This window comes from Dipodomys merriami, unplaced genomic scaffold, assembly GCF_024711535.1.
Source record: "Dipodomys merriami isolate MVZ:Mamm:240054 unplaced genomic scaffold, mDipMer1.0.p SCAF_644, whole genome shotgun sequence".
Classification (NCBI taxonomy): domain Eukaryota; kingdom Metazoa; phylum Chordata; class Mammalia; order Rodentia; family Heteromyidae; genus Dipodomys; species Dipodomys merriami.
In genome coordinates, this window is record NW_027206229.1 from 216,791 (window position 1) to 327,116 (window position 110,326).

Consider the following 110,326-nt stretch of genomic DNA (forward strand, 5'->3'; position numbering starts at 1 on the left):
CTCAGTGGAAAGTCCTGAAGGGACTGGAATCTTGCCACATTACAGCCAGTAGCACCCACCTAAACCCATCCTGCTCCCGCCCCATGGACAGGCAGCGGCAAAGGAAAGCTGACAAACCAAATAGTAACCAGCGGAAACACAAACAGCTTTCTTGGGAAATCCCTGACACAGGTGACACAGGAAGGGAGATTCCCGCTGCCCCACTTCCCACCAGCCAGAACCTACAGCATGTGCCTGGTGGCCAGCTGCAGGCCTGAGCAAGCGCAGACACATTTATGAGCCCACTTGAAGCGCCCTCTGGGGACCACAAGCAATATCTGAGGGGGATCTTGCAGAGCCGGAGGTCCTGACCGTAGGCAGGAGCAAGAGCCAGTTGGATTAGAATACACTGCTATCATTCTGAGACCTACAATGGAAATCATAATAATTAGCATAATAACAGCTAATCCAAAGTCTCTCCATTTGCCAGACATGCCAGCCCTTCCAAGTACTTTACATACATTATCTCATCTAATCCTCACTATGATTCTATAGTAAGGAGGTATTATTATCCTCACTCATAAACGAGGAAACAGAGGCACAGCTGCAATTTGCCCAGGATCATGACCTAGTGAGCAACAGGGCTGGGAGATAAATTCCCCAAGTCTGTCCCCAAAGCCCACATTCTTTACCTGGGGTAGGCTTGCTTCTGATTCCTCTTCTTATAACTTTCTCCTTTCTGACTACACTGTGAAAAATAAAATTAAAATTAAAATTAAAAAAAAAAAAGCTTTACCAAGATGAGCTTTCGCCTCTGCCCTTGACCTCCTGCTCTTTCTGGGATCTAGGTCCTCAGTTTCCCCTCATGCATCACCAGGCTTTCTCTATGACTTCTCCCCTCCTCATCTACAACTGGGCCCAAGTTTCCTCAGGACAAAAGAAAATGTTTGGGCTGGGCTTGTAGCTCAGAGATAGAGTGATTGCCTGGCATGCTCAAGTTTGATTCCCAGTACAACAAATAATAATAATAATAATAGCCAAGTAGTGTCTCATGTCTGTAATCCTAGCTACTCAGGAGGCTGAAATTTGAGGATCATGATTTGAAGTAAGCCTGGGCAGAAAATTTCAGGAGACTCTTGTCTCCAATTAACTAAGAAGAAGCCAGAAGTGGAGGGGTGGCTCAAATGGTAGAACTCTAGCCTTGAGTGAAAAAGCCAAATAAAAGTGAAAGGCCTTGGGGCTGGGAAGGTGGCTCAGTGGTAGAGTGCTTGCCTTGCATGCATGAGGCCCTGGGTTCGATTCCTCAGCACCACATATGCAAAAAGAAAAAAGCCGGAAGTGGCGCTGTGGCTCAAGTGGTAGAGCGCTAGCCTTGAGCTGAAGAGCTGAAGGACAGCGCCCAGGCCCAGAGTTCAGGCCCCACAACTGGACCCAAAAAAAAACAAAACAAAAGTGAAAGGCCTTGAGTTCAAGGTACAGTACACAAATACACAGACACCACACACACACACACACACACACACACACACACACACACTACTACTACTAATAATAATAATAATAAAGTATATATCAAATCCTTCAAGCCATTCCAAAACCTTACAAAGCTATGTACCTTATCTAGTCAAAAATCTGCTCGTGTTTGCTTTCTCAGCTTCCTTTTTCCCCATTTTTCTTGGGAATTCCCTTCATGCTCAGTACACATGGCTTGAGGAGGGATCTCCTCCTCTCTCAGGTTCAGTAGTGAGCAAGTGTTTTAAGTTTGGCCAATCCTCCCACAGCAATCCCTGGCCAGAGCAATAGTTTGGGGAATGGCCCTGTAGTCCAGGACAAGACAACATGAGCTTCCTTGAGCTCTTGCTGAACCAGAGAGAGCCGCTCCTCTCTTCCTTCTGGAATGGCTAAGATGATAGGATACCAGACAGGAGCTTTTATTTTTGCCTTCATGACAAATATAACCAGCTCCCTCTCTCTTGGGATTCCTGCCAGTCTTCCATGGGCATTGTGCTGGCTAGCCAGCTCGTTACCCTCTAACATAGTAATCAAATCCAAACCCTATGCTCCATCTCCACACTTCAAACTCAAAGTACTGTTCTCAGGCCCAGCCCTAATTTGCAACTTCTTTGCCACCCATTCTTCAGGAATTCCAATCATTTTACCTTCCCAGAATAGAGCCCCTGGCCGACTTTCCTCCAGATTTCTTTAGTTCTGTTTATGAGATCTTCATCCATTCAGTCTCCAAGTTCTGCCCTTGTGTCTTCACTGACACCCTTTGCACCAGTCACACCTGAAGCAGAAAAGAATTTATTGGTAGGAAACTGAGTATTTTATACAATGAAGACTGAAAACCTGTCTTTGGAGATGAGCAGAATCTAAAGATTCTATGGCCTAAACTTCACTCCTGTCTGAGTCCTTCCTTTGCAATAGGAGCTATGGGTTTTGTGTCAGTACTGAGGCTTGAACTTCGGGCCTGGCCACTATCTCATAGCTTTTTGTTTTGCTGTGTGTGTGTGTGTGTGTGCGCGCGCGCGCGCATTGTGTGTTTCCACGCATGCGTGCACCAGTACTGAAGTTGAAACTAGGGCCCAGGCACTGTCCCTTAGCCTTTTCACTCAAGATTGGCACTTTACCACATGAGCTAAAGATTTACTTCTGCCTTTGTGGTGGTTTATTGGAAATAACAGTTACACAGACTTTACTGCCTGGGCTGACTTCAAACCTCGGTTTTCAGATCTCACCCTCCTGAACAGCTAGGATTACAGGCATGAACCACTGGCATCTGGCTGGGTAGAAGTATCTCATTGGCTAGGCTCTGACAGAAAAGACCTGCATAATTAAGTATTCAATCAAATATTGTATCTTTCAGCTTTCCTAATGCTTCCTCCCACCAGCATTCCTGATGCTAAAAGACAACTCCTTCTTCCCCTTATATCTGATGGCTACAGCATCCTGAGGGATCATTTCTAGAATGGACTTGCATCTCTCTGTATCCCCTGTGACTCACACTAACATTCTCTCTAGGAGCAGCCAGGTGGTACAGAGCAGTGGTTTAAATAGGACATTCCCTGCCCCTCTCCCCCCCCCCCATGTCAATTGCCTTGTTATACATTTCAGACTTACCACTTTTGAGCTGTGTGATCTTATGGACTGCATCAGCTTCTCTGTGCTTCAGTTTGCTAGCATCTGCAAAATGAGGATACTAATGTTATCTGCTTTTTATGATGACTGTGAAGATGAAATGCATTAATGCACACAAAGTGCTTCAGATGAGCCTGAAATGTTCTATAAACATGAGCTGATGCTGTAATTATTCCCAGGGCACCTTACCCATTATCCACTCTCCAAACCTTTCCCAGCTCTTTTTCCTTTCCTCGGTCTACAGCTCCCCAAGCAAATCCAACCCTGAAAACTTGCTTCTGAGGCCAGCCCAGTATGGCCCCAGGGCTCTTCTCTAGCCTAATCCGGAATGCCCCAACACTGTTCAACCCATACTCCCTGTGAGCTCTTTCTCCAAAGGAGAAAGAGCCTGGGCAGCTCCCCAGGTGTACATCCTGAGATTTGTGTCCTTTCAGGGTCCCATGGCCTTGTGTGCTCATCTGCCCTCTGTGCATAAGCAGTCATCCTCCAGGAATTCACTATCCTGATTTCCAGCTATTTGTGTGTGTGTGTGTGTGCATGCATGTGTGCATTCACCAGTTCTGGGGCTTGCACTCAGGGCCTAGGCACCGTCCCTGAGTTTTTGTGCTCAAGGCCAAAGCTCTACCACTTGAGCCACAGCTGTACTTCCAGTTTGGGGTGGGGGGGCGTTAATTAGAGATAAGAGCCTCAGGGACTGTGTGCCTAAACTGTCTTTGAACCATGATCTTCAGATCTCAGCCACTTGAGTTTACAGGATTACAGGTGTAAGCCACAAGTGCCTCACTAGTTCCAGCTATTTGGACCCTCCTGCTCCACCTCCTCTGGATGGTTCTGGTCCCCTCCTTGATCTCCTCTGTAGCTACATTTCCCTTCTGTGCCCTTCATACCCTTCCCCATCATTACTCCTGTTTAAGGGATCTCAGGATACCCACCACAGGCCAGGGCTAGTGAACTTGATGTTATCATGGAAGACAGAAGAGGGTGAGGTGATTATAGAGTGGAGCTGAGGGAAGAAGAAGAAACAGAGAAGAAGCAAGACTGAGGCAAGGAACAGGTCTTCTCTCCATCTCTCCATCTCTTTCCCCTCGCACCTGCGGTTGCCAGGCTGTTGGGCCTACAGGATTCCTTCAGGCATGGGATATGTTACACCCTCAAACGCCCTTCTGCCACCAATCTGTCTGCTCCCACCACACCTCAGGATTCTGGGTTGCATATGCCATGTCCCTGGGGCATTTGTTACATGACTCAGTAAATATCCTCCTAGACCCCCCCACCCCCTGCCCTTATCCTGAGGATTCCTCTTCACTATCAGGACAGTGGCTTCCACTCAGCCCATCAAGGCTGGGGCCACCACGGACAGTCTAGTCCCCCAACTTGAGCAACAGGCATGCTCGTAACTTTATTTGATTGCTATAATTCCATGGAGGAATATATATACACATACATATATACATATGTGTGTGTGTGTGTGTGTGTGTGTGTGTGTGTGTGTGTGCAGAAAGGTTAATAATAGCTTAGAAAAGTTTCCAGTTCTGGGACCCGAGCCTAGGCCTTTTGGCACAGAATAGATGGCTTTATGTAGCAGCCTCTGCATCACCCCTATATCACCTGCACCTCAGAGTGCTCACTACCCAAACAAATGAGTCACTTTCTGAATATCCACTGCCTGCAGGGACAGGCTAGATTTAGCTTAAACCCTGGAGAACTACATCTCAGAGCCTGGCCATGACCCCCCACCCCCGCCGTGTCCCTCTAGGAGATCCCACTCTATTTTTAATCCTCCTTCTGCCCACCACAGAGCTCAGGTTCTGTTTTTGTGTGTCTGTGTGTGCGGGTAATAAGGTTTAAACTCAGTGTCTAGGCGCTGTCCCTCAGCTTTCTCACTCAAGGCTGGTGCTCTACCACTTGAGCTTCAGCTCCCACTCCTGCCTTTTTGGTGGTTAATTTGTCCAGGCTAACTTTGAACCAGGATCCTCAGATCTCAGCCTCCTAGGATTGCAGTCATAAGCCACTGCAAGGCAGGGCAGGGCTCAGGTTCTAAAGGAAGTAGCCCCTCTCCATCCCTTCTTTTCTCACCTCTTCATAGATTCTCTCCATTGGCTCAAAGCACTGAATGTGGAAGCCTTTCCTGATCCCTGTGACAGGTGACTAGATGTGAAAGGAAAGGTGCAGAGGGGACCTGTCCTGCCAAGGGCTCCGCTGAGATCTGCAGACCATCACACAGCACCACCACCTGCCCCGCCTGAGCCTCAGTTTCCTCACCTGCTAGGAGTGGGGAGGATTGCCGCTCCTGCCTTTGCCCACCCCACAGTGCGTAGGAGTCTATAAAGACGAATAGCATGTGATAAAGCTGTACAACTGAAAAACACTGGGCATCGTAAAATGTTACACAAATGTGAGGGGTTCTGCACTGGTTGTTATTACAGCATTAAACTGTAACCTCTCAAAGATATTTACCATAAAAAACTACAGAGCCATGGGAAAGAACCAAGAAGTGTGTGGGCTTCTGGGACTGAGCCTCCACGAGTGATTTCTTTTTCTTTATTTGTGTTTCTCCAAGTTTTCTACACTGATCGTGTAATTCTGTAACTAGGGAATAAAGTTTGTACAAAGTAACACTTGGCTGGGGGTGTAACTCAGTGGTATTGCATGTACATGGGGCGGGGGGGGGGGGGGAGGGCAGGGTGCTCGCGCAGCCCTGGGGTTTGCCCTCCACTACTGCCGAAAGAGAGAGGAGAGAGAGAGAGAGAGAGAGAGAGAGAGAGAGAGAGAGAGAGAGAGAGAGAGAGAGAGCAAGGGAGGGAAAAAAGGAGGAAGGGAAGGAAGGAAGGAAGGGAGGGAGGGTGGAAGGGAGGGAGGGAGGGAGGGAGGGAGGGAGGAAAATAAAAGGAAAGCCAGGAACAGATGTCTCATGGCCTATAACCCTAGCTACTTAGAAGGCTGAGATCTGAGGATCCAAGCTAGCCCCAAGAAGGAAAGTCCTTGAGATTCTTATCTTTAATAAACCATCAAAAATCTGGAAGTAGAGATCTGGCTCAAGTGGTAGAGCATTAGCCTTGAGCAAAAAAGCTCAGGGACAGCATCCAAGCCCTAGTATTCACACACACACACACACACACACACACACACACACACACACACACACACACACACACACATGCGTGCGCGCGCAAGAAAACGAACAATGTTTCTAGATTAAAAGTCTCTCTGATTCCTGCTCTTATGCTGTGTTGTGGTGAAAGAGTATAGCCAGAGGTGGAAAGCAGCAGGGGTGGGGGATGTTCTTCTACCCACCCCTCACTCATCTTTTACAGGCTGGTGCCCTAAAACTGGAGAGCGGCTGTAGGACTTCTCCCCAGCCAGAACCATAGAGGGGGGATTCTTGTCCCTCTATTCCCTTTGCTGGCCTCTGACTGAAGCACTAGATCCCAAAGCCACACTTGTTCTGAGTTTCTCTCTCTCCTGAGCTCCAGCTGCTCCCCAGACCTGTCCTTTGGGAAGTCCCTCTGGTCCCTTAATTGTGTCACATCATCAGCACACACTGTTCACTGCTACCCCAAAGCCACATATAGTTCACTATTTTGGCTGAGAGAGAGCTGAGATCTGTGGTTAGGAGAGGTAGGCCCCTACCTTACCCCCAGCAGAGCATTCCCGTGCCCTTTGTAGATGCCAGGGTGAGATTCAAACCTAGGCACTTGAGTCAGATCTGTTCCTTGAGGGGATGTTGCCTGAGAAGCTTTTAGGCAAGTTTGGCTTTGTTTTCCTTTTCAGTCCTGGGGATGCAACTCAGGATATTACACATTCTAAGCATGCGCTCTACCCTAGAGCTACACTCCCAGCCAAGATTTTCTTACCAGGTAAGAAAAGAGCCTTGGGAGAACTTTTGCTTCCAGCTCTTCTTCCACAAGGCCCCCATTGCTAACAGGTGGCTCCATGGCTGAAGCAATGGTCTAGTAACCAGCCAGGGTCAGGAGGACGGCTGGGGCAGATGAAACACTGGCCCTTTGACGACCCCGCTGAGCTGCTGATCCACTTCCAGACTGCTGGTTGTGAGAGGAATAAGCTTCCTTGTTGAAACAGTAGTGTCTGGAAATTCTATCATTTTCAGACATTATTCTGAAGGACACAATGGCCCATCTTTGCAGGATGATGCTGTGCTGTTTCTTTTTCTTCTCTTTCTTTCTTTTCTCTCTTTCTTTCTTTCCTTCTTTCTCTTTCCTTCTTTCTTTTTTGGTCTGTTGTGGGGCCAGAACTTGGAGTGTAGGTGCGGTCCCTGAGGTCTTTTGCTCAAGGCTAGTGCTCTACCACTTTGTCCCACAATATCAATTCCAGTTTTCTGGTGGCTAATTGGCAATAAGAATTTCCTGCCTGGTCTGGCTTTGAACTGTCTCAGCTTCCTGAGTAGCTAGGATCACAGGCATGAGCCACCAGCGCCCAACCTGATCTAGGTTCCTTGTGCACACTCTGCCCCCAGCCATCCAACTCCTCCATGGTGTCTGCCTTATGTTCATGGCTCAACTTGGCAAGCTGCTCTGTTCTCAAACCCTTGTCAACAACTGGAATTCCTACAGCTCAGCTTCCTGTCTCTGGGTTCCTGCCCTCATCCAGATTCTGTCCTTACAGTTATTTTTTTTTTCTAAAATAGAAATCTGAGCCAGCGCTGGTGGCTCAAGCCTGTAATCCTACCTATTCAGCAAGCTGAGATCTGAGGATCTCATGGTTCAAAGCCAGCCCAGGCAGGAATGTCTGTGAGACTCTTATCTCCACTAAACTGCCAAAAAAAAAAGCCAGAAGTAGAACTGTAGCTCAAGTGGTAGAGTGTTAATCTTGAACAAAAGAAGCTCAGAGACAGCACCCAGGTCTTCAGTTCAAGCCCTAGGACCCTCCCCACACACATAAATTACGTGTGTGTGTGTGTGTGTGTGTGCGTGTGTGTGTGTGCGTGTGTGTGTGTGTGTGTGCGTGTGTGTGTGTGCGTGTGTGTGTGTGTGTGTGTTTATGTTTCCTACTTAGGTATCTGTGGGCTTAATCAATGTTCAAACCCCTGAGCATGACTTTCAAGGCTCTTGGCAACAAGGTTTCCATGCCCCCTTCTATCTTATATCTCTTACCACTTGCCTCATTATGTTCTATAGCCCTTCACTGGTGGCTCTAGCTACTCAAGGAGGCTGAGATCTGAGAATCCTGGTTCAGAGCCAGACCAGGCAGACAAACCCAAAAGACTTTAAACTGGAAATGGAGGTGTGGCTCAAGTGGCAGGTGAGCCAAATAAGAGTAGAAATCCCTGATTTCAAGCCTCAGTATTGGCCCAGGAAAACAAACAAAACAATTCTATAATTCTTACTCCACCAGAGAACTCACTGCACAAACTCTCACTCCTCTACTGGTGCTCTTCCTTCATCATTGAATATGAATGCCTACTTAGCTTCCAAAACGTATTTCAAACAGCTCCTTCTCTGTGAAGTCCCTCCACATCCCAAACATTCCTTCCTCTATGAGCCCTTAGGTTGTTGTGCCATTTAGACCTCCATTATAATTCTTACTTAATATTCTAATCATACATTCAGCAGTACACTGCATTCCTTTGGGGTATGGGTATATTTCCGCATCCTCAGTGTCTCTGGTTCATTAGACGCTGTGCTAAGTGCATTGGTAACTCTTCTGATTAGTACATTTTTGGTGGAAGAGACAGCAGAGTATCTCACTTCTGGTGCTTAATGTGCAGAATCCACTATCCTATCCTTAGCTTCTGTCCCTCCCCTCTCCCTCCTCCCTCCTATCCTACCCAACCTCCTCTTCCCTGAAGTGGATTTCAAGGGGGAGAAATCCACTTACTCCCAGGATCTGGCCCCATCCTGGGTCAGTTGTAAAATGGAACAGATCTATGAAGTAGGGTTCCCTTTGTCCTTCTGTGGGATAACTAATCACCAAAAGATCAATGACTGAGTTGGCAATATCAAAAGCTTTCTTGCAGGTGAGGCACCAAGGTCTCACACTTCTAATCCTAGCTACTCACAAGGCTGAGATCTGAGGATCTCTGAAGCCAGAACAGGCAGAAAAAAAACAAAACAAAAACCATGAGACTCCTTTTTCCAATTAACCAGCTAAGGGACAGCATCAGGCCCTGAGTACCACCACAATCAGAATGTGGTGATTTGGGGATTACAGGTGTGTGTGTGTGTGTGTGTGTGTGTGTGTGTGTGTGTGTGTGTGTGTGTGTGTGTGTGTGTGTGTGTGTGTGTGTGATTCCAGGGATTGGTAGACTGAAGCAGGAGAATCAAGAGTCTGAGGCCAGCCTGGGCTACATAACGAGGCTTTGACTTTTCTTTTTCTCTCAAGGCTGGTGCTCTACCACTTGAACCACAGCTCCATTTCTGGGTTTTTTGCTGGTTAGTTGGAGATGATCCTCAGATATCAGCCTCCTGACAAGCTAGGATTACAGGGATGAGCCACCAGTGCCACCTGGCTTTCTTTTTCTTTTTTTTTTCTCTTCTCCTCTCTCCTCTCCTCTCTTCTCCTCTCTCTTTCTCTTTCCTCTCCTTCCCTCCTCCCCTTCCCTTTTCTCCCCTCTTCTCCCCCTCTCTCTCCCTCTCCTTCTTCCTCTCCCTTCCTCTTTCTCCTTCACCCTTCCTCCTTCCCCCTGGGAAAGCATATGCCTAAACATGAACTCTTTGAGTGCAGGATTTCCTGCCCCAATCCAGAGCCTGGCCCACAGTAGGTGATCCATAAATACCTGTTAGATAAAAGTCAGATGCAGAGTTATTTCTAAGTTCCAAGAATTCATCAAACCAGCTACTCAGCAAATAAGGAATATTATATGTGTGCAAATGTGTTTATTTCTACTAGGCTTTCATTACAGTGCAAACTCTGAACAATTATGCTGCCCTTAAGATATGGAGCTGGTTGCAGAGATACATGCTTGTAATCCCAACTACTCAAAAGGATGAAGGAGGAGGATCTTTAGCTTGAGGCTAGCCAGGGCAACATAATGAAACTTTGTTTTTTGTTTTGTTTAAAAAAAAAAAAAAAAAGCTGGTACCAGTGGCTCACATATGTAATCCCATGTACTTGGAAGGCTAAGATCTGAGGGTCCAGGGTGGAAGCTAGCCCCAACAGGAAAAGTCCATGACTCTCTCTTTTTTTTTATTGTCTGTTGTGGGGCCTGAACTCTGGGCCTGGGCACTATCCTTCAGCTCTTCAGCTCAAGGTTTGCACTCTACCACTTGAGCCACAGCGCCACTTCCAGCTTTTTCTGCTTATGTGGTGCTGAGGAATCGAACCCAGGGCCTCATGCATGCAAGGCAAGCGCTCTACCACTGAGCCACCTTCCCAGCCTCCCTCCATGACACTCTTACCTCCAATTAACCACCAAAAAAGCTGGAAGCGGAACTGTACTTCAAGTAGTAGAACATTATCCTTGCGCACAAAAGCTCAAGGACAGGGCTGGGAAGGTGGCTCAGTGGTAGAGGGCTTGCCTTGCATGCATGAGGCCCTGGGTTCGATTCCTCAGCACCACATAAGCAAAAAGAAAAAAGCCGGGAGTGGCGCTGTGGGTCAAGTGGTAGAGCGCTAGCCTTGAGTTGAAGAGCTGAGGGACAGCGCCCAGGCCCAGAGTTCAGGCCCCACGACCGGACCCCCCCAAAAAAAGCTCAAGGACAGTGACCAGACCCTAGGACTAGAACATACACACACACACACACACACACACACACACACACATCTCATAGGGCTGGGGTGTAGTTTAGTGGTAGAATATTTGTCTCTCATGCTTGAGGCCCTAGGTTCAATTTCCAGCACTGGGGAGAGTGGCGGGGGTGGGGGTGGGGTGGAGGGGATCAATTCCAGGTCTAAGAGTAAGCCCAGAATTTCATTAACAGAATCTGACTGACAGCCCTAGAAACTGAACATAGGGCTAGCTCAATGGCACAGCTTAAGTTTAGTATGTACCAGGCACTTGGTTTAGGTTCACCCTAGCACCAAAAAACATATTTGTGATTTTTCATAACATGGAAAACATCTTCTGTTGTAAAGTTATAAGGGAGGAGGAGTAGGCAACTGAAATGAGTCATATTTATCATGCTACCAAAAGCAAGCAAACAAAATCTCACAAGCAAGAGGCTGCTAGGGAAGGAAAACAAATGTTAACAGTAACTGACATTTTCTCTTTCCTTTTCCCCCTCTCTATTTTCCAAACTGTGAAAAATGTGCAATCATTGCTTACTAATAGAGTGCACTTCATTTTTCACAACGACCCTTAGACAGTGGGGCAGAAGTGGTTCCAGGCTCGACTCCAGGGACTCACCCCTCTGCTGCTGCCTCATCCCATTACCCAGGGATGCCCGCTGGGGCTGAGCAGGCTAGACACATCCCAAGGCCCCATGGCTCTGGCCTTCCCCACGCCAAACCTCAAGCCAGCTGTCAAGCAGCTCCAGTCTGGAAATGCTGCCTGCAGGAAACCTGTCAGTACCCCCACAGGTAGACAGCCCAGCCCTCCGGGGGCAGGGCCTCCCCCCAAACACTCAGATTTAACCTTACCATTTAGGAATTCCCAGAAAGGATTCACTGAGGGAATTTCCCAGACAGACAGACAGACAGACAGACTCAACTGCTCTCAACCTTGAACACAGATGTTTGCCTGGGGGGTGGCGGCGCTGAGAGCCAACGCAGGTACACAACTCTGCGGTGAGGGTGAGAGTCAACCCAAAGCATGAGTCAAGACCAGACCCGCCTGGGCAAGCTAGAAGCTGACAAGAGAGGGGCCCAGAGGTGGTCACCATATTGAGGAGTCCCTTGTGTGGTCTTAGTAGCACAGTACCTGCAGCTCACCTTTATGTCCGCTAGGCGGCGCGGCGGTTCCAAGAGGGGTCAGAGCGGTGTGGCTGGGGGGCGCGGGAGGGCGTAAGGGTTGAGCCTGCAGCACCGCGAGTTTGTCATTTGGGGGGCTTGTCTTTCACCTTTACGCCCCAATTTCAGAAAAGCAGATGCCCACACTTAAGCTTCTCACTGATTGAGGGACGGGTTCTGCCCTCGAGGGTAGGGTTTTTTGTTTTCTTAGCCTCACCCTTGCATGGCTCGTGTTCCATTTGCTGAATGACCCTGAACATACAAATATGTGGAGAGAGGAGTGACTGAGATCAAGCACTCAAGGGAGAAAGCCGGGGACAGAGTCACCAAGGGCTCTGCGCCCCGTCAGAGCCCTGGATCTCTTACCCTCCCCCAGCCCCACCCCCCTCTCGCTCCAGCCCCAGACAGCAGGCGGGGCGGGAACGGACGTGGCCCCGCCAGGCTGGGCCCAGCGAGCCAGAACCTGCCCAGCCTGAGCCGCGCTGCGCGGGACCCCACACGTCCTCGCCCCGTCGTGGTGGTCAGGGAGAAGAGGGAATCCTGGGGACCGTCTCCTCCAGGGCGGGCCGCTCTTGGGCCTCGCTGGCACCAGCCCTGCGCTCGCCCTGCACGGTGCGGGCCCTCCTCCCTCCCCAAACACTGAGCGTCTACCACACGTGCTGGCAGCTGTGCCAGACGCTGGCAAGGCGGCCGGGCACCAGCCCGAATCCCTGCCTTCATGGAGCTTCGAGTCTCTGGAACACGCGAGCTGGGACGTGGTGCTCCCACGGGGGACACGGGGGTGACCGACACCCAGGTGTCCACCCCCGATGAGCAAAAAGCGCGTGAGGTGTGACCCCGTGGCGTATCGGCCGATAGACTTCGGCCTGGGCGGGTGGGGCCGGCCGCGCCTCCGATCTACGTGGGGCTTGGGCACGTCGCCTCCGGCAGGTGCACACGCGGGTGGCGGTGTGCAAAGCCCGACCGTGACCCGGCAGCTCGTGGACGGCTCGGTAAATATTTATGATCAACGCGGCGAAGCGGACCTCCCGCAGCCCGAGCCCACGGCCGAGGGCGAAGGCCAGCACCGGCCGCCCCCCGCCGCCGGCTCCTCCCAGCGGGTCAGCGCCGGACTTGCCGCGGCGTCCCGGCTCCGGGTAATTACAGGGGGCTGTCGCCAAGCCTGGCCGTAAAAGAGGAGGATGAAACGGCCTGGGAAATAAGGAAGCTGCCTCCCACCCCCATCCCGGCCCACAGCTTCCCTTGTTGCGCAGCCGCAAGAGAGGGCGGACACACACACACACACACACACACACACACACACACACACACACACACACACACACACACACCATCCATCCATCCATCCATCCATCCATCCATCCATCCACATACACCACCGAACACACGACGTTCCAGCTCCAGACACTTGCACCAACCTAATCAAACACCTGCCCGCCCTCTCCACCCGAGGAGCCGCCACCCGCCCTCCCACCCCCCCCCAGACGGCAGCAGAACAGCCCCGAGAGGCGAATTCCAGCGAGTTTGTTTACACGGCGCGGGGGAGGGGAGCGGAGCCGGGACTCGCGCCGGGGACTGGGGGACCCAGCTGAAACGCCGGGGCCAAATCCAAACGCCCAGCCTCGAGATGCGGCCCAAACACACCCCCCAACACTCCCCCCACCGCACGCCCAAGCCCGCTTCCCTTCCGCACGCACTGTTCACAAACACTAGCATGCGTAAGTTTCACACGCTTCCACACGCGCCGCTGTGATCTTACTCACAAATGTTTTCACACATGCGCGCCATCGCACGTATTTACGCACGCCAGATGTACAAGTGTTTGTTACAGTTCTGTCGCCCCGGGACTCAGCTTCCCCCAGGCCCCCTGCCAGAGCCCACTCTCCCCACGCGCCCGCGCCGCGCCCCGCGCACACGGGGTCGTTAGGGTCTTTTGGGAACAACTGGAAACAAGGGCGGACCCCCCACCCCCGTCTCAAGCCCGGGGTCCCGCGTATTTCTCCAGAGCCGGCAGAGGTGCCTCCAACCCCGGCCGCACACGTTCCACACAGGGTCGCACTTTATTCCGGGCACCGAGGCGATGACACCATCTCTGGAACAAAGACAACATTGACAAACCCAACAAAAACAAACAGCGGCGTGCGTGCGTGGGGGGGGAGGGGCGGCCATGCGCCGAGTCCGGGGGGGCGGGGGATGGAGGAGGAAAGTGTGGGAGCCCAGCCTGGATGTGCGAGTCCTCTCCACCCCGGCGAGACGGGCGCCGGGCGCTACGGAGCCGACTGCGGCTCCGGCTCCCGCTCGCGCGTTCGCGGGCCCACACGCGCGACTTCCTCCTCGTTTCAGCACGCGACTGCACGCAGTCCTACAAAGTCCACAGAAAGCTTCACGCAGCCCCCCGCTCAAGTCACAGAACACGCGGCTCGGTGGCGATCTGCCGGGCCGGGGAAGCCGGCCCCGGCCCTCCCGCAGCCCAGGCCTCCGCTCCGGCCTTCCCGCCCTCCCCTCCTCCACCTCCCCAGCCCCCCAGCCCCGGGGCAGCCGCGCGCCGGGCGGGGCGGGGGCGGGGCGGTGTCGGGCGGCGCCGGCCCAAAAGGCGGAGTCGCCTGGAGAAGGGGCCAGACCTGTGAGCGCGGTGCTGACTGTGCCGTGCAGAAGCCAGCGGGAACCCAGACCCCGAGGAGCCCCTCGTCCCCGCCCGGCCCGGCCTGGCCCTGCGCCATGGAGTTGCTCTGGGCCCCTTTCTTGGGTCTGTGCTGCAGTCTGGCCGCTGCTGACCGCCACACCGTCTTCTGGAACAGTTCAAATCCCAAGTAAGCCCTGTCTCCCGCTGGCAGGCTGAGCGCCTGGCTGGCACTGCCCCTCCCGAGGTTAACTGTCCCGGCCTGTCTCTGACCTGAGCCTAGGGGAAGTGGCCAGAGGTGGGAGGGATTCTGTAGGTTTTTCGCTTGGCACTTCACCCTCGGAAGGAGCACTGCCCTGCACCCCGGGCAGGAGCCAGCCCGCATCTACTTGCACAGGCGCTATGTCTGCCCTTCCCTTCCTGCCCTCTGGCACCCCTGACACTCACAAGTGAGGGACCCACGCTCTGCGTACCTGACTTGAGTGTAGGCCATTTGCCATAGACCCCAGGGCTCTTTCTGTAGGCTGCCCACCCTGAAACTACTGTACCCCTCTTGGTGTGCCACTTGGGCATCTGCCCATACTGACAGGTACTTGATGTGACACCAGGAGTGAGCAGATTATTCCTTAACCCTGCAAAGACCCTCAGGAGAGATCTGGGCCTTGGGGGATTTAGCATTCATTCTGTGTTTAAGGTGATTTTGAAGAGCCCCCCCCCACAAGAGGTCTTTTGGGGTGGTGTGAGAAAGATGCTGTGCATAAGCAGGTTGAGGGAGTCCTCTGTTCAGGAGGCTAAGATGGTCAAACCAAAGAAATGGCGAGAAGTCTTGGAAGCTTCAGAGGGAATGGAAGGGGTTAATAGGCTACAAAGGGCTCTGGATAGGAAGGAGTTAATTTTTCCTGGGCAGGTTTAGGGTTGTGAGGCAAATGGCACTGGGAGGAAGACCCTTTGTTCTTGCCCTTGAGTTTTCTGAAGTTATGGGAACAATATTTGTGGGAAAGCAGGAGAGGGGGGTGTAGGGTGGTACAAAGAGTGGAAGCGGGCCTTGCAGCTGGAGAGGGGGAGAGGGGTGTCATCAGAACACCCCTAACCCTAATGTGCCTGCCTCATACTACTCTTGACATGTGTATACATATATGACATAGATGGCATTGTCCAGCTCGTGCTGAGGGGATGAAGAAAAACCAGGTGCCAACTCCAGAAGCCAATGCACTCCTGACCATGGGGTGCCAGGACCGCCTAGCCAGTCCTCCTGCCCCCCATTCCTTGCAGCCTGCTCTTTGCCTCCTTGACCCAGTCCTGTTGTTCTACTAGTGGGAGAGAGCAAAGTCCCTGTTTATGCCCATGCCAGGTGTTGGCTAAAGGAGGAGGAGGGGACAGGAAGCCATTAGTAGGGAGGGGGGAACTCTGGCCTTTTCCGTTCCCAAGCTCCCAGGTTTCCTCCCTTTCAGGAAGGAGCCTCTTCCTTGCCCCCCCTCTCTGCCTTCCCTGACGCCAGTTGCCAGTTCGGCCCCTTTTCCCAGATGGTAAGCAGTAGTCAAATACAGGCCACGGAGATGGGGGAGATGGTATCCCTAGAAGTGGGTGACTGTTACCCTCACAACACAGCTTCTGCCCTGTCCCTTCACCCACACACACCCCTCTACCTAGGACTAAAAGAAAGCTATCCTAGAGAGGAGTCTGTAGGCAATCTAGCTGAGTCCAGCTTGGGGCAGAGATGAGGTGGCAATAATCTGGGCGGTGTGAGGCTACCTTGGGTGACTCAGTGCAGTGGGCATCTGCTCTGATCTCCAGGCCCCAGGCAGGGGCAGCCTGGGGAGAAGAATGTTACCACTGAACACTTAGTCTTCCTGGCTCTGGAGGGTCAGGTACCTTGCTCCTTCAGATCAGCCAGCACCCTTTGCCTAGTGGCCAGTCTGGAGCAAATCTGTGCTGGGCTGGGGTCCTGTGGGCTGCCCCTATTTGACAAGGTGCATGTTCACAGGTTCTCATGAGTGCTGGGGCGGGTAGCAGAGGTGGATGAGGAATGAGTCAGAGCCTGTCACGGGAATGGGGGAAAGACGCCAGGCCTAGAGCTGAAATACCTGTTCTGAAATGGCTTCTATGTTTATCTCTCCAGAGAGGAATTTTAAAAGCCTCCCTGAGCTCCTCTTTTCCCTGGGCTGGGGGAGGGGCCTGTAAGCCTAGCTCCCAACGCCAGAGGCCTCAAGCAAGGCCAGGCCTCCTGGGGGTCAGGCAGACCGGGCACTAGGTGCCCACCTCAGAGGCCTCTAACCCGAATCTCCCCTTCTCTCCCCTGCCACCGCCCCCTCACCTATGCCCAGAGTTTGAGTTTGAAGCAAGTTGGCAGCCAGCTCTGCCGAGTCTCTTGCTGGCAGTGCTTGGGGGAATTCAGAGAAGCTGACCAGCTTTGGGGGGGGGGGGGTGGCGAACACTTTCTCCCTACTAGGACCCTACCCAGGCTGGAGCCAAGTGTCTGGAGCTGGGGGTGGGGAGGGGCTGGTGGGCAGTCAGTCAGGCTGGAGCCTGCAGGTCTTGGGGAGGGAGGGGGGATAAATTAGGGGGAGGGGAACTGGCTCCACCTGGGGAGGAGGGGCGGCAAAGGTAATCTCAGGGTTAAGAACTCCAGCATTTCATTAAGGGAGGTGAAAGTGTAGCTTTTGGATATAGATAGGGATATTTGGAGATGCCCTGAGAGAAAGGGACAAAAAGACCAGAGCATAAAATTGAGTAGCAAGACAGGGATATTTGATTGAATGATGATGATGATTTAACCTAAAGGATCAGGGAGGGACATTGTCTGTGGGCTTCGTTTTGGATTAGGGGTTGTGGGGCAAAGTAAAACTGAGAAATGGGAGACACTCAGTGGGGAGCAGGGGAATTGGGGGGTGGTGAGCGGAGTAAGAGAAAGGAAGACTTGTGTTGAGGGGCTCAGCACAAATATGACAAAGAGAAAGGGTCCCCTGGATCCTGATTACAGAATGGGCCTATAGGACCTCAGGCTGAGGCCAATAGACATTTAAAGGAACAACTGGGAGTGTAAACTTGGGGAAGTCTTATAAGTAGAACAGAAAGATGACTGGGCTACAGAAATATTTAGAAGCCCATCCTTCGGCAAATACCTCGAGACTTATGAAAAGGGCTTTGGTACTTGAAAGATTCTGAGTGGATGCTATTTGGAGGATGATGAATAGATGGTGGTGGTTGTGAAGATGGTGGAGAAAGATGTAAGAGATCAGGTCACTAAATATCAGGAGTTAAAGTTTTAGAACAGGCTGGGATGGTGGCTCAGTGGTAGAGCGCTTGCCCTGCAGGCATGAGGCCCTGGGTTCAATTCCTCAGCACCACATAAGCAGAAAAGGCCGGAAGTGGTGCTGTGGCTCAAGTGGTAGAGTGCTAGCCTTGAGCTGAAGAGCTCTGGGACAGTGCCCAGGCCCAGAGTTCAGACCCACAACTGACCAAAAAAAAAAAAAAAAAAAGTTTTAGAATAATCTTTAGAATCTAGTGTGAAATGTAAAGAGTCACATAAATAAGTAGAGGCTCAAAGTACTGCTTGGTTTTTGTGTGTGTGTGTGTGTGTGTGTGTATACATGTTCATGCATGCATGTCAGTGCCAGTATTAAGATGAACTCAGGACGTTAAGCTCTTCCTTGGCTTTTTTGCTCAAGGTGGGTGCTCAACTACATGAGCCACTCCTTCACTTCAGGCTTTTGGACTGGTCAATTGACTATAAAGAGTCTCTTGAGCTGGTGGCTCATGCCTGTAATCCTAGCTACTCAGGAGGCTGAGATCTGAGGATCATGGTTCAAAACCAGCCCAGGCAAGAAAGTCTGTGAGACTCTTATCTCCGATTAACCACCAGAAAATCAGAAGTGATGTTGTGGCTTAAGTGGTAGAGTGCTAGCCTTGAGCTGAAGAACTGAGGGACAGTACCCAGGCCCAGAGTTCAAGTCCCACGACCAACAACAACAACAACAAAAAAGTCTCTTGGACTTTTCTGCCCTGAGGTTGCCTTCAAACCACCACAGACCCAACCTCCTGAGTAGCTAGGATTGCAGACGTGAGCCACCAGTGCCTGTTCTGGCTTCTGAATGACCACCTGCGTTCTCTCACTCAGGTTCCGGGACGAGGACTACACAGTGCACCTGAGGTTGAATGACTACCTGGACATTATATGTCCACATTATGAGGATGACTCTTTGGCAGTTGCTGACATGGAGCAGTACACGCTCTACCTGGTGGAGCATCCCGAGTATGTGGCGTGCCAGCCTCGACCCAAGGATCCTGTCCGTTGGCAGTGCAACAAGCCTAATGCCAAACATGGCCCAGAGAAGCTGACAGAGAAGATCCAGCGCTTCACACCTTTCATCCTGAGCAAGGAGTTCAAGGAAGGGCACAGCTACTACTACATCTGTGAGTGTACATGGGAGGGAGGCACGCAGTTACTCAAGGCGAGTGGCACGATGTATATGGATGGGTATATGCTGAGTAGGGAGTCAGGTAACATGGGATACCTTCTAATACTGAATTCTTTCATTCCCATCACAAGTGTCAAGTGAGTTTCTGCCATATACTGGGCATCCATTTGGCACTGTGGACATAAAGATAAATACAACACTTCAGACTCCCTATCCTCAAAGAAGCTGGGAAACAGTACACATAGGCTAGAACAGTGCAATATGGTAGACATGAGTGCATGGGCCTTGGGGAAATGACCTGAGCACGTGCTAGGTTGGGAGGCAGAGAAAGGGCTGAGCTTAGAACAAGTGGAGGAACTAGGTAAGTAGGAAGGAATGTGAAGAAAGGGAGCATAACCTCTTCAAAGAATTCTTAAGCAGGAGGCACACAAGAAGTAGAGAGAGATGGGTTTGAAGAGCAGACAGACAGATCCTCGGGACCCAAACACTGCTAGGAATTTGGACTTTTATCTTTAGGGTAATAGAGAGCTACTGTTAGATCTTAAAGAATTACAAGTCCAGCTTTGTGTGGATCTAGGGCTCATTCAGTCATTTAGTATTTAATGGCCCAAATAAAGGGAAGACCTAATTTCAGGCTGGGAGAATAAAGACTGGGACACATGGAAGGGATAATGTCTTTGTGTGTGTGTGTGTGTGTGTGTGTGTGTGTGTGTGTGTGTGTGTGTTTTGGTTTTTTGTTTTTGTTTTCTGTTAGTTGTGGGGCTTGAATCTGGGCCTGGGCACTGCTCCTGAGCTCTTTAGCTCAAGGCAAGCACTCTACCACTTGAGTCACTGTGCCACTTCTGGTTTTCGGGTAGTTAGTTGGAGATAAGAGTCTTTTTTCCCCAGGCTGACTTTGAACTGTGATCCTCAAATCTCATGCTCCTGAGTAGCTAGGGTTACTGGTATGAGCCACCAGGGCGCAGCTGGGACAATGTCTTTTTTTTTTTTTTGGTCATGGGGCTTGAACTCTGGGCCTGAACACTGTCCCTCAGCTCTTCAACTCAAGCCAAGTGGTTTATTGGAGATAAGAGTCTCAGGGACTTTCCTGCCTGGGCTGGCTTTGAACCACAATCCTCAGATCTCAGCCTCCTGAGTAGCTAAGGTTTACAGGTGTGAGCCACTGGTGCCCAGCTGGGACAGTGTCTTATGTCCTCCTCACCTCTGCCAAAGTTGAGAGTTGTTCTAAAGAATGAGAGATTAGGGGACTGGGAAGGTGGCTCAATGGTAGAGTGCTTGCCTTGCATGCATGAAGCCCTGGGTTCAATTCCTCAGTACCACATAAGCAGAAAAAGCCAGAAGTGGTCCTGTGGCTCAAGTGGTAGAGCGCTAGCCTTGAACTGAAGAGCTGAGGGACAGCACCCAGGCTCAGAGTTCAAGCCCCAAAACCAACAATAACAAAAAAAAAAAAAAAGTGAGAGATTGTACTGAACATTGGGCAGGACATGTGGGAAAAAAGCAAAACAAAACAAAGAATGTAAGAATAGAGGCTAGAGGGGGCTGGGAAGGTGGCTCAGTGGTAGAGTGCTTGCCTTGCATGCATGAGGCCCTGGGTTCGATTCCTCAGTACCACATAAACAAAAAAAGAAAAAAAGCCAGAAGTGGCACTGTGGCTCAAGTGGTGGAGCATTAGCCTTAAGCTGAAGAGCTGAGGGACAGTGCCCAGGCCCAGAGTTCAGGCCCCACGACCGGACCCAAAAAAAAAAAAAAAAAAAAGAATAGAGGCTAGAGAGAAGAGACAAATGAAAGTGAGCAGGTAGCTGTGAGAACAGGACCACCTGTTACATTTGGGCTTATTTAACTTTGTGCCAACAAAACTTCTCTACTTGACTTCCTGGGGGTTTGTCTTGTAGCCAAACCCATCTACCACCAAGAAAACCAGTGCTTGAAGTTGAAGGTGACGGTCGATGGCAAAATCAGTGAGTGTCAGTCCCTGTGGGCTTTCTCCCTCCATCTCTATGCTGGGTGGGCCTAGTGGTCTGGGATGGTAGAGAAGTTCCACTGCCAGCCCACCTGGAACTTATACCCCAGTGCCTTCCTGTCACGATCCTTGATCTGTCTCTATTCTTGTCTTTCAGCTCACAGTCCTCAAGCCCATGCCAATGAGCAAGACAAAAGACTTCAAGCAGGTAGGTAGTTTTAGAAATGAGGAAGGGATCTGCTTGAAAAGGATGGGTATAGGAGATGGTTTGCCAGGCAGGGGCTGGGAAAATCCTAAAGGCTAAGGGGTAGTCCAAATCGTGGAGCCATTTACCATGAGGCCTGTGTCTTCTCATCTAACAGACGATGCAGAGGTTCTACATAGCATCGGTCACAGTGCTGCCCCCCGCCTCTTCCCACTTGCCTGGGCCGTGCTGCTCCTGCCTCTTCTACTTTTGCGAACTCAGTGAAGGTGTGCACCTCTGGATTAAGGATTGGAACTGGGCTGAGGAGACAGGGACAGGCACCCTTACCCTGTCCCCAAACTCCAGCCTTGGGAACCACTCCCATCACATGCACAAGCTGCCACCCAGCAGCCTCAAAACGGGTCAGTATTAAGGGTTTCAGCCCGAAGGAGGGCAACCAGCCTGATGGTACCACCCTCACCTCCACTTCAGAGGAATGGAGGAAAAAGCAGGACAGTCCTTTCCCTGCCATCCCTGCCGTTAAGCCAAAGAAACAAGCTGTGCAGACATGGTCCCTGGAGAGGACCCACTGGGAACTGAGCTGGAAGGGGCCGGAGGCTATGGAGATGGACACTACACTTGGCAAGGTGCCCCTCCCAGAGAGAGACAGGACATCCAGATGAACTGACTAAAGGAAAAGCAAGAGACAGTTTCCTGCATGGGAGCCAGGTACAGGAGAGTGTGCTTGGGCTGACCCAGAATCTCCCAGCAAGAGTTCCATCTGTGGAGCTGCCACAGAGGGGTTTGTAGCCAGGCACTGCATCCTCTCCCCATCTGGGGCAGCACTCCTTGGAGCTGTGCCAGCAGGGGGGCTGTGCCAACCTGTTCTTAGAAGAGTATAGCTGTAAGGGCAGTGCCCAAGAGTTCACACTGCCCAGAGTGTAGCCTAAAGGGCAGGGCCCACATGTACAGTATTGTATATAAACTTGTCGTGTGTCTGCTGATTTCTACAACTGGAGTTTTTTTTTATACAATGTTTTTGTCTCAAAATAAAGCGATGTGTTTGTTTGTTTTTGGAAATGTTTGCTTTATTGTCCTCCTTGTTGACTTTGTTCAAAGAGTCCCTGCTGTGTACTAGGTCAGAAGTAACTGGGACTGGGCTGGAGTAGTAGTAGTACATCCTTGTAATCCCAGTTATTCTAGAGGCTGAGGTAGGAAGACGGAAAGTTTCAGAGAGTCTGGACAAGTTAACAAGACCCTGCCTCAAAGTAAAAAATATAAAGGGTTAGGGATGTAACTCAGTGGTAGGGCATTTACTTAGCAATGCAGGAGGCCCTGGGTTTAATATACAGGAGGGAGGGGCTGGGAAGGTGGCTCAGTGGTAGAGTGCTTGCCTCCCATGCATGAAGCCCTGGGTTCAATTCCTCAGCACCACATACACAGAAAAAGCCGAAAGTGGCACTGTGGCTCAAGTAGTAGAGCGCTAGCCTTGAGCTGAAAAGCTGAGGGACAGTCCCCAGGCCCAGAGTTCAGACCCACGATGGACAAAAAAAAAAAAAAAAATACAGGAGGGAGAGAGAGAATTTAAGCAACTGAGTATAAACTTCTCAAGAGAACTTGCCCCTCACCAGGCCAAAAGTGTGGGGTGTTTCCTTCTCAGTTACTCAGTACAAGAGTGTTCCCACAGCAATCTTGCAGATTGTACTCCGCACCCTACTGTGGAAGCTCTTCCTGTCCAACTTCTACCCCACTCCCACCCCCTCAGCGCTGGGCTTTGGCAAACTGTGCAGGTACTTCTGCATCTGGGTGAGTCAGGCAAGCTGGACGCCAGCTGAGGCGTGCGCCCCACCCCACAGCGCTGCCTGGCAGAGGTGTGTGGGAGGATGGGAGGGAAAGTTCCCAACAGCAAGTAGGATGGATGAGGGGGTCCGTGACAGGGGCGACAGTGGGTTGAGCCGGTCATGTAAAGCGGGACTTGTAGCTGAAGGAGAGCATCCAACAAAGATGGTAATGAAGGCAATGGAGGTTAATCTGGAGCTGTAGGTAGGAGGCACCTGTGGGAAAGCACGAGTCGAGGCTGGGGACTCCTTGAGTCCCGGGGTAAGCAGAGTGTGAGGAGTGGCAGTGTGTGGCGGGGGAGCGGGGGGCGGAAGGGATGAGGGGGAGACAAAGGCACGGAGCTCTAGGACACCGACTGACCGCGGTTTAGAGGGCGCCCTCAGGCTCTGGACTCCGGGAACCAGCGGCCGAGAGACCGTGTTCGACCCGGCGCTCAGAGGCACGGGGCTGTAGTTCCGGTACAGCACTCTTCGAGCCGGACCGGGTTCCCGCACGGTTTCCGGAAGGACGGCAGGGGCGTGGTCTTGGAGGGGGTGGGGCTAGGCTCTGGGGCGGAGCTTCGGAGCTTGCTGGTCCCTCGGAGCTAGTCGCTGCTTGCCTCTGGCGGGATGGAGGCGGGCGACGTGGCCGACTCGCTCCTTTCCGGAGCTTGCGTGCTCTTCACCCTCGCCATGTTCTCCACCGGCCTGTGAGAGCGCGGCCCGGCTGGGTCGGGGCAGGACCAGGAAGTCAGGAGAATATTGGATAGAGACTTAACCACAGCCCCAGGCTGCACCCGGGACCCAAGTGGAATCGGGTGGAGGGGATTCGGGTTGCGGGGGCAGAGGAGCTGGGGGCCGGGTCTGCGGGCTCTGGGGAGGGTGAGAAGCGCCGGAGGTTGCCCATTCATCCCACTCTTCCCTTCGGGGCCCCATTACAGCTCGGACCTCAGGCACATGCAGATGACCCGCAGTGTGGACAGCGTCCAGTTCCTGCCCTTTCTCACCACGGATGTCAAGTGAGAGTGGACGCCTGAGGTGGGACGGATAAGGGAGGCAGAGGAGGGGCAGGAGGACCGCTGAAGAAGGCTCCTGGTAACCCCCTGCCACACTCAACCCCGCTGGCTGTGCTCCTATATGGCTTCCCTCCTCTTTGCAGTAACCTGAGCTGGCTGAGTTATGGGGTCTTGAAGGGAGACGGGACCCTCATCGTCGTCAACACTGTGGGTGCTGTGCTTCAGACCTTGTATGTTTTGGTGTATCTGCACTACTGCCCTCAGAAGGTAGAAGCCCTCCTTTGGACACACCTTTCTGCTGCACACCCTGCTTCGTTGGCAGGGCAAACACTACTTCCTAGAAAACTGTTAATAGCCTGGCATGGCCTCCTTTCCCTGGAAGGCTCTCCAGCCTTTCCTTTCTCCTTCCTCTAAGAAGCCAGCCCTCGCAGACTGATATATGACCCCCTACTCTAGCAAGGCTAGTAGTTTACCTAGCTTAGGGGCGCTTGTGCTGCCCTGTGCTTCTACCAAACAGGCTGAGAAAGGGCTTTTGTTTCCATAGTTCCTTGGGGACCAGGACCAGTGGCTGAGAATGAGATGATTAGCTCTTTCCCTATTCAATCACACAAGCATTTACCAGGCTCCTACTGTGTGTGCAAAGTTCATGGGGAGTGGGGGGGGGTGGTACCTTTGCCTTCTGTGGAGGTCTCCAGTGTTGTGTGGATAAGAATATTCCATCAAATCACTGGGGGGAAGAGAATGTAACAGAGCAATATGGAAAGATGCAGCAGAGGTTAGCGCCCACACTGGAGTATGAAGGAAGACAGGATGAATTCAGCAAGCAGAGAGGTCAGAGTGTTTTGGGGCACATCTGCAAGTATGACTACTTTCCCCTGCAGCATACTGTACTCCTACAGACTGCAACCCTGCTGGGGGTCCTTCTCCTGGGTTATGGCTACTTTTGGCTCCTGGTGCCAGACCCTGCAGCCCAGCTTCAGCAACTGGGCCTCTTCTGCAGTGTCTTTACTATCAGCATGTACCTGTCACCACTGGCTGACTTGGTGAGTAGGGCTGACCAGAAAGTTGGGTGAAAGTGGGAGACAGGACAAAAGGGTTGGGTAACCAATCACAGAAGTAGTTTGACTTTTTTATGAGGAAATTCTTGGTCTCTCATCCTTTTCCCACAGGCCAAGGTAATTCAGACAAAGTCAACCAAGCGTCTCTCCTTCTCCCTTACCATTGCCACCCTCCTTACCTCTGCCTCCTGGTCCCTCTATGGGTTTCGACTTAAAGATCCTTATATTATGGTAAGAAAACAGACGTTGTGACAAGTCTGCCAAGTGGAAAACTGGCTCCTCTCTTCTTAACAGCCCTTTGATTTCAGGTGCCCAACCTTCCAGGAATCATCACCAGCTTTATCCGACTATGGCTTTTCTGGAAGTACCGCCCAGAGCAAGACAGGAATTATCGGCTCCTGCAAACCTGACCACGGCCACCTAATGCCAATTTGATACCAAAGAGAGCTCCTTTTATTCAGCTCATCCTGATGACCAGTTTCATGGGTGCAAGTGGGAAAAAGAAATGACTTAGAGATCAAAGGGATCAAAGAAAGAGCTTTACTTAGAAGAACAGGTAGAACCTAAGGGATGAAATCACTTATTTTTTTAAGAGACTTATCTTTTTTTTTCTTCAAATTTTGGAGATCAGGCTATCTTTAGAATGTGCCTTAAAATAAACTCTTCCTCAGTCCTTGTCCATCATAGCTCATTCTTTATTCCTGATTTGGTGAAGGGCAGATCTAGTTATTCTCAGGCTGTTAGTGGCTCAGAAAATGAACTTGAAAGAAATAGGAAGCTGGGAAGACCAAGGAAGGCCTTTAAAAGAACAGACCTTGGGCTGGGAATGTGGCTTAGTGATAGAGTGCTTATATAGCATGCATGAAGCCCTGGTTCCATTCCTCAGTACCACATAAACAGAAAAAGCTGGAAGTGGCACTGTGGCTCAAGTGGTAGAGAGCTTGCCTTGGGCAAAAGAAGCTCAAGGACTGGCAGGGGAAAAAAAAGAAAAAAGAAGACCTAGAAAAAAAATGTTTGGGGGGGAGAAATGTGGAGGGAGGTGGGGAAAAAAGAAAGAACAGACCTCAGAGAGCTAATCAGGAGGCTGAGATCTGAGGATCACCGTTCCAAGCCATTAGACTTTTATCTCCAATTAACCACTAAAAAGCCAGAGTACAAACCTTGAGCATAAAAAAAGCTTAGGGAGGGGCTGGGAAGGTGGCTCAGTGGTAGAGCGCTTGCCTTGCATGCATGAGGCCCTGGGTTCGATTCCTCAGCACCACATAAGCAAAAAGAAAAAGCCAGAAGTGGTGCTGTGGCTCAAGTGGTAGAGCACTAGCCTTGAGCTGAAGAGCTGAGGGACAGCACCCAGGCCCAGAGTTCAGGCCCCATGACTGGACCCAAAAAAAAAAAAACAAACTTAGGGACAGTGCCCAGACCCTGAGTTCAAGCCCCAGAACACACACACACACACACACACACACACACACACACGCACATACACACACACACTTTGGAAGATATGAAAAGAGGAACTTAAAGTATTTCCTGCCAGATTTGGTGTAAGCTGTTTATAACACCCCCCCCCCAAAAAAATACTTCCTGACAAGGGTTAAAAGGATCAGGAAAATGAAAAGACATTTCTTTTCTTTTTTCTGCCGGTCGTGGGGCTTGAACTCTGGGCTTGGCCGCTGTCCATTGGCTCTTCAGCTCAAGGTGAGCTCTCCACCTCTACCGTTTGAGCCACAGCAGCACCTCTGGCTTTCTGGTGGTTTATTGAAGATAAGAGTTTCACAGCCTTTCCTGCCCGGGCTGCTTTGAACCGTGATCCTCAGATCTCAGCCTCCTGAGTAGCTCTCTGAGGTCTGAGATATTCTCAGACCTCAATCTCTCTCTCTCTCTCTCTCTCTCTCTCTCTCTCTCTCTCTCTCTCTCTCTCTCTCTCTCTCTCTCTCACTCTCTGTCCCTCCCTCCCTCTCCTCTCTCCTCCTCTCTCCCGTATACACAGTCCTCAATGCCATACTCAAACCACACAAGATTAAAAAACAAAACTGTTCTTTAATGGGGGTTGGGAGGGAGGTTGTCTGGACTGTAATGGGGCTGGAGGCATCAAAAGCGCAGCCCCTTGCGGGCTAAGTCAGCTCGGGCCTCCTGGATCTGGCTCTGCAGCTCTCGGGCGGCGTCCTCGCAGTCGTGAAAAGTGGCCACGCGGTAGCCCACAGTGGCCAGTGCGTAGCAGCCGGCGGTCACCAGCAAGTAGGCGGGCAGCGGCCACAGGACCTCCTGGCACGGCAAGGGCAGCTCCAGGCCCAGAGCGCCCATGGTTAGGGCTGCCCAAGTGGAGCCCAGGAGCGCCAGTCCCCAAAGCCACTGCGCTAACTTCGTCATGGTCACTGTGGGAAGAGAAAGTAAAGCTCGGATTGCCTGCCTTCCCACTGTCCCGCTCCACATTTGAGGCTCAGGCCTCATGGCAGCCACCCGCCTCTCCCTCTCCACTACCTAGACTTACACACGTACCATCTACACGTACCACTCCGCAGCGTCCAGTCCTGCTCTCGGCGCTGCCCGGGCTGGCGTCATCGTCCTGACGTCCCCGGCGCTCGCGCCGCGCCCCCCGCACGGCCTTGTGGGAGTTGTAGTTCTTAGGGTGGTACTTGGCAGGCTCCACGGTGATGCCAATGTTCAGACCACGCTCAGAATTTTCCGCTCTGCTAACCTCAGGCTGCATCTGGAAGGGGCCCGCTGCCTCGCAGCCCTGTTTTAAGCTGGCGTGGGACTTGTAGAAAGCTTGACATCCCTAAATGTTGCAACAAGGTGGAAGATGTAATATTGTTCCCTTTTAAACTCAGTTCTTCGGCGCAAAATTTATTCATTCACTGACACATTTCGTTCAAATATTGTGGGGTTTTTTTTGGGGGGGGGAACTTGGAAGGATTCGTGGATTTTTTTTCAGAGCTAATTTATTTTTTGTAAGTAGTTGTATGAAAGGGTTTCAGTTCCTCAGGTCAGATTATGAGTACAGTGAATTTTGATCAGTGCCACCCCTTGCATTGTTCTCCCCTATTTCCACCCCCATCCCTGCCCGCAAGTTAACTTGATTCAACTTTTACGTAATTTACAATAATTTAATGATTGCATCTTCTCACACTTCCCCTAAAAAACATATTTTAACTTCCTGGTATTCATTTTGTTAAATGGTTAGTTACTCAGAAGCGTTACATCATTAGAAAAAAGACAAAGAACATATATTATTTCAAAAATTTATAATTTGGTAGAAAAGAAAATAGTACAATTTAATAATAGAAAGGGGAGAGATTCCGAATAAGATAATGTGGGATTATTTTCTATTTCTACAGAGGCTTTAAAAAATTATTGTTATTATAAGGTGACACACAAACGGGTTACCGTTTCATAAGTCATGTAGTAACTACATTTCTTTTTGGGCAATGTCATCCCTTCATTTGCTCCCAGTTTTTCACTCCTGTACCCATAAGTTGTATAGCTCATTTTCAACATAGTGTCTAGTGAGTGCCATTGCTGCATTTGTTCCCCCTTTATCCCTCCATTTCTCTGCCTGCCCTTACTGCCCCCATAGACAGATAAGCAAGCATACAAGAAAACTAAAACAAATTAAAAACACCAAAATACAAAAATAGACAACTTCATCTTCACCAAGAGCAGAAACAAAAAAACAAACAAAACTCTTTGTTCTTATTTCCTATAATTAATATTTTATTTCTATTTTTTAATTTAATTTTATTGTCAAGGTGATGTACAGAGGGGTTACAGTTACATACATAAGGTAATGAGTACTTTTCTTGTACAACATTGTTACTCCTTCCCTGGTTTTTCTCCCACTTTCCCTCTCCTCCAACTCCCCCCACACACACACACACACTTGTTTTTTTTGTTTTGTTTTGTTTTGGGTCCGGTAGTGGGGCCTGAACTCTGGGCCTAGGCGCTGTCCCTTAGCTCTTCAGATCAAGGCTAGCGCTCTACCACTTGAGCCACAGCGCCACCTCCGGCTTTTTTCTTTTTTGCTTATGTGGTGCTGAGGAATTGAACCCAGGGCCTCAGGCATGCAAGGCAAGCACTCTACCACTGAGCCATCTTCCCAGCCCCCCCCCCCCACACACACACACTTGTAAGGTTCATTTCCAACATATTGTCTTGTGAGGATTGCTGTTACATTGGTTCACCCTTTGTCCTTTGTCTCATCATTTTCTTCCCTTCCCTTCCCCAAGTCAGATAAGTGTATACACAAGGCACAGGGTACCCAAATCAAATACAATGACAACAGAATATAGACCAAAGGGGAAAAAAATGAAAGAAAAAAATAACTTCATACAGTATTTAAAAAAAAAAAAAAAAAAGCAGGTCACCAGTGTCTCATGCTTGTAATCCTAGCTACTCAGGAGGCTGAGATCTGAGGATCATGGTTCAAAGCCAGCCCAGTCAGGAAAGTCTGTGAGACTCTAATCTCCACTCAGAAAATCAGAAGTGGTGCTGTGGCTCAAATGGTAGTGCACTCACCTTGAGCTGAAGATCTGAGGAACAGCACCCAGCCCAGAGTTCAGGCTCTATGACCAACAAATATACATATAGCAGGCACCAGTGGCTCATGCCTATAATACTAGCTACTCAGGAGACTGAAATCTGATGATCGCAGTTCAGAGACAGCCCAGGTAGGAAAGGCCATGAGACTTGTATCTCCAATTAACCACCAGAAAACTGGAAGTGGCACTGTGGCTCAAAGTGGTAGAGTACTAGCCTGAAGAGCTTAGGGATAGTACCCATGCCCCAAGTTCAAGACCCATGATCAACAACAACAAAAAAAAACCTTGGGGTTAGAAATGGCTCAGTTAGTAGTATTAGCCAATGGGCAAAAGCATCGGGCACTGAGTTTGAGTCCCAGTCTCTGACCAAAAAACAATGTTCTTATGCCTGGCCGCTTGCCATGTCTCTCTTGTACCAACATCCTAATAAAACATTGGTTTTCCTATTTTTAAAAAAAAGTGCTGGGAAGGTGGCTCAGTGGTAGAGTGCTTGCCTCACATGCACAAGATCTTGGGTTCGATTTCTTAGCACCACATAAACAGAAAACAAAAACAAAAACCGGAAGTGGCGCTGTGACTCTAATGGTAGAGCACTAGCCTTGAGATGAAGAGCTGAGGGGCAGAGCCCAAGCCCAGAGTTCAAGCCCCACAACTGACAAAAAAAAAAAAATTATATATATAGGTAGATAGATATAGATATATTATATCTATCTATACAGATAGATAGATAGATAGATAGATAGATAGATAGATAGATAGATAGATAGATGAATATAGATATAGATATAGATATAGATATATTTATAAAGATATATAGATATATAGAGAGGGGGAGATTTGGTTCATGTGACCTCTTCTGAAAAAAAAAAGGCAGGGGCTGGGAAGGTGGCTCAGTGGTAGAGCGCTTGCCTTGCATGAATGAGGCCCTGGGTTTGATTCCTCAGCACCACATAAGCAAAAAGAAAAAAGCTGGAAGTGGTACTGTGACTCAAGTGGTAGAGCGCTAGCCTTGAGCTGAAGAGCTGAGGGACAGCGCCCAGGCCCAGAGTTCAGGCCCCACGACCGGACCCAAAAAAAAAAAAAAAGGCAGAAAAGCAGCTAGAGAAGGTCTCTAGGAGTATGTCCTTTAAAAAAAAAAAAAAAGCTGGCCAGGCCCAGGTGGCTCATACCTGTAATCCTAGCCATTCAGGAGGCTGAAATCTGAGGACTGCAGTTCAAAGCCAATCCAGACAGGAGCCAATCAGACTCTTGTCTCCAGTTAATCACAGAAGAAGCTGGAAGTGGTGTTATGGCTCAAGTGTTAGAGCATTAGCCTTGAGCAAAAGGAGCCCAGGGACCATGCCCAGACCCAGAGTTCAAGCCCCAGGATAGAAAGAGAGGGGGGGAGGAGGAAGGGAGGGAGGAAGGGAGGAAAGAGGGAAGGAAGGAAGAAAGGAAGGAAGGAAGGAAGGAAGGAAGGAAGGAAGGAAGGAAAAGAAGGGGCTCTCACTCAGATTTGGAATTTGCCTCCCTCTGAAACTAAAACTAACCAAAGCAGAAAATGTCAACACACATGTACTTAGTCATCTGCAGAAGGAACTTATATCAGTTGGTTTGTGAAGCATTGAATGATGATAGCAAAGGGGACAGGAAGGCAGTGCAAGGGCTAATGTGTGAGGTCAGCCCTGACATAAACCTAATGACAGCTTTTCATAACAACTGGAGTCCATAAACACACGCACTGCATGCTTCCCAAATGCTACACATTGTCCAAAGAACAATGTCTTGCTTAATTCTTGAGGGCAATGTGGGAGAAGACCAGTTACGGTTGCTATTATACAGCTGAGAAAAGTGAAGTCCAGAAAGGTTATTTGTTCAAGGTTATATAGCTAAGTTAACCGGGCAACTGGGCTCTAAAAGGTCAATGTTTCTTTGTTTGTTTATGGGTGCTAGGAATTCAAGTCAGTACCTTGATCTTGCTTGGCTAGTACTCAAACTACTTGAACCTTGCCTCCAGCCCTCTTTTTTTCTTTTTTTTTTTGGTGGGGGGAGGGGCAGTTACTGGGTTTGAAATCAGTGCCTCTTCCCTGTTAGGCAGGTATGCTCACACTTGTGCCACACTCCCAAACCTTTTTTTTTTTTTTTTTTGGTTGTTTGAGAAAGAATTTTTGCTTCCTTAGCTAAATTCACCTGCCTCTGTATCCCCCAGTAGCTGGGATTACAAATATGTGCTACTGTGCCTGGCTTCTAAAAGCCCCATTTTTAATCCCCAAATTGCATTGCTTCTCAGACTAGGCTGTAATCATGCATACTTTACCCTGCCTTGTAGGAGAAGATGGATAAACTTCAAAAAGATCAAAGAGTTGGACCATAACAATCTGCTAGAGCTGAGTGCCAGTGGCTCACGCCTGTAATCCTAGCTACTCAGGAGGCTGAGATCTGAGGATCATGGTTCACAGCCAGCCTGTGCAGATAAGTCCGTGAGACTCCTATCTCCGATTTAACTACCAGAAAACTGGAAATAGTACTCTAGCTCAAATGGTAGAGCATTCACCTTGAGCTGAAAAGCTCAGGGACAGTGCCCAGGCCCAAAGTTCAAGCCCCACGACCAACAACAAAAATAAATAAATAAAATCTGGTAGATACTGCCCAAAGCTTTCCAAGGTCAAAGACCCTATATGGGCAGACTGGACCCTCAAGAATAGTTATATTTCTTAGAGCTAGGAAAGCTGGACCGGTGTCTCCCAGTTTCTCTAAAGCCCATCAAATGCTGACTAATCCTTCCCTCCCTCATCTGACATTTATAGCTTGGTCTGGAGATATGATGATAGTGGGCAAAGAAACAGAACTGCCTGCAATCCAACATGATTTGTGGCCATCCATAGAAGACACTTGTGAGCACAGAGGAGAAAGGTGGTAACCAATCATCATCTCCCCCTACCCCAAGACAGGATCAAGACTCAGGAAGGCTGCTTAGAGGACATGATCCTTGAGCTGAACTCAGGAGAAGGCTGGAAAAGTATGTCTACATTTTCTTTTAGCATACCTAACCAGCAAAAAAAAAAAAAAAGCCATAACTGTATGTGAGACTCAAGTGATAAAGTGCCAGGGGCTGGCAGAAACAAAAAAGACAAGTATTTGAGTTAAGGGTGAGAGGTTGGTCCTTCAGGTCAGGGGTCTCACCCTATGACTCTCATGTAAGCGTGCTACCATGCCAGGTGGGAGGACTTTTAGGTGCCCACAGATGATTATTTGATCCTTGGCAAGTTTTCCAGGTAGTCAAGTTGTAAAGAGTCCATGCCTGCCCTCAAGGTACCTACAGTGTCCTAAGGGCATCAGGTGAGACATACATATAATTAGCAAAAACTCATACTTAGAAAATTACAGACAGGCTTCAAGGGAAATGGTAGAGCGGAGATGAGCTACTGATTGGAGGCAGTTGGGTGAGTCAGGGTTTCCAGAAAAGATAACCTACAGCACACAGAGATGGGAAAAGACAACAGCCCGAGGGACAAGAGGTCTGAACTCAGACCTGGGCGGCCGGAGAAGCGTTTGACTGGCTCATTTTAGGAATTCAGCAGCTTACAGATGACACAGATTACATTCTTAGTTTCAACAAAGAGCTGAATATATATATGTAACCGCTGTGCTGCTAATGGAACTCTTTCAATAACATTTATTATCTGGGCACAGTGAGGTGAACTTGTATAGTCAGTCCTAGTTACTCAGAAAGCTGAAGCAGGATTGTTCCATGAATCCAAGAGTTCCAAACAGATAGACTGGGCAACACAGTGAGACCTTGTCTCTAAAATAAATAAATAAATAAATACTAATTGATTTTTTTTTTTTTTGGCCAGTCATGGGGCTTGAACTCGGGGCTTGAACACTGTCTTTGAGCTTCTTTGTGCTCAAGGTTAGCACTCTACCATTTGAGCCACAGCACTGCTTCTGGCCTTTTCTATTTATATAGTACTGAAGAATTAAACCCATGGCTTCAAGCATGCTAGGCAAGCATTCTGCCAGTAAGCCACTTTCCCAGTCCCTGAATGAAAGATTTTTTTTGGGGGGGGAGGTCCGGTTGTGGGGCCTGAACTCTGGGCCTGGGCGCTGTCCCTCAACTCTTCAGCTCAAGGCTAGTGCTCCACCACTTGAGCCACAGCACCACTTCCGGCTTTTTTCTTTTTGCTTATGTGGTGCTGAGGAATTGAACCCAGGGCCTCAGGCACGCAAGGCAAGCACTCTACCACTGAGCCACCTTCCCAGCCCTGAAAGATTTTTTTTTATTTTTTTATTTTTTGGGTGGTCTGGTCATGGGGCCTGAAATCTGGGTCTGGGTGCTGTCCCTCAGCTCTTCAGATCAAGGCTAGTGCTCTACCACTTGAGCCACAGCACCACTTCTGGCTTTTTTCTTTTTGCTTATGTGGTGCTGAGGAATTGAACCCAGGGCCTCATGCATGCAAGGCAAATGCTCTACCACTGAGCCACCTTCCCAGCCCCCCTGAAAGATTTTTTTTTTAAGTTGGTTTATACCTGTAATCCTAGCTAGCTCTGTCTCTAAAATTTGTTTATTATTCATTTGTGTGTGTATGCCAGACATGGGGCTTGAACTCACAGCCTGGGCATTAACCTTGAACTTCTTTTAGCTCAAGGCTAGCATTCTACCACAGCTTAAGTGGTAGAATTTCAGCTTTTTTAGTGATTAATTGGACTTTGCTGCCCAGGCTAGCTCTGAACCATGATCCTCAGCTCTTATCCTCTTGAATAGGTTAGACATACAGGCATGAGCCATCTGCACTATTTATTTGTTTGTTTGTTCTATTTGTCGGTTGTGGGGCTTGAACTCTGGGCCTGGGCACTGTCCCTCAGCTCTTCAGTTCAAGGCCAGCGCTCTACTACTTGAGCTACAGCACCACTTCCGGTTTTCTGGTGGTTTATTGGAGATAGGGGTCTCAAAGTCTTTCCTGCCCAGGATAGCTTTGAATCGAGATCCTCAGATCTCAGCCTCCTGAGTAGCTAGGATTACAGGCATGAGCCATCCACGCCCAGCTATTTATTTATCTTTTTAAAAATCCTGTTTACACTGGTAACACTAAGTATTCAGGAGGCTGAGAGACCTAGAAGATTGCAGTTTGAAGCCAGCCTGAATAGTCTGCAAGATATCTCTCCTTTTGAGGATGGGAAGGTGGCTCAGTGGTAGAGTACTTGCCTTGCATGCATGAGGTCCTGGATTTGATTCCTTAGCACCACATAAGCAGAAAAACCTGGAAGTGATGCTGTGGCTCAAGTGGTAGAGCCCTAGCCTTGAGCTGAAGAGCACATGGACAGTACCCAGGCCCATAGTTCAAGCCCCATGACTGACAAAAAAAAAAAATATTTGGGATTGGGGTATAGCTCAGTGGTAGAGCATTTGTTCACCATGTTTGAGGCCATTTGATTCCACTACAGAAATTTATTTATTTATTGGTGTTAGTCCTTGTATTTGGGTTTTAATTCAGGGCCTCACACACTTGCATGGCTGGCTTCAGTTCTGACTTTTTTTTTGCAATTTTTTTATTGTGATTAAGTGATCACATAAATTTCTCAAATTTTATAGTATTATAGGATTGTGATACTTAGTTAAAGTCACAAACACATTCTAACCTTCACAGGGCAAATTGTCTTTATCCTGGTCTATAAAGTTTATGAGTTCTATGAGCTTTGACAATACAATTATTTATTTCACATCGGGTGATATGTACATTCCTTTCCTTTTGCTTAGTGTCAGATGTTCCCTCTTTCCCACTCATTTTTTTGCTGGTTAGAGATAAGAGTCTCTTGGATTTGTTTGCTTTGGCTGTTTTGAATCTTGATCCTCAGATCTCAGCCTCTTGAGTAGCTAGGTTTTCAGGCATGAGTATCCAGTGCCTAGCTTTTCCTTTTTTAAAAAAATAAATATTAATAGGGCTGGGAAGGTGGCTCAGTGGTAAAGCGCTTGCCTTGCATGCCTGAGGCCCTGGGTTCGATTCCTCAGCACCACATAAGCAAAAAGAAAAAAGCTGGAAGTGGCGCTGTGGTTCAAGTGGTAGAGTGCTAGCCTTGAGCTGAAGAGCTAAGGGACAGCGCCCAGGCCCAGAGTTCAGGCCCCACGACCGGACACCCCAAAAAACTAAAACAAAAACAGGGCCAGTGGCTCACCCCTGTAATGCTAGAGACACAGGAGGCTGAGATCTGTGGATTGTGGTTCAAAGGCAGCCCAGGCAGGAAAGTCATTGAGACTCTATCTCCAATTAACCACCAGTTAACCAGAAGTGGCACTGTGGCGCAAGTGGTAGAGTGCTTACCTTAAGCTGAACAGCTCAGGGACAGCAACCAGGCCCACCCAAAGTTCAAGCCCACAACTGACAAAATTTAAAATAAAATAAATAAATATTAACTTTATAAGCTGGGCACCTAGCTACTTAGGAGGTTAAAATCTGAGGGTCAAGATTCGAAGTCAGCTGGGGCAAAAGTAGGGATCTCTTATCTCCAATTAACCAGCACGCCCCCCTCCCCCCGCCAAAAAAAAAGCTGGAAGTGGAGCTGTGGCTCAGGTAGTAGAGTACTTAAGCAAAAAAGCTCAGGAACAGTGCCTAGACCCAGATTCTAAGCCCCAGGATGGGCACACACACACACACACACACACACACACACACACACACACACACACACACACACACACACACACACAATTAGCTCTAGATTTGATTCTCCAGCACATATTGGAGAGAAGAGGAAGAGGAGGAAGAGGAGGAAGCAGGACACCAGTGGCTCAAGTCTATAATCCTAGCTACACAGGAGGCAAAGATCCAAGGACCAAGGGTCAAAGCCAGCCTACACAGAAATGTGAGATTATAATCTCTAATTAGTCACACACAAAAGCCAGGAATGGAGCTGTGGCTCAAGCGGTAAAGCACTAGCTAGCTATGAGTTTAAAAAGCTCAGGGACAGTGCCCAGACCCTGAGTTCAAATACAAGAACAAGCATACACACACACACACACACACACACACACACACACACACACACACACACACACACACACACACACACACACACACACACACACACACACACACAAAATCTACCATCGCATAGAAAATTGGATCATTTATCCCATTTATCAAATGCCTTTTAGGCAAGTATCATACTAGGCTCTCCTCCATTATGTAACTGAAATCCTCATCTTTTTTTTTTTTTTTTTGGTCCGGTTGTGGGGCCTGAACTCTGGGCCTGAGCACTGTCCCTCAGCTCTTCAGCTCAAGGCCAGTGCTCTACCACTTGAGCCACAGCGCCACTTCCGGCTTTTTTTCTTTTTGCTTATGTGGTGCTGAGGAATCGAACCCAGGGCCTCAGGCATGCAAGGCAAGTGCTCTACCACTGAGCCAACTTCCCAGCCCCTGAAATCCTCATCTTTAACCTAATGGAGGTATTCTTAGCTTTATTTTACAATCAAGAAGTTTAAGGTATGGGGAGGTCACCCAACTTGTCCCAGTCAGTCACATGCTAGGCATCAGAGCCAAAACTAGAACTCAGGGCTGATTTTTTTTTTTTTTTTTTTTTTGGTCCGGTCATGGGGCCTGAACTCTGGGCCTGGGCACTGTCCCTCAGCTCTTCAGCTCAAGACTAGCGCTCTACCACTTGAGCCACAGCGCCATTTTTTCTTTTTGCTTGTGTGGTGCTGACGAATCGAACCCAGGGCCTTGAGCATGCAAGGCAAGCGCTCTACCACTGAGCCACCTTCCCAGCCCAGGGCTGTCTGATTTTAAGGAGCAATTCTTTCCTATCATCCCATGTGCTGCCTTGAAATCTAAACTCTGTCATAACTGGGCTTGGGGCACAGAGGCTGCAGAGAGGACAGAGGCTAAGATTAGGAAGTAGGGGGGTCTTCTGAGGTGTCATTCCTCATACCCTCACACACAGAGTCACACATAAATCCCTTCCCAGAAATCTCTTGAAATAGCTGCAGGTCAGCCCTCAGAGCAACTTTGACATAGAGAAAAAGGTGGCAGAGGTTGTTGAGTGTTTTTTGTTGTTTTTTTACTTTCTGGATGTGGGCCATATAGACAGCAATCTCGCTTTCCCGTCCTAGCAGAGCAGCTTCCGCTCAAGTGGATGGGGAGACTTCCCCTGCTCTACTCTTCCAGTTTACTTGGGGTGAGACGAGTCTCAGAGAAGGACTCATTACAGTTCAAGAGGGCCATTTGGCTCAGGTTTTATTGTCACACAGAGCCTCAAATTTAGACTTCTGGTGTTATCTTGGAATTTGGTTTTAGTCACACTGTAACTCTAGAAGAGAGAAAAGGGGCTTACCATGAAATTGATTTGACCTTAATGATGGAATTTTCAAATATATACAAAAATAGAAGCCAGACACTAATAGCTCATGTCTATAATCCTAGCCACCCCAAGAGGCTGAGATCTGAAGAATGTGGTTCTAAGCCAGCCTCAACAAATATATCCAGAGACTCTTATCTATTATCTAACAAAAAACCTGGAAGTGGAGCTGTGTCTCTAGTGGTAGAGAATCAGCTGTGAAGGATCAAAGCCGAGGTAAAGCCTGAAGCCTGGAATTCAACCCCAGTATCCCAGTACCAACAGAAAATAGTACACTCATAAACTTGCCCATCTAAATTATTTACTTATTTTTACCATAGACTTTTTTTTTCCACTTGTGGGGCTCAGTGGTAGAGCACTTGCCTTGCATGCATGAGGCCCTGGGTTCGATTCCTCAGCACCACATAAGCAAAAAGAAAAAAGCCGGGAGTGGCGCTGTGGCTCAAGTGGTAGAGCGCTAGCCTTGATCTGAAGAGCTGAGGGACAGCACCCAGGCCCAGAGTTCAGGCCCACGACCTGACCCCCCCCCCAAAAAAAGGCTAGAACCCTACCACTTTGAGCCACACCTCCCCTTTTTTGGTTTTTGAGTGGTTAATTGGACATAAGAGTCTCTTGGGGGCTTTTCTGCCTATGCTGGCTTGGAATCACAATCCTCAGATCTCAGCCTCCTGAGTAGCTAGGATTACAGGCAGGAGCCACTAGTGCCCAGCATACAATAGCCTTTTTTTGTTTGTTTTTCTTTTCTTTCTTTTTTTTCTTCTTTTCTTTTCTTTTTTGGTATGGTGGATAGAACCTAGGATTGCACTAGCTAGGCAAGTGTGTTGCCACTGAGCTACATCCCAGCCTGACCTTTGTTTTTCCCCTGCTAGTACTGGGACATAAACTCAGGGGCTGGGCACTGTGCCTTAGCTATTTCACTCAAAGGTTGGCTTGGAACCATGGTTCTCAGCCTCCTGAGTAGCTACTATTACAGGCATGAGCCACCAGCAACCAGCTTGATTGTTTTCCCCCACAGACCTTTTTTTTCTTCATGCATTTTTAAATTCCCCCATAGACTTAAATGGTGAAATAATATCTGCAGTTCTTAGGATGGAAAATTTATATAAATCCTATAATGATCTGTGGACAATTGTATTAACTTTGTGTTAAATTGTCAAGTGAAGATATGTCTGGTTTTCTCCATTTTTAGGTATCTCCGAGGGAACAGATCTGTGGGTGCAAGATTCCCATCATGCCTGGGGGCACTGCTGCAGAGGTCTATGGACCTAGATGCCCCTTGGGGCCCAAGGGAAAGATCTAAACTCTGCTTCTGGCAATGGCTGGCCTATCACACTTGCCAGAGGTGGGAGTTGGGGGCCTGACTCTGGCCAACTAGGGGCTTCTCTCTCTGCCTCTGCAGGAACTCAGCCAAATAGCATTTACCATTACAACTTCTGCGTGACCAGCTGGCCCTTAGCCCCTATAAGGGTCCCCTCCCTCCTTCCAATCTTCCAATTTGCAAGGGAGGGAGGCAAAGAAATACACCTGAAGGAAGCAATTAAGTGCCCCCACTGTGTCTGTGCTAGGGTTCCTACCATTGTTTGCTTAGGAGGCAGTCCAGTTAGGGATCCTAAGTCAGGGAAGGCCAAACAGTAGACTAGCCAGCCCGGAGGTCCCCCAGAGGGCAGGGCCTCAGGCTTCCCATTCTTTCAGAGTTCCCACAGCGCCTTGGGCCAGTTTGCTTCACAATGAACTTCAATGCATTTTTGATGAAACCTTTCTCCCTTTGTATCTGTCTCTGAGTCTCTCAGCATCTCTGTCTCTATGGGCCTCTGGCTCTCTCTTGTTTCCCAACATCCTTCCCGAGCCCCTGGGGAGCAGAACTGGGGGGGGCCAGGCAGTGGGAACAGGACAGCGTCCTGTTCTCACCAAGGACAATAAGGGCCGGAAAGGGCTGGAGCCAAGGCCTGGCCAAGGCCTGGCGCAGACTCCCCCTCCCTGCCTGCCCTGGGCACCCCCAGTCCCCACCCTGACCAGCTGGCATGCTCTGAATGCCAGGCACTCTTCATGCCAATGCCAATCTTGAGGAGTGCACCCCCACCTGAGATAGGGATCCTGCTTGCTATCTGTCTCAGCTTCCCACTGGCCTTTCTGCAGGTGGCAACACTTTCTGCCCCTTTCATTCCTAGGTCAGGAGTCACAAAGCCCTCCTGCTCGTGCACAGCCCCTCCCCTTGTATTATTTACTCCTGTTTCCGGAGCTGGCTGCGGGTGTCCCAAGTGTCTCAGCCACGTGTGAGGGAACAGGAGGAAACATCTGGCTTCCCTCTGTCCTCCAGGGGCAGGCTGCCCATCTCTCCCTCAGGTCTACTGCCTCCAGGGTGGTTCCTCCCGTGGCCTCAGGAGCCCAGGGCCAAGAGGTTAGTCTTTGCCCTTTTCAACTTCAGGTCTCTAGAAGCCATGATGTCCTCACCGCTCCTCCCCCCCTTTTACTTAATGATGGTGATTAGGTGGCTGTAATACCCCTGGCCAGGGCTAATTGGCAGGTCAGGTGTACAGAGCCTGCAACTAGGCACCACAGAGATAGGCTGGGTGGAGAACTGTGGTTGGCGCCAATCTGCCTTGTAAATGTACCCATTCCCTAACTAAGGGGTCATTACTTCTGGCCACATGCTGCCCCGGATGGCAGTAGGTGCCCTGATCATTGGGTACTGCCTTGGTACCTGCTATTTGGATCCTCTCCTGCCACAGAAGTGATGCTGGCATGACCCAAACAGCATCCACTACTGAGGGGGCTAGAACCTTCAGGAGGCCCCATCCCAGGATTGTTGGTACCTACCTGGACTGGGATCTGGCCTCTGCCCACTGTTCTCACTTCAAAGTCAAAGTTAGGACAAAGTCAAGGTTTAACAGTAAGACCTAGAACCAACCACTACCTTGTTGGCCCAGGGTCCATTTTAGAACAACCTCTCTCCTCCCTCAGAGGGCCCCACATATCACAGGCCCTCTTAAGAGTAACTTCACTGGGTAAATTGGAGCCTAGAACTGCCACCCTCTCTAGGAGGCTGTGTTCTCCATTGACCTAGCTCCACTCCCGAACAGAGGAGGAGGTTTCAGCACTCCTAACTCGGCCAGTCTCAGGTCCTTCAAGAAGGATGGCTTCCACAGACGCAGCAGCATCAATTCCTCCAGCCCTTCAGGGGCAACTTGCAAAGGTGTTCTCTCTAGGAAAGGCCCGAGTTCATAGCACCCTCTATGGGAATTGTAGGGAAACTGCCTAGCACTCCCTCAGAGCAAAGTTCTGCCCACAAATGGGAGAAAGATAGGGTAGGGGAGGCCTCCTGACCAGAACTCATTTTTTTTTTTTTTTTTTTTTTGCCAGTCCTGAGTCTTGAACTCAGGGTCTGGACACTATCTCTGAGCTTCTACCATTTGAGCCACAGCACTACTTCTGGCTTTTTCTGTTTATGTGGTACTGAGGAACTGAACCCAGAGCATGCTTGAAGCATGTTAGGCAAGCACTCTACCACTAAGCCACATTCCCAACCAACCCATCCCCTTTTTTTGTCAGTCACAGAGCTTGAACTCTGGGCTTGAGTGCTGTCCCTCAGCTCTTCAGCTCAAGGCGGGTGCTCTATCACTTGAGCCACAGAGGCACTTCTGGTTTTCTGGTGGTTAATTGGAGTAAGAGTCTCATGAACAGCTCTCTCTGTTCTATTCTAACTCTCTCTCTCTCTCTGTTCCTCTCTGCTCTCTCTCTGCTCTCTGCCTTTCTCTGAGCTCTCTCTCTCTCCCCTCTCCCTTCTCTCTGCAGCTCTTTCCTCTCTTTCCCAGCTCTCTCATTCCCAGGCCTTTCCCAGCCACGTGGAGTGCCACCCTTGCCTGGTCCAGCAGGTCTACTGAATAAACCTACCCCTTACCTGAATACCACGTGAGGGCTGGTGCTGTTCTTACTGGGATACCTCTTTTTAAAAACCTAACAGTGTATACCACCAGTGCCTATATATATATATATATATGAATGAATGAAAGTCATCAAAACGTTAGCAACAGATGGCATTGTCAGTTTTTCAGATATTCCCCATTTGATGTAAATTTTGTAATTCAAAACTAGTAAATCTTTTCAAGAAAACCTACCTGCCTAGAGAGCACATAATAAAGTAAAAGGAAAGGAATAAAAAAAAAAAAGTCTCATGAACAATAAAATTCACAAGTGAAAAAAAAAGTCTCATGAACATCCTGCCTGGGCTGGCTTTGAACTGCAATCCTCAGACCTCAGCCTCCTGAGTAGCTAGGATTACATGCATGAGCCACCTGGCCCAACCCTTCTTTTTTTTAATAGTATTTGGGATTAAATTCATAGCCTCCTGCTCACTAGGCAGGTGCCCTATCACTTGAGCACTTCAACCACACTTCCTGCCCCTACATCTTTTAATGGATTCTCCGTACTAATGTTTCCTTACTCAGGGCTTAGAGTTCTCTTAGCTTTTTGGTTTTTTTTGGGTCCGGTGGTGGGGCCTGAACTCTGGGCCTGGGCGCTGTCCCTCAGCTCTTCAGCTCAAGGCTAGCACTCTACCATGTGAGCCACAGCGCCACTTCCAGCTTTCTTGTTTTTGTTTATGTGGTGCTGGGGAATCGAACCCAGGGCCTCAGGCATGCAAGGCAAGTGCTCTACCACTGAGCCACCTTCCCAGCCCCTCTCTTAGCCGGTGGTGGGGCCTGAACTCTGGGCCTGGGCGCTGTCCCTCAGCTCTTCAGCTCAAGGCTAGCACTCTACTACTTGAGCCACAGCGCCACTTGTGGCTATTTTCTTATGTGGTGCTGAGGAATCGAACCCAGGGCCTCGAGCATGCAAGGCAAGTGCTCTACCACTGAGCCACCTTCCCAGCCCCTCTCTTAGCTTTTTAAATCAAGGGTGGCACCCTACCACTTGAGCCACAGCTTCACTCCCAGGTTTTTACTAGTTAACTGATAATAAGAGCCCCTAGATTTGTCTGACTAGGGTTGGATTTGAACTTTGATCCTCATATCTTAGTTTCCTGAGTAGCTAGGATTATAGGTCTGAGCTATCAGCGCCTGGCCCACAAAAACTTTGTTTTGTTTGTTTTTGGTCTGGTCATGGGGCCTGAACTCTGGGCCTGAGCGCTGTCCCTTAGCTCTTCAGCTCAAGGCTAGTGCCCTACCACTTGAGCCACAGCGCCACTTCCAACTTTTTTCTTTTTGCTTATATGGTGCTGAGAAATTGAACCCAGGGCCTCAGGCATGCAAGGCAAGCGCTCTACCACTGAGCCACCTTCCCAGCCCTGGCCCACAAAAGCTTTGATCTCTTCACTGGGTCTTCTTCTGTAATATAGGCACCACCAGAATACAGGGTTTTGTTATAGGTTAGATCAGCAGATCCATTTATTCAACCAACCCACTAACCTACTGCCATCATCAGGCATTGAGAAGATAAAGGTAACCAAAATGGGTGTGTACCTTAATCCAGCAGGATTGGGGGTACAGAGGTAGCCCCCAAAGAAGAGACTCACTGGGCAGAGTTGGTCTTGACAGGGTAGGATCTAGACACTTACTTTCCTCTTTTCCATCAAAGCTGGCTCAGAGGCTGGCCAGCTTTATATATAACCTTACTAAAACCTAAGATCCTTCCTGTAAAACAGAAAGGAAAAATTAAAGGCACTAGTACAAAGAGGCATAGAGCCCAAGGAATCTTTCTAAACACAGGCACATGGTTCATGCTGGAGTAGAATGGATAGGTCTAGAAAAGCAATGCTGGTAGGGAACTGCAACAGAAAGTTCATTTGCTCAATGTAGAAAGCTGAAGTAATAGTCCCACATGGAGTCCCACAGTATAGCATAGGGGTAAAAGCCTTCTCTTCTCTTAATCTTTGGTTTCAAAATAGATTCCAGTTCTGATAGGCAAGTCTTCTGCATGGCAGCTTTAACCCCTCTTCCCAAAGGTCAAGACTGCAGATCATTCATGTACTTATTTTCCATGATGGTTTTTCACACAAGTATATACCACAAATTGCCTGGCACTGGCAGTACTCAATAATTATTGGCAAAAATGAACTCTGGCAGGAGAAAAGTCTCACTATCCCCACATTCTGAAAACAGTACTTGCCTGTTGAGCATTCTGCAGATCCATGCAGACACTGACAGGAGAGGCCAGCAACATATCACAGCTTACAAAGCTACAAAGAAAATCAACTTTATTGGACACTCAGTGTTAGTTTCTCTTCTTGCCCTTGCCTGTCACCTTGGCTGGGGCAAGGACTGGAGCTGTTGCCTGGTACAGAGTAGAGGAAATCTTGTTGATGTAGTAGAGACCAACCATGGAGAAGATGAAGCTACAAGGTGAAGACAGAAAGATCATGGCATCAGTGGGCATGCTGTACTGCTACAAGGGCAAACATTAACATCAAGGATAAAACAATCCAGGTTCAGGTTTAAAAATGGAAGAACAGAGGGAGAGGTATGTGGTGGTAATGGTAGTGAGAAGGTCTGGCACCATCAGTAGGATCTGGTGCCAAAATATAGAGCACTGTACCCCTTACCCCGCTGTCAGGCACATACCAGGTGGTGACACAGACTCGGTGAATGAGGCCGGATGCAAAAAGCGCCAACAGGAGGCAGAGGAGAACTAGGAAGGAAAGGGACAAAGAAGGTCAAATGGACTGGGCACTGGTGGCTCACGCCTACCTAGTTAGGCTGCTGAGATCTGAGGATCATGGTTTGAAGCCAGCCTCGACACGAAAAAATCTGAGAGACTCTTATCTCCAATTAACCACAAAAAGTCAAAAGTGGAGCTGTTGTTCAAGTGGTGGCGTTTTAGCCTTGAACAAAAGAGCTTAGGGACAGCACCTAAGTCCTAAGTTCAACCAGGTGCTGGTGGTTCATGCCTATAATTCTAGCTATTCAGGAGGCTGAGATTTGAGGATCACGGTTCAAAGCCAGCCTGGCCATGAGGTTTCCAATAAACTACTCAACAAAAGCCAGAAGTAGCCTTGTGGCTCAAATGGTAGAATGTTAGCCTTGGGCAAAAGAAGCTCAGGGACAGGGCCCAAGCCCAAAGTTCAAGCCCATGACTGGCAAAAAAAAGTCAGGGGCTGGGAATGTGACATGCATGAGGCCCTGGGTCTAATTCCTCAGCACTACATTAGCAGAAAAAGCCTGTTGCTCAAGTGGTAGAGCAAACTAGCCTTGAGGTGAAGAGCTGAGGCCCAGGCCCAGAATTCAGGCCCCACAACCAACAAAAAGTCAGATGGTGGTTAGAATGGAAATACTGGGCATTCATTGGAGAAATATGGAGCCTTCTGAATCTTAGGAAACCTGGCTGGAAGAGTGTGCCATGACAACAGCAGAAGGATTTCATGTTGTCACAGTGCTAAGGGCCTGGAGGTAGGTGATGCATATATATATATATATATATATATATATATATATAGTGTGTATGTATGTATGTATGTATGTATTTTTTATTTTACTTATTTATTTTTTGCCAGTCGTGGGGCTTGCATTTAGGGCCTGCACACTGTCCCTGAGCCTCTTTTGCTCAAGACTAGCACTCTACCACTTGAGCCACAACACCACTCACTTCTGGCCTTTTCTGTTAGTGGTATTAAGTAATCAAACTCAGGGCTTTATGCATGCAAGGCAAGCACTCTACCACTGAGCTACATTCCCAGCTCATATGATGAATACTTTTTACCAGCTCTACCTCAGCTCTCACTTAACTTCCTGACTTTCTTTCATAAAAAGGAAAAGATGGTGTGTGCATGTAGTTGTCAGTTACCCAGGAATCTGATTCCATAAATTCAAGAAGTGACCAGCTTGGGCTACACAGTGAGACCCTGTCTCAAAAGAGAAGAGAAGGTACTAGCAGAGCCTTAAGAGCAAAGGCTTGGAAGTGGCACTGTGGGTCAAGTAGCAGAGTGCTTGCCTTGAACTGAAGAGCTGAGGGAGAGCACCCAGGCCCAGAGTTCGAGTCCCATGACCAACCAAAAAAAAAAAAGGCAAAGGCTTGTTTCCATTTAAGGAAATAACACAAGTCAGCCAAACAGAATCATTTCATTAAGCTGGGTGACCAGAGGTGGAAGCTGAAGGTTTGTTTTTGCTTGTCAGTCATGGGGCTTGAACTCTGGGCCTGGGCGCTGCCCCTCAGCTCTTTATCACAAGGCTAGCACTCTACTACAGCACCACTTTCAGTTTTCTGATGGTTAATTGGAGATAAGAGTCTCACTGATTTTCCTGCCCAGGCTGGCTATGAACCACGATCCTCAGATCTCAGCCTCCTGAGTAGCCAGAATTATAGGTATAAGCCCCTAATACACAGCTCTGACAAAGGTTTCTTTCTGGAACAAATTAACACAGTTTACATGGAAACAAAAGAAGTCCTGGGACTGCTGGATGAAAGGCACTTTGGAAGCCTGTAACAGGAACAGTTGAAGAGTAAGACCTGGAGAAGGGCAAAGCAATGAAGTACATCTTTGTTTTACTAAAGGTTTTGCTTGAGATTGCATCTGCTGTAAATTTTGGAGCATATGGCATTCCTTAGGTGAGCTGGCCATGATGCCTAATTTGCTTTATGAACTTAATTTTCCATAAATAATTACATCATCAATTCCCAATTACAAGAGCAATTAAACAAGGGTTATTCCAAACAGAAAACAATCTAAGTTATTCTAATTTGGTCAGGAGTCCTGATGACATAAAAATGTGGCTTGAATATTTAAGTTCTTCACAATTCCCTCAAATAAATAGAAATCACTGGTGTAGGGGGTCAATGCACAGCTCCTAGTGGGAACAAAGAATGAGTATCAAGCACGAATCCCCTTGAAAGCTTCCCCAAATGCTGTGCTGCCAGCTTCTGGCTTTCAAAGCCTTTGTCTTCCAGTTCCAATATCTGAAGCTATACAAGCTACTGACTCCAGGGCTGGGGATGTGGCTTAGTGGTAGAGTGCTTGCCTAACATGCATGGAGCCCTAGGTTCGATTCCTCAGTACCAACCACATAAGCAGAAAAAGCTGGAAGTAGTGCTATGGTTCAAGTGGTAGAGTGCTAGCCTTGAGCACAGAGAAGCTCGGGGACAGAACCTAGGCCCTGAGTTCAAGCCCCAGGACCACCACCACCAAAAAAGACACTGAACCCAAAAGCATCATCCTTTTCTAACATTTCTCCTTAATGACATTTACCACCTAAACATCTGGATATTCAGTGTCCATGTTTGGGGAAGTTTAGAGAAGAGAGGGTTCAAACACAACCCTGTTTTAACTTACTCTCAGGGAAGATCTTTGCTTGGAATCCTTTGCCAAAGACCAGATTCTCCAGATTATTGAAGGCCTAAGGTTGAGGGAGTTAAGGAAAAGGGCCCACAATAGGGGCAGCGCTGGGTGGGACAGGGAATTGGCACCAGCCTACCTGGCCCTCTACCCTCCCTAAACCTCAAACATCCCTCCCTCGTTCACCTCAGCAGGAAGGATACAGTGAGAGAGAAGACGAAGAGGCCGGAACCCAGCAGGCCCCCCTGGATGGTGAGCCACTCGGTGGAGGCCAGTTGGCGGCTGTACATCTGCATCCCAGCGAAGAGCAGCAAGGATAGCAGGGAGGACAGCGCCAGGGAGGTGCCAGTACCCACCACTGCATGCATGAGAGACGGGGCCCAGTCAGCTCCGCCTTCCCACTGGAGCTGCAGGACCATGAGGCTGGTCCCGGAGCCCCGTCACCCGGCCACTTCTAAGCACTCGGGGAACCATAGCCGCTCCCCTCAACTCTTCGCATCCCGTTGCGACACCCCCTCCCCAAGCATTCCCCAGCCTCGGACACCCCGATCCCTCCTGTCCGGTGGAAACGCCCGCTCCCAGGAACCGAGGACACGTCAGCTTTGCCGGGAGAGCTCGGGGCATGCTGGCCCGCCCATCTCCGACGCCCGCTTGCCGGGCCCGGGGATCCCGCAGGTCTCGTTACCCATCATTCCCCGGCTATGGGTCCAATCCGCGCCTCGGGCCAAGCAAAGAGGGGAGCCGAACCGGGCGCGGTGGGCTGTACGCATGCGTCAGCGCCCCACGCCGGCTTGCTTTACTCCACCTCTTCCTCTTTGGCGACTGGAGGCAGCGCCCTCTGCCGTCAAGGAGGACATAATGTGTCAAAGAGCATCCTTGGCCACCGCCCTGGTCCCCAGCTTTGCCCCTGTGCCCAGAGCATCCGCTGCCTCAATTTACAAGCTGCACTGCGTCTTCCAGTCACTTGACCATGGCCTATGCCCTCTACCTCACCACTGACTTCCTTGCCATTTATGTCATGGCTAGTGCATGTTTGCCTGCTCCATGTTCATGGCTTCAACATCTCCCGGGGACTTGTCCAACGTAGAGTGCCCAATCTGGAGTTCATCTTCCTCTGAAACTAGTCTCTCGTTTCACGAGTGGGAGCCACTGAAGAGTCCTAGTATAAGGATTGGCTCTCCCTTCAAATGCCGTCCATGTTACCCACCCCCAGACCGCCTTTCCCAGAACCACGTGGGGAGAACTATTTCCCACCCCCTACCCCGACGGGCGCTGTTCAAGGCTGGTCCCCGGAGCATGCGCAGTGACACTTCACCCCCACACCCCTCCCCACACCCCCACCGGGCTCCTGCATTAAGCCCAGGGTTCGCAGCAGCTGCCGGGATCGGGCACCCGGGGGCGGGTGGGCACCGTAGGGCCATGGCTGAGGGTGAGGATATGCAGACCTTCACTTCCATCATGGATGCACTGGTCCGCATCAGTGTGAGTTAAGATGGGGTCGAGGGGAAGGGTGGGGGTGTAGAGGGGTCCTGGCAAGACAGACCCTTGAACAGGTGGACATCCAGAAGGAGGGCGGGATGTAGACGGGGCTCAGAGAAGGCAGAGACGTGGGGGAGGCCGGGATGCAGGTACGAGGGGGCAGTGCCAGGAGCAGCCGCGAGGTGAGTGCCGTGGAGGAGCGCGTTGGCCGGCTGGGGCTTGGAGAGGCTGCCCGCACGCAGCGGGTGGATTGGGGCAGCCGCCAGCAGTGCACCAAGGCTGGGGCTTCAGGGCGAAGGAGCTATGCTTTTCGAACTCGGCATGTGCGAGCTTGAATCTTTTCCAAGAGAACTGAGGACAGGTAGGGGGTGATGAAGAGGCCCGCCCCAGGATGCAGTTCCCAAATTGGACCCCACTCCTGAACCCCACCCCACCGCACCCCCACTCCAGGCAGCTACCGTGCCTGCGGTTGTCATGGTAACTCGTGCCCGGCTCTCCCAGGGGCGGTGCCAACCCTGCTCCCCCCCACCACTTCCTTCCCCCTCCCTCCCTGTCCCTCCCTCCTTTGTGTCAGCTGCGCCCCTGACCGGGATGGCTGCGAAGAGAGGGACCAAGGTGAGGTGTGGGGGTGGGGCATAGTATGAGGACCCCCGCCACCAAAAGGGGGAGGGATACTTCCGGTGGGGAGGGGGCGAGTAGGCGGGGCGCTTATTTCTTCCCTAGTTTAGGCTTGGGCTGAGCTAGGAGAAGGGACGGGAGAGGGCCGGAGGGTAGGGGGCGAAGGGCAATGAGTTGACCTCGGGAGATTGGAAGAGATAGGAATGTGAAGGATGGAGGATGGGGACTGTGGAGGCCACAGGCCTGATGGGGGCTGGAGGATGGAAAGCTGGCTGCGCCTGACTATGGGAGGAGTCACGCGTCCGAGGGGCAGCTAGGAGACAGAATGCTGGAGAAGCGTGCCGGGGTCTCACTGAGCTGCAAAATGGGCGGTGCCCTTGAGATAAATACCAGGGCTGGCCGCCCAGAGATGGAGGGATGGGGGCAGGTGAGGAGGTCTGCCTGCCCGGGACTGCTGCAGCCAGGGATGGGGGCGGGGCTTGAATGGGGTGAGGTGGGGGGAGAGGAAGGCACAAGCTCCTTATCTTCTTATTGGACCCTTTAGCTTTGCAGAAGGGAAACAGAGGCAAGGGCCAGAAGGCTGGGAAGGTAGATGGGTGATCTAGACCTAGTCAGGTACCTAGTTAGGTAGCTTGTCTTGCCCCTCCCTGGAATCCCTTGAGTCTCTAAAAACAACTAACTGAGACAGACTCGGGCGTCCAAGCTTTGACCCCACCTCTTGGTCCCTCCACAGACAAGCATGAAGAACATGGAGAAGGAACTGCTGTGTCCTGTGTGTCAAGAGATGTATAAGCAGCCATTGGTGTTGCCCTGTACCCACAATGTGTGCCAGGCCTGTGCCCGAGAGGTGTTGGGCCAGCAAGGCTATATAGGCCATGGTGGGGACCCCAGCTCAGAGCCTACCTCTCCTGCCTCCACCCCTTCCACGCGCAGCCCCCGCCTCTCACGCAGAACTCTCCCCAAGCCAGATCGCTTGGACCGGCTGCTTAAATCAGGTGGGACTGGAGCCTGTGGGATGAGGGTGGGAATGCAAGGTTGTCACCAAAAAGACGGAAGGGGTCCATCGCTGCACAGGGACATCTGTCTGTCTTTCTGGGGCTGAGCTCTGACACAATTTTTTTTTTAATTTCATTTTTTAATTGAACAGATTTCACTCCCTTCCCCCCAGCCAGCTATAACTCTGACCTCCTTTGCCTCCTGGGTCCATCCACAGGCTTTGGGACATACCCCGGGCGGAAACGAGGTGCTTTGCACCCCCAGGTGATCATGTTTCCATGCCCAGCCTGCCAGGGTGATGTGGAGCTGGGGGAACGGGGCCTGGCAGGGCTTTTCCGGAACCTGACCCTAGAGCGTGTGGTGGAGCGGTATCGCCAGAGTGTGAGTGTGGGAGGTGCCATCTTGTGCCAGCTGTGCAAGCCCCCACCACTAGAGGCCACCAAGGGCTGCACAGAGTGTCGCGCCACCTTCTGCAATGAGTGCTTCAAGCTCTTCCACCCCTGGGGTACTCAGAAGGCCCAGCATGAGCCCACCCTGCCCACCCTCTCCTTCCGCCCCAAGGTGAGTCAGCTCCTACTGGGCCTGGGGAGGGAGGGGCATTGTGGTGATGAGTGGGTGGGGGTGTCTGGAATGTCTTGTGGGATTCTAAATGGAGGTGGGCAGAGGTTAAGCTGCAGATTCTCCGCCTTCAGACAAAGTACAAAGTCAACGGAAAAATCAACATCTCTGGATTTCCCAGTGTCTTCTACTGCTTGGAGAAGATAGTATCTGCCCTGCAGTTTCCATACCTGCAGGGTTGATTGACAGAATCCCAGGAGATAACCTATGTTTGCTAAAAAGTGTTATCTGGCCTGATGATGGCAAAATGCCTGTAATCCCAGCCCTCAGGAGGTTGATTCGGGAGGCTTCCAGTGAGGCCAACCTGAGCTACATCAAGACTCATCAAAAAACAAAAGTTAGTTATATACTAAATGATTTGTATGCATGAGGCTATTCTAAGCATTGAGGGTACAGCAGTGAACAAGATAGAGAAAGTTAATTATAAACCACAAGGCTTAGATTATCATCATCATCATTATTGTTACTACACAAACCCTCAGGTAGATGGAGGGAGGAGCATTGCTGGTGAAATGGACATTGCCTGGAGAGACACTGGAGAGGCTCCTTGATGCCTGTGTACACCACCAGGTGGCACTGTGGAGCACGACCAGCTGATCTTCCCTCCACTTTCCTTTCACCCGTGGAGGGACGCCACCCAACCACTCCAGTGGTGGGTCAGTATCCTTATACACACTATTGACCGCTGATCTCATTGTCTTTTGTGTCTCTAGGGCCTGATGTGCCCGGACCACAAGGAAGAAGTGACCCACTACTGTAAGACATGTCAACGGCTCGTATGCCAACTCTGCCGGGTGCGGCGTACCCATAGTGGGCACAAGATTACACCAGTGCTCAATGCCTACCAGGCCCTCAAGGTGAAGACCCCTGCCCAGTCAGCCCTGCGCTAACTCACGCCCTCACACACCTTGTCCTAATTGCTGGTCTACAGAGCCAGGCATGATGCCCACCTCTTTCTTCCTCCTTAGGACAAGCTCACAAAGAGCCTGACATACATCCTGGGAAACCAGGACACAGTTCAGACCCAGATCTGTGAGCTGGAGGAGACCGTCAGGCACACAGAGGTGAGAGAGTGCATGGACATGGGCCCTGGTCTCTTCCTGGGAGGGGAGACAGGCAGGTAGTATGGGTAGACATACTTCCATCACCTTGCTGCCAGCTCAGGAAGCCCTTGAGGGGTGCACATACGTGTGGGTGGAGGTTCTGGTTACACTTGGTTCTCAGGAACACCAGTGCCCCAGGCTAGGTTATAGCTTGGACTGTGGTGAGGGCAGGGAAAGTATGGAGCAGGCTGTTTGACATGGAGACGGAAAAGTCACCAGTGGACCTTAGTTAGGACAATCCAAGGGGACCTTAGTGTCATGGCCTCTCTTATTTAAATGAGTTAGTTCTTAAAAGGTTAGCTTATAAAGACAAAATATGTCCAACTGAAAAAAGATCACGTGCTAAGGCTCACACCTGTAATCCTAGCTACTTAAAAGGCTGAGATCTGAGGACTGAGTTCAAGCCCCAGGACTCACAAACACACACACACACACACACACACACACACACACACAGACACACAAATCCAACTGGTGATGTAGTGAAAGCACTTAAGAAATTAACTTTAGAGGGCTGGGAAGGTGGCTAAGTGGTAGAGTGCTTGCCTTGCATGCATGAGGCCCTGGGTTCGATTCCTCAGCACCACATAAGCACAAAAGAAAAAAGCCAGAAGTGTCGCTGTGGCTTAAGTGGTAGAGCGCTAGCCTTGAGCTGAAGAGCTGAGGGACAGCGCCCAGGCCCAGAGTTCAGGCACCACGACCGGACACAAAAAAAAAAAAAGAAAAAAGTAAAAAAAGAAAGTACCTTTGGCAGGCTGGGAAGTGGCTTAGTGGTAGAGTGCTTTCCTAGCATGCATGAGGCCCTGGGTTCGATTCCTCAGCACCACATAAACAGAAAAAGCCAGAAGTGGCTCAAGTGGTAGAGTGCTAGCCTTGAGCTGAAAAGCTGAGGGACAGCACCCAACCTCTGAGTTCAAACCCCACGACCACCCAAAAAACCAAAAAAAAGTAACTTTGGCCTATGTTTTCCTACTTGCAGAAGTTAGAAGGATTCGGGGGTTGGGGGATGGCTGTTCATCATATACCAAGACTGAGTAGTCTTGGTCACAGAAACTGGTAATGGAGCTTCAGTGAACATGAATAAACAATCTCTGCAGTGACCCTTATTTTTCACTAGTTTCTATTGAGCTTCCTCACCTACCTCTTAGCAACATCTCTAGAATTTTCTACCCTAGTCCAGATAGATACCCCTTTGTCCAACCATTTCTTCACAACTGTATTGCTCTGGTGTTGGTAGAGCACGTGCTTAGCATGTGTGAGGCTCTGGGTTCCATTCCAAACATACCTTCCCCCCCCAAAAAAAAAAAATAAGGTAAATTTATAATTGTCTAAAACATTTTAAAGCATCATGCTTTGGTCATTTCTTTCTTTTTTCTTTTGCCAGTCATGGGGCTTGAACTCAGGGCCTGGCACTGTCCCTGAGCTGCTTTTGCTCAAAGCTAGCAATCTACCGATTGAGCCACAGCCCCCCTTCCAGTTTTTTCTGTTTATGTACTAAGGAATCGAACCCAGGGCTTCATGCATTCTAGGCAAGCACTCTACCACTGAGCCACATTCCCAGCCCTATGCTTTGAACTTCAATCTCATATAGACTCCCCCAAGTATGCATATAATTAAAACTTTCTTATGTGTTGAGTTTTTGAATCCAGCCAAAACGGGGAAATAGAGAGAGTATCTTTCTTTACAATTACGATGTGGGCATCCAGGAAAGTTACCACAAATGGTCAGGTGTTCAGTCCATCTGGGGTTCAGATTTCTTGTCAGCTAAGGGATGGGTCAGATTGCCCAAGATCCTTTGGATCCTAGCTTCCTTGTGGTATCCTAGGAAGCTGGCACAAGTACTACTTCCAAGAGAAAGATGAGTCATTCATTCTTTGGGTGTCCCTCCCTGAGCAGGTGAGTGGTCAGCAAGCAAAGGAAGAGGTGTCACAGCTGGTCCGGAGTCTGGGGGCTGTGTTGGAGGAGAAGCGAGCCTCTCTGCTTCAGGCCATCGAAGAGTGCCAACAGGAACGGCTTGCCCGGCTCAGTGCCCAGATCCAGGAACACCGGAGCCTGCTGGATGGCTCAGGTCTGGTGGGCTATGCCCAGGAAGTGCTTAAAGAAACAGACCAGCCTTGTTTTGTGCAGGCAGCCAAGCAGCTGCACAACAGGTACCGAAGGGCATGGCACAGGGCATCACGGGTGTAGTCAGCAGCTTAGACAGTGTCTAGCGATGTCTGTCAGGTGAAGAGCTGGGACTCAGGATTTTTCTTAAGACCAAACTGCTATCCATTTGTTCCAAGGAATAAGGCAGAGATCCCAAGCAGAGGCTAAGGCTCTGGGGGTGGACAAAACAATCAAGGGGAAGGAGAGCTGCCCATGCGGCAGTGTCTGACCCCTTGCTGCTCTCCTTCCCAGGATTGCCCGAGCTACTGAAGCCCTGCAAACATTCCGGCCAGCTGCCAGCTCCTCCTTCCGCCATTGCCAGCTGGATGTGGGGCGTGAGCTGAAGCTGCTGACAGAGCTTAACTTCCTGCGAGGTAAGGAGATGGCCAGGCCCATGCCCAACCAGAGCCTTCTTCCCTTCCTCCCCAGCAGCGGGCCCGGGGGGCAGTGCCCACCAGGGACCTCCTGGCCTCCTGCCTGGCCTGGCCAGCCAGTCCTCCCACCCAGCCTACCCTGCCACACCATCCTACCGCGCTCAGCGCTGCTTCTCCCTCTCTTTGTTTGTAGGCTGTGGCCACCGCGGACTCTGCTCCGGAGCACCCCAGGCAAGTCAGCGGCCCTGCCCCGGGGGCCCTGCCCCCCGCCGGGCCTCCCCACAACCCACCCTGCGCTCCCACACAGCTCAGCTCAGCCTGCCAGCCACTCATTGCTTCCTTCCTTGCTGCCCTTACCAGATTTCTTGGGCCTCTCACCTGACCAGGGCTCTGTCTCCTCTGCCTTCTTGAGGCTCTTGCCTAATCCTGGCCCTTCTGACCTTTTGTCCTTGTGCCTTGTGTCCTCCGGACTTTCATTCTCTTGATCTCTACATCCTGCATTGCTGGCAAGCTTGCTTTTCCTCTGTGGCCTCCTCATTTTCTGTCTTGCTCCTTGCTGCGCCTTCCTCCGAATCCTGCTCTCCCTCCTTCCTGCTCAGGGCCCTCTTGCCTGGGTTTTCAGTGGCCTTTGCCTGCCTCACTCGGCTCCTCTAAACTCATAGAATCTAATAGGAAGAACCCCCTCCCCACAACCAGAACTTCTCTGGTCTGATAGATACCCTCATTCGACTGAGATGGAAACAGGCCCAGAGATGGGGAGTGACTTACCCCAGGCCAGAGTAAAGTAGTAGCAGTCCAAGACCACAGCACAGGCTTTCTGATTCCTGTGGAGCACTCTCCAACCTCTTTCTCCTCTGGGCCCAGCTCTGCCCACCCAGTACCCAGTGACTAGATGGGTCCTTTCCCCAACTCCCTCACCCACACTCACCCCCCCGGCTCCCGCTGCTTCCCCTCTCCTGCCTGCCCCTGCCCTCCATGCTAGGCCAGTGGCCAGGCCCTGACTGATCCCTGCTATTTCTTTCAACAGTACCTGAGGCTCCTGTCATTGATACCCAGCGCACCTTTGCCTACGATCAGATCTTCCTGTGCTGGCGGCTGCCCCCCCACTCACCACCTGCCTGGCACTATACTGTTGAATTCCGGCGCACAGATGTGCCTGCACAGCCCGGTCCAACCCGCTGGCAGCGGCGGGAGGAGGTGAGGGGCACCAGTGCCCTACTGGAGAACCCTGACACGGGCTCTGTGTATGTGCTGCGTGTTCGCGGCTGCAACAAGGCTGGCTATGGCGAGTACAGTGAGGATGTGCACCTGCATACACCCCCTGCGCCTGGTGAGTGAGCTGGAGGCTGGGCACAGTGGGGCAGGTGCAGACACTCATGCGTGGGTGGGAATGGCAGGCTAGGGACTCACTCGTTCCAAGTGGGCCCTGGAAAAGTGATTTGATACAGTGTACTACATGCACTGGCTGAGGAGCTCAACTACTTGGGTTCAAATCCCAAATCTACCTCTTATCAACCTTGTGGGTCTCTTTGTTTCTCCCACCATACCTGAACTTGAACTCAGGGCCTAGGTGCTGTCACTTTACTCTTTCACTCAATGATGATGCTCTACCAATTGATCTACAACTCCACTTTCGGCTTTTGGTAGTTAATTGGACATAAGAGTCTCATGGAGCTGGGAAGGTGGCTCAGTGGTAGTGTGCTTGCCTTGCATACATGAGGCCCTGGGTTTGATTCCTCAGCACCACATAAGCAGAAAAAGTCAGAAGTGGCACTGTGGCTCAAGTGATAGAGCACTAGCCTTGAGCCAAAGAGCTGAGGGACAGAGTCCAGGGCCCACTACTGACAAAAAAAAAAAAAAAAAGAGTCTCATGGATTTGTCTGTCCACGCTGACTAAACAAACATGATCCTCAAATCTCAGCCTCATAAGTTAGCTAGGATTACAGGTATAAACCACCAGCTCCATCTGGGGGGTTTGACCTATTTTTCACCTCCTCTGAACTTTAGAGTCCTCTTGTATAGGAGTACAGTTGTCATAAGAATTAATTAGCCAGGCGCCAGTGACTCACGCCTGTAATCCTCGCTACTTAGGAGGCTGAGATCTGAGGATCACGGTTCAAAGCCAGCCCAGGCAAGAAAGTCTCTGAGACTCTCATCTCCAATAAACCACCAGAAAAAAACCAGAAGTGGCACTGTAGCTCAAGTGGTAGAGCGCTAGCCTTGAGCTGAAGAGCTGAGGGACAGTGGTCAGGCCCAGAGTTCAAGCCCCACAACCGACAAAAAAAAAAAAGGGGGGTTAAACTATTGTGAGATAATACCTATAAAAGACTTAGCAGGGGGGCTGGGAAGGTGGCTCAGTGGTAGAGTGCTTGCCTTGCATGCATGAGGCCCTGGGTTCAATTCCTTAGCACCACATACACAGAAAAAGCTGGAAGTGGCGCTGTGGCTCAAGTGGTAGAGTGCTAGCCTTGAGGTGAAGAGCTGAGGACAGCACCCAGGCCCAGAGTTCAAACCCCATGACCAACAAAAAAAAAAAAAAAAGATTTAGCAGGAAAGTCAATGATGGTCGTACATACCTATAATCCCAGAAGGACTCAAGAGACTGAGGAGGAGGATCATGAGTTTGAGGTCAGCTTGGACTACATAGCAATACCCTGTCTCAAATAATAAAATAATAATAATAATAATAACCAGTTTAGGGCTCATAGTGAAGGCTCAATAAAGGTTAGCAAAGTGACACACTAGAGAATTCTTACACTTTTGGGCATGGGTATGATAGAGGGAAACTTACCACTCAAGGGGCACAAGAGAGTAAAGGTTGGTGTGGGGAATGGGAGTTGATAGGCACAGGAAGGTGGTGGTGGGCATGTCACCAGGTAGAGCAGGAAACAGTGGGCATTGTTCACAGGACCAACTACAGGAGGACTGAAAGAAGCATGTTACGCAGCCAGGTCTGGGACACTGGCTTTTGTGCTATTAGTCTTCACAGAACTCTTCCTCTGGTCCCATGCCCATATGGCATGCCCCTTTCTTCTTCCATCTTGCCTCCTAATTTCACTTGTTCAGAATTTCTGTTCTCTGGAGCCCCTTGCACATTCTTGGTAACTGAACCCCCAGCCAACCTGTTCACCATTCTGAAATCTCTCAGCGTCTTGTGCGAACACCTCACTATTCCCAGTGCCAGTGTTTGTTTGTCCCTTAAGTCCTTCCTTCTGTTCCAACCCCTCCTCCCCCTTCCAGTCCTGCACTTCTTCCTCGATGGCCGCTGGGGTGCAAGCCGAGAGCGGCTGGCCATCAGCAAGGACCAGCGAGCAGTGCGGAGTGTTCCAGGGCTGCCCCTGCTGCTGGCTGCTGAAAGGCTGCTGACCGGCTGTCACCTGAGTGTGGACGTGGTCTTGGGCGATGTGGCTGTGACCCAGGGCCGCAGCTACTGGGCCTGCGCTGTAGACCCTGCCTCCTACTTGGTCAAGGTGGGCGTCGGGCTGGAGAGCAAGCTTCAGGAAAGCTTCCAGGGTGCCCCTGATGTGATCAGCCCCAGGTCAGGCCCCTCTGGAAGAGATGGGGTTTGGGGATCCTGCATGGGAGTTGGGAGCAGGGTATGGCAAAAATAGCGCATGCTTGTGGGGGTGAGGCTGGGAGGGGACAAAGAAGATATGGGCTCAGCAAGAGGGTCCTTGAATATTGGTGTTCAGAGTACGTAGTTAGGGAAAAGGATGACAGAAGACAAAGTCATTACCTCTTCCTTCCATCTGTCACTCAGGACCTCTCCAAGCCTCCATGTCCTTTCTCCTAGCACTCCATTTCCAACCTCCTTTCTCCATGAAACTTTTCCTAGTCAAGATCTCCGTCCCCCACATCTTTTCTCCACATCCTAACATTCTTCCTTTAAATATCTCATCTCCACAACCTTCCTTACTCACCCCCATATCCTATTTAACACCTTCCCACGTGCGCACTTTTCTCCCCGAACCCTTTCTCCCCAGCACTCTATTCCTCCACACCCCATTTCTTCTCTCTTTTTACTTTTTTTTTATTTTTTATTTTTGGCGGTCATGGGCCTGAACTCTCAGTCTGGGCGCTGTCCCTCAGCTTTTCAGCTGTAAACTAGCGCTCTACCACTTGAACCTCAGCCCCACTTCCGGCTTTTTCTGCTTATGTGGTGCTGAGGAATCGAATCGAGGGCCTCGTGCATGCAAGGCAAGCACTCTACCACTGAGCCACCTTCCCAGCCCTCTCCATTTCTTCTCAACAGCAATTTCTTTCCATACCCTTCCTTCATTCCTCTAACCGCCCCCCCCACTTCACTCTTGCCTCTCCCAATGCCTTTCTCTGCTCATTTTCCCCAGTGTCATAATCACCAGTCCCTCCTTTTCCAACATCTCCTGTCCCTAACATGATTTCCCCAACACCATGTTCCTCAACACTATCCTATCTCCATAAGCACTGAACAGATGTCCTTAGTGTGATGTATCAATGCCTTGTCTTGTTCCCCAATACTTCCCCTGCCAGCATGCCTTCCCTTCAGTACCCCTTTCCTCCCAAACCATGACCTAAGCCTTCTCTTCAATCCAAAGTTGATCCATGCAACCTCCTACTCCCCAACATTCCATTATCCCAACATCTCAGCTCCCTGGTCCCTCACTCTTGTACTCCATTCCCCCAACATCCTCCTACCCAATGCCCACTCCTACAGGTATGACCCAGACAGCGGGCACGACAGCGGTGCTGAGGATGCCACCGTCGAAGCATCACCACCCTTTGCTTTCCTAACCATCGGCATGGGCAAGATCCTGCTGGGATCTGGAGCAAACGCCAATGCAGGGCTGACTGGGAGGGATGGCCCAGCAGCCGGCTGCACTGTGCCTCTGCCACCCCGACTGGGCATCTGCTTGGACTATGAGCGGGGCCGAGTTTCCTTTCTGGATGCTGTGTCCTTCCGTGGGCTCCTGGAATGCCCCCTGGACTGCTCAGGGCCTGTGTGCCCTGCCTTCTGCTTCATCGGGGGTGGTGCAGTACAGCTACAGGAGCCTGTGGGCACCAAGCCGGAGAGGAAGGTTACCATCGGAGGCTTTGCCAAGCTGGACTGATCCTTTTAGATTCCGTTTCTAGACTTGGGGTCTCACTGGACACTGCCCCCCCACCCCAAGCTTCCTGGCACTGGGTTGTTCCTCCCCCCCCCCCCCCGGCAGCTTCTCCCTCAGACTCTTCCAAATATGTGGTCCCGCCCTGTCCCCTCAGTCTGTGTCTTCCCAGGATTTTTGCTTACCAAGATGCTCTCATCTGCTCACCTCTGAATGTCCTCCATTCTCTCCATTGCCTGTTAGCCCAGGCCCCCATGCCCACCTAGTCTCTGCCCCATGCCCTGCCCTTGGCACCACACCCAGGCCATAGAGAGCCCCTTTCCCAATCCTTGTCCTGCACCCCTGAGGCTGTTTGGGAGGCATGGCAATTGGAACATTGGTCATGATTACCAGCTCAGTCCTTTGCCTTGCCAAGGTCCCTTGTCCCATTGATGCTGAACTATAGCTTTGGGGCAGGCAGGCTTTGGGCCTCCCTAGTAAGGGGGAAGGACCCTATCCTGCTTTATTTATTTGGGTCCTCGTACCCCTGGCCGCATGCCCTTTATGTCCCTCTTCTCCCTTTTGCATGCTTTACCTGTCCTGCACCCGTGCCAATGTGCCAAGTCTCTTTTGGAGACTCAGCTAAGGCTGTGCGTCTCCATTGGATCGGGCCAGGCAAGACCTCTGGTGCCTGCTGCTGCCTCCTTGTGGCAGCCACCACTAGGCCTGTGTGAAGCAACAGCTATACTTTTCATGGTTTATAAACAATAAACTGTGATGCCAGGCACATTTCTGCCTTTCCTGAGTGGGACCATTCTTTGTAGTTTATGCAGAACATGGGGGTAGTGGGGTTCCAGGGTACCTTGCTGTTGATCAGTGCAGGGGCGCCAGGTGGATCTGAAGGAAGGAAGGAGGGCTGCTAGGCAGTTACTCTACCAGCTTCGGCCACACCTGCACCAGGCTCAGGCCACAACCAGCAACAGCCGCCAGGGTGCGTAGCATTCCGACTGCTGGCATCAGATCCTGGATGGGGTGTCCAGAGGGCATCAGGGCCCTGGGGGAATGTGGTTGAGGACATGGGCACAGTGCCTGGGCCCAAAGGGGTCAGGGAACCAGAACCACTTCCCCATTCCCAGGGTGCCAGGGAGCCCACCCAGAAGCAGTCTACGGATGGGGAGGAGGGCGGTAGAAAGTGGGGGTGGCAGAGAGGCAGGGCCTGGTGCCAACAACCCGGATCTGACCCAGCCCCCACTTATCGCAGCAGTGTTGACTCTGCTGCTATCTGTTGCCTAAGGATTTACTTCACACCCAAACAGCTAAGAATAGAACCTCCTGGGGGCACTGTGCCAGCCAGAGAGGAGGGCTAGTACTAGTCTGATTGAAACCCAGACCCATGAGAAGAGTAAAGGAGAGAGCTTCAGACACACAGGCAGAGCTTAGTGTAGCCGGCCCACTGGAGCCAGCCTAGGCTTGGCCTAGGTTTCGTTTCCTTCTTCCTTCTGTGCCGCCAGGGATGGGGGAGAGGTGACTCCCGAGTTCTTAGGCAGGCCACCCCTGAGTGCTCCAATATCACCTCTTGCCCACTCTGCCTCTGAAAAGAACCCACCCCTCCTTGACACTTTTGCTTCCTTCCTTCCTTCCAGGCCCCTCACAGGCTCATGGTGATCTGCCCCTCCTACCCACCAGTTGCAAATGAAGAATCACCAGTTAGCACAAGAGGAGAGATCACATTTTATTCAGCCATGTTTGGTTCCCATCCCCATCTCAAGGCTTTCTAGGCCAGTCCTCTTGGGAGCCACCAGGGCTCCCCACAATGTCCCCAGTATGTCCCCCCTGGGGCAGGGCTGGGCTTCACTGGGCTACAATGGGTTAAGGATTTAAGCAAAGCCTCCTCTGGAGCAGGCTGTGAAGCAGCCCACCAGAAATCCCAGTTCACCAGCCCAGGTCAGAATAGAGAGGGTTTCTGGCAGTGAAGAACCTGAGGGAGGGGACCAGCACTGATGACCCTTGAGTGGGTAAACTGCCCCCTACAAGTTGGCAGAAGTAGCTGACACTGCTGGGTTTGTGTAAGAGAGGCCGCCACCATTGCCTGCAGAAACCTGAGTGGAGAGAAAAGAGATTTGTGATGAGAGGTAGAAACTACCTGCTAGGCCTAGTCAGCTCTCAATGGGTTAATTCAAGGAGAGCACCTGCTGGGCCCCAGAGCTACCAGGTGACTGTAAACAATCACCTCCCCCTCCTCTATACCCCCTCTCCTAAGTGCCCCTCCTGCCCCCTTTTCCTTCCATTCTTGGCAAATCCAGCCCAAGGGTGTGTGTGTGTGTGTGTGTGTGTGTGTGTGTGTGGCGATTCCCCCAAGAGGAAGAAAGGGCAAGGAAAGGAAACTTGTCTCCTCCCCCACCAGTGGCTTTCCAGTTCCAGGTGGCCACAGTAATTATTTACTAGGTCTTGCAGAAAAAGGTCAAGAGAGAAAAGGGAGGGGGCCTCTCTTCCTGGAGGCTCCCAAACCCATTCCAGGATCTCCTGGCTTGAGGAGACTCTTCCTCTCTGTCCCAGCCCCTCAGCCCTCCCTAGCTACTCCCCACTCCTAGGAGGTGTCAGCACAGGTGCTCAGCTATTGCTTGTGACTTGGCAGGAAGGGCTCCGGAGCACAGATCCACACCCATTTTGCCTCTGGGCCATCCTAATGAGCACTGCCTCTGTGTCAGGGCCAGTTCAGCCACAATTAATGTGGCCAGGCCAGGATCTTTTGGGCTGGTAGTGAAGGTGGTTCCCCTCCTCAGGCTGTCTTCCAGAACTCTTCTGACTGCCACCCCATCCTCGCAGGGCCTCTCTACTCACTTCTTCCAAGTTCTTTGGACTTTTTGTTTTGTTTGTTTGTTTGGTCGGTCGTGGGGCTTGAACTGTCCCTCAGCTCTTCTTCAGCTCAAGGCAAGCGCTCTACTATTTAAGCCACAGTGGCACTTCTGGTTTTCTAGTGGTTTATTGGAGATAAGAGTCTCCTGGACTTTCTGCCTGTGCTGGCTTTGAACTGTGTACCTCAGATCTCAGCTTCCAGAGTAGCTATGATTACAGGCGTGAGCCACCAGTGCCCTGCTCTTTGGACTTTTTTTTTTTTTTTTGGGTCCGGTCATGGGGCCTGAACTCTGGGCCTGGGCACTGTCCCTCAGCTCTTCAGCTCAAGGCTAGCGCTCTACCACTTGAGCCACAGCGCCACTTCCGACTTTTTTCTTTTTGCTTATGTGGTGCTGAGGAATCGAACCCAGGGCTTCAGGCATGCAAGGCAAGCACTCTACCACTGAGCCACCTTCCCAGCCCCTCTTTGGACTTTTTAAGGCCCAACTAGGCCTCTACTCCTACACCCTGCCAGTGGGATCTAGCCTTACCTCTTCATAGGGGCTACGTTTGGTATTGCCAGGGGCTATGTAACGCCCATGGGTGTGGTAAGTGGGGTATTCACTCATTGGATGGTAGGTGTCCCGGGCTGGAAAGAGGTCTAGCTGCCCGTAGTTCTTTCGCCGGCACTGAAACACAGTCTGGGGGGACAGGAGGTTATGGTGGGCCAAGTGGCTCCTTTCACCAGAAGCACTCTGGTAAAGGCCAGAATTGAACACTTACCACAGCAAGGAGATAGATGATGGTTATTGTGACCAACACACAGACCAGTACCAACAGGGCAATGCCCCAGCCTGGTACACCAGACCAAGACTGAGCAGAGGAAGGAAGCAGCACGTCACGTGCTAAAAGAAAAAGCAGTGGTCAAAGAGGTCCTCAGAAGGGGGTGGTCCTCTCCCAGCTAGCACCAAAGGGAAGAGTAGGAACCCAGGCTGGAGGAGAGGGGCTCTCTGTGGTCCTGGACTATAGCTGGGGATAGAGCCTCACCACTGACTTCTGAGATGATCAGACCATAGCTGGGATTCTTGCCATGCTGCATAACCCGTGATTTCACCTCGTCGGCACTGATGGTATCGTTCCGTAAGGCCAGAATGGATTCCACCACCACTGATCCTCGCCTGGTCATAAGAAATAAACAACTTAGCCATAGACCCCAGTTTCTGGCTCAGTATTCTCTCCCTCCCTCCCCTTCCCCCATCATAAGGGCACCCCAGTCCCTCCCCACAATTATGACAATACCCATTCCCTACAACTATACCTGAACTTGACATCAAAGAGGCCCAGAAAATCTTGCTTAAAAGCCTGCAAACACTGTGGTAGGAGAGAAAGGACTTAGGCTTGATGTAAAGGATTAAAGCAGTTATGGAAGGCTACTTTTAAAAGAAAGCATGGCAGAAATGTAGATACTCACCAATCCAGAAATGTTTCCCTTCAGCTCTTTATAATAGTTGGTTGTAGGATCTTCCAAGGAAGAGTTAAACTCGTGGTTTAAAATAGAAAAAGACAGGGAGAAGAAGGAGACCTCAACAGCACTGGCAAGGGTGGTAGGGGTAGCAGACTGCTGGCTAGGAGTTGAAGAGTGAGTACTGTTGCCAACAGGGACTGTAGTAGCAATAACAGCGGTGCTACCCGGGACTGAAGCAGTGCTGGTAGTTGGAGTTGAGATGCCTTCATGGATTGATGCAGTGCTGGTGGTTGGAGTTGAGGTGCCAGTGTGAACTGGTGCAGAGCTGGTGGTTGGAGTTGAGGTGCTGGTGTGGACAGTGGTGGTGGCAGAGCCTGCTGTAACACTAGTGGTTGGAGCTGGGGTGCCACCATGGACTGATGCAGAGCTGGTGGATGGAACTGAGGTACCAGTATAGACTGATGCAGCGCTGGTGGTTGGAGTTGGAGTTACAATATGGACTGATGCAGAGCTGGTAGTTGAAGTGTTGGTGTGGACAGTGGTGGTGGCAGAGCCTGATGCAGCGCTGGTGGTTGGAGTTGGGGTGCCACCATGGACTGATGCAGAGCTGGTGGATGGAACTGAGGTACCAGTATGGACTGATGCAGTGCTGGTGGATGGAACTGAGGTACCAGTATGGACTGATGCAGTGCTGGTAGTTGGAGCTGAGGTGCCAGTGTGAACTGTGGTGGTGGCAGAGCCTGATGTAGCGCTGGTGGTTGGAGTTGGGGTGCCAGTATGGACTGATGCAGCGCTGGTGGTTGGAATTGATGTGCCAGTATGGGCTGATGAAGAGCTGGTGGCTGGAGTTGATGTGTCAGTATGGACTGATGAAGAGCTGGTAGTTGGAGTTGAAGTGTTGGTGTGGACAGTGGTGGTGGTAGAGCCTGATGCAGCGCTGGTGGTTGGAGTTGGGGTGCCAGTATGGACTAATGCAGAGCTGGTAGTTGGAGTGCCAGTATGGACTGATGCAGAGCTGGTGAATGGAACTGAGGTACCAGTATGGACTAATACAGCGCTGGTAGTTGGAGCTGAGGTGCCGGTGTGGACTGTGGTGGTGGCAGAGCCTGATGTAGCGCTGGTGGTTGGAGTTGGGGTGCCATTATGGACTGATGCAGCGCTGGTGGTTGGAGTTGATGTGCCAGTATGGACTGATGAAGAGCTGGTGGCTGGAGTTGATGTGTCAGTATGGACTGATGAAGAGCTGGTGGTTGGAGTTGGGGTGCCACTATAGACTGATGCAGAGCTGGTAGTTGGAGTTGAGGTGCTGGTGTGGACAGTGGTGGTGGCAGAGTCTGATGTAGCACTGGTCGTTGGAGTTGAGGTGCCAGTATGGACTGATGCAGAGCTGGTGGTTGGAGTTGGGGTGCCAGTATGGACTGATGCAGAGCTGGTGGTTGGAGTTGGGGTGCCAGTATGGACTGATGCAGAGCTGGTGCTTGGAGTTGGGGTGCTGGTGTGGACAGTGGCGGTGGCAGAGACTGATAAAGCACTGGTGGTTGGCGTTGGGGTGCTAGAATGGGCTGTAATGGTAGTGGATGAAGTTCCTAAGACGACACCTTCCTTGTGACCTGGAACGGCAACAGAGCCTGAAGCAGGGCTGAGGGAGGGGAGTAAACTAGAATCACATATATAGCCTTTCTCTCAATAGGATTGGACACTTGGTTGCATTGGACAGTCGAAGTCTGTTTTTCTGTTCTGAGGCCAGAAGTTATAAGAACTATTGGGCTGGAGTGTACATCAGAGTAAGCAGGCAGCCCCTGAGTCTCCCCTCCCAACAGGCCACCTCCCCCTCTTCCGGCTCTCCTGTGCTCCTGGAAAGCCCATTCTCACTACTAAGACTTGCCTCTCCTGACTCCCTTTCCTCTAGACTCCTGCTTGAGCAGAGGCCGCTTCTTCTCAGCCTGGACTTAGCCTCTCCAGACTGGGCCATCCTGTCTGAAATTTCTGACTCTTGTGCTGCCATCTGCCAGTAAAGAAAACTCACAGAAAGGCCAGGAAGACCACAAGAGAAGGGCAGTCCCTCCCAACCCATGCACCTCACCTGTGGAAAGCACTAGTAGCAGGAGCAGGAGGAAAGGGGCCTGGATGGCCCGAGCCATGATGGTGGTGGACTGGTGGGGAGGGGGCAGAGCAGATTCAAGCAGGCGCCGAGAATGAGGTAGAACTGGGCTGGCGCTTGCTGCTTTATACCGGTCTCCCCCCCTTCCCGCCCTAGGCACAGCAGGAGCAGGTGACAGGTGACAAAACTCCACCCACTCCCCCCTTCTGTACCTCCTACCTTTTCCTCCTCCTCCCCAACCATTCTCGGGTAGGGTACTTGGGCTCCAATCACTCAACCTTATGACAACCTGTTTGTTTTCCAACTGACCTCCCCATTTCACCAACCACTCCCTGGCTCTGTGCTGGGGGGGGGGGCAGTCTGGGCCCCCTGGCTACAGGTTTAGTCACAGGGCAACCACTAAGGTCAGGAAAGGGAGCAGAAAGCAGGTTGGACAGTAGCCAAGAAGCCCACCACTACACACACAACCCGCCTCCCTCCACTTCCCTACTTTCCTCCAGCCCTACTTTTGGAGGGGGAAGAAATAAGAAGGCTTCATAATGAGTGGACTAGGCTCTAGTTTTGGGCTCCCTCCTCTCTCCCCCATCCCCCACTTCCCGGAATAGCCCCACCCTTCTTACCGCTCCCCGCCTCGTGTTCCCCGTGTGTTTCTACCCTGAAACCCACATCCCCGCCCTGGCTGGACTTCCCAGAAGCCTGAGTTCCTTCCTTAGCTAAGGGGGGGGGGAATTTCCACTTAAAGGACGAACCCTAAGGTCCTTCGCAACCCTTCACCTCAGTGGCAGCCAGCCGGCAGCGCGGACTCGAAGTTCCTGCCCTCTAGTGGTCACCACGAGTCTTGAGGGACCGACCCTCAAGGGTCGAGGGGGCTGCCTCCGAATGGAGTGGAGTGGGGGGTTGAGCAGCATAGCCCAAGTGGGGTCAAAGATCCTGGGGAAGCTAGACCCAGGTGAGAAGAACAATGGCCTGGGACGGAGCAGGAGGAACGCAGAGCGCAGTGGCGGGGCTGGGAACGGTAGGGGGGAGCCTCCAGAGCTTCAGGTGGTGTCTGCAGGAAATGGCTCTAAGTGGGTGGGGTCCTGAGGAATGTGGAAGGGGCCTGGAGGTATGTGGGAGGGGACACTGGAATGTGGGAGGGGGGGAAGTTGGATATTTAGGAAGCCCAGAGTGGGTTGGACTGCCGAACAAGTTTTAGGGGGTACAGAACTTTCAGAAAGTAGTATTTGGGACAGGTATACATGTAGTGGGAGGGCAAAGTCGTATGCAGATGTTGGTAATGAGTGAGAAACGAGCGGTCTTTTGAAGGGCTGAAATACTACGGGCCCCGGCCTTTGGGACCACAGCCCCCCGGAGTTGAAGATCTCAGGCGAGATTCTGCGCTGCTGGGCTGTGGTCTAAGCCCAAGCAGTGACGAATGTACTGGAAAAACGATTCTCAGCTCTGACGATACGGATTGGAAAGCATTTTTTTTTTTAAGATTTCAGGGCGGCGTGGGAATGGGGGAGGGCGGGGAAGCCTGGTCTTGAGACGCGGGCACTAGTGCCGTCCCGCCCGACCTCCAAGGAGCGGTTTTGTGCCGCGGTGGGTGCCCGAGGCGGGCTCGGGACCCGGGCAGGGGGGCGGGGTTGCGGTGCGTCAGCGCGCGGAGGTCCGCGGGCTGGAGGCGGGGAAGGCTCCCCATCCCCGGGCGGGCGGGCGGGCGGGAGAAAGTACAAGTATCTAAGTGGGCGGTCCCAAACCTCAACTACCGGAGTTGCCAGGCAACTGCCATTCAGTTCCGTTGCTGGGACACGCGTCACCATAGCGACCGCTCCGCGCCGCTCAGTCTGAGTATTTAAAGAGCAAGCGCGCGCAACTCCCAAGCGTCGGGAAGCGGCCTTCGAGGGTGTTACGGTCTCTTCTTCTCCGACCCCCCCCCCCTTACCATCCCTTTCACCTTTTGGAGCGCCAAGTCTTTGGCCGGCCTTTAAGATGAAGCCAACTCCTTAAGGCGCCCTGGTCCTTGGGTTCCCCCCGCCCCCGGGCGGGCGGGAGGGACGGGACGCGGTGCAGTGTTGTTCTTTCCCCCGCCAATATTGCACTCGTCCCGGCCTCCGGCCCCCTCGGCCCCCCGGCCTCCCCTCATCCCGAATGAGGCAGCCCTCCCGCCTTCCTGGTTTTCGATCCTGGCTAAGATAGACTGGAGTGTCGACGCTGTCACCGTGAGTAAGTGGGGCTGGAAGGACTTTAGTCATCATCCGACCAGTAAGTACCCCATCCTTCACTTAACCCTATCTGGCACCTTTCTCTCCTCCTCCCCAAACTCACACAAACTTTTCCCTAGATTTCTTACAACCTACCAGCCTTTCTCTTTTACCCCCTCAACTTTCTGTTCCCCACCATATCCTGGGGAGGGGGGGAATCCCTAAAATAAGCAATTGCACTGGCTTAGAAAACAACTGGAACTTTATGGCAGTGGGGCTGTTATCTCTCCTGGGGTTAGTACCTGAGTAATACCCCTTGAAAATTTCCCAACACCTGAACTATGTGGTCACTACCCCTCTGGGGCTGAACTTCTGATGGGTGCCAGAGGAGGGTCTATTTGGCTGAGGGGCTATAGTTTAGATCCCAGGGTCTCCACAATGGACCCCAAGGCCAAAGGGTCTCAAATCAGAATTCTGAATCCGGTGGCCACCTCCTCACACCCTTCCCTGTAGTAGCTGCCTCCGGAATGGCTCAAAGTCCTCAGGCACTGTATCTGAAGAAAGGGAAAAAGGAAGGTCAGAGGATGTGGCTTTCCCAGGACATGAGAACAGTCAGGTTGATCTTGGTTTGGAGCCTCACCATTGCATCGGTACTGGAGATTGGACCATATGATGTTTTCTTGGGAGAAGCAGAACACACCAAGACGTCCTCCTCGCATGGATGTGTCGATGATTACCCCAGAATCCGCCACTAGCTGGGGACCCTCATAGAGCTTCACCCTGTTCAGGATGAGGGGCATCCATTGGTGTCCTTTCCTCTGCCTTGTTCATCCCCAGCCCCCACCCCCTTGAGCTCACCCATCCTGAGAGAAGGGAGGGGAGGAAGGAAAGGGGAGGGAAAGGGGGTGCTTTTTCTCAGGCCAGGGGCCCCTAGCTCTTTGTCCAGCCCCTTTTGCATCTCAAAGCACCAGCCACATTCCAAGCGAGGATTGGGTTGCCATGACGATGAGCACAATGGGCTGGGGGGTGAAGTCACCCGCTTCCCAGGCTCTAGTCCACCCCCCTTTATCCCCGGCCCAGGCGCCCCACAGTCCAGGGCACCTTAAAGAAGAATCAGCCCAGACCCTTGGACCCTGGGCTCTTAGCCATGGAAAGTCCAGCCTTGAGGGAGATCAGTTTCCCTTCCCTCCATTAGTCACCGTCATTAACTAGGGAGCATACTTGTCCGAGGGAAATGCAAACTTATGGACAAAATGCTGAACTGTGAGATCTGGGCCTCTGTTTGCTCTTCTGTAAATGATCCCTTCCAGGTCAGAAGCTGATGGAACTGGTTCTGTCCGGGATGCACGACTTAAGCTGCTCTACAGATTCCCAGAAAATGGAAAAGGCATCTAGCTTACCCAATGCCCTTGTTTCACAGAGGGCATGTCTATAGTGAGAGGGAGATGGAAGGAAGTAGCTGTAGTCCCCACTAAAGAATTATGCCAAGGTGAGGTCACTGTTGAGCCCTAGCTACTGAGGGAAGGAAAGGACTGAGCCTGGGGCCCCACCCTGTAGGGCCCAACTCCTCTCCTCACCGAATGTAACCAACTTGGGGCCGATGCAGCAGCTGCCAGCGATAGGAGGTCTTGTCACGCCAGCCCACATTTCGTGGATCAGTCCACAGAAGTCGGACCTGATCAGGGGTGTGGCCAGTATGCCACAAGGCATTCCTGAGATGCTCACCTGGACCAGTCACCGATGTCACAGCCTGAGGATCATTGGCAAAGACAGTAATCAACCACATGATTAGAAGAAGGGCAAGAAAAGTTTGGTAAGTGCCGGTGGAAATAGAAGTCAGGGTGGTCAGAATTCTCCAGAGTCCCACAAAGCAGGCATCCAGGCAAGGCCTTTGGGTAAAAGAGTTCCCAGTCAGGCAGTGGGGGAGGCTCTGAGGTTGGATTGGAAGAGAGAGCTTTGGGGAAGGTTGGGGAAACTGGGCAGCTGGGGTACCTTGAGCTGCAGGCCAGGCTGAGCAACGGCACGGAAAGGTGTGGCCTGCCAGTAGGTCTGCTCTGTCTGCTTCCACATGACCACATAGAAGCGTCCACTGTCCTGGTAACTGAAGAGAAAGCCTGCGTAGTCATCGTCAGTGACTGTGTTTACATGGAAGGTGCCTTCAAAGTCCACACCATTGAAGGCTGTATATCCTAAGGTGGGGATGAGAGAAAAGTTAGGGGCAGCAAAGATACTGGTGGTCCACTGTGGGGTGGGGAGTTGGGAAGGATGCCAGCTATCTTTATGGCTAGCTTACTTCACTGCCTTTTCTCTCATCTTTGCCTATCTTCTCCATCCTCCCCGACCCTCTTTTATCCCTTTCATTTGGGAATTATATTGAACTAGGTATCCTTTACATACCGACTGCCAGGCCAGGGTCACTGTTCATGGTCTGAACAATTTCCATGCCCTAGGGGTTGAATAAAGAAAAAAAAACAAAAGCCCTGATCCAAGTACCTGATTCCCACCACCACCACCACCTCTGGACCTCATCTAGTGATGTGGTCTTGAGTGTACCTGCCCAGCCCACATCCCTGAGTACCTGATTGAGTACAACCCAGTTTGGGTCAATCTGAGCATCACCTTCAGGATCCAGGACGACAGTCTGATAGGCACGAAAGTCTGTGAGGGTTACCTCTGCACTTTCAGGACACACATCCAGAGGATCAACCACTGCATCATTGTCAAAGTCATCTTCACATACATCACCAACACCATTACCTGGGTGGAGTAAGACTAGGTGTTCATGAAGTCCCTGGTCAATGACCACTGTTATCTCTTAGATTTTGCATTTCTAACTTTTTCCTACCTTTCCTTGAGCCCCCATAGGACCTGCTGCCTCTCCTTGAACAAAGCTTGTACCAGTCAAACCCCCTCTGATGCTTCAGCCTTACCATCTGAGTCCTTCTGATTGGGATTGGGTACCAGACGACAGTTATCAGGACCAGGTGGTACATAATCTGGGATGCCATCATTGTCATCATCCCCATCACACTCATCTCCAAGTCCGTCATTGTCTGAGTCTAACTGGGAGCTGTTTGGCAGCTGTGGGCAGTTGTCCTTAGTGTCCTGATGTCCATCCCCATCGCTGTTCAGAAGAATAAACAAATAAAGGCTCTAAAGGTACCCCCACCTTCACCTATCTTCTGTGTAAGAGTTTCTTTGGGGTATCCTGCCCTCCACCCAACCAGGTCCCTGCAGACAGAGGTGGTAAGGGTACAGTAGTAGGAATAGGGGATAGACTATGAGAATAACTTCCTGCTCAATAGTTGTACATCATAGAGGCAACTGAGAATGTACTAGAGGAAAGTAAAATATTTCCTGAAGCCTTGCAATTCTTGGCCAGGACTCTACCTGTCTTCATTAGTGTCACACACATCACCCACCAGGTCGCTGTCTGCATCTGTCTGAGAGAGTGGGGCCTGATCTCACCATCTCTTGATAACTCCAAAGAAGGTGACCCCTTTCCCATCCAGAGGGCTGGGGATTCATCCACCTTTTCACCCACCCTTCTCCCTCTCCCTGCCCTTGCCATTCCTCTGTACCTGGGTAGGATTGCTCATTTCAGGGCAGCTGTCACAAGCATCTCCCACTCCATCCTCATCCCTATCTGTCTGGAGTGGGTTGGGAACTTTAGGACAATTGTCCAGTCCATTGGGGATGCCTAGAAGACAAAAAAAAAAAAAAAAAAAGCACAAAGTTGTCAGTAGAACATGTCCATCACTTCTAGGTTGGTGAGCTTTGTGTTCTTACACAGAGGACAACTGCTCAGAAAATCTGCCTTTGCCTTGTTTGATCCTCTAGCCTCACCCCCAACGCCTATTCCCTATTTCACATTTCCATCAACTGCTGCAGCAGGTAATCACCACCACATCCAGGCCAACTCCCATAAGCATAGTTCCTCAGTTCTTCCCAGCCTCCCTGCCTCACTATTACCTGTCCAAATTTCACAAGTCTCCCAGCCACCCCCCCTTAACCCCAGCCTGCACCATCCCCATCCACGTCGTTGTCACAGGCATCTCCTTCTCCATTGCCATCTGTGTCCTTCTGGTCATTGTTGGGAACATTGGGGCAGTTGTCACAGGCATCACCAAATGAATCTGTATCTGAGTTCTGCTGGTCCTTGTTAGGAAATAATCGGCAGTTGTCCTGGGTCAAAGGGGTAAGAGGTAAGGGGTCAATGGTCTCCCAAACTCTCCTTGTCTAAGATAACTATCCTGTAATAGTTGGGATAACTAAACTGGTACAGTTCCGCCCACTCGGCCTCTATGTAGTTTGTCTTATCGTAGGAGCCATGTTTAGGCTTCCCTAGTGTAGAGTCCTGTGGCCCTTCCAGAAAATCACCAAGGACTAAGATGACATAGGATTATGAGGTGCAATGAGAGACATAGCATGAAGAGAGCAAAGGAGCTAGAAGGGGCGTATGGTCTGGAAGCCACCTCAACATTCTTGATCCCGTCCCCATCAGCATCATCATCACATTGGTCCCCCACACCGTCATTATCAGCATCTTCCTGCCCAGAGTTTGGTGTCAAAAGGCAGTTGTCCTGCAGTTCAGAGGAAGGAAAGAAATAAGTTCTAGCCTAAGCCAGTCTGGGGTTCCCCACCTCATCTGGACCCTGGCCCCCAGCACCTGCTTGCAGTGTTTGTTGTTATCCATGCAGGGAAGCGCCTGGTCTGGGTAGCCATCGATGTCCGTATCAGGTCCACACACGTTCCCATTCCCTGCCCAGCCCACATTACACTGGGACAGCAGAGAAAGTAGTAGTTAGTTTGAGCTGGCACCCCTTCACTCCACTCTTGTTCCTGCTCCAGAAACTATTCTCCCTACTACCATTTTCCTTTATGACTGCCCTTGGCCCAATCTCTAAACAACTTCACTAGCCTTATCCATTCCTACAGAGGTAGGTAGGTGTGTGTGTGTGTGTGTGTGTGTGTGTGTGTGTTCATGTCTGTGTGAACTAGGGTCTAGGTACTAGGCATTAGCTCTAAGCTTTTTGGCTCAAGGCTAGTGCTCTACCACTAGAGCCATGGCTCCATTTCTTTTTTTTTTTTTTTTGTCAGTCGTGGGGCTTGAACTCTGGGACTGACCGCTGTCCCTCAGCTCTTCAGCTCAAGGCGAGCGCTCTACCATTTGAGCTACAACGCCACTTCCGGTTTTCTGGTGGTTTACTGGAGATAAGAGTCTCACGATCTCTCCTGCCCGAGCTGGCTTTGAACCCCGATCCTCAGATCTCAGCCTCCTGAGTAGCTAGGATAACAGGCGTGAGCCACCAGCGCCCAGCCCATGGCTCCATTTCTGTTTTGGGAAGTAGCTAATTGGAGATGTGAGTCCCACACAGACTTTCCTGTTCTGGGCTGGGAGGTGGTCAGTCTCCTAAGTAGCTAGGATTACAGGCATGAGCCACTAGCACTCAGCCAGATTTACTCCTTTTTGCAAATCCCAAGCTAGCTCACCTGGCAAGACACTGCACCGTTGCGTTCAAAGAGACAGTGGGCATGGACATGGCAGGGGCTGTGGGTTGGGCTGTGGCAGGTCCTTGCTGGGAGGCATCCCTGGCTCTGGTTGCCCAGGAAACCCAGGCGGCAAGGCCCACATTTGAAAGACCCCTAAAAGTGGAGAAGTAGAATCAGCAAGGTGATGCGCAGGTGGTTAGGAGCAGCTCCGTGGAAAGCAGCATCTCCAGGTTCGCAGGACAACCATCTCAGGTAGATGAGAGCCCCATTTTTTTTTTAAATACTGAAGCTTGGGGCTGGGAAGGTGGCTCAGTGGTAGAGTGCTTGCTTTGCATGCATGTGGCCCTGGGTTCGATTCCTCAGCACCACATAAGAAAAAGCCAGAAGTGGCGTTGTGGCTCAAGTGTTAGAGCGCTAGCCTTGAGCTGAAGAGCTGAGGGACAGCGCCCAGGCCTAGAGTTCAGGCCCACAACTGGACCCAAAAAAAAAATAAAAATAAAAAAAAATAAATAAATACTGAAGCTATGGCTCCAAAAAGGTTACTTAAAGGTCACAGCTAATAAGAGGCTAAACCTACAATTCTCAGCCAGGTCCATGTGAACACCTAGTGTGAGTTGTGCCCTAGGAAAGAAAGACAGCAGGAAATTTGAGGAGACGGTGTTACCCATTCCCACCTCCCCAGACATATGCAGGGTGCTCAGCTCACCACAGTGTTGGTACAGATGGAATTTGGGTCACAGCCACCATTATTACCATCATTACATTCATCAATGTCATTGCAGACCTGAAAGAGCAGAGTTTGAGTGGAACTAGACCTATGGTGGGTCTCACAGATACAAAAGAAGGCAGTGAATCCTATCTGTACACTTGGATATACCCAGACTCAGCTCATAAAGTCATTATCATCCCATTTATCAAGTGTTCTACAAAGCCAAGATCCCTTGCCCATATAATCCAATCTGACCTGTTTGCTGGCCCTGGCATAGTCGATGCCCACACCAGACACCTGGGTGCCCTTGTATCCTCGAGGACAGGCCTCACAGTGGAAGCCAGGCATGGTGTTGATACAGCTGGAGCCAGGGAAACAGGGATCAGCATGAGCACACTGTGGACCAGAACAAGAAGAAAGATCAACACTGGGAAACTGATCCTACCTAAGCCTCCCTCCTTCCTGCCACTCCCCTAGTTCTTTCCTTGTGAAGCCCTCTATCTCCCTTCTGTCTTCTTTGCTGGTCTTTGACCTCTTCTAAATCCCAGGTTCCTCTGCTTCTGATCAGTATTTACCTTATCCCACATTAACACTCCCTTGTGGATTGTGCCCTCCCCCACCTCATTGATGTCATCGCAGTGAGTGCCGTTGCCCTGCAGGCCAGGGGGACAGGGCCCACAGCGATAGCCTGGGTACTCGTATACTTCCATGCAGTCCACACCTCGAAAGCAGGGGTTGGGGCTGCAGTGGGAACGCTGTTCATGGAAACCTGGAAGGTGGACATAACCACCCAGGAGTCACCATTCATATCTGGGAAGGAGAGGCCAAAGCCTTGGGGGTGGGAAGCACAGAAGCCCTCCCCTACTCTCCCACTCACCGCACACCTGACACTCCATGATAGTGTTTCGGATGAGGGACATTTCCTTCACCTGGAGGATGGGTAGCACTCAGCTCTCAGCATCTTCCAGCCCACCCCAGAATTACCCTTGGCTTGCCCACTCAAACCTGATCTCGAATATCATCCCGTAGCTCCACAAGGATCTGGTTGAAGATGGTGAGTTGGGTGACCAGTGCCTTGGTCTGTTCCCCTGTTATCAGATATGGAGAGGTTTAGAACTGGGACATTCACCCTTGGCCTATCTGGGCAATAAGCATGTTCATGCCTGAAAAAGATCCCCATATCTGACTGAAGAGGAATTAGCTGCTAAAGCCTAGGTAGGGCCTCCTCCCCATTCTCACCCCTTCCACCTCATGATCAACTTACCTAGAATGGACTGCAGTGCATTTGCCACTAGAGAGAAGAAAACATGGTCAGGAGATAGGCTGATGAGGAGGGGGAAGGGAGAGAGGGGCAGAGCCGGAATATCAATAAAGTATTGCAAAATAGGAAAGCAAAAGTGACAGGCAAGCAAGGCCAGTTTTAGCATTTTTATTCTTTGAAGATGTTACGGTTGGAACCCAGGGCCTCAAACAGCTAAGCAAGTACTTTACCACTGGCCACATCACCAACTAGCACCAGCTCTTTATATCATAGGAAGTTAAGCCCCAAATTCTTGTTCCCAGGCACAGTAGTCACAGGAGACCAAATAAAAGTACCCAAAGCAGGGCCAGGGCCCCAGTATTCCATTTCCTCCCTGACTCCTAAGCTTCTATGATGAGAGCACTTCTCTGAAATATCTGGGAGATATGAATGTTTACTCAGGTTAGAGCCTCCAAGCGTCCCTATCAGAAAGATCAGACAGGCAGGCTCAGCGCCAGTGGTTTACACCTGTAATCCTAGCTACTGAGGAGGACGAGATCTGAGGATCACAATTCAAAACCAGCCTGGGCTTTGAGATTCTTATCTCCCACTAACTACCAAAAAGCCAGAAGTGGAGATACAGCTCAAATGGTATAAAGCTATAGTTATAGCTCAAATGGAGTGGAAAAAGCTAAGAAGCAATGCCAAGGTCCTGAGTTCAAGACCCTGTACTGGTGCACGCACACGCGAGCACACACACACACACACACACACACACACACACACACACACACACACACACACACACACACACACACACACACACACACACACACACACACACACACAGAGACCAAGCAGACAGCAGCCAAGGGAAGCTATAAAAGATTTGAAACTAGCACCTCAGGCAAGACCCTTGTCCCTGAAATGTCCTCAACAGTTATAATCTTCTCAATTTATCTTAACTTTTTTTCTACCTACTCTAGTAAATTGGGTAACCTGAATTGGGAGATTTTTGATTCACAATGCTTAGAGTCAGGGGTGAAAGATTGATACAACAAGTCAGAAGCCCTAGGAATGGGCAAGCCAGAAAAGTAGGCGTTAAGGAGTTTTAAGATCAAAAGGAATAGGAGTCACCAAAGATCACAATGGTCTCTGTCATCTCACAGGAATTACTGTGTTACCTGCACTGTGGATTGACTCATCACCTTGGAATGGGCACTCACTCAGGGCTCCTACCCGAGCCATTGACCCGCCCAGAATAATTTTCATCGATTCCACAAAGCCCTGTGGAAGTAAGTGAAGCCCATAGCAAGTAAGGTGGGAGGGTCTACCAGTTCCTCCCCAAGACTGGTAACAACTGTTTCAACAACACTTAGAGGACCCTCCCCCTGCTCACCTGCATCCTCAGATAAGCCTTCTGTCCTGTCCTAATCTCGAGCCCACTGACCTCTGCTGGAGGAATGGGGGCCAGTGCTGGAAGGCCTGCATATTGGTCACCCAGTTTGCAGTCCACATAGAGTTGCAAGCCAGGGCTGGGTCGGGATGGTCCTCGAAGCCGCAGGAGAGCCGTGTGTGTGCGCCCATCAGCCAGGCCTGCTTGCTGTAGGTTCACTGCATGGACCTTGCCATCCTCCCGCTGGTACCGCACCAGTACTGCCCAGGAGCGGAGGTCAGTATGGGCCCTATCTCCCATCCCCCATGGTCCCAGTTAAGCCCTGGATCAACTCTTTCAGAAACCTATCTCTAGGAATACCATCCCTAATTTGGCTCCATATTTCTCAACCTTGTACATAGTAAGTATAAATGTTTTCCAATTTGGTTTAGTGACTATTATTTGAAGTCTTTGGTGCACCAGATCACCCTATCCTTTCCTAAACTGGCCATTGAACTGTCCCAGTAATGCGACAGTATCACTGCTGGGACATAGATGTCTTACCTCCCCCTCTGAGCATCCTCAAGTACAACCTCCCATCCCTACCTCCTAAACACCCTATACCAGGTGCCCCCTTGTGCCTGGAAAAACCTGATCAGACCATGGTCCTTAATGGAACTTAAGGAAAATTAGAAGGCACTTGGGAGTTGGGGATGAGGGTCAATGCTTAAGGGGACCACCAGTGCATGAAAGGAGATGCCCACCAGTCACCTTTGTTAATCTTGCCCACAACAGAGGCCTCCAGCCATCGAGTGTTGTCTTGGCGAGAATAGAGGCCAAAGAGGACACCACCTTGCTTGGGGGGCAGGCGGAAGGTAGACAAGAGGTAGATGTCCCCAGCAGTGAGTAATGCTGTCCGGATCTTCTCGGCCACAGCTACCATCTGCCGGGACTCGCCTACAGTCAGCAGGTCAATGACTGGCCAGGCATGGGTTATCAAGATCAGAAAAGAGAATCAGTGCTATGACCTGCCCTCTCCCCAGAGCTCTTAAGGGTGGAGCATCCCTAATCTGGACCCCCACCCCTACCCTAGTCCTCTCTCACCATCAGGCAAAATTCAATTATTTTGTTATCAGAGTTGAAGTGTAGTGGTTTATAGTGGTTATTCCTTTCTCTCATTATGTACTATCTCCACAACTCTGGAGGCCAGACGCTCCAGAAATACAGAAAAATTACAAAATTACCCCATGAATTAAAGATGTCCCCACCAGATGGCGCAAGGGAGACACTGTCCTGATTGATCAGACCCAGGAGTGGCACCTGGTGCCCACAGTACAGAACTGGTTTCACTGCTGGGTTTGGCTCATTCCCCACCACAGTGCCCCTCCTTCTATCCTGGGGGCTTATTTGAATAAGACCAGCTGCCCACTGAGGTCTCTGACCCTCCCACCATCTGGCTTTTCCCTCCGGGAATGTAGGACCCAGCTTCTCTGCTTGCTGTGTCCCAGCCAATCTGTGGTTTCCCTTCTAGCCAGTAAAGAATCTTTGCCTGTGTCATCTGCTCCAGCTACCTCTCCCACACCCATGGGCCTATCCTACCACCAGACCTCCGGGAGAGCCCAGTACTTTCACTCTCCACCCCAAACTGTCTTTTGGCAGCCAGGAGCCAGGGGAAAAGGGGGAACAAAGTCCAGGATCCATGATGCACCCACCTTCAAGCTGTCCTCCTAGACTGTGGAGGCTCTGACACAAACCCAGCCAGGCAGTCCTAGCATCCAGGTCCTGAGTCCTCTACACTGACTTCATGTTTGATTTTGACCAATTCACACATGTCCACCTCTCTGGCGCCCACTCCTCCCACCAGGCCATAATTTCACTAACTCTAAGTAGTGTAACTGTTTTCTCCAGCTCAATTTCAAGACTCTAACTCTCTCTCCTGTCCCATGTGTTTCCTGCTACCTGGTCTAGGGGTTAAAGAGGATAGAGTCAGGCTTACCCTGCAGGTCCTGACTGGCAGATGCAAAAGAGCAAAGAAGGAGAAGAGCCAGGGCCCCCCGAAGTTCCAGCGCCTCCATGCCGCTCAGCCGGCTCACTACCCCTGGCAAGCAGGCTGCTGGGAGGGGAAAAGGCTAGGCGGAGAGCAGGAGCAGGGGGGCGGAGGGACAGAGGGGGGAGATGAAGGAGGGGTAGCAGGCGGGGGGGGGGGAGGAGGAGGGAGGGGGGGCTGAAACAAAGAGCTGCCAATCACCCTAGAGGCATCACCAGCTGTGGGAACCAGGAGCACTGGGAAAGAGTCTTGGGGGCCTCCTGCTCCTCCCTAATGGTCCTCTCTCCCAGGTGCCTCCCTTCTCTCCAGTCATCCTGTTTTTGGGGGCCTCATCAAACAGCACTACCAAATAAATGCTACTGCTTTCTGGAAGCCGCAACTGGCAAAGGCAGGAACCCCTGGCATGGATAGTGCCAGACAGTGGGCATTATTCCACTGCTGGCAGAAAAGAATGCCAAAGGAGTGGCTGAAACTAGCTTGCTTTGGTGCTTGGAGGATGTTGGATTCTCACATCCTCAAAGCGGACCAAGTGCTCCTTCTTAGGGGTCTGGGGGAGGGTTCCTGACATGTGCCTGTTCTTCCATTTTCCCTCATTCCCAGAAAAACTCAGGAGCCTGGAAGTGTCGGATGGGAACTGGTCAGTGAGGCTGAAGCAAAGAAACCGAGAAAGAGGAAAAGGACATCAGAAACATGAGCAGAAAACCAGGGGACAGACCAGGAGCTAGGAGTAAACTGGGAAAAAGTGTGGGCAGTGGCGGACAGGCTAGGACCCGGATGCAGCGGAGGGGCGCCCGAGTTCCCGTTACTAAGGCAACACCCTGCGAGCCCCACGTCCCCTTCCCCCACCCAGGCCCCAGCCGGCCTCACTCTGGCCGTCGCCACCGCCCCTGTTTTGTTTCCATGGCGACGGGCGGTGCGGGGCCGCTCCAAACATAACGCGCTGTGGAAAACATGCGGCCCGGGGGACCCCCCCGTAGCCCCGAATTGGGGTCGAGCACTGAAAGGTCTCGGGGAGGGCCAGGCCACGTACAGTTTGACAACTGTCAACAGATCCGGACCAGGAACATACGACCCCCATCTCCTAGACCCTCCGAGCCTTCAGCGGGTCGGGGCTTCGGTAGACCGAGGCGTTGTGACTCTCCCAGGCGAGACTGGCCGCCTACCCTCCCCCGCTGCGAAGGCCGCCATTGGTTGAGCCTTCGGCCGCTATCCCCCGAAAGCCGCGGCCCCGCCTCGCGCGGTCCCACTCCCTCAGTCGGGAGAAGCCACGCCTCTCCGGTGGAGAAAAGCCGGGCCTTCTCGGCAGAGAGAAGCCACGCCTCTCCGTGTGAGAGAAGACCAGTCTTCCCTACAGAGAGAAGCCACGCCTCTCCGTGTGAGAGAAGCCACGCCTCCCCGGTCGAGAGAAGCCACGCCTCCCCGGTCGAGAGAAGCCATGCCTCCCCCTCCGAGAGAAGCCACGCCTCTCCGTGTGAGAGAAGCCACGCCTCCCCCTCCGAGAGAAGCCACGCCTCCCCGGTCGAGAAAAGCCGCGCCTCCCCAGTCGAGAGAAGTCGCACCGCCCACGCTGAGAGAAGCCACGCCTCCTCAGCCGAGAGAAGCCGCGCCTCCCCATTCGAGAGAGGTCGCACCGCCCACGCCGAGAGAAGCCACGCCTCCTCAGCCGAAAGAAGCCGAGTCTACCCTGCAGAGAGAGGCCACGTCTCTCCATCCGAAAGAAGTCGCGCCTCCCCAACCGAGAGAGGCCACGCCTCCCCGGCCCAGAAAAGTCGCGGCTCCACAGCGGTCCCCCCATGTCCCCCACAACAACAAGCCAGAGGGGCAGTGGAGGGGGGCGTGTCCTTGCGAATGAAGGCTTTGGCGCAGAAGGAAGTGCTTCCGGTACAGAGGGCGTACAAGATGGCGGCGCCCATGGAGCTGTTCTGCTGGTCTGGGGGCTGGGGGCTGCCGTCAGTGGACCTGGACAGCCTGACCGTTCTGGTGAGGGTAACCCAGGCGCTCTTTGCTGTGCCCTAGAGGACTGGGGTGGGGCTCGAGCTAGCCAAGCGTTCGAACTTTGCTGGCGCCACAGCACAGTCTCTTTGGGGAAAACTGAGGCAATCCAAAAGCGTGGCCAGACCGATGTGGGCTGAATACCCTATCGTAGTTTCCTAGATTTCAGGTACCAATGACAGTAGGCTTGATCGGGAATCCAGTAGATAGGCTGAAGTCCTTGCTTTTCCATGGCTGTGTGACCTTGGGGCCATCCCTTCTGTGGGGTTTCAGGGATTTTAGGCTTGGCAGTCCTGGTTTCTCAGCGATCCACACTCTTCTTCCCACTAAACAGCGTTTACTGAGCCTATTTGTTGGAGCAAACGGTCCTCAGCCAGACTGTAGAAAGAGCACTGACATCAGACAGATTTGTTTCACTTTGTTCTTTCACTCTCTCTAGTTGTAAAAGCATGTATTAGGCATCTTACAAAATACCAAATATTGCCATGCTAAAATGAGTAAGACTTTGTCCCTCCACTCAAGTTGTGTCAGTAAAGAGAACATGGTCATTATTTCCAAGAAGAGGGTTAGGAAAAGCTTCCAAAGATAGGTATTCAACAAGTAGATAAATAGGAGACAAGATGGAGGGGAGGGTTTTTCATAGCTGATATCTAGTAAGAGATATAGCCATAATCTGTTTCTTTTTTTCTTTTTTTTTTTTTTTCCTTTGTAGTCAGACCTGGGGGCTTGAACTCAGGGCCTGGGCACTGTCCCTGAGCTTTTGTGTTCAAGACTAGCACCTCACCACGTAAGCCACAGCTCAATTTCCAGCTGTTAGTGCTTACTTGGAGATGAGTCTCATGGACTTTACGGAAAAGGCTGGCTTTGAACCACAATCCTCAGATCTCAGCCTGGTGAATGTGAACCACCTGCACTGTGGCTTCAACATTCCTTTTTTACCCATTTGTAAAATGGAAGTGATTTTTTTTGTTGTTGTTTTGTTTTTGCAAGTGTTGGGGTTTGAACTCAGGGCCTAGGCACTGTCCCTGAGCTTCTTTTGCTCAGGGCTAGCACTCTGTCACCTGAGCCACAACACCACTTCCAGTCTTTTCTGTTTATGTGGTGCTGCGGAATTGAACCCAGGGCTGCATGCATGCTACACAAGCACTCTACCACTAAGCACTAAGCCACATTCCCAACCCAATGGAACTGTTTTTGCATGTATGCCAGTACTGAGGTTTGAACTCAGGGCTTTGCAATCTGAGTTAACTTTTCACTTGGGCTAGCTCACTGTACCACTTGAGCCGCACCTTTTTTTTTTTTTTTTTTTTTGTCAGTAGTGGGGCCTGAACTCTGGGCCTGGGTGCTGTCCCTCAGCTCTTCAGCTTAAGGCTAGCCCTCAACCACTTGAACCACAGTGCCATTTCTGGCTTTTTCTGCTTATGTGGCACTAAGGAATCGAACCCAGGGCCTCATTCATGCAAGGCAAGCACTCTACCACTGGGCCACCTTCCCAGCTCCATTTCTGGCTTTTTATTTGCTAATTGGAAGTAAGAGTTTCTGGGATTTGTCTAGGCTGTTTTCAGACTGTGGTCTTTAGGTCTCAGCCTTCTGAATAGCTAGTGTTATAGCATAAGCCAGCAGCATTGGCTGATTTTTTTTTTTCTTATACAAAGCACAGGGCATAAAGCCAGGCACTGGTGGCTCACGCCTGTAATCCTAGCTACTCAGGAGACTGAGATCTGAGGATCATGGTTCAAAGCTAGCCCAGGCAGGACAGTCCACCAGACTCTTATCTCCAATAAACCACTAGAAAACAGGAAGTGGTGTTGTGGCTCAAGTGATAGAGCACTAGCTTTGAGCTGAAGAGCTGAGGGACAGCCCCCAAGCCCAGAGTAAAAGCCCTGTGACCAACAACAACAACAAAAAAAGCACAGGGCATATCACATAAGATATTCAGTAAATATTACTCTTAATCTTTCCTCTATGGAACCATGCCTTAGCCTCTCTACCTTCTGCTTCCTTCTCTGCAGACCTATACCAGATTTACTGGTGCTCCACTCAAGGTACACAAGATTACCAACCCTTGGCGGAGCCCTTCAGGTATCCAGTGTCCACGGGTGGGGTAAGGGAGTGTGCAAGGGGAGGAGCAGGAAATAGGAAGGAATGTGGCACAAATATGTATGAATAGTCAAGCTAGGATCTGGTAGACATACTTCTTTGTCAATGTCAGGAACTCTGCCTGCCCTTCGGACAAGTCAAGGAGAGGTCATCTCAGCACCACAAAAGATCATCACTCACCTTCGAAAAGAGGTACAAGACTTGGGGAAGGTGGGGTTTCAGTGAAAGAAATCCAGTCAATTCAGTGCAACTCATGTTTATTAAGCACCTAACTTATACCAAGCTAGACAGAGGTGGCCCAGAGCACCAAGTAGCACAAATTCTGATGGGGAAGACACATAATGTCACTATATTGTAGTAAAGCATTTGGCCAGAAATTAAGCTCAAGGCACTATGGAAATATCCAAAGACATAGTGCCTTCTGCATAGTTGACAGGCAAGGAGTCTTAAACTGGTCACAGGTGGAAGAAGAAAAAAAGAGAAGATAGCAGTTGATTCTAATGAGATGCTCAAAGATGGGATTGGACAGGGACTTTGAAGGGCCTTTTCTCTGTTTTCAGGGACCAGTTTGGGGTGAATATGGGGCTCAGGATGCACAAGGCTTAGAGCCAGGTTAGGGAATTTGAAAGAACATTACAAGAAGAGTACTGAGACCTAGGGTCCTCTCACTCTTCCTACTCCCCTCACTACCTTCCCAAACTATTGGATTTAGCCATCATGCTTTAAAAGTTCTTCTAATCTGTGGTGTGATTCCAAGATGGAACACATTGTCCAAAATGGGCTCCTCTTCTTCATTTAAAGGCTTGGGAAGCTAGGGAATTAAGGTGGGTTGTAGAAGCCTTTACAATACACATAAAAGCCAAAGTTCCTGACAGGGCCTGGACCATTACCTTGATTCCTCATGTATAAAGGTTTTTTTTCCTCATTTCCAAAGTGTTTTCCCCTACATTATTTACTAATAGAGCCTATTAAGAGATGAAGATGATATATTAGTGCTGGAGCCTGCCAGCAACAAAAGGGAATCCTGAATTAGGGGGCAAGGACGGGAAAAATAAAGACATAAGACAAAGGATGGGGTTGGGAGGTCTGCAGCTCAAGACTGCGGCACCGTTTATTTTTAACTTTCCCTAAGATATACTATTAGAAGTCAAGAGGTAACGTAAGGTTACAATAGTCCAGAAAAAACAAGGAAAATTTCAGTAAAAACAGAGTGCTGTAAAAACAAGACAAGATCAACTGGTAGGAAGTAAAACGAACTCTGCAGACGTAGCAAAGCAATCCTGGGCACCTGGTGTTTTTAAGTAAGCCAGTTCCTTGTACGTGCTTTCAAGTGAGCACCAGGGTCAAGATAATCTTTAAGCTTTACTATCGGCTCCCAACATATTAGTTTCTTATGCTACAGGGGGAAAACTGAGGTTCAGTGAGTTTTAAGAATTGTACTTAAGGGCTGGGAAGGTGGCTCAGTGGTAGAGTGCTTGCCTTGCATGCCTGAGACCCTGGGTTCGATTCCTCAGCACCACATAAGCAAAAAAGAAAAAAGCCGGAAGTGGCGCTGTGGCTCAACTGGTAGAGTGCTAACCTTGAGCTGAAGAGCTGAGGGACAGTGCCCAGGCCCAGAGTTCAGGCCCACGACTGGACCCAAAAAAAAAAAAAAAAAAGAATTGTACTTAAGCTAGAGGCATGACTTAAGTGGTAGAGCGCTTGCATATCAAGCATGAAGTTCAACCCCAAGTACCACCAAAGGGGGAGGATGGATATAGGGTGTGTGTGTATATGTGTGTGTGTGTGTGTGTGTGTGTGTGTGTTCAAGAGATTACACAGCGATAAGGCTGTTCAGGGTGTGGAAGGATATGTGCTAAGGAACAGACTGAAGCTGGGAAAGATAGAGCAGGATGAAACTGATATGGGTGGAACTTAGGTTTAGTGGTGGCACCTAGGCTATGGAATGAAACAGAAGAAATAGCCAAGAGCTGGGCCATGAGGGAACAAGCTGGGGAGATGGAGAGGGTGAGTTCACTGGGTCCAAGGAATATGAGGATGGTGTCCCTTAGTTCCTTAGGCATGGGCTGAGGCTCAACCTGCAGCTGAGCTCTGCCGTTAGCTTTGTGGTGTCTAGATTGGGACGTTACTGTTAGAAAGTTGCTGTCAGCAGGCTTGCTGCCAGCTTTCCGTGGAAACTCTGGGAGCAGCTCCTAGTTTGTGGCCAGGCTTTCCTTCCTCCCCCCGCTCAATGGGCATAGGACCTTGACGGCCAGCAGACTCCAAGGCCCAGGCTGTCAGCCAACAGCAACAGGCTGTGCTGGCTGGGCCAAGGTAAGGGGGCCTCAGCGGGCAAAGCTCTTTGTTCTGCCTCTGCTACACAGAGAGGCTAATGAGGTTACCTTCCCCACCAGGGAAGTGCCCCTTCAGTCCTCCCAACATCACTTTCATGAATATTTCTTTTACAGAAGTATAATGCTGATTATGATCTATCAGCTCGGCAAGGAGCTGACACCTTGGCTTTCATGTCTCTACTAGAGGAAAAACTGCTCCCGGTGTTGGTAAGTATGTATAGACCTCCCAGTGTTCACAGCCTGCAGGGAAGGGTCAGGCTGATATACCCCCACAGAGCACTGTGGGGGTCAGAAGCCTATTCTGTGTCAGGCAGGTACACTAGTTCAGACATCCCCTTCCTTCCTACTTACCCAATCCAGATACATACTTTTTGGATAGACACCAAGAACTATGTAGAAGTGACCCGGAAGTGGTATGCAGAGGCTATGCCCTTTCCCCTCAACTTCTTCCTACCTGGCCGCATGCAGCGGCAATATATGGAGCGGCTGCAGCTGACGAATGGGAAGCCCAGTCCTGAGAATGAGGAAGAAGTGGAGAAGGAGGTAGCTTTGGGACAGGGGCTGCTATATGAGATGAACCCCAAGCTTGATGGCCAGAAATGGGAGTGCCCAGGTGGGGAGGTGACACTCTTCCCACAGCCACATGCCTACCTGTTCCTTTCTTATAGCTGTACCAAGAGGCTCGGGAATGCCTAACCCTTCTCTCTCAGCGCCTGGGCTCTCAGAAGTTCTTCTTTGGAGATGCGTGAGTCTGACTCCCGGGGTGTTAATGGGTGGTTGGAAGACTACGGGTTCACAAGTAGCTGCTGGGGCACAGGCTGGGGCTGAAAGGTAGGCTCAAGCTCTAGACAAGAAGTCCTTAGGACAGACACTGGCTGTAATGACAATGGGGCTGTGTGTGGGGCCAGAGCCTCCTTGGTGGTACAGGAGGATGGGGTGGGAGGATCGCCAGGTACAGGAGGGGCCTGCAGGGTGTGGGGCACTCAATGTGCCCTTTATGCAGCTCTAGGATAGAGCCCCATTCAGGGCCTGGCTGGCGCCACCTAGAGAACCCTTCTCATACCAGACCAGGAACTGTGTGTCCTGTCCCTCCACTGGTGGCCCCATGCTGCCCAGAGCCTCCCCACATCCCTAGACTGGTATTTCTTCCAGCTCCATCTTGACCCCTCTGCCCACCTGTCCTCTATCCTACCTTTTTCTCTCCAGCCCTGCATCCTTGGATGCCTTTGTCTTTAGCCACCTGGCACTGCTACTGCAGGTAAAGATGCCCAGTGGGAAACTGCAGATACACCTTCGGGGGTTGCAAAACCTCTGTGCCTACTGTTCCCACATTCTTAGCCTCTACTTTCCCTGGGATGGAGGTAAGGAGCAGATGGAGGGGGCAGTCTTGGGAAGAATGCCTGGGATCCAGGAACTAGCTCCCTGCCCACTTTCCTTTTCTTGTTCCTCAGCTGCAGTGCCACCTCCACGTCAGACACCAGCAGCCCCAGATACTGAAGAGGAGCCAAACCGGCGCCGGAACCAGATCCTGTCTGTGTTAGCAGGGCTGGTAGCCATGGTGGGCTATGCCTTGCTCAGTGGAATCATCTCTATCCAGAGGGCAGCCCCTCCTCATACCCCAGGCACCCGGGCCCTGGACATGGTTGAGGAGGATGAAGAGGAATGATTTGTCCTCATGCTCTTAGGACTGGTTTTTCAATTGTGCATTCCATAGGTCTCTCTGGCTCCCCATTGTTGAGACAGCCAGAAATGGGTACTCCCCACCCCCAGAATAAAGCCGCTCGCACTGACTGGGATCAAACCTTCTCTCCTTAAATGTGCTGCCATTGTCTCAGCTTGTGCTTTAGCTGGGGCCCTGGGTGCTTGAGCCTACCGGTAGCACTGGCACTAGGCTTCTGAAATTGCTTTAGCTTTGATGCTGACATTGCTCCTGCATGGGCCCAGTCTCCATCTCCAGGAAAGACAAACAATCCCCAGTTTTGGGTTCAGCCTTCCCAGTCTCCTCTGCTCACCTCCCTCCCCCACCATCTTTGTTTGTACAGTGAGCTCACCCTGGGCCTAGGCCCAGTTTCCATGGGCAACTAGTACATTGCACACACTTCTACAAGCATGAGGGGTGGGGACACATTAGGGCTTTCTGATTTTTCTTTAGAGGCCTCCAGCCCCTGGTACCTACTAGAGAGGAGAGTGAATCACCCAAACCACTACCCCTGAGCCTGTGTCACTGTAAGCTCACACTGGCCCTACTGTGCCCTATTCAGTCACAGACATGAGCTGACTGTCCTTTTAATGTCCATGCTGAACCCAGGTATCTGCTTGAGTGTCTGCTCCATCACTAGCGACGCCACAGGTAGGTATGAATGGAATACCCAGGTGAGACGGTCTCCAGGAATCCTATAGCAGGATCACTGATGGTAAGAGGTACATCCTTAGAAGAGCTGAGGAGGGAGAGAGTAGCTGAGGGTGAGCCTGCTGAGGCCCAACACTTCATCTCAGCCCAGACCTTCCCCTGCCCTTGTCCTTACCGATTTAGCACCACCACAACTGCAGAACCATCAGGTCGTATCAGTGCCACTGTGTCCAAGTCATTCTTCTCACTGGCCACAAGCCCCACTCTCTGGGAGTCTTCAGGAATGAACTTGCTGCATGTGGGAACAGGCATCATCTGAGACCTCAGTCCAGCACCTTAGGGTACCACCCATGAAACCCTCATCTAAAGCTGGGCACCCAGTGGGCTCATACCTACAATCTTAGCTGCTCAGTAGGCTGAGATCCGGGGGTGGCAATTCAAAACCAGCCCCAGTCCATGAAACTCTCATCTCCAATTAACAAGCAGATCCCCAGAAATGGAGTTGTGACTCAGGTGATAAGAGAGCTAGACTTGAGCAAAAAAGCTAAGGGACAGTACTAGCAATAGCTAGGCCCTAGCTCAAGCCCCAGTACTGGCAAGAAAAAAAATCCTCATCTGAGAGTTTATTCTCCTTAACTTCTCACCACCTCATAAGTCCTGCCAAAGCTCTGCCCTAAGGCTGGCATACTAACTTGTTTATAGTATCAGCTGTTATGGAAGCTGAAGGAGGAGAACAGCAAGTTGCAAGTCCAGCCTGAACAACACAGAACAAGGCTCGTAAAACAAAGCAAGGCTGGGTGTGGTGGTACAAGTCTATAATCCCAGCTCTGCTCTAACTCTTAAGTTCTCAAGATGTGTTGTTGGGCCCTGCTCCTACCCTCCCACATCCCAGTGCCAGCTTCTAATAACCAGAGTTATCTGTTTCTATTACCACCTAATCACTTCCTGCCTACATGGTGCAAGAGAGAAGGGGTGTGCCTCTCCTGAGCTTCCCACCTATGCACCTTCCTGCTCGCTCGTCTAGGGTGATGTAAGCCTGATGCAGCAGATGATAGGCTTGGTGTGGCATGGTGGCACCCTCCTCAACTCACCTGAAGTGGCCAAGGTGGTAGAACATGGGCTGTTTGTAAAACGTATCCTTGGCAATGTCCACAATGACGGGACTGTCGACAAAGTTGCGGACCCAGTTGGGTCCCCCTTCAGGGTTCAGGGCAAGGTTCCAGTCTGTCCAGCCAGACACGTGGTACAGAAGGTTCTGCAGTAGGGACAAGGGCAAAGAAATATTCAACACAAGAGATCCTCAGAGAAGGCACATGCCTCAGCCTTGTGAAGGAGACTGAAGGTGGGGCATCTCGAGGGGGGCCAAGAAATTGGTGGCAGATACAGTTGTCTGGCTTGGCTCCAAACATGTAGTAAGAGGCTATGGGCTACAGTTCTGTGAAGGAAAGGTAAGGCATGATCATGGCATCCCAGAATTGCCCCAAAGGGTAAACTAGCAGTTGAGGAGGAAGAACTCAACCTTTAGAGATTGTAGGAAGGTATCTATTATGGTCTGCTTTATGGGAGGAAGACAGTTGGCTCACCGTGATGATGCTGTGGCTGTACTGCATCCCACGATCCCAGGAACCCAGACGCACACTCTGCTCCCAGAATTTGGAGCCCACACAGGCCTCAGAGGCGAAGAGCATGGTATTGGGGAACAGACGATGTGTTTCCCCCAGGGTGGATCTTGCTGGAGCCAGAAAGTCCAGGTACCAGTGTATAGCAATGCCATGAACGTACTTAGCTGCCTCTGGGTCTTTTAGTACCTGCCCAGGGAAAGGAAAGGACCACTGAGAAACAGGAACCACTGGCCCAGAAACCTGCACAGAGGATTCTGGAAAAGGAGCTAGGATTCTCACAAAGTAGGCACTAAGATGGATACAACTAGAAGGGGTTACAGTGACCACGCAGGGGTCTTCAGAGCTTGGGCACCTAGCCCTAGCCCAGGGTGTCCTAGTAATCAAGAGTTGAACAGGGCTGGGAATGTGGCTTAGAAGTAGAGTGCTTGCCTTGCATGCATGAAGCCCTGGGTTCTATTCCTCAGCACCACATAAACAAAAAGCCAGAAATGGTGCTGTGGCTCAAGTGGTAGAGTGCTAGCCTTGAGCACAGAGAGGCTCAAGGACAGTGCCTAGGCCCTGAGTTCAAGCTCCAGGACTGGCAAAAAAAAAAAAAGTTGAACAGAAGCCAGAAGCCAGGCATTCGTGGTTCATGCCTGTAATTCTTACTACTCAGGAGGTTGAGATCTCAGGATCATGGTTTGAAGCCAGCCTGGGTAGGAAAGTCTGAGACTCTTATCTCCAATTAAGCACCAAAAAAGTCGGAAGTGGAGCTGTGGCTCAAGTAGTAGAGCACTAAGCTTGAGCAAAAGAGCTCAGGGACAGCACCCAGGCCCAGAGTTCAAGCCCTAGTACTGGTAACAAAAAGAAGAGTTGAAGCTGGGTGCCGGTGGCTCATGCATGTAATCCTAGATACTGAGAAGGCTGAGATCTAAGGATCAAGGTTCAAAGCCAGCCTGGGCAGGAAAGTCCATGAGACTCTTCCAATAAACCACTAGAAAACCGGAAGTGGCGCTGTGGCTCAAGTGGTAGAGCGCTTGCCTTGAACTAAAGAGCTGAGGGACAGCTCCAAGGCCCAGAGTTCAAGTCCCATAACTGACAACAAAACAAAACAACAAAAAAAAAAAAGAGTTGAACAACCGGGTGCTGGTGGCTCATGCCTGTAATCGTAGCTACTCAGGAGGCTGAGATCTGAAGATCATGGTTCAAAGCCAGCCTGGGCAGGAAAAGTCTGTGAGACTCTTATCTCCAACAAACCACTCAGGAAAAAAAAAAAAAAGGGGAAGTGGTACTGTAGTTGAAGTGGTAGAGTGCTTGCCTTGAGCTAAAGAGCTGAGGGACAGTGCCCAGGCCCAGATTTCAAGCCTCACGACAGACCAAAAAAAAAAAAGAAAAGAAAAGAAAAAAAGAAAAGTTGAACAGGAAAGGTACTCTTAAATTTGGAGCCAATCATTTGTATGCTATATTTTTGGGACACTGGGGTCCTCATGGAGGTCATGACCCTTACCACTTCTGCCCATCTGGGGAGCAGCAAGCGTTGGTCATCCAACATGAGCAACAGGACATCGCGGTGAGTACTATTGGCAAGGGCTGGACCCAGGTCACGGGCAATGAAGTCTCTCTGGTGTTCAGCAGTAAAGCCCAGACACTGGAAAGGGTACCCAGTAATCAGTCCTGCAGTAGGTTCATTCTCAGCCGTCACTGCCCAGAATTTTAACTTGTACGCAGCATAGGCATCTAGGAACCTGGCAGAGGAAAGAACATGAGTGATCATGGCTAAAAGAACAGACCAGGACCCCAAGGAATAGGAATCCTGATGGAGCAGGGAAACTGATAGCCCTAAGTCTCAAAGGTTGAGAAGGTAAAAAGATGAACTAGGAAAGGCAGGTCTAAAATGGACCCAAGGGGCTGGGAAGGTGGCTCAGTGGTAGAGCGCTTGCCTTGCAAGCCTGAGGCCCTGGGTTCAATTCCTCAGCACCACATAAGCAAAAAGAAAAAAGCTGGAAGTGGCGCTGTGGTTCAAGTGGTAGAGCGCTAGCCCTGAGCTGAAGAGCTGAGGGACAGCGCCCAGGCCCAGAGTTTAAGCCTCATGACCGGACCCAAAAAAAATAAAATAAAATAAAATGGACCCAAGTCCAGGGGTGGGACCTAGGCGATGGTGTCCAAAGGAAAAGCTGGTCCAGACACCCTTGACATTCTGATTTCTTACCTGACAAAGTAGTTGGCCCAGGTCTGGTGGTAGATATCCCCTGGCTGACCCTTCAGTGTCCCCTTTCCATTCACTGCCCCATTAGTCTTGAGCCAAGTAGGCGATGTCCAGGGACTGGCGAAGAGGGAGATGGGGCGCTGGGTCATTTTCAAGGCTCTGTGAATCAGGGGTATCTAGAGGCACACATAGCAAGGAGAGAGATACCCAACTTGGAACACAGATGGACTAGCCTAACCTGCACATCAGGTCTAGCCATCATCTCCTACCCTCCCAATCCCAGGACAGAACAGGAAGCAGAGAAAGTTTATCATCTTTACACATTGCCCTAACTGGACCCCCAGATTACAATGTCATCAGGGCCTGAGGCAGCCAGAATGCCCACCTTGAGCTTGGTGTCTTCTTCTGAAAGGCTAAAGTTGTGCAGCTGGAAGTCATCAGGGTAGTCATCATAGGTGTAAGTGCTGATAGAGAAGTCAGTGCTAGCCATAGGTACCCGGATGATGTTATATTCAATTCCTACAGAAAAGCATGCCCAAGGTATGGGAGTCCAATAGGAGAATATGGAACTTGGGGGTTCTCTCTCTCTCTCTCTCTCATTGACATGGAGTTTCATAAACTTCTTTTTGCCAAGCTGGCCTTGAACCATGGTTCCCCAATCTTTGTCTCCCAAGTAGCTCGAATTACAGGTTTGAGTCACTGCTCCTTGCTGGAACTTCTATCACTTGCCAGTCTGAAATAGAATCTTAGAGCCAGAGGAAACCTGGGGCTCTAGGTGGGGCAATATAGAGGCCAGGACCCAGATGAAGCACAAGCCCTCTGAGCCTAAGACAGGGCAATTTTATTTTACTGGCCTTTAGAGAGGAACCAAATATTCAGGCCTGATTTCATATGCCTAATCCCACCAAAAGGAGGCAGCTGCAAAGGCAGGAAGAGAAGAACAGACGAACCAGGGCTAGGTTAGATTATATCTGTAATCTCAGCTACTCAGAGACAGAGATAGGGAAGATCATGGTTAAAGGCAAAAAATAGCAAGATTCCAATCTTTTTTTTTTTTTTTTTTTTGTCGGTCGTGGGGTTGAACTCTGGGCCTGGGCGCTGTCCCTGCGCTCTTCAGCTCACGACTCTACCACTTGAGCCACAGCACCACTTCCAGTTTTCTAGTGGTTTATTGGAGATAAGAGTCTCAGGGACTTTCCTGCTCGGGCTGGCTTGAACAGTGGTCCTCAGATCTCAGCCTCCTGAATAGCTAGGATTATAGGCATGAGCCACCGGCGCCTGGCGAGATTCCAATCTTAACCATCCGGCCAGGAATGGTGATGCATGCCTGTCATCCCAGCTAAGCAGGAGGCATAGGTGGAAAGATTGCAATCTAACACCAGCACTAGGTAAAAAACGCAAGACCTTACCTGAAAAATAAATACAGCAATAAAGGGCTGGCTCAGAATAACTAAAGGAATGTGTGGGTTCAAATAGCAGAGAACCTGCCTAGCAAGTGTGAGGCTCTGGTGATAATGGTGCTATGTCTCTCTCCTCACCTTCTGTAGAGAAGTATGATTTCAGGAGCAAATTCTGGGCAGAGGGTGACAAAGCAAGGATGTTGAGAGCAGTAGCATCTGTCATAGCCCCTCCAAATCCTTTCACTTTCTGGAACTTCTCTTCTGGCTGCAGGGTCAGTAGAAGTCCTAAGGATACCGTGAGAAAAGAAAGCCTGTTAGCACACAGAGGAAAAATTCCATGGTGGCCACTGGCATGACTTGGACTTATGACAGGGACCCAACCTGGCTCTGAGGTAAGGAGCATAATAATTACCTGTGCCCGTGCGATTGGCCTGGATGGTTCCCATACTCATCTCCATCCGACGTCCACCTCGTGTACTCTCATATCGGCTGAAGTTACCAGGGGCAGGGAGGGTTAAGGGGTCAAGAGAGTCACAGTATGTGGCATTGCAGACACAGACCACTGAACTGTAGCCAAAGCTTTTAGGTATGCAGGGACGGGCACCTGCAAGGGAGGAGCATAAGCAGGAGCAAGAGCTGAAGGGGGTGGATGAAGGAAATGGATGTGCTGATTAGAATACACATGGATTTCAAAAAGTTGTTTCTCGGGGGGAGGGGGGAGGCTGGGAAGGGAGGTGAAGGGTAAACAAAGGAGGAGGCTACAATGCTTGGTAAGAAATGTATGCATTATCCTGCCCATGTAATTGTAGCCCCTCTGTACAGTATGTTCTCAAATAAAATAAAATTAAATTAAAAAAACAAAAAAAAAAGTTGTTTCTCCTACCCCAGGTTGCTCTCAATCACTCATAAATGTTGGCTGAGCCACTACTGAAACTGTACCACTAGTACACTGGAAGACAGAAGGATGCTCAGTGCCACTTTCCTCCTGCTTTGTCTCACCTGATGTCCATGACACTGCCTGAAGTAGAAGCAATCCCATGAGACTGGAAGCCACCATGCCTCCCCAGCTCCAGTGTTTGGGACACTCCTAAGAACAGGATGAGAAATGAGTAGAAGGCAAGCCCCCTCTTTTTACTTCAATACTTTCCTGGTCAGCATTTGGCAGTCTATGAGTGCCCACAATCTAGTTTATATATATATATATATATATATATATATATATATATATATATATATATATATATATATATAATTTTTTTTTCCCCCCAGTCCTAGGGCTTGAACTCAGAGCTTAGGCACTGTCCTGGAGCTTCTTTTGTTCAAGGCTAGTACACTACAACTTGAGCCACAGCACCACTTCCCGCTTTTTCTGTTGATGTGGTATGGAGGAATCCAACCCAGGGCTTCATGCATGTGAGGCAAACACTCTACCACTAAGCCACATACCCATCCCTATAGTGTTCCTTATAAGGGTGCAGCCCTTCCTTTGCTGGTGAGAGTCTCCTGCCCACACCAGGAAGATTCTCCTCATCCTTTTCTGCCCATTTCAAGCTTGATCCTTCCCACCTCTCGTCAGTGCTTTGCTGAAAGAGCCATGATGGCTGTGTCGAAAAGATCATCTACTCAATGAATTCCAAAGCAAAGTAACCAGAAACCTGCCACTTACCTTTCCTGGAGGGCTTGAAAATATCATTGCTTCGGGGTTGCTGAGAAAGAAGACTTCCAGGAGTTTCCGAGGTTCAAACTGATAAAGGACTCACTAAATAAAACCAAGAATGCACGTATCTGTGTGAATTTTATATAATCTACTACTGCTGGAGGAACTGAGCTTGCCCTGCAGATTTCATTCCGGCACACTGAGGTGGATGACCCACAGTGTGTCATATGATAACTGAGGGAAGAGTCACATGACCCAGGAAGTGAAGCTATTGCAGCCATATTTATAATGGGTTTTACTGGCTTCTCTTTGGTTCTCAATTCTGGAAGGTTTTTGTAGAACACAACATAGAATAAGGATTTGAGTGGAAAACTGGGTAAAAGCACCTAAATCTCAGAGAAAGTAGGCCACAGCAAGCACAGTAGCAAAAAAAATTTAAGTGATACTAAGGGCTGGGGACTCTTTAGTGGACAGCTTGCCTTGTAGATGTGAAGCCCTGAGCTTCATTCCCAGCACTAACTATAAAAGTGTTACTGCCAGATGCGGCTGAGATCTGAGGACTCCCCAGGGAGGAAAATCCATGAGATGTGTGTGTGTGTGTGTGTGTGTGTGTGTGTGTGTGTGTGTGTGTGTGTGTGTGTGTGTGTGTCTGTGTCTGTGTCTGTGTGTGTGTGTTTGTGTGTGTGTGTTTGTGTGTGTGTGTGTCTGTGTGTGTGTGTTTGTGTGTGTGTGTCTGTGTCTGTGTGTCTGTGTCTGTGTGTGTGTGTGTGTGTGTGTGTGTGATGGGACTGTATAAAAGTGTTACTACCAGGTGTGGCTGAGATCTGAGGACTCCCCAGGGAGGAAAGTCCATGAGATGTGTGTGTGTGTGTGGGACTTGGGTGCTGTCCCTCAGCTCTTCAGCTCAAGGCGAGCACAGCACCACTTCCGGTTTTCTGGTGGTTAATTGGAGATAAGAGTCTCACGGACCTTCCTGCCCAGGCTGGCTTTGAAGTGTGATCCTCAGATCTCAGTCTCTTGAGTAGCTGAGTAGCTAGGATTACAGGCGTGAGACACCAGTGCCTGACTTCCATGAGATTCTTATCTCCAATTAACCCCTAAAAACCCAGAAATGGAGCTGTGGCTTAAATGGTAAAGTATTACCCTTGAGCAAAAGAGCTCAGAGTGGCAGAGAGGGTGAGAGACAGAGAGACAGAGACAAAGAGAGAGAGAGAGAGAGAGAGAGAGAGAGAGAGAGAGAGAGAGGAAAAAAAATAAGGACAGTGACACTTAGCCAAGAACCAGTGGCTCACTCCTGTAATTCTAGCTAATCAGGAGGCTGAGATCTGAGGATCACCGTTTGAATTCAGCCTAGGTAGAAAAGTCCCCAGGAGACTCTTAACTCCAATTAACCACTCAAAAACCTCAAGAGGCTGAGATCTGAGGATCTCAGTTCAAAGCTAGCCCAGGTAGAAAACTGTGTGAAACTCTCATCTCCAGTTGAGCAAAAAAAAACACCAGAAATGGAGTTGTGGTTCAAGTGGTAGAGTGTCAGCTTTGAGCCAAAAAACTAAAGTTCAGTACCCAGGCCTTGAGTTCAATCCCCAGCACTAGTGCATGAACACATAAGCATGCACGTATGTACACAAGTGTTTGTCCGCATCTTCATGCACGTGCGCACACGCGTGCGCACGCACACACACGATACAAATGACAATACTAATAAAGAGAGGCTTGCTAAGCAAAATTCTGAGGCCATACAAATATTTAAGACATAAATAGGGCCACAGATATTGCCCTAAAGAGGCCCATGGAGCACAGAGGCAGATATTTACCAGAGAAGACAGAAATAGTAACGTGCTTTTGGAGAGCTCCCTGGAAGAGGAACCTGGACCCTTGGTGGGTGGGAAGTTCTCCAGAAAGTCTTCTCAGAGGAGAAGCCTGGTGGTGGGGCTGTTATTATACAGCCCAGTGTGGAAAGGGCAGGACTTGGCATAGAGATAGCATGACTGAGGGAAGGAGTGGTCAGCACGCACCTTTCTGGATTCCCTGTTTCACCATCAGTTGCTAATTGCAGTAACTTCTCTTCCTTCCTCTCAGGACTGAGAGGTTGGCATAATAGTTCGGCACCTAGGCAATGGGCTAGGCATGGAGTGGGGGTGGGGCACATGCATGTAATCCCAGCTACTTGAAGACAGAGACAGAAAGATTGCCTGTGTAGGGCAGCCAAGGGCAAAGTAAGTAGGAGAAACTATTTGAAAACCCTAAAGTAAAAACAAAAGGACTGGAAGCATGGCTCGCATAGTAGAGTGCTTGTCTAGCAAATACAAGGCTCTGAATTCACTCTCTAGAACAAAGAAAAAAAGAAAAAGAGAGAAAAAGAAAGGAAGGAAAGAAAGGAGGGAAGGGAGGAAAAGAAGAAAGGGAGGGAAGGAAGGAAGGAGGAACTGAAGAGTGCTAAACAAAGAGACATCCTCTATGGACAGAAGAAAGGAGTTGATCCTGATGTTGCTACATAAACCACATCAGATAAGATTTAGTGTGACACATGCAATATAACCTGACTAATTCCAGGTCTTTGAGCCTGTTTTCTGGTTTGTAAAAAGGAGGCGATACTACAGTCTCACAGAGTTATTACTGGAGTTGGTGAGATAAGCAGGGCCTGGGACTTAATAGGCACTGAAAATCACTTGCTTGTTTGTTATGTTCTGAATTATCTCAGTGTAGTCTTTCCAAGACATGCACCTAGCAAAATCCATCATTTCTTCTCCTAGTTCATAAAATATAAGTATAGTCTCTGGGAGATGGATGAGCAGGGATTGAACTTGGTGTCACCATTTACTGGCTATTTGAGCATCAGTAAATTACTTAATCTCTTTAATCCTGTTTCTAATCTATAAAAGATGAGTGATGAGTACTACTTCATAGAATGATTGTGAGGTTTAAGTGTGATGGTGTATGACTAGTACACTGCTTGGCACCAAATATTGCAACAAGGTAAGCTTGTATTTATGGAGGAAAAAGGAGTTTCCTTTAAGGAAATGTCTTACTCATTTCTTGTAGCCTGTTATCCACAGACATCCAGGAACAGGGATAGGTTCCTCAGCTGTGAAGTTTAACTGAACTACTTGCATGGCTATGTCTCTTTCTGAATTCCTGTTTTTCCAGGAAGTATTACTTAATATTTGTTCCCTATAGAGCAGGTACCTTACTTCCTCCAGTTTACTCTTCTACAGAATTGTTATATTACATATTGTATATTATTATTATTATTAAAACATGTACACATAGTCTCTGGGAGAAGGATGAGCAGGATTGTTTTCAGGTTTTGTACATGCTCAGAAAGTGCTCTACTAGCCAGGTGCCAGTGGTTCACAGCTATAATCCTAGCTATACAGAAGGCTGAGATCTGAAGACTGCAGTTTGAAGTCAGCCAGGGCAGGAAAGTCCCCATGAGACTCTTTTTTTTTTTTTCTGTTGGTCATGGGGCTTGAACTCTGGGCCTTGGAGCTGTCCTTGAGCTTTTCAGCCCAAGGTGAGTGCTTTACCGCTCAAGCCACAGTGCCACTTCTGGCTTTTTCTGTTTATGTGGTGCTGAGAAATCAAACCCAGGGCCTCATGTACATGAGACAAACACTCTAGCACTGAGCCCCACGACTGGCAAAAAAAAAAAAAAAGAAGAAGAAAGAAAAATTAATGTCTGACCCCAGCATATATACTCTATATATTGGAAAAATAAGAACAAAAAGGGTTGAGACTGTGGTTTAAGTGGTTGAGCATCTGCCTAGCAAGCACAAACCCCTAAGTTCAAACCCCAGTACTTCCAAAAAAACCCAACCCACGTACATATATATGTATATATTAATGTATGCATATATGTATATATTTACATATGTACATATATTGATATGTACATAAGGGTAAATATGTACATGTATGTAGGTGTATTACTATACATGCACCTATGTAAATATGTATGAATGTTTATATACACATACACACATATATATATTACTAATTCAATGTTATATACTAAAATAACACTGATTCTTTTTTTTTTTTTGCTTGAAATTTGGGCCTCTTTCTCAGCCTTTTTCACTCATGACTGGCACTCTACTACTTGAACCGTACCTCTATTTCTGACTTTTTGCTATTTAAATGAAAATCAGAGTCTCTCAGATCTATCTTCCCAGGCTGGCTTTGAATCTCCATTTGCAGATCTCAACAACTAGAATTACAGGTGTGAGCCACTGGCATCCAGCATTTTCTTTTCTTTTCTTTCTTTTTTTTTTTTTTTTTGGTCAATTGAGGGCTCTTCAGCTCAAGGTGAGTGCCACTTCTGGTTTTCTGGTGGTTTATTGGAGATAAAGAGTCTCAGGGACTTTCCTGCCTGGGCTGGCTTTGAACTTTGATCCTGAGTAGCTAGGATTACAGATGTGAGCCATCAGTGCCTGGCTTTGGTGAGATTCTTATTTCCAATAAACTAAAAAAAAAAAAAAAAAAAAGGCCAGAAATTGGACTGTGCCTCAAATGGTAGAGTGCTAGCCTCAAGTAAAACTAGCTCAGGAACAGAGCCCAGACCCTGAGTCCTGAATTCAAGCCCTAGGACCAGCACACATGAGAAAGTGAATGAGAGAGAGACAGAGACAGAGACAGAGACAGAGACAGAGACAGAGACAGAGACAGAGACAGAGACAGAGACAGAGACAGAGAGACGGGGGGGCAGAGAAGGAGAGAGAAGTGTACCTTCAACACCAAGGAAGGACAATGAGAAATAAATTTATTGGAAAGCAGAAAGCTCAGGGCCCAGACCTCAGACCTCAGACCTCAAGTTCATGCCTTAGTATGGGCATACACACAAAAATAGTTTGGCTGACCCAGTTCAGAAGTTCTGTTCCTTCCTCAGCCCAGTCCTAGAGTGATAGATTTGGCCCAGATGGCAAATTCTTTTTTTTTTTTTTTTTTTTTTTGCCAGTCCTGGGGCTTGAACTCAGGGTCTAGTCACTGTCCCTTCTTTTGTTCAAGGCTAGCACTATACCACATGAGCCACAGTGCCACTTCTGGCTTTTTCTGTTTATGTCGTACTGAGGAATAAAACCCAGGGCTTCACGCATGCGAGGCAAGCTAAGCCACATTCCCAGCACCCCGGGCCCCACCCTCACCCCCTGCCCCAGATGACAAATTCTAGCCCTGGAGATGGGCAGTGACATCCTAGGCACCTCTTGAAGCATAAGACTAATTCTGCATGGAAGACATACCTTCTCCATCACAGTTTTAACCTTCATGATTATGTCAGAGAGAGATGCTTTCTCATCCACGCACCTAGAGAGTAAGAGTTCAGGAATGAATGAATGAACTTAAGCAGTCATCCCAGAATCTGTTTTTTCAATTCTGATTCCTGATGATCTAAGCACATACTATTCTTCCTGATTACCAACACCAGAAATTACCTCACTGTCAGATGACACTTTTCCCCTCACCTACAATGGTGTAGTTTAGTCTTTTTTTTTTTTAATCTGTTGTGGGGCTTGAACTCTCAGCTCAAGGCTAGTGCTCTATCACTTGATCCACAGGGCCACTTCCAGTTTTCTGAGTGGCTTATTGGACATAAGAGTCTCACAGACTTTCCTGCCCAGGCTGGCTTTGAACCTTGATCCTCAGATCTCAGCCTCCTGAGCAGCTAGGATTACAGGCATGAGCCACTGGCACTGGCTTAGTTTAGTCTTGAATTCATCTTACTAACCAACTCTTAACAATAACCATAGAATTCATTGTATAGCCCACTGCAAATGGAAATTATTTGTATTTTATAAGCTGTTTGTCTTCTAATTGTTCGTGTGTGTTCAAGTTTATTCCTCCTATCAACTTTGTTGCTTTTATCACAGTTAATATCAATTGCAAAAATGATTTAATGTGGGCTGGGAAGAATGCTTGCCTTGCATGAATGAGGTCCTCGGTTTGATTCCTCATCACTACATAAGCAGAAAAAAGCAGGAAGTGGGTGCTATGGCTCAAGTGGTAGAGCACTAGCCTTGAGTTGAAGAGCTGAAGGACAGTGCCCATGCTCAGAGTTCAAGCCCCATGACCGACAAAAAAAAAAAAAAAGGATTTGATGTCAGTTTTAGAGACCAGTTCATAAAAGATAGTGGCCTAATTTCTTTGTACATTGATCTGCCCATGGTAGCCTGGTAGGGAAAAAGTCAATTTGTTCGAGTTCCCTGTATCCTCAGCACAGCATAGCACAGCACCTGGCACTTGTTCTGTCCTCATGATTAGAAATGACTGAAGAGGGGCTGGGAAGGTGGCTCAGTAGTAGAGCGCTTGCCTTGCATGCATGAGGCCCTGGGTTCAATTCCTGAGCACCACATAAGCAAAAAGAAAAAAGCCGGAAGTGGTGCTGTGGCTCTAATGGTAGAGCGCTAGCCTTGAGCTGAAGAACTGAGGGACAGCGCCCAGGCCCAGAGTTCAGGCCCCACAACCGAACCCCCCCCAAAAAAAGAAATGACTGAAGAATGTATGAATTATATAGCCTTCTTCCAATTCCATCTCTCAGAAAGCAAGCAGATAGAACAAGTATTTACTGGGGCTTCAACTCAGGTCTCCTACTCTGGGTAGTTTTATTCTACTCAAGGTTGAGGCTATACCATTACAACCACACATCCACTACTGGCTTTTAGCTGGTTAATTGGAGATAATTGTCTCTTGGCTTTATCTGCTAGGCTGGTTTTGAACCTTGATTTTCAGAGTGTAACCTCCCAAGGAACTAGAATGACAGGCATAAGCCACTGGCATCCTCATTTTTTTTTAAACAGAGCATAAAATCACTGACTATTATCAAAAGGGTGGTAATTTAGGATTCTGTTTGGTGAGTTCATGGAAATCCACAGTGTTCTAAGTTACTTAAAATAGATTCTTTTTATTAAAGTAAGCATAATGGGGAAAAAATATTTGAGGGAAGAAAAATGAGGTCACAGTGCAAGTCCTGGAGGAGAAAATTTGACATCCCCCCCTTTTCCCTCCCCCCATCCTCTCGCCCTCCTCTACCACTTGAGCCACAGCTACATTTCTGGCTTTTTGGTGACTTGATTGGAGTCTCAACTAGCATTGGTGTCTCATGCCTGTCATCTTAGCTACTCCTGAGGCTCAGCCAGCCCGAACAGGCAAGTCCGTGTTATTCTTATTTCCAATTATCTCCAATTAACCACAAGAAAACCGGAAGTGGCACTGTGCCTCAAAGTGGTAGAGAGCCAGCCTTGAGCAAAAAAAGCTCAGGGACAATGACCAGGCCTGGAGTTCAAGCCCCGAGACCGAAAGAAAAAAAAAAAAAAAACTCACTGACCCAGCTTCCCGGGGTGGCTTCGAACCACGATCTCTTGAGCAGCTAGGAATAACCCTAGGCGTGAGCCATCTACGCTCTTCACTACCGCAGCAATTAGTAACTGGGAGTACGACAAGGTTAGGTGCAGTCCCACCGAGGGGAAGAGTTAAAACGCAGATTTCAACATCAATTCGCTTACTGAAGGTGAAGACAAACAGCAGCCCCAACTGGAGGCGAAGGGAAATGCACTGAAGCCCCCAAAGGCGAAAGGGCGAAGGTCGAGAATTACACCCGCCCGCGTCAGCGCGCGCACAGGAGCACAGAGCTGCGCCCAGACTCGCAAAGACCAGCTTAGCCGCCAGGGGTCCTGCGGGCGGGGGAGGAAGGGCGCGAGGCCGCCGAGTCAGGGCAGGGCTTCCTCGGAAAGGAAGATTGACATTCGTCTGGGGGCGGGTCCTTCCATTCTTATTGGGTCTTTCTGAATAGGCGAACTCTGGCTGACCATCCCTAGCGCTTGAAGGGCGCACGCGTTTTCGTAGTTACTTGGAGAGCACTTGGGGGGGGGGGGGGGGGAGAGACCCGCATGCGCTACGGTGTCCTCCGACACTGGTAATGGGTGGGAGAGATCGAGTTTCCACAGTTGAGTTCAGCCCGAGAGAGTTGAGTAAGAGTTGAGTAAGAGGCCTGAGTTTGGTCCTCAGGGAGCCGCAAGCTAGGAACATCCAGTGCCCAAAAACTGCCCCAGAGGGAATCCCAGGATCCACCACCTACCTCATTTTTTTTTCCTGGCCTCTCCCCAACAGGCCCTGAGGCTATATTTCTATGATTGTGAATTATTCAAGAAGCCTAGCAGCCTGACGCCATCTCTGGGCAGTGCCCCTTCCTCCTCCCTTTCCTGAAGGACATTATATGTCGCTCCCTCAATGATAGGGCCCTGAAGCCGTTTAAAGGCCACCATTAAAATAAATAAATAAATAACACCATTAAAATAAATAAATAAATAAAAAGTTTGAGGGCTGGGAAGGTGGCTCAGTGGTAGAACGCTTGCCTTGTATACATGAGGCCCTGGGTTCGATTCCTCAGCACCACATAAGCAGAAAAAGCCAGAAGTGGCGCTGTGGCTCAAGTGGTAGGGCGCTAGCCTTGAGCTGAAGAGCTGGAGAGCGCCCAGACCCGGAGTTCAAGCCCCACGACTGACTCAAAAAAAAAAAAAAAGTTTGAAGCCATATTATGTGTTAGGTCTAGCACAAAGAGCAAGTCACTGGTTTGGGGAGCTTATATCCTGTGGAAGGACATAAATATAAATAACAGCAACAACACACAGTGAGATCAAAGGAAGATACTCAGGAGAGTTGCTGTTTTTGTTTTCTTTTTGTTGTTTATGTCTCTGGAAGTGTCAGGGGAGGCACAGAAATGGGGAGACAAGGGTGAAAAAATCCAGTAATGATACTCACTGGACACTGTGTTGAAAATGAGCTACACAACTTGTGTGGGGGAGATGGGAGGGAAAAACTGGGAGGCAGCTAGGGAAGGAGCTTTGGACATTGTCCAAAAAGAAATGTACTCTATGGGGCTGGGAAGGTGGCTCAGTGGTAGAGTGCTTGCCTTGCATGCATGAGGCCCTCGGTTCGATTCCTCAGCACCACATAAACAAAAAAGCCGGAAGTGGTGCTATGGCTCAAGTGGTAGAGCGCTAGCCTTGAGCTGAAGAGCTGAGGGACAGTGCCCAGGCCCACAACCGACCAAAAAAAAAAAAAAAAAAAATGTACTCTGACTGGGAATGTGGCTTAGTTGTATAGCTTGCATATCATGCATGGAGGTGTATGTGGGTTTGATACCTCAATACAACATAAACCGAAAAACAGAACAAGCTTAAAGTGGTTCTGTGGCTCAAGTGCTAGCCTTCAGCAAAAGCAACTCAGGGACAGTGCCCAAGCCCTGAGTCCAAGCCCCAGGATTGGCCCGGGGGGGGGGGGGGGGACGACACTCATTACCTGACTTACGAAACTGTAACCTACCTGTACATCACCTTTAGAATAACAAATTTAAAAAACAAAAACAATAATTTTACTATTACCACATTTGTTTTGTTTTGTGGGTTTGTTTGTTTGTTTTGAGATTAAAGTATCATTACATAGCCTAGGCCACCTTAAATACTTGATCCTGATACCTGTGACTAGTACCTTCACCTAACTCAGTTCTTCGGTCACCTCAATAAACATCCTATCTCTACTCAGCTGTTCTGCCACATTCTCCTGTGTGTGTGTGTGTGTGTGTGTGTGTGTGTGTGTGTGTGTGTGTGTGTGTGTGTGTGTATGCAGTTTTTGCATGTTGCACTGCAATACTTGGATTGAACCCTGGGCCTTAACGTGTTCAAGATAAATCTTATGTTTAATACTGGTAGTTTACACCTGTAATCCTACCTACTGAGAGTAAGGTTAAAAGCCAGCACAGGCAGAAAAGTCCATGAGACTCTTAACGCCAATTGATCACAGTAAAAGCCATAAGTGGCACTGTGGCTCAAATGGTAAAGTGCTAGCTTTGAGCAAAAGGAGCTCAGGGACAGAGCCCAGGCCCAGAGTTCAGGCCTCAGGACTGGCACACACAAACAAAAAAGATAAATCTCACCCTCACTTAAGTGCTGGAATTAAAGGTGCACATCACTAAAACCAGCTGCTGCTGCTGCTTCTCCTTCTCCTTCTCCTTCTTTTACTTTTTTTTTTGTCAGGCATGGCACTTGAATTCTGGGTTGGGCACTGTCCTTCAGCTTTTCAGCTGAAGGCTAGCATACTACCTAGTGAGCCACAGTGCCACTTCTGGTTTTCTGAGTGGCTTGTTGGAGATAAGAGCCTTTCTTGTTGTGGCTGGTTTTGAACTGTAATCCTAAAATCTCAGCCTCCTGAGTAGCTAGGATTACAGGCATGAGCCACCACCTTTTTTTTTTTTTTTTTTTTGGTCCATGATCAGGACTTGAACACAGTAGCTGACACTTTCACTACTGGTGCTCTACCAGCTGAGCCACACCTCCAACCCATAAAATTGGCTTATTTTATTTTATTTTTTTGGTCGGTTGTGGGGCTTGAACTCTGGGCCTAGGCACTGTTCCTCAGCTCTTCAGCTCAAAGCAAGGGCTCTACCACTTGAGCTACAGCGCCACTTCCGGTTTTCTGGTTTTTATTGGAGATAGGAGTCTCACGGTCTCTCCTGCCCGGGCTGGCTTTGAACCACGATCCTCAGATCTCAGCCTCCTGAGTAGCTAGGATTACAGGCATAAGCCACCAGTGCCCGGCAAAACTGGCTTATTTTAAAACATCTTAATTGGTTTTGTTTTCAATTCTAGAACCCAGCAACATTTTCTTCCATAAAATAAGTATTCCAACAAGATCATTTTATTTATTTTTTTTGGGGAGGGGGAGGGTCCTGTCGTGGAGCTTGAACTCTGGGCCTGGGCACTGTCCCTCAGCTCTTCAGCTCAAGGCTAGCGCTCTACCACTTGAGTCAAAGCACCACTTCTGGCTTTTTTCTTCTTGCTTATGTGGTGCTGAGGAATTGAACCCAGGGCCTCATGCATGCAAGGCAAACTACCACTGAGCCACCTTCCCAGCCCCTTATAACATATATTTTTATTTATTTATTTATTTATTTTTGGTAGGTCATGGGGCCTGAACTCTGGGCCTGGGCGGTGTCAGCTCTTCAGCTGAAGGCTAGCCACAGTGCTACTTCTGGCTTTTTTCTGTTTATGCAGTGCTGAGGAATCGAACTCAGAGCCTCATTCATGCAAGGTAAGCACTCTACCACTGAGCCACCTTCCTCAGCCTGTACCTGTCTTCCTTCTTTCCTTCCTTCCTTCCTTCCTTCCTGCCTCCTTCCTTCTTTCCTTCTTACCTTTTTTCTTCTCTCCTTCCTTCTTTCCTTCTTTCCTTCCTTCCTTCCTTCCTTCCTTCCTTCCTTCCTTGTTAGATTATTTGGACTTTGCCAGAAAACCATGCAGACATCCAGGTAGAGAACAAGAAAGGTTTATTGCCAAGAAAGGGGCCGGCAAGACCCCTTCTCACAAGGGAGAAGTGAGAAGAAGCACAGAAGCACCGGCTATGGTCTGGGGTGACCTATATAACCTAGGAGGTTTAGGAGGGGCTAGAAGGGTCTACAAGGCAGAGACTCTGGTGTAGACAGGTGGGCCAGGGGCTTCATCATGGCAGACTAGGATTTATGGCTGCTGCCAATAGTAGATAAGGGGTCCTGCAGCTGCCCAGACCTGAAGGTCACTCTAAGGGGCTCTTGTTGCCTTATGTGGTGGTAGCTGCTCCAGAGAAGTGCCATCCCGAAGTAGAGGGGATTGGAGGCTGATTATTTACTGCCTTTACTACATGGGCCTAGTGTTGCCTAGGAAGGGAGCATGCTAAGCTGTGGAGAGGGGAGGGAGTGGGCTAAGCTATGGGAAGGGAGCTCATTGGACTAACTTTTTTTTTTTTTTTTTTTGTCATGGGGTTGAACACAGGGCCTGGGCACTGCCTCTGAGCTTTCCCCTCGAGGCTAGCACTCTACCACTTTTAGCCACAATGAGACTTCCACTTTCCTAGTGGTTAATTGGAGATAAGAGTCTCACAGACTTTGTTGCCAGGGCTGATTTTGTTTTTTGTTTTTCTTTTTGTTTTTGCGAGTCCTGGAGCTTGAACTTAGGGCCTGGGCACTGTCCCTGAGCTTTTTTTGCTCAAGGATAGCACACTACCACTTGAGTCATAGTGCCACTTCCAGCTTTTTCTGTTTATGAGGTACTGAGGAATCGAACCCAGGGTTTCATGCATGCTAGGCAAACACTCTACCAGTAAGCCACATTCCCAGCCCTACTGGGCTAGCTTTGAACTGTGATTCTCAGATCTCAGCCTCCTGAGTAGCTAGGATTACAGGGCTGAGACACCAGCACCAGGCTCTTTAGCTTTTTCACTCAAGGCTGGTGCTCTATCACTTCCACTTCTGCCATTTGACTAGTTAACTGGAGATAAGAATCAATAGTTTATCTGCTCTGAACTGGATTTTTTTTTTCTTTTTGTCAGTTGCAGGACTTGAACTCTGGGCCTAAGTGTTGTCCCTCAGCTCTGTCAGCTCAAGGCAAGCACTCTACCACTTGAGCTACAGTGCCACTTTTGGTTTTCTGGTGGTTTATTGGAGATAAGAGTCTCACAACCAGCTCGTGCTGGCTCTGAACCGTGATCCTCAGATCTCAGCCTCCTGAGTAATTAGGATTATAGGTGTGAACCACCAGCACCTGGCTTTAACCATAATCTTAAGATCTAGACTCCTGAGTAGTTAGGAATACAGGTGAGAGCCACTCACAACCACTTAATTATTATTACTATTATTGTTATTTGGTAATCAGTTGTGGGGCTTGCACTTGGCCTGGGTGCAGCAGTCCCTTAGCTCTTCAGCTCAAAGCAAGTGATAGACACGAGCCACAGCACCACTTTCGGTTTTCTTGTGATTAGTTGGAGATAAGAGTCTCAGGGAGGGCTGGGAAGGTGACTCAGTGGTAGAGTGTTTGTTTTGCATGCATGAGGCCCTGGGTTCAATTCCTCAGCACCACGTAAGCAGAAAAAGCCACAAGTGGTGCTGTAGCTCAAGTGCTAGAGTGCTAGCCTTGAGCTGAAGAGCTGAGGGACTGCGCCCAGGACAAGTTCAGGCTCCACAACCAGCAAAAATAAATAAATAAATAAATAACCAACATCATAGCCTGGCGCTGGTGGCTTACCCCTGTAATCCTAGCTACTCAGGAGGCTGAGATCTAAGAATCTCAGTTCAAAGCCAGCCCAAGAAGGAAAGTCCCTGAGACGCTTGTCTCCAATCAACCATTCAGAAAAGCTGAAGTGTGAGCTGGGAAGGTGGCTCAGTGGTAGAGTGCTTGCCTTGCATGCATGAGGCCCTGGGTTCGATTCCTCAGCACCACATAAGCCAAAAGAAAAAAGCCGGAAGTGACGCTGTAGCTCAAGTGGTAGAGTGCTAGCCTTGAGCTGAAGAGCTGAGGGACAGCGCCCAGGCCCAGAGTTCAGGTCCCACGACCGGACCCCTCCCCCCCCCAAAAAAAAAAAGAAAAGAAAAGAAAAGCTGAAGTGGCACTGAGGGACAGCACCCAGGCCCAGAGTTCAAGCCCCACAGCCGACAAAAAAAAAAGTTCAGGGATGATGCCCAGGCCCTGAGTTCAAGCCTCAGAACTAGCACACACACAAAAAGAGGCAGTTGGCTGGGAATGTGGCTCAGGGGTACAGTGCTTGCCTTGCATGCATGAGGCCCTGGGTTTGATTCCTCAGCACCACATAAGCAGAAAAAGCCAGAAGTCATGCTGTGGCTCAAGTGGTAGAACGCTTGCCTTGAGCTGAAGAGCTCAGGCCGAGTTCAGGCCCCATGATCCACCAAAAAAAAAAAAAAGGGGGGGGGAGTGACTAAAGTGGTAGTGGAGTGTCTGCTTAGCAGGTGTGAGGACCTGAGTTTAAACCACAGTAACTTGCTCCCTTTGGGGAAAAAAAATGAAAGTAGAGAGGGCTATGGAGAGTACCATTGGGCCCTCCAGTGCTTGGTAACCAGCAGAAATAAAAGTAAAACTGGCAAAGAATGCCCACAGGATAAAGTAGAAATGTGATGTCTTTAAAGATGACAAACAAGCTGGGAAGGTGGCTCAGTGGTAGAGCACTTGCCTTGCATGCTCGAGGCCCTGGGTTTGATTCCTCAGCACCACATAAACAAAAAGAAAAAAGCCGGAAGTGGCGCTGTGGCTCAAGTGGTAGAGCGCTAGCCTTGAGCTGAAGAGCTGAGGGACAGCACCCAGACCCAGAGTTTAGGCCCCATGACCAGACCCAAAAAAAAAAAAAAAAAAAAAAAAAAAGATGACAAACAAAAACTCAAGAAGAAAAATGCTAATTGTAAAAAAAAAATGCTAATTGTCTACTTCTTGAAACTGAATGAGATGCAATCAGAGAAATGCTGTAAACTTCCTTAAAAGCAGTGGCTCGAGGGCTGGGAAGGTGGCTCAGTGGTAGAGCACTTGCCTTGCATGCACAAAGCCCTGGGTTCGATTCTTCAGCACCACATAAGCAGAAAAAGCGGAAGTGGCGCTGTGGCTCAAGTGGTGGAGTGCTGACCTTGAGCTGAAGAGCTGAGGGACAGCGGCCAGGCCCAGAGTTCAGGCCCACAACCACCCAAAAAAAAAAAAAAAAAAGCAAAAGCAGTGGCTCGAGCTGGGTGCTGGTGGTTCATGCCTGCAATTCTAGCCACTCTGGGAGATCTATAGATCACAGTTCAAGATTCAAAGCCAGCCTGAGCAGGAAAGTCTGTGAGATTCTTATCTCCAATTAACCACCAGAAAACCAGAAGTGGCACTGTAGCTCAAAGTGGTAGAGTATCAGCCATGAGCAAAAGAGCTCAGGGATAGTGCCCATGCCCCAAGTTCAAGACCCAAGACAAGCAAAAAATAAAAAAGTAAAAGTAAAGCCAGGCGCTGGTGCCTCTCACCTGTAATCCTAGCTACGCAGGAGGCTGTAATCCTAGCTACGCTGGAGGCTGAGATCTGAGGATCACAGTTCAAGCCAACCCAGGCAGGAAAGTCCTCGAGACTCTTATCTACAATAAACTACTAGAAAACCAGAAGTGGCACTGTGGCTCAAGCAGTAGAGCGCTCACCTTGAACTGAATGAAGAGTGCAGGGACAGTGCTCAAGCCCAGAGTGCAAACCCCACGACCAACAAAAAAAAAAAAAAAAAGTAAAGGGCTGGGGGCTGGGAAGGTGGCTCAGTGGTAGAGTGCTTGCCTTGCATGAATGAGGCCCTGGGTTCAATTCCTTAATACCACATAAGGAGGAAAAGCCAGAAGTGATGCTGTGGCTCAAGTGGTAGAGTGCTGGCCTTCAGCTGAAGAGCTGAGGGACAGTATCCAGACCCAGAGGTCAGCTCCACACTGACAAAAAAAAGGGGGGGGCTGGGAAGGTGGCTCAGTGGTAGAGCGCTTGCCTTGCATGCATGAGGCCCTGGGTTCGATTCCTCAGCACCACATAAGCAAAAAGAAAAAAGCCAGAAGTGGCACTGTGACTCAAGTGGTAGAACGCTAGCCTTGAGCTGAAGAGCTGAGGGACAGCGCCCAGGCCCAGAGTTCAGGCCCCACAACCAGACCCCCCCAAAAAAAGGGCTAGGAAGGTGGCTTAGTGATAGAGTGCTTACCTAACATGCTGGTTGGATATGCTGGTTGGATTGGGTTCCTCAGTGCCACATAAACAGAAAAAGCCAGAAGTGGCATTGTGGCTCAAATGGCAGAATGCTCACCTTGAGCAAAAGCAGCTCAGGGACAGTGCTCAGGCCCCAGTACTTGAACACACACACACACACACACACACACACACACACACACAC

General features: G+C 50.0%; 9 protein-coding genes and 3 long non-coding RNA genes across 22 annotated transcripts; 6 read left to right on the forward strand and 6 right to left on the reverse strand.

Moving 5' to 3' along the window:
- Positions 1 to 649: 649 nt before the first annotated feature.
- On the reverse strand, positions 650 to 12,103 carry LOC138815478 (uncharacterized). Its single transcript, XR_011368333.1, has 4 exons — positions 11,944 to 12,103; positions 3,100 to 3,162; positions 2,139 to 2,266; positions 650 to 727 (listed from the first exon to the last, which is right to left on the reverse strand). It is a non-coding gene; the product is annotated as an uncharacterized lncRNA (long non-coding RNA).
- Positions 12,104 to 14,594: 2,491 nt separating this feature from the next.
- On the forward strand, positions 14,595 to 22,223 carry LOC138815496 (ephrin-A1-like). Its single transcript, XM_070004932.1, has 5 exons — positions 14,595 to 14,771; positions 18,699 to 18,994; positions 20,892 to 20,957; positions 21,117 to 21,167; positions 21,322 to 22,223. Exons 1-5 carry the CDS (start codon positions 14,680 to 14,682, stop codon positions 21,426 to 21,428), a joined length of 612 nt encoding a protein of 203 aa, XP_069861033.1. The 5' UTR covers positions 14,595 to 14,679; the 3' UTR covers positions 21,429 to 22,223.
- Positions 22,224 to 23,558: 1,335 nt separating this feature from the next.
- LOC138815479 (sugar transporter SWEET1) lies at positions 23,559 to 25,713 on the forward strand. 3 transcript variants are annotated; one of them, XM_070004898.1, is made up of 6 exons: positions 23,559 to 23,670; positions 23,902 to 23,979; positions 24,120 to 24,243; positions 24,876 to 25,019; positions 25,146 to 25,265; positions 25,343 to 25,713. In XM_070004898.1, exons 1-6 carry the CDS (start codon positions 23,591 to 23,593, stop codon positions 25,442 to 25,444), a joined length of 648 nt encoding a protein of 215 aa, XP_069860999.1. In that variant the 5' UTR covers positions 23,559 to 23,590; the 3' UTR covers positions 25,445 to 25,713. The 3 variants fall into 3 exon arrangements, with proteins under 3 accessions (XP_069860999.1, XP_069860998.1, XP_069861000.1); XM_070004897.1 differs by having other exon boundaries at positions 23,561 to 23,670; positions 24,858 to 25,019; XM_070004899.1 differs by lacking the exon at positions 23,559 to 23,670 and adding an exon at positions 23,692 to 23,710 and having other exon boundaries at positions 24,858 to 25,019.
- Positions 25,714 to 27,051: 1,338 nt separating this feature from the next.
- Positions 27,052 to 27,756, reverse strand: LOC138815481 (dolichol-phosphate mannosyltransferase subunit 3). 2 transcript variants are annotated; one of them, XM_070004900.1, is made up of 2 exons: positions 27,531 to 27,756; positions 27,052 to 27,406 (listed from the first exon to the last, which is right to left on the reverse strand). In XM_070004900.1, the coding sequence occupies exons 1-2, from the start codon at positions 27,739 to 27,741 to the stop codon at positions 27,123 to 27,125; spliced, it is 495 nt and encodes a 164-aa protein (XP_069861001.1). In that variant the 5' UTR covers positions 27,742 to 27,756; the 3' UTR covers positions 27,052 to 27,122. The 2 variants fall into 2 exon arrangements, with proteins under 2 accessions (XP_069861001.1, XP_069861002.1); XM_070004901.1 differs by having other exon boundaries at positions 27,523 to 27,602.
- Positions 27,757 to 44,073: 16,317 nt separating this feature from the next.
- Positions 44,074 to 47,958, reverse strand: LOC138815497 (keratinocyte-associated protein 2). Its single transcript, XM_070004933.1, has 5 exons — positions 47,845 to 47,958; positions 47,363 to 47,517; positions 47,157 to 47,220; positions 44,455 to 44,521; positions 44,074 to 44,228 (listed from the first exon to the last, which is right to left on the reverse strand). Exons 1-5 carry the CDS (start codon positions 47,927 to 47,929, stop codon positions 44,108 to 44,110), a joined length of 492 nt encoding a protein of 163 aa, XP_069861034.1. The 5' UTR covers positions 47,930 to 47,958; the 3' UTR covers positions 44,074 to 44,107.
- A 500-nt stretch (positions 47,959 to 48,458) lies between these two features.
- Positions 48,459 to 60,341, forward strand: LOC138815498 (tripartite motif-containing protein 46). Of its 4 annotated transcripts, none has more exons than XM_070004936.1 (10): positions 48,459 to 48,641; positions 49,990 to 50,251; positions 50,470 to 50,813; positions 51,584 to 51,727; positions 51,839 to 51,934; positions 53,870 to 54,123; positions 54,371 to 54,492; positions 55,520 to 55,822; positions 57,733 to 58,030; positions 59,186 to 60,341. In XM_070004936.1, exons 1-10 carry the CDS (start codon positions 48,579 to 48,581, stop codon positions 59,577 to 59,579), a joined length of 2,280 nt encoding a protein of 759 aa, XP_069861037.1. In that variant the 5' UTR covers positions 48,459 to 48,578; the 3' UTR covers positions 59,580 to 60,341. The 4 variants fall into 4 exon arrangements, with proteins under 4 accessions (XP_069861037.1, XP_069861039.1, XP_069861036.1 ...); XM_070004935.1 differs by lacking the exon at positions 48,459 to 48,641 and adding an exon at positions 48,777 to 49,253; XM_070004937.1 differs by lacking the exon at positions 48,459 to 48,641 and adding an exon at positions 48,777 to 49,253 and having other exon boundaries at positions 58,745 to 59,278.
- Positions 60,342 to 61,259: 918 nt separating this feature from the next.
- LOC138815499 (mucin-1-like) lies at positions 61,260 to 66,059 on the reverse strand. The gene is made up of 7 exons (XM_070004939.1): positions 65,936 to 66,059; positions 63,859 to 65,462; positions 63,706 to 63,758; positions 63,435 to 63,565; positions 63,171 to 63,292; positions 62,939 to 63,088; positions 61,260 to 61,651 (listed from the first exon to the last, which is right to left on the reverse strand). Exons 1-7 carry the CDS (start codon positions 65,991 to 65,993, stop codon positions 61,580 to 61,582), a joined length of 2,190 nt encoding a protein of 729 aa, XP_069861040.1. The 5' UTR covers positions 65,994 to 66,059; the 3' UTR covers positions 61,260 to 61,579.
- A 1,697-nt stretch (positions 66,060 to 67,756) lies between these two features.
- Positions 67,757 to 71,314, forward strand: LOC138815502 (uncharacterized). Its single transcript, XR_011368336.1, has 3 exons — positions 67,757 to 68,197; positions 69,447 to 69,949; positions 71,002 to 71,314. It is a non-coding gene; the product is annotated as an uncharacterized lncRNA (long non-coding RNA).
- On the reverse strand, positions 68,380 to 79,289 carry LOC138815500 (thrombospondin-3). Of its 4 annotated transcripts, none has more exons than XM_070004940.1 (23): positions 78,950 to 79,289; positions 77,725 to 77,931; positions 76,978 to 77,234; positions 76,763 to 76,865; positions 75,603 to 75,629; positions 75,344 to 75,426; positions 75,216 to 75,267; positions 74,959 to 75,107; positions 74,594 to 74,734; positions 74,336 to 74,413; positions 73,630 to 73,782; positions 72,806 to 72,916; positions 72,612 to 72,719; positions 72,162 to 72,321; positions 71,718 to 71,836; positions 71,527 to 71,579; positions 71,067 to 71,260; positions 70,715 to 70,893; positions 70,534 to 70,582; positions 70,129 to 70,325; positions 69,714 to 69,886; positions 68,777 to 68,916; positions 68,380 to 68,690 (listed from the first exon to the last, which is right to left on the reverse strand). In XM_070004940.1, the coding sequence occupies exons 1-23, from the start codon at positions 79,026 to 79,028 to the stop codon at positions 68,632 to 68,634; spliced, it is 2,871 nt and encodes a 956-aa protein (XP_069861041.1). In that variant the 5' UTR covers positions 79,029 to 79,289; the 3' UTR covers positions 68,380 to 68,631. The 4 variants fall into 4 exon arrangements, with proteins under 4 accessions (XP_069861041.1, XP_069861042.1, XP_069861044.1 ...); XM_070004941.1 differs by having other exon boundaries at positions 78,666 to 79,002; XM_070004943.1 differs by lacking the exon at positions 75,344 to 75,426 and having other exon boundaries at positions 75,223 to 75,267.
- A 555-nt stretch (positions 79,290 to 79,844) lies between these two features.
- On the forward strand, positions 79,845 to 87,226 carry LOC138815503 (metaxin-1). 2 transcript variants are annotated; one of them, XM_070004945.1, is made up of 8 exons: positions 79,848 to 80,980; positions 83,005 to 83,074; positions 83,205 to 83,284; positions 85,540 to 85,632; positions 85,786 to 85,968; positions 86,094 to 86,170; positions 86,632 to 86,786; positions 86,877 to 87,226. In XM_070004945.1, exons 1-8 carry the CDS (start codon positions 79,952 to 79,954, stop codon positions 87,089 to 87,091), a joined length of 1,902 nt encoding a protein of 633 aa, XP_069861046.1. In that variant the 5' UTR covers positions 79,848 to 79,951; the 3' UTR covers positions 87,092 to 87,226. The 2 variants fall into 2 exon arrangements, with proteins under 2 accessions (XP_069861045.1, XP_069861046.1); XM_070004944.1 differs by having other exon boundaries at positions 79,845 to 80,980; positions 85,540 to 85,968.
- A 472-nt stretch (positions 87,227 to 87,698) lies between these two features.
- LOC138815505 (uncharacterized) lies at positions 87,699 to 94,694 on the forward strand. The gene is made up of 4 exons (XR_011368338.1): positions 87,699 to 87,775; positions 93,254 to 93,374; positions 93,871 to 94,098; positions 94,559 to 94,694. It is a non-coding gene; the product is annotated as an uncharacterized lncRNA (long non-coding RNA).
- Positions 87,761 to 102,203, reverse strand: LOC138815504 (lysosomal acid glucosylceramidase). Its single transcript, XM_070004946.1, has 13 exons — positions 101,958 to 102,203; positions 99,877 to 99,940; positions 94,649 to 94,741; positions 93,982 to 94,069; positions 93,395 to 93,586; positions 93,121 to 93,267; positions 91,968 to 92,101; positions 91,586 to 91,758; positions 90,884 to 91,121; positions 89,359 to 89,583; positions 88,867 to 89,030; positions 87,951 to 88,067; positions 87,761 to 87,863 (listed from the first exon to the last, which is right to left on the reverse strand). Exons 3-13 carry the CDS (start codon positions 94,673 to 94,675, stop codon positions 87,761 to 87,763), a joined length of 1,608 nt encoding a protein of 535 aa, XP_069861047.1. The 5' UTR covers positions 94,676 to 94,741; positions 99,877 to 99,940; positions 101,958 to 102,203.
- Between the last annotated feature and the right edge of the window lie 8,123 nt (positions 102,204 to 110,326).

What these genes read in the sequence shown, in the direction of transcription:
- LOC138815503 (XM_070004944.1), top strand. Translation starts at nt 79,952, where the DNA reads ATGCGGCCCGGGGGACCCCCCCGTAGCCCCGAATTGGGGTCGAGCACT. An exon ending in AAGTTCTTCTTTGGAGATGC is followed by an intron (nt 86,171 to 86,631) that starts GTGAGTCTGACT and finishes TTTTCTCTCCAG; the next exon opens with CCCTGCATCCTTGGATGCCT. An exon ending in CTACTTTCCCTGGGATGGAG is followed by an intron (nt 86,787 to 86,876) that starts GTAAGGAGCAGA and finishes CTTGTTCCTCAG; the next exon opens with CTGCAGTGCCACCTCCACGT.
- LOC138815496 (XM_070004932.1), top strand. Translation starts at nt 14,680, where the DNA reads ATGGAGTTGCTCTGGGCCCCTTTCTTGGGTCTGTGCTGCAGTCTGGCC. An exon ending in TGGAACAGTTCAAATCCCAA is followed by an intron (nt 14,772 to 18,698) that starts GTAAGCCCTGTC and finishes TCTCTCACTCAG; the next exon opens with GTTCCGGGACGAGGACTACA. An exon ending in GACGGTCGATGGCAAAATCA is followed by an intron (nt 20,958 to 21,116) that starts GTGAGTGTCAGT and finishes CTTGTCTTTCAG; the next exon opens with CTCACAGTCCTCAAGCCCAT.
- LOC138815479 (XM_070004897.1), top strand. Translation starts at nt 23,591, where the DNA reads ATGGAGGCGGGCGACGTGGCCGACTCGCTCCTTTCCGGAGCTTGCGTG. An exon ending in TTTCTCACCACGGATGTCAA is followed by an intron (nt 23,980 to 24,119) that starts GTGAGAGTGGAC and finishes TCCTCTTTGCAG; the next exon opens with TAACCTGAGCTGGCTGAGTT. An exon ending in TGTCACCACTGGCTGACTTG is followed by an intron (nt 25,020 to 25,145) that starts GTGAGTAGGGCT and finishes CTTTTCCCACAG; the next exon opens with GCCAAGGTAATTCAGACAAA.
- LOC138815500 (XM_070004940.1), bottom strand. Translation starts at nt 79,028, where the DNA reads ATGGAGGCGCTGGAACTTCGGGGGGCCCTGGCTCTTCTCCTTCTTTGC. An exon ending in AAATGAGCAATCCTACCCAG is followed by an intron (nt 71,580 to 71,717) that starts GTACAGAGGAAT and finishes CCACTCTCTCAG; the next exon opens with ACAGATGCAGACAGCGACCT. An exon ending in CAATCAGAAGGACTCAGATG is followed by an intron (nt 70,894 to 71,066) that starts GTAAGGCTGAAG and finishes TACTCCACCCAG; the next exon opens with GTAATGGTGTTGGTGATGTA.
- LOC138815498 (XM_070004935.1), top strand. Translation starts at nt 49,113, where the DNA reads ATGGTAACTCGTGCCCGGCTCTCCCAGGGGCGGTGCCAACCCTGCTCC. An exon ending in GGACCGGCTGCTTAAATCAG is followed by an intron (nt 50,252 to 50,469) that starts GTGGGACTGGAG and finishes GTCCATCCACAG; the next exon opens with GCTTTGGGACATACCCCGGG. An exon ending in GCCAAGCAGCTGCACAACAG is followed by an intron (nt 54,124 to 54,370) that starts GTACCGAAGGGC and finishes TCTCCTTCCCAG; the next exon opens with GATTGCCCGAGCTACTGAAG.
- LOC138815499 (XM_070004939.1), bottom strand. Translation starts at nt 65,993, where the DNA reads ATGGCTCGGGCCATCCAGGCCCCTTTCCTCCTGCTCCTGCTACTAGTG. An exon ending in GATCATCTCAGAAGTCAGTG is followed by an intron (nt 63,293 to 63,434) that starts GTGAGGCTCTAT and finishes TTTTTCTTTTAG; the next exon opens with CACGTGACGTGCTGCTTCCT. An exon ending in AACGTAGCCCCTATGAAGAG is followed by an intron (nt 61,652 to 62,938) that starts GTAAGGCTAGAT and finishes CTCTCCACTCAG; the next exon opens with GTTTCTGCAGGCAATGGTGG.
- LOC138815497 (XM_070004933.1), bottom strand. Translation starts at nt 47,929, where the DNA reads ATGCGTACAGCCCACCGCGCCCGGTTCGGCTCCCCTCTTTGCTTGGCC. An exon ending in AGCAAAGATCTTCCCTGAGA is followed by an intron (nt 44,522 to 47,156) that starts GTAAGTTAAAAC and finishes TTTCCTTCCTAG; the next exon opens with TTCTCCTCTGCCTCCTGTTG. An exon ending in CGAGTCTGTGTCACCACCTG is followed by an intron (nt 44,229 to 44,454) that starts GTATGTGCCTGA and finishes TTCACCTTGTAG; the next exon opens with CTTCATCTTCTCCATGGTTG.
- LOC138815481 (XM_070004900.1), bottom strand. Translation starts at nt 27,741, where the DNA reads ATGCAGCCTGAGGTTAGCAGAGCGGAAAATTCTGAGCGTGGTCTGAAC. An exon ending in CGGAGTGGTACGTGTAGATG is followed by an intron (nt 27,407 to 27,530) that starts GTACGTGTGTAA and finishes CTCTTCCCACAG; the next exon opens with TGACCATGACGAAGTTAGCG.
- LOC138815504 (XM_070004946.1), bottom strand. Translation starts at nt 94,675, where the DNA reads ATGATATTTTCAAGCCCTCCAGGAAAG. An exon ending in TTTCAAGCCCTCCAGGAAAG is followed by an intron (nt 94,070 to 94,648) that starts GTAAGTGGCAGG and finishes TCCTGTTCTTAG; the next exon opens with GAGTGTCCCAAACACTGGAG. An exon ending in TACCACCTTGGCCACTTCAG is followed by an intron (nt 88,068 to 88,866) that starts GTGAGTTGAGGA and finishes TCCCACATGCAG; the next exon opens with CAAGTTCATTCCTGAAGACT.